General features: G+C 44.8%; 3 protein-coding genes and 1 long non-coding RNA gene across 4 annotated transcripts in view; 1 reads left to right on the top strand and 3 right to left on the bottom strand.

The window, feature by feature from the left end:
* The window catches only part of NKX2-3 (NK2 homeobox 3), a gene marked incomplete at both ends in the record, with an annotated part of 2567 nt that extends 759 nt beyond the window's left edge, over nucleotides 1-1808 (bottom strand). The window contains one exon of the mRNA XM_081158473.1: nucleotides 1445-1808. Within this exon, the coding sequence (XP_081014599.1) occupies nucleotides 1445-1808 (364 nt within the window). The remainder of the gene's footprint in view (nucleotides 1-1444) is intronic.
* Nucleotides 1809-39807: 37999 nt separating this feature from the next.
* Nucleotides 39808-69870, bottom strand: LOC308566884. Its single transcript, XR_014000238.1, has 3 exons — nucleotides 69619-69870; nucleotides 61035-61108; nucleotides 39808-40775 (listed from the first exon to the last, which is right to left on the bottom strand). It is a non-coding gene; the product is annotated as an uncharacterized lncRNA (long non-coding RNA).
* Nucleotides 69871-70046: 176 nt separating this feature from the next.
* Nucleotides 70047-91106, top strand: GOT1 (glutamic-oxaloacetic transaminase 1). Its single transcript, XM_081157890.1, has 9 exons — nucleotides 70047-70340; nucleotides 76682-76863; nucleotides 83011-83134; nucleotides 83592-83704; nucleotides 83932-84036; nucleotides 86074-86224; nucleotides 86309-86474; nucleotides 87042-87184; nucleotides 90306-91106. Exons 1-9 carry the CDS (start codon nucleotides 70223-70225, stop codon nucleotides 90443-90445), a joined length of 1242 nt encoding a protein of 413 aa, XP_081014016.1. The 5' UTR covers nucleotides 70047-70222; the 3' UTR covers nucleotides 90446-91106.
* A 1189-nt stretch (nucleotides 91107-92295) lies between these two features.
* On the bottom strand, nucleotides 92296-143275 carry CNNM1 (cyclin and CBS domain divalent metal cation transport mediator 1; the record flags this gene model as incomplete). Its single annotated transcript, XM_081157904.1, has 11 exons — nucleotides 92296-94766; nucleotides 95765-95866; nucleotides 97464-97613; nucleotides 97764-97947; nucleotides 101439-101602; nucleotides 112857-112904; nucleotides 113310-113409; nucleotides 115179-115348; nucleotides 117213-117353; nucleotides 120399-120542; nucleotides 141712-143275. 11 exons carry the CDS (start codon nucleotides 143273-143275, stop codon nucleotides 94687-94689), a joined length of 2847 nt encoding a protein of 948 aa, XP_081014030.1. The 3' UTR covers nucleotides 92296-94686.
* Between the last annotated feature and the right edge of the window lie 904 nt (nucleotides 143276-144179).

Here is a 144179-nt window from a genome sequence, read left to right as displayed (position 1 = left end):
ACAGCGTCCCTTAGACGTTCCGGGCCTCGCCGCAGCTCCGATCCCGGAGCGCTGTGGCCCCTTTGGGAGCAGCACGGAGAGTGCGGTGGTATATGCCCGGAGTTTTTGGAAAGTTTACGGCTCCCGGCGCCCTGGGACCCTGCAACCGCCCAAGTACAGTTAGAGCGCCCTTGAGGCACGTTCCATGGGGAGGGGTAGTTAGTGCGCTTTTATTTAGAACTTGAGCATCTGCGAAAGAAGAGATTACCCTGTATTAAATGTGCGGATCAGCGTGCTAATGACTATTTTCAAGATGCGAGTTTGCAACGACATAATAACTACAGTATTCGCGAGCTCGTTTGCCTTCCACCCCGACCCGGACAGCTGGAGGTGTGGGGCGTGTTGGCATTTGGGGCCGGTACGCTAGAGTTTGCACGAAAATCTTTCTAATAGAAAATGCCTGAGTGTAACGCTCGCGCATTGCCCAGGGACTGATTTTTGCTCTTGAAAGACTACATGCTCACAGCTAAATGCCTGTGCTCCCTTGGAGAGAAAAATAAATTTGACTGGCTGACTGATACAGACAGTTTCACGTCGATTTTAGGCGCAGGGGAGCTGTCAGAGGGTAGGCCTTGGCTTCGGCCACATCAAACTTCCTCTTGGGGAAAGAGATTCGACTGTGTACCCTCAGATACAAACACTTCCTGGGACGTTTTATTCAGTTATCCGACCTCCTACCCAAGTCACCTCCCATCCGATGTGAGCGCCAGGATCTCAGGCTAAGTTCGGCGCGGTTTTCCCTCGGCCGGAAGCCGCACAGCCCGGGACACAAAGCAAAACGTTACGAATTCTTAAAAAAGGCTGGCGCCTCAGGGGTGTGGAGGCGCCTTCGGAATGGACTCTGTTCCCACGCACTCTCCCACTATCCCCTCCCTCTCTGCCGCGTGCTGTGGGCGAGAGGACGCTGAGCTCCCAATGGAGAGCGAGGAGACCACTCAGCTGGTCCCCACCAAAGCTCCTGCGCCCGTGGACGCCGGCGACGCAACCGGCTGCTCTGGCAGCAGGGGACTCGTCTCATGCTAGAGAGAAAGTGGGAAGGACTCCGGCTCCTGCCCCTCTAGCTCTTGGAAAGAGCAAAAAATACAGCGAGTTGCCCGGACCCTGCCGCTGAGCCCCAGCTGCTTATCCGCGTCGGGGCAGCAACAACCCCCTTCCCTTCCTCGGGGGCCGCGTCGACCCCTCTCCGGGAGGAGTCGTTGTCGAGATCACCTGCTCTTGCCCCCTCCGCCCCAGCTCCCTCGCAGCACCTGCGCTCTGCGGGGTTGTCGCTGACCAGGGCCAGGCAGGACCCCAGCCAAAGGCCACAGGGACATGCAGCCGTGCTGGCAAGTTTTGTGGGCCGTTTGCGGGCGCTCCGCCATTGCTCCAGATGTGCGGGTGCGTTTCCTGTCCCCCCGCTACTCACTTTGGCTCCGGTCCCTCACGACCTCGGGCTCCTCTTCATGTTCCTTAGATCCGCTGCACGAGTCTCGCAGGACGGCGTGGACGTAGCTCTGGGGACAGAGCCCCGACTCCCCGTGGCCGTCGGCTGCGGCCAGTGAGTTCAAATAGGACAGCTTGTCGCCCTCGTCGTCGTCGTCGTCGTCCCCGCCGTCAGAAAACTGCGTGCCCTCGGCCGCGGCCAGCATGCAGGGCGCGGAGTGGAAGTGGTGCTCCAAGTCCGCTTGCAAGTGAGCGCCGTGGAAGTGCTGCTGCTGCTGCTGCTGCTCCAGGTTCAAAATATCTTTGACTGAGAAAGGGGTGGAGGTGACCGGGCTTGGTAACATCATCAGGGCCACTTAATTTTCCAGCCCAAATACTCAATAAATCCCGGCGGGGGCGGGGAGGCAGCGCGGCGGCCGCAGCTCTCCCTGTGGACTCCGCCGCGGCTGCCCGGCGGGGCTTTTGACAGACGCGGTCCGGCTCCAGTCTAAATCCGCTCCATTGGCCCGGACCCGGGAGTCTGGGTTTTGTTACAGCCGCTGCGGGGACTGGGGCCTCCGCTCCGAAGCCCGTGTCCGAGGCTCGTGCGTCACGTCGGGGGCGGGGCTCTCGCCTCGGCCTCCATGCCCATTGGCTCCAGCTCCTGCGGGCCACGCCCCCGTCTCCGCGGAGCGGGGTGTAGCGGCGCTACCAGAAATAGTCAAGGACTCCCGCGGAGTCTGCGAGTCCCAGACTCGCGAGGCTGCACCGCCTCGGACGCCCGAATACCACTTCCCGCCCCTCCTGGCCGCACCTTCCCGGCCAGCGCCAGTTCTGGGAGGTCTCCTGTCCGCAAACCAACTCCAGGACGGACGGAGGATGGCCCAGGAGCGTGGTTCATCCAGCTGCTGCGGGGCAGGAAAGCCTCCTGGCCTGTAAATACCGGGCACTGGGTCCCCAAGGAGACAGAATGCTTTCTGTATCTATGGATGAGCGACGTGTCCGTTCCCGCCTCCTTGACTCTGCTCGGGCTGTTCCCTCCCATTGGAGCGTCTTCCCTACCCTTGTCTACAAGAGTCAAAAGCTGTTCTCCAAGGTTCTGCTCAAATACCACCTCCTCCGAGGAAGCGTGCTCCTGGTCGCCTAGCTGGGAGTCATCTCGAACCTGAACTTGCCGAGCGTGTTAGTAAAGGACGCCCGTGCCACTGATCACTTCCCGCCTAGTGCTGTAGCTGTATTGCCGGCCTGCTGGACGCAGGTAGCCTGTGAGCCCCCGAGGGCAGGGTCCCGGTTGCGTTTGCCTTGCAGGCGCACCGTGCAGGCGTGTGCGAGACAGTAGGATGGAGTTGTTACTGAACTTTGTCGTCTCACAACTCTTGGTTTGAATCCTAGCCTAGTCAGTGTGTGTGGCCTTGGGCGTTTCCAAGCCTCAGTTTCTTTGTCTACAAAAAGGAGACAATAATACCTCCTTCAGGGTTGTTGCCAGGGATAAATGAGGCAAGACATGCCAGGAGCTAGCGCAAGGCCCCACGCGTGTGAAGTGCTCCAGTACATGTCAGTTACTGCTACCCAACGTCAGAGGTCAAGCGGGGTTTTTTGACTGCACCGGTGACGACACGGCTGGAGCGCCCTGCCCCCGAGCGCCGCACGCGGTCCTGAGCGGAGGCTCCGTCCTCGGCAGGGAGGCGACCCGGCCACGGAGGCTGCCTTTTCCGCCTATTGAAATTGGGCGACTGTTTCTAGGCCTTGACCCTTGAAGGCGTCTCGTTTTTCCAACCCACACGCCTTCTGGCGCCCTCGTGCGGCCCGAGTTGTTTTCTGGACGGATCTGTGGGGTCCCCCGTGATTCTGGAAGCTCCACGCCGGTAGGGATCTTCCCGCTCAATAGGCGCTCGCTGCCCTTACGCCTAACGAGCCACGGCGGGCGCGGAAAGACCCGTGGGTAGCGCTGGCCTTGAAAAAAAATAGAGATCTGTTCCCGCCCCACCCCGGTGCCCCCGGTCCGGACCTAGCCGCCTCGAGCACTTCTTGGCGGCCGCGCTGGTGGAGCTGGAGGGGTCCGGCCTCAGCTGGAAGGAGCGGGGCGGACCGTGCGGGGACCGTGGACGACGTCCCGGGCGGCGCAGACACGGAACGGGGGTGAGGCGAGCGGAGAGCCGCGTGCACCCCCCCCCCCCCGCGACGGCGGGAGGTGTGGGTGTCCGAGACCCAGGAGAGAAAGAACAGCCTGTCGGAAGGACGGGAGAGGCGGGGCGGTTCAGGAGGGAGCGGAAATGGTGGGGAGTCGGCTCCCGGGGCGCTCGGGGAGCCGGGACGCGGCAGCGCCGGCCACGTGCGCTGGGGAGATTTTAGGTGGTAGTGGCCGGTGGGCTGTAGGGGGACCCTTCGTGGGCAGGGCCTTGGCAGGGAAGACCGCCCGTCAGCTACGGGGTACCCCGTGCCTTTTGGCTTTGAATTCTCAGACTGTTGGCGCCTCGGGCGGGCCGGCGTCTCCCAACGCGGCCGTGGTGCTGCAGAAAGAAGGATGCGCCGGTTGTGCCGCAGACCGAGGAGGCTCGGGCGGAGATCGAGAAGGAGGTGGGGGTGAGTGCACCGCACCGCGGGGTGGGGGCCTTGAGCGTGTGCGTGGTGGTGTCAGGCTGGGGCGAAAGGAGGAAGCTGCCTCCAGCTTCACTCCTCCCCCAGCTCCAGGGCTAGACCTCTCGCAGGGAATGTTTCTGCTCCCCTCTAGTCTCCCCCCCCCCTTTTACACCTCTCTGGGTGCTTTTCTTACGAGATTTCAGAAGAGAGAAAAAAAAAAGACAATAGCTATCGAAACTCTCTCGCATTTCCACCCGGAGCCTGCATTTCTCCTTGCTTCTCGGCTGTGCTTCCTTCCTAGGCCTTCCCTCCGTCCACCCCTAAGAACCCCCATCTTAGATGCGGGGGCCTGGGGCACCGGGAACTACGAGGCGTGCCGCTGGAGTCTCCCCTGAGCCTGTCTCCTCCCCACGCGCAGGCCCACGCAGTGCGTCCCCCGCACCCGCTGCCGCCACCGCCCACCCAGATGCCCCCGGCCAGGCTGCGTGTGTTATCTCCTGCGTCCCCTGAACACGTCGCTTCTCAGCAGGCCTCCTGGGGACGCGGTTAGAGTCGGTGGGCTGAAGGCAGGTGAGGATCGGAGCGGGAGCCAGGTGCAGGTGCTTGGCGGTCGGTTTCTGTGCCCTGTCCCCCTTTTCTCTTCTCATATACCCAGCCCTGCGCAGGGCTGATCTATGGGGGCGAGTGGGGGGAGACTTCTACCTGATACCTAGAGCTGATCTTGGTCTTATGCCCCGAGCTGGAGCTCGAGTCACCTCTGGCTGCCCTCCCCTGGTTCTTCGGGCTGCTTTTGGTGGGTCAGGTTCCCTGGAAGCGGAGCTTCCCTGCAGGGATCCCCACCAGGCCAATCCCATCTAAATAAGTGGCCTGCCTTTTGCGCACCCACCTGCAGCCAGCCGTCCCCCGAGTTGAGAGCGTGCACGCCACCAGCTGGGAGCCCCTCTCCACGAGGAAAGCCCCAGAGCAGTTGTTACATTATAGTTATGGTGGGTTCTCCGGAGTCACTTATCAGAATATGGAATCTGGTTCCAAGGAGTATCCAGTTACCATGTGTTCCTGGGGCATTTGCATTCTCTTGTCTGAAAAGGGGATCTTTAAAATCCTGGAGTTACGCTCAGCTAATAATAGGTTATTGTACCAGACAGTTTAGCTAATTACTGTCAGATAAAGTAAATATCATTGCATCCATGGAAGCACTTGATTTTATTTTAATCAAGTGTAGTATCTGCCTATGTCTGCAAGTGTGTCACATTATACATTTATGCAGGCCCCCCTCCTCCTATATGTGATTAAAGATCATAGTAAAATAATGGAAAATTCTGTGAGGGGAAAGTGCTATCTATATAAGTATTTAAGCGATAAAATTATACCTTTTTTTTTTTTTTTTGAGAAAAGTCACATGCTAATCATTACAATAAATATGCTATCAAATAAAAATGTGATGCTTCTTTGAAAACTTTAAAGTGTTCCCATAAGTTATTATTCTCTACACAAAAATTGCTCCACTAATATACATATAAATATAGGCAGCTAATCGATCGGTTTAGTCATATATGTCACTGTTTATGTTGTTACCTTTCAACTATTCAACTAACCAGTTAATTATTTAACCAAGGCCACAAAAAGGTTGAAAGTTATCATGGCTTTCTAATCTAAATGTAGCACTGAAGTTAGAAGTGATTTTTCTATTAGAGCATGAAAAAACATCCTGTGATGAACTTACAACTAGCCAAAACCACAGATAGCATTTCAGCAGAATTTCTTTTCATGGAATTTTAAAAATTTATCACTCTCCTAGAAATTTTATTTTTAATGGCTCTTACCAAAAAATTAAAAATAAAAGAAAAAAGTTTCCTCTTTAGTGGCAGCACTAGTTTTTGTTTTCTTGTTGTTGATGGTGTGTATGTGTGCATGTGTTTTGCTTTGGCTTTCCGTGGAGGGATGTTCGGAAGCCATTCAAAATTTTTGATCAATCTAGAGGCAGTAGTGTTTTGTGAGAAGGTTGAATACATTTTCTACTTTTCAAGAAACATCAACTTGGTAGGTCAGTCTCAGAAAGCACTGAACTGATCTAATTCCTTCAGAGAAAGTTTTTCCTCGTTTTGGTAATTTTGTAAGCGATTTTAAAAATGGTGTTTTGAGAACTTCAGCTTGTTTTGCTTGTGCTTGTGTAAATGCCAGATTTTTCCATTTTTGTGCCTGGAATTGAGTTTTCTAAATAAGCCATCACTTCCCTTCCCTGGGAGAAAACCAGCCCAGGTTCAGTAATCCTGTAGTTCTTCGTAAATTACGTGCCCTTGCTGAGGAAGTGAGTTTCGATTTCTCAGGGAGAGGACCTTCCACGTCTAAGTGTATCTGCCCCATTCCAAAATATTTTAAGATAACAATGTAAATACAGCTTTCGTCACAAAAGCAAGTCCTGTTCTGCCAATAAAACACAAAAGCTAGAAAGGCCAATTCTGTCGAATGAAAATTAATGCTTTTTTTTCCCCCCAAACAAAAACGCCTAGATAAAGGATGCCCAAACACAGGCATTTTATTTGTTCTATTTGCGGCCGATGTTTGGGAGTGCAGTGAAGTTTTTAACTTGGGGATTAAATTGGAATTCTGGATGCATTCCTTAACTTTTTTTTTTTTTTTTTAGTGTGAATTTAACTTCCTGTAGCGAAATTTCAATGTCTATAGACTTTTAAAAATACAAGTCTGACTTCAGAGCTGCAGCTGCAGGCGTTGGCGAATAAATTCGCTTAAACGCCAGCGTCTGCGGGCTGCGTGCGGGTCTCCGAGCGGCGGGAGCGGGAGGCGGGGGAGTGCGGTCCTCAGGTTCCAAGAAGCAGAGATTCTTCGGGACTCTTCCTACCGGGATCCTCTCAACCGCAAGCCGTGGGACTTTGGCCACGGACCTAGAAATCTTTTCTCAAACCTCCGTGGGGACCAAGTTAGAGCAAACAACTTCAAATCGTTTGAGAACGAAAAAAAAAGAGCTTTCTCGCTCGGAAAGGAACCTTCGCCGCAGTCCTGTCGTTTAAGCAACTCCTGGCCTCCTCCTGCACGTCCCGGCCTTCGGGAGAGCGGGGCCCGGGTGCAGCGGGACCCCCTTTGCGGGTCTGCGGGCCTAGCCGCCAGCTTGAGCTTGACTCTCGGAAGCTCCGGGGGCACCCGACAGTTACCACTGCCCGGCGACAGTCCCAGCTTGCAGGACCCCGCGGGGACGTTTAGGGGCTTGGGGTGCGCTGGACTGCGGGCCCTGACGGGCACGGGCCAGGGACGCGACCCGGAAAGGCCCAGGCTGCCGCGGGCACGGGGCGCACAGCCGCAGGGACAGGAGGGGCCCCGCGGAGGAGCCAGGCCCTGCCGCCCTCGGGCCTCCGCTTCGCAGCCTCCGCGGCCCGCAGTGTCCGTCAGGCCGGAGATCCAGGGCTGTGGGCCGGGGGACGGCCGGGACTGTGAGGTCGCCAGGCTCCCCGCGCCCTGCGAGCCGCGGGCGCGTCTCCAAGCCCCGCGCACTCGGCCCGCACCGGGCGGGACCCAGAGCCGGCGTCTCCCCCGCGCGTCCTCCCGCGGCGACGGCTGCGCCCCTGTCCTTGAACCTGCCCGGAGGCTCTCGACCTCCGCTCGACCTCTGCGGACTCCCGCCTGCCGGGGAGAAGCCTTACCTTCGGGACCCGCGGTACCCAGCGCCGGGAGCGCCCAGTCCGGCCTCCACACCTTCCGCGCCGCCCTCCTCTCCCCGCTCGCAGCCCGGCTCGCTGCCCTTCGGCCCCTTCCTCTTTCACTGGGCCCATCTCTCGCGCCCCAACCTCACCCCTTCCCCTCTCCCCCCTTTCCTCACTCCCCGCCCCGCCCCGCCCCGCTCCTTTCGCCCGCACCCCCTCCGGCCCCTGGTCTCCCGTCGCACTGGGCCGCGTTCCTCCCCACCTGGGTCGCTCCCGCCGCCCTTCCCCCATCTTATCTTATTTCTTCCCCCCCTCCGTCCTCACTCCTCCACTCTGAAGCTCCCCCCTTTTTGTCGCCGGCCCCCGCAGGTGTCTGATGTGGAGGGGACCTGCCCTCCCCTCGCTGGAGGGCTGTGCGAGGTGGGGTCGCACGGGTGCGGCCCAGCCCGGTCCCCCATCTCACCCCCGCGCTTACCCTGCCTTGGGAGCTGCTCATAAAAATGTCCAAGCACCCTGGGTGCGGGATAGGGACTCTCCTCCGCACTCTGCTCCAGCCTCGCCCACCTCCCTGCCCCCCCACCTCCAGCAGCCTCAGCTGGGGGCCCTGACGGGTCTGTGGGGCTCCAGGTGGCAGACTTGGCCACTCTCCCTGTGGAAATCCCCACTCCAGGCAGATCCTGCAGAGCCTCCGTTTCCTTCTATTGTGGCGGTCCCCCAGGATCGCAGAGGAGCTGAAGGGGACCAGAGGGCCTCGGGCATCCCTTGAGAACGCAGATGGGGGCTCTCAGGCCAGGGCCACCCCTCCCCCACTACACACATAGGCAAGAGCAGACTGAACGGACCTTCCCCTTCTCTTTCTTTCCTGCCAGTCTCACTTTAAGCTAGGGGGCTGTTTAGCCTTGAGATCACCCCAGCTGGGAGGTGTTGAAGTGTTTCTCAGGCTGCCTTAAAATGCAGGGACCAAATCTGGGAGAGGAGAGTGGGGTCTCTGCTCTCCACCAGCCAGCAGGGCCAAGGAACGCTGTAGCCTTTCTGACCCACCTATAATCTCTCAGCCTCCTCCTAGCTGCTGGGTAGGGGGCCAGTTGGGGACACTGAGTCACTGGCCTCTGGAAAGGAGACAGGTTCAGGGCCTCTTTCTGTGAGTCGGCTCCCCAGCTGCATAGTAGGCAGAGGGCCAATCTCTATCCTTTTACCTCCTGTCTGCAACCACATTTCTGAGGTTGATGGCAGTTGCCACATTCTGATAAATAGGGGTTTCCAAAAGATGCACGCAGACCTGACACGTGTGTTTCTATGGACTTACTTTTTCCTTGAATGAAAAGGCAGGTGCTTTCCTGTGTGAACACATCAGTGTGCACATGCAGGTAGGCCTGGGGGAGAAGGCACGCAGGACTCCCCATAAACGTAGCCTCACGTTAGGGCTCTGCTCTTATCAGAGAGTGTGGTCAAAACAGGAGGGCTGAGCCAACACCCACTCTGAAACCCCTCCCTCCCTTTTTCCCCACAAAAAAATGTGAATTACTGGTAGTGACATGAGATTTGGAGAGAAATGTTTATATGATCCAAGATGAAAACTAGCTTTCATGAGTATCAGATGCACTATTTCCATACAGACAATTTATGGGATCATTACAATTAGTCTTGTCCAAAGTGGTCCCATAAGGACCTGTCTAAGCTGCAGTCAGAGAAGAGGGAATAGATTTTTATTACCAGAGTTGTAATGACTGTGTGTGTTCTTGAAAGTAATAAAACTACATTGAAATTATTCAGCAATTTCGACTTTTGAAAACTCCACACGCCCCTCTTCCCATTAGTATAGTAGGGAGGGTGGTCTGTGTGTATGTGTGTACACATACAGTACCCCCACACTTGAGCGAGCTCAGATGTGGGCACGTGTGAATGTTTTACACTTCCCACTATCAGTAAACCAGTAAGCGTGTCTGTGAATGGATGTACACAAACCTCAGGAGCACGCATGTGTTAAGAGTTGGCACCTGTGGCCCCCACCTCTGCAAGGAGAGCCCACAGAGTGGGGAGGCTGGGTTTGGGGTGGGGCCTGGGAGAATGTGACTTTCTCTAAATTATAATCACACCTCATGCCTCTGTCTTGGGCCAAAGCATTGACGCAGGGCCACGTTTGTAGTCTTGTAAACTAGAGCCAGTCCATCAGCCTCTCTAAGCAGCAGTTTTCTCACCTATAAAAGGAGATAATAATGGTGCAGACTTTATGGGCCTGCAGTAAGGATTAAAGAAATGATGGAAGGAAAGCGCTTACAGAGCCCTCAGCACAGTGGGGCGTGTTCGTGTGATGGGCCTGAGGGTGGGTATGAGGGGTGGTTGTTAAACACAATTAGAAGGTTCTGAACTTCTCTTCCACTGAGAAGAGATCAGGGAGCAGGAGTCCCAGGTGCTCCTTTTTCTCACTTGGGGAAAAAACCCAAACTTTTATCAATCAAATTTTGCCCTTTTATTTTCCTTGGTCCCTAAGCAAGGAGACTAGTTCTCTTAATCATTAGAGTTTTAGGATATATTCTTGGAACCACCAACAGCCTCCTCTTGGAATCTCCTTCCCCACGCCCTCCCCCCAGCCATAGCAAACAAATCCTGCATTCTGACCCAGCTTTCCGCTCCCACAAATGCATCATTTTTAGCTGCAGTAAACAAATCCCCGAAGTCTCACGTCATTGTTATCATGTTTAGATAAAGATCTGGCCAATTAGTGTACACAACTGGCAAGTAAATAAATCAGCTGCCTGGGACCTACCCCTGAGGGTGGATGGTGGGTGTCCGCGTCCCCCCCCCCCCCCTTGGTGCAACATCCCACACTCTTCATTTTCTCCCCTTCCTCCTGGTGGGGGTGAGAACATCTGGCCTTCTGATCTCATGGTTTCTAATCTCTTCACTCTGTCCTGGATCCGCTGTGTGACTTCAGGCAAGTCACTTACCCTCTCTGAGCCTGCTTCCTTTTCCATAAAGAGGAGCTATGGATGACTACCTCAGGTAGGAGTGAGCAGCAGTTATAATAGAATAATGCTGATAACAATAACAACACTAATATTTCCACCAGCAGTGGTCATATAGATAACATTAACTACCTTTCACAGCTTTTCTACAAGCACATGCATGGCTCAGTGTAAAAACCTCCTCACTCCCAACTCCCACACACTCAGACCGCTGGCAAGTGAACTAAGTAGTACTGGGGGCTGGGAGGCTCCTGGCTATGAAATTCAGAGAACACTGCCAGGAGTGTTGTAAACCCTCCCAAGTGTCCACCATTGTTACTGTTTCTGCTTCTTGCAACAGATCTTGTCTATGGCCCTATTCATGTAAGTGTTATACCGAGGAGGAAACTGAGGCTCAGAGAGGTGAGGTCATTTGCCCAAGTTTAAGATCCTTGTATTCCACGTTCAGCTCCCTCTTTTTGCTCCTGTCTCTTTCCTGCACAGCCCCAGGGTTACCAGGCTGAGCTCCATGCACGGACTCTCTGCCCAGGCACTGTTCTCTCTGCTTTTGCAAATTCCAACTCCACAGCCCTCCCCCACCCCAACCCTTCCTGTAGGGCCCAGGTGGCCGTCCACAGCCCTCCAGAAGAATGTGTAAGAATGTGCCCAGGTGATGGAATTGACAGGAAGCTGCCTCGAAGATAAACACTGCGGGGAGGTGGGGTGGAGCCATGTGGAGCCCCCTGACCCCCATGGGCATTCGCTCAAAGCTGCTTCCTTTCTCCCCATTGCCATCCTTCTTAGCTTTCACTTCAGAAAGAAGAGGGTACACCCTAGGCTCTGCCTTCGGAAGTGCCTGGCTACAATTAATCGTGATAATAAACTTCCCACTGGTGAACAAATGTTCCACATGCACAATCTTTACATCCCTGAGACAGATAATGCTCTTCCTCTCTCAATTTAGAGCCATGGAAGCTGAGGCTGGCAAAATGACTTGTCCAAGGTCATAGAGCAGGTAAGGGATGGATGCAACACTTCGCCCTTGAGCTAGAGGCTTCTGCTCCACCTTCTGGGTGGGCTGGAGAGAATAGCCTAGGCCAGCCCTGTTCCAGGAAACAGGACTCCAAGGCCACCTGCCCCCAGGAAGACCTTTCCCCAGCTAGCAAATGTCCAGCTTGGAATGTCTGGGCCCCTGAGCTGACCCGAGAGCCCAGAGGTCTAGCTCTGGGAGCACCGGGGGCCCTCACTCCTGGTTCCTGGGAGCAGGGCTTTTGGAGATGGTTCCCTCCCCCCTTCCCCCCCCAACCACTATGCCCATGCTCTCCCAAAAAGGAACTTATCACTGGAAACCAACCACTGCAGCCTGCCTCCCAGAGGCTGGCTGGAGAATCTGAGCAAGTGCCTGCACCTGGGGGTGCACAGTGTGCTGCTTGCTGCGGAGTGGTGGGTTCAAATCCTGTCTCCACTCTGTCTCTGGTCGAATTCCTCAATTCTGAGCCCTGTTTTTCTGATGTGTAGAACTGGCAATACTAAAAGTACCTACCTCATAGGTCACTCTGAGAATTAAAGGTTACCTCTGTGAAGCACTTAGTGTGGTGACTGGCACAATAAACTCTCAATAAACGTTAGGTTATTAGTATTAACTCCGGGACTAGTGGAGGGCCCTAGGAACGGCCTTTCTTCGTTTCTGGGTGTCAGCTCTGCGACTCCGTGCCACCGAGGCTGCGGATGGGGCCGGGTGGCGCCCGCGGGCAGTGGCTGGAGACATAGGTGCGCGAATTTTTGGAGAGGAGCGCGATGAACTCGGGTCGCGCTGTGTCTGGGGCTGGGCTCCGGCCTTCACGGACACCGAGCAGCGGCGGCGCCGGCGTGCGCGTCTGTCCCCGGCCGCGTGCGCCCCGCCGGAGTGTCGGGGTCCCGGCCGACGCGCCTGGGGGGCCTCACCTGCGCGGGGTTTAGATTTGGGCCCGGGGAGAACCTTTCGTTTACCTGACAGATGCGTGGTGTCCACGCTGTGTACACAAACTCGAGCCCTGCTCGGCCTCCAGCTCATCGAACAATTTGCGCTATTAATGGTTATTTTATTTATATCGTTAGAATTGTCCCCCTGGGTCTGTTTACACCAACGTCTGGCCGTCGGGCCGCAGTGTTTGGACAGGGGATTACACTAATGGATGGAGCGCGGGGCGGGGGCGGGCTCCGGGCCGCCGAGCGGGGTGGGCCTGGAGGGAACGGGGAGCCGGCCTCCTCGGGCTCGACCTCTGACCTCAGGAGGGAAGGAAACGTGTCTGCCCGCGATAGGAAGCCTTGGCCTCCGGCGGGTGGAGGCTGGGGTGCCCGCTCCCGGGAGGCCCCTACCGCTCTCCGGGCTGATTCCAAACTCGAGGCGCTGCCGCGCCGCCGCGCGCACGTCAACAAGTAAACAAGACCCGGAGCTACCAGGACCCCGGCGCTTTGATTCTCCGGGTTGGTGGCGGCCGAGGCCTCCAAATCCGGATTATGGATGAGCCCCGGGCGCCTGGCGGTCGCCGGGGTTAGAGCCGCCTTCAAAGGGCAGCCGCCCAGCTACCCCGACGCTCCCCAGGTCGCGGAGGCTCGACGGCCCGCGGCCCTCGGCGCCCACCGAGCGCTCGGGAGCGAAATGCGGCCCGTGCGCCCACGCGGGCGTCTGCGGCCTTGGCGGCCTTCGACTTGAAGGGACTCGCCACGCGCCTTTGCTGCAGGGCGAGGGCTGATGCATAAAAATAACATCTAGTTAGCTCCTGCCAGGGCCAGACACCATATTACGCATTTTTATTCCCCACAACAATCCTAGGAACTGTTATCTCATTTGCAGACGAGGAAACAGGAGGCGTAAGTCATGGCGAGGTCTCACGGCCGGTGTCAGAGCCAAAACTCCAGCCGCGCAGCCCCGCGACAGAAGGAGAGCGGTGGCTCCACTTTCCCGGGTTGGAGCAGCTGCTGGGGACACTGGTGTGAGCTGTGAGCCCCCCCCGGAAGGACGCGCAGGGGCGCGTGCAGCCCTTGGTCGGCAATGCCGGGGCGTCTCCAAAGCCCCTAGGCCCGGCACAGACCTCGGGTGAATAACTTTGGCGTCGCAGGTTATACAGATCACACTGGATTTAATTTGTTAATTTTGAGCGTGCACTAGGAAGGCAGTGCTTTTTACATCCGTTTTCTAACGGAAGATTCCTGAAGCTCCGAGGGGTCAAGTCGCCTGCTGGAGGCCACGCTGCTGGTGAGCCTGGCGCCGGGCTCTCAGGACTCCAGAGTCCTCGTGGACACCGCGGGTCCAGGCTTCCCAGACCCTGAAGCTCTCCTTTTCCGCTCGGTGCTCACTTTCCATGGCAGGAGAACGTGGGCCAGGCCTGCGGAGCGACTGGGTTTTCCTTCGGGGCCTCTCCCGAGTGCTCGGCTGGGGGAGGCGGGGCGGGGGGCGCAGCTCCAGGACCCCGCTGCCCTGCGCTCCGGGGGCTGCGCTGCCAGGACGCGCGCTCCGGTAAACGGTTTATCTAAAGACAACTTCTGTTTCTCGTTCGCTGTCGGGAGTTGCCCTGCAGCCAGCAATGAAAAATGCTCCTTTTCCCGAGGCTCTGGCGCTGGTGATTTATGTGGGAACCGTCCTCGCCCGCGAGGCCTGGGCCGCTCGGCCCGGCTTAGGGGTGGAGGGCGGGGGCCCTGCCTGGAGGAGAACCTGGTGCCCCGGTTCTTCCAGCGCCCACTTTAAGGGCGCCCTCCTGCACCCCCACCTCCAGGACATTCTACAGCCGCTCCCCAGGAAGCTGAGCGCTTTATCGCGGTAAAATAAACACCATTACCCCAGGTCCATTAACACGGAGATTTTGGCGTTGTAAATAGATCTCGAGAGGGAGAAGAGCAGCCCCCTCGAACTCCCTTGTAAAACGGTGAAGGTTCTCCAAGATTTATGGCCGCTGATGGCCCCCCCCCCCAACCTTCTAAGAAATCGCTGTCTTGACCAAAGCCAGAAGGTGGGGCATTTCCCCCGCCCAGAGATCCCGCCCTGGGTGTTAAGCCTGCAAGGGCAGGGAGTCCCTATTTCGGGTCTGGCCTAGTCATTAATTTTCCTTAAGGCAGGAGCCCGGGAATGCTGATTTCTTTCCGGCTGTGGATGCACAGATAAACTCCTAGCAGAGGGCGGCCAGTGTGGCCCGGGCCGGCCGGGATGCTTGTGGTCAGGCTCCTTCCTCATTTGTAACCTGGATGGTGCTTTCAGCAGCTACTTGGGAGTTTGTAAAGCGCAGGAGACCTGGAATTCGTGGGCACTGCCCAAACACCCGGGGCCTGGGGCAGTCACTTGTCCAGCTTGTGTGGCCTTGCTTTCCTTCTCTTTCCAAAAGGAAACACCCACCTAACTTGCTCTTGGGCAGCCTAGATATGAACTCGAACAGAGGTGATGGTGCTGGCAGCCCTCGCTCTCCACCTCGCTGAGTTTCTGTTTTGGGTGAATCTCTAGTGACCTGTTCCAGGAACCGTCTGCTCATCCAGGGTGTGGTTTTCTTACCCCCTCAAGTCAATATTTATATGGATAAAACAGTGGGTTTCAAACTAGGAAAAGTGGCCCAGTTTGACAGAGAAAACAAAGGGACACGTTCCCCAGGCCAAGGGAAGCTTCGGGAGGAGCCAGCCTCTTCTAACCTTTGCCATGGTCACTTTCAGAAAGTAGTCCATGCCGGTAGGCCGCATCTTCTTTATCCCCGAGAATTAGAAATTTCTGGGAGGGCCTCCACCTGGCTGAAGGGCTGGTTTTGGGGGAGGGACAAATGAACAAAAACAGGGAGCAGAAGGGTGCCAGAAGTTGTTTTTGATCCTTTGGCATAACTGGCTCTATCTAGAGCAAGGACTTTTGACCTTTTTTTCTCTCTGCCAAGGACGTCTTTCGCAACTTTGAGCCTGGTGAAGCCTATAGACCCCCTCTCAGAGTAATATTTTTAAATGCATAAAATAAAATACATAGAACGATATTGAAATAGTTATTAAAATCTATTTCAAAATAGTAATAAGCCCTGGGCGGTGTGGTTTAGTGGTTACCTAAGGTCTCAGGCTCGATTCCCGGTCAAGGGCAAGTGCCTGGGTTGCAGGTTAGATCCCCAGCCCTGGTCTGACACGTGCAGGAGGCAACCAACCAATGTGTCTCTCACATCAATGTTTCTCTCCCTCCCCCCCTTTCACTTTCTCTAAAAATCAATGGAAAAAATATCCTCAGGTGATGATTAACAAAAATAAAAAATAGTAATATAGTAATATATGTGCTTCTTTTTAATTAAATAAGAGAATCGAATGGTAAGTCTAACAACAACCACCATTTTAAAATAGTGATGAATGTAAAGGGGATTTCAAGGTACCTGCGGGAGCGGTAATGGGCTATGCCATATCTGTGATTCCGATTGGTGACAAAATCACAGGTACTGTGTTTGTTGTCTACATACAAAAGTGAATGAAATGCTAAATTACAGTTAGAACTCATGAAAATACAGACTTTTTCCCTTTCAAGTTAAGGGACCCCTGAAATCTATCCTCAGTTCCCTTGGAAATCCATAAATTGCAGGTTAAGAACCACTGCTCTAGGGTAAAAATCTAGATCACTTCATGTCAAAGAATGATCTTTGGATCACCTGTAGCAGAATCATCTAGGGGTGTTTGTTAGAAAATTCTAGGGCCGCTTCTAAGATCTACTCTAGAGGTGGACCCAGAAAACTGTATTTTAAACTGAATTCTCTGAGGATTGTTTTCACACAGAGTGTGGGACTCCCTGCATCTGGACTTCACTGATTAGCATCATCATTTTGTTGGCTGCTTGGATGATGAAAGGGAGATATCCTTGGAGATGTGGCCATGGGGTGGGAGAGTGGGGATTCTGGCAGAAACTCTCCCATGGAGACTACTTTAAGGTGGTGCTCATGAACTTGGTGGGCACAACAGGCTGGGGCATGGGAGAACAGCGTGGAAGGAAGCTGGAATGAGACATTTTGGTGAAGGGTCCCAACATGCTGGCAGAGGCTCTGGAAAAACTTCAGAAATTAACTGGTCCCCATCCCCACCTTGATCCTATATTTTATATATAAAAAGAGAAACTTGCCAAAGGCCACCTTGCCAGTGGCAGAGGTAAGTGTATAGTCCACTATACTAAAATGCCAAGTTTAATCCTCACACTTGCTGGTGATGAGTTCAGGGCGTAACACATGGTCAGTGGCAAGCCATGTCACATGGCCCTATGTCAGCTTCTCCATCAGCTTTCTGCGCTGGCTTCCCTTTTGCTTTCAGGTGCTCCTGAGTTCTGAACTCTTGTATAGAATTTTCCCATGTTGGCACCTCTGGAACTTTCATTCATTCACTCACTCATTTATTCACTCAGTGAATGCCATGGATCAGGCCTTGTACTAGATTCTCTGAAAGATACAGAAATAAGTAAAGAGGTGACTACTACCCTTAAGGAATTTTCATAGATACAGATATATCCCCTCTCATCACCATCAGTCTTAAGTAACCCTGATAAGCATCGAGCCTCTTTTTGACCCAGGGCTGATTTGACATTTGTACAATCACCAAAAGCCAAAGAAATCTTGTTGGAGGGGAGGAAGAGCTTATAGTACATTGATTAGAGCCCTTGGTTAGATTAAAGCACTTCATTAGATTAATGCACTTCATTAATTAAAGCGCTTTTCTATTGTAAAAGGTAACTAGTTAGACCATGAGATTTACATTTAAAGTGTTGAACAAAGTGGGGCTTTTCCAAATGTAAGAAATGTGCAGGATACACCCAACATGACAGGTAGAATGATTATGAAAGTGCTGGCCCCAGATCAAGCAAGTGATTATAATCAACTGCACAGAGTCAACACAGCTCTAACTAACAAATTTTCACCTGGCATGAGCTTTAGCTCTAGCAGTACTATTTGTCTCACTTTGTATTCTAATATGTGTCTTCATAAAAACTTGTGCCTCAGGCAAATAGTTGAGTCTGAATTTTCTTTTTAGTTAAACGAGTATAGCAACGTCTATTTCATACACTTGTTAGAAGGAGTAAGTAAAATCACATATGATAAACGTGCTTTGTAAACTGTAAGTCACTATGCAATGTGAGTAGTCCTTGTGTGCTTTCGGAGCCAGGTGGAGCTGGGTTCCAAGCCTGACGTAAACCACTGACTTGCCATTTGTGTTATTTAAGTTTCTAGGCTCAGTTTTCTCATCCATAAAGTGAGACAAATAATGCCTAATTTTCTGGATCATTGTTCTAAGATTAAAGCTTTTGATTAGATTAGAGCACTTGGTAAGATCTGAGTGCTTGGTTAGATTAGAGAATTTCATTAAAGCACTGCATTAATAAATTGCTTCATAATTAAAGCACTTTATTAATAAAGCACTTCATAATTAAAGCACTTCCTTAATTAAAGCTCTTGATTGGAGGTTAGGTTAGAGTGCTTGGTTAGATTAGAGCACTTGGTTAGCATAAGGCGCTTGGTATAGACCTTGATATGGGAAGATTATCCTGGATTATCCAGGTGAACCCAATCTAATCACACACAAATCCTTAATTTCCAAGCTGTACCCTTAATTACAGTGCAAATTTGCCACGTAAGGTAACATATTCACAGGTTTCAGGGTTTAGGGTACAGGCATCTTTAGAGACCATTTTTCTGCCTACGAGAGAAACATCTGCCTGATGTCTTTCCCAGAAAAATGGACTTCCAATAACTGAACAGTTAAGAATTAAGAATGCAGCTATAGAGCTCAAGATTTTCTAGTAAGCTGTATTTTCCTTTTTGCTGCACATTCAGCAGCTGTAGACATAACGTACCATACTCAGAGCGCAACCCCGTGCTACTAATGTCGGCCCCTCCTCTCCTCCAGGAGCCCCTCTGCACATAAGCTACGCTTGAGTGCGGAGGAAACAACTCCTTATTAATTACACTTTATCTCTGTCATATTTCCGGGCTTCCATCTGATGTAAGATGAGCCCCAGGCAAAGCTGCGGGAGAGCGGACGTTTGTCATTGGTGCCACTATTGTCTTTACCACTAAACAGACTCTTCTGCTTAAAAGCACATACATGCTGCCTGAGGATCTTTTTTATACACATATGGGAAAAGCCTGGAAGAGAGTACTCCAAAATGAGAGTGTTTATTAGGTGGTAAAATTATGGATTTCTTTTTTATGGATCTCTGTTTTATTTTATTTTATTATTATTACTTTTAATCCTCACTCAAGGATATAACTTTTATTGAATTTTTTAGAGAGAGGAAGGGGGAGAGAGAAAGAGAGAGAGGAGAGAGAAACATCGATGCACAAGGGAAACATTGATCAATTGCCTCCCCTATGTGCCCCAACTGGGCACTGAACCCTCAATCTGGGTATGTGCCCTGACTGGGAATCAAACCCACCACCTTTCAGTGCACGGGCCGACACTCCAACCAACTGAGCCGCCCCAACACACCAGCCAGGGCTCTTATCTCTCTTTTAAACATTCTCTCCTGTTCTTTTGTATTTATCGATAAATATGTGTTCAAAAATGTTAGCCATTTAATGGGCAACTAGTTTTGCAACATGGAGCTGAGAGTTGGAGATCAAGATTTAGATTTTATACTTCTATTTCTGAGAAGGCAGCCTTGCCTGGAAGTGAGGAATATGAGACTCAGGTATATCTGGGTTGGAGTCCTAATTCCTCCATATACAACCTGGTTGCCTCTGAGCAATTGACTCAGTTTCTTCAGGTGTAAAATGAAGAAACTAAACAGCTTTTCCCTCATAGTGTTTCTGTGAGAATTAAATTACAGATGCATGCAAACCGCTCAAGCTGGTGTCTGGCACATAATAGGCCCCCAATAAACATGACTTGTTGTTTTTAGAGCACAAACATTCCTTAATCCAGCCCTCAAAGCACATATCAAATCTATTAACAGGGACAGCAGGGGTGGTCATGTTACCAATTTCTGGATGTGGCAATTATGGACAAACAGAATGTGTTTCCATTTGAGAACCTTCAATTTGGGCGAAAGCCCATAAGTGACTTAATTATATAGACAAACACTACTGGTAATGCAGGATATGGAAGCGAAGAGTAAAAAAACAGTCTTTCAAATTTATTTACTTATTACTTACGGAGCACTTAGTATTTTCCGGGGCCTTTAGACACAGGTCTCTGTCCCCAAGAATTTATAGTGCACCAGAGGGGAAAAGAAATGAGCACAAATAGCTATAAAAAGAAGCTGACTAGATAGCAAGTACCCTGGCAGTTTAAAGAAAGAGGTTTCCCTGGATGGTGGTCAGGCTTCCTGGAGGTGGTGGGATCTGAGCTGGCCTTGAAGGAGGGTGAAATTTTGACAGGCTGGATGGGTGGTGGGAGGAAATTCTGAATTATCTTGAAAGCATTTTCAGATACAAGCTTCCACCAGCACAAAGATTCAATCTGTCATTACCAAGAGCTATGCTCTTTGAAGCAGGAAAGAGTTTCAATGCAATATTACAATGGTTCAATAAATATGCAAAGTATTAAGAACATAAGGTGTTGAGATTATGGATTTTTTCTTCTATATAATTATTGTGTATGTGTGTGTGTGCATGTGTGTACCAAATACCCAGAAATAAATGTATAAAACACATTTGTTCGGTTTTAATAACAATAACAACAATAATAAAAACACTTATGAACTCACCACCTAGGTAAAGAAATAAAACATTGTTGGTAGTACTTAGAAGTCCCCAGTATTACCCCTCTCCAATTGTATGCTTTCTCTCTCCCCCTACCCCCTCCACCCCTGCCCAGCTAGTAGTATTTCCTTTGAGTTTTTTAACCTATGTGTGTATCCCCAAATACAATATTGTTTAATTTGTGTGTGTGTGTGTGGGGGGGGGTGTGCTGAGTGTCAAACACAAATCTAGCTGTGTGAGGAAAGGACAATATTGCCACTATTAGATGGAGGCGCCCAGAAGGAGGGAAGGTGTTCAGAGTCTCTGGTTCATAGTCCTCCTGTAGCTTTCTTGAGAGTTTACCTAAACCACCTGGGAGACATCAATGGGCAAGACCATAAATAAGTCCTGAAGTCTAGGGCTCTGGAACCAGGGAAACTAGCAGGGCTGTAGTGTGGGACAGAGACAGGATGATCAATAGACATGGGCAGAGGGAATGGGCTGCTCTGTATGTTGTGCTTCTAAGACCCTATAGATTCCCTCTAATGCTCAAGAGTAGATCCAAGAAGACTTCCATGGGGTAAAATGAATGTCTTCAGTTGGCCCATATAGCTAGAGAGAGAGAGAGAGAGAGAGAGCGCTAGAATTTGACCCACACATTATCAGGGCAAACAAGTATAGATAAGAATTTGGGCCCAGGCGGGCGTGGCTCAGCGGTTGAGCATTGACCTAGGATCCAGGAGATCGCGGTTGATTCCGGTCAGGGCACATGCCTGGGCTGCGGGCTCGATCCCCAGTTGGGGGCGTGCAGGAGGCAGCCGATCAATGACTCTCTCATCATTGATGTTTCTCTCTGAAATCAACAACAATATATTAAAAAAAAAAAAAGAAAGAATTTGGGCCAGGCTTACCCGGAAGCCCTGTCCTCAGGTTGCAGAGATGGTGGTGCGGAGGAAATCCAGGTAATGCTACAGGCCACACTCTGAAGAATGGAGGCTGGATCCTAACTCATCTTCTTACTTCAAAACCAAATATTATCCTTCTCAGGAGTTTTGCATCTTAAAAGAGGGCTGCAGGAGAGGATGGTATGTTATACACAGTGATGAATTGGTGGTGTGGGATTCCGGGCTTCAGAGGAAGATATTTTGGGAAAGAACTACTTTTCCAAAGACCAGTCTCTGCCTGCTCCACCTGGAGTTGGAGGTGAGCACAAATGCTTTGGGGGAGGAAGCATTTGGGGAAATTTTGCAAAGAGAGAATTAAAAGGCTTTGGGAATTTTCTGGATACTGGTAAAGAGAAAGAGGCATCAGGGAAGATGTCAGGACTTGAGCTTGGTTGAAAGGAAGAATTCGAGCTTAAGGGTGATTTTAGGGAAAGGATGGCAGTACCCATTGCTTTTGGCATATTGCCTTTGGAAAACATCTAGAGAGAGGTGCCAATGATCATTTGAAGATTCAGAATTGTAGCTCAGAACAAGAATCTATAAGGCTATAGAGTTGGGAATCATTGAAGTAGAGGTTATGGCAGGAGATGGATAGACACAGAGAGAGTGGAGAGGACCAAAGATGAGGCCATGTGTAGGGTCATCAAAAGAAGGAAGGAGAAAACCAAAGCAAACAAAGGGACAGAGAAACATCAGAGAGAGAGGATGAGAGGAGGAAGGTGTAGTGTTACCAAAGTCTGTTGAAGAGTCCTATCAAACAAGGCAGAGGGCTGATCAATAGACCAAAGGCTGCAGGGTGGCCAAGGGGGATGGGAACTGAGAAAAGGCCCTTGGATGTGGTGAGAGCTGAGAGTGTGGTTACTGAACTAAGGGAAAAACCAGGTTGAAGGTTTATGAGTGAGGTGAAGTAGAGAACAATTAAGCATATGTCCCTCCATCACCACCTTACGTTCCTCTGCAGGGAAACTGGCTCATGCCCAGAGCAAAGGAATGGGACACTCCCTCTTCTCTCCCTGCTGCTCCAAGTCCTAGATGCCATTCTCTTGCGAGTACATATTGCATTCAAATGTGTTATTTTTCATTTAAACCACCTTTCTAAATAAAAATATTGGCAAGGGGTTATAATACAAGGCTCTTTGCCTTCCATAGCTGTGTACTTCAAAATATTCATAGGGACAGTCCTAGTAATAATAGATGATAGAGCAGATAGATAGATAGATAGATAGATAGATAGATAGATAGATAGATAGATAGATGATAGACAGATCAAGAGTATATTTAATTAAGGATCACATATATATATATCTATATATATATATATATATATAGATATATATATGAGAGTGCACAACTCCTAAGTGTACAGCTTAATGAATTTTTATATAGTATATGCCTGTGTAGCCACTATTCACATCCTGATATAGAACATTTCAGCACTCCAAGTGCTCTCAGTGCCCTTGGCTGTGATTTTGGGGAACTGGTCCAACTCCAGATGTGAACCTATGTTGGGGAGACCTGACTTCAATGTTTAGCTGCCCCTGAGAATCAGGATACACAACTGTGAAAAGTGTGGACACTCGGCTGCTATTTGGCTTTGAATTTCAGTTCCACTATTTACTAGCTCTGTGACCTTTGACAACTTACTTAGCATTTCTGTACCTCAGTTTCCTCATCTGTAAAATGGGGCAAAATGGTAGCTACTCGATAAGATGATGGAGAAAATTAAATGAGGCACTGAGAATAGTGCCTGGCAAATAGTAAGCACTCAGTAAGTGTTATCTCTTTTTAAGCCATTGGTGGCCTTTCCAGGTGCACTGCCAGAGGCAATGGAGCATATATTTGGGGGTGGGTCATGACAACCCTTCAAATCCCACCCTTAGCCATTTCCACCTTGCTTACAAAGAGCCAAGGTTTTTCACTACATCTCTCCAGGCTCTTCATGGCGTCTCTGTTCTCTCCGATCCCTGGGCACTGCACACTCAGCCGAGGGAGTGGAGACACCAAGCCTAGCTCTGGTGGCGACCTTATCAAGACTTTCCATCACAGCCGCCGGGTCATCGGAAAGGCTTGCTCACTGTGCAGGCCAGCCAGCTTCCAGGGAACTTATCAGTGGGCTGGAACTGGGGTGTGTGTGACCCTCAGCTGCTCCCAGGGCTTTCCCCTTCCTTCTCCCCACCCCGGGTTCACCTCTGGAATTGGACCAGTTCCCCACAATCGCAGCCAGGGTGACAGCAAGGTGTGATGGATGGACAAGGAGCTGCGGAGTGGCAGGGCGCTTGGTCGGGAACCCAAGGCTGTGTTTATGAGAAGGAAGAGGCTGTTTCCTGGAGCAAGCATAATGCAGCTCTAAAAAAGGCAGGGGAAATACATCATGCGAGAGAGCGTAACCCTGGGAGGGCCGCTGGGAATCCGAGTACCAGAGGAGCCCTGGCAGGTCAAGGTGCCTCTGACAAGGCCTTTTTTTATAGGCCATTTGCGTGAGGCTTTGCTGCTGTTCCCTGCAGAACTGACAGCCACTCAAGGTCTCAGTGGGGAGGTTAGAAGCTAATCTTAGCTGTTGCTTTCCAGACCTTCTTCACTGGCCCTGCTGATGCATTTAGAAAAGAAATAAACTCTATTGTTTAAAAAACTGCAAAAATGACAATTTTAGCTGTTGATTCGTGCATGACTGCAAATAGATTGGGAGTGTCAGCTCTTTGCCTCCTTCCAAACCCAGGGCAAAAGAAAGTTTAACTGGATTCCCCCAACAGTCAAGAGAGGTCCAAAAATGTGTTTTTTGCAAAGAGTGTGAATATCTCTGTTTACCCCCAAGGATTCTTAGTCCTCTGATTTCCATGAAGATCCTGCTGGCCTGTAAAGGAGACTCAGGATAAAATGAGCTTTCTGTATTAGTTTACTACCACTGCTGTCACAAACTACAAACTTTAGTGGCCTTAAACAACAGAAATTTATTCTCTTAATATTTCTGGAAACCAGAAGTCTGAACTGAGTCTTACAGGGTTACAATCAAGATTCCAGCAGGGCTGGTTCCTCCTGGAGGTTCCAGAGGAGAATCTGTTCCTTGCCTTTTCTGGTTCTGATGGTTCACAGCATTTCTTGGCTTGTGGCCCCTTCCTCTACTTTCAAAGCAAGTAGCATAGCATCTTCTCGCTTTGCATCTGCTTCTCTCTGCTACTGTAGTTTAATCTCCCTCTGCCGTCTTTCTCCCCCCATTTTTAAAAATTATGGTAAAATACATAAAACATAGTTCATCATCTTAACCATTTTTAAGTGTACAGTTCAGTGGTATTAAATATATTCAAATATTGTGTAGCCATTACCCCATCCATCTCCATAGCTCTTTTCATCTTGTAAAATTGAAACTCTATACCCATTAAACAGTAATTCCCCATTTCCTCCCACCCCCAGCCCCTGGCAACCACCATTCTGCTTTCTGTCTCTATGACTTTGGCTACTCTAAGTATCTCATATAAATGGAATCATGCAGTCTTTTAGCGACTAGCTTATTTCACTTATATTTTTATATCACTGGCATAATGTCCTCAAGTTTCATTCATGTTGTAGCATGTGTCAGAATGTCCTGCCTTTTTAAGGCTGAATACTATTTCATTGTACTATTATATACCACATTTTGCTTATCCATTCATTTGCCAGGGGATAGTTGTGTTCTTTCCACATTTTAGTTATTGTAAATAATGTTGCTGTAAACATGGGTAAGCAAATATCTTTCTGAAACCCTCCTTTCAGTTCTTTGGGTATAGAAGTGGAGTTGCTGGATCATACAGTAATTCCATTTTGAATTTTTTGAGGAAGGATTTTAATTAATGAAGTGCTTGGTTAATGTGGCACTTTAAGAGCTTTAATCTAATGAAGAGATTTACTCTAACCAAGGGCTCTAATCAACATACTATAGGCTCATCCTCCCTTTCAACTCGACTTCTTTGGCCTTTGGTGATTGTACAGACATCAGATCAGGCCTGAGTCAAAAAGAGGGCGATGCTATCAGGGTTACTTAAGATGGACAGTGATCAGAGAGGACATATCTATATCTACGAAAATTCCTTAAGGGTAGTGATCACCTCTTTACTCATTTCTGTATCTTTCTAGATACTATTATTATTATTATTATTATTATTATTATTATTTTGTAATCCTCACCTGAGGATACTTTTTTCCATTGCTTTTCAGAGAGAGTGGAAGGGAGGGAGTGAGGGGGAGAGAGAGAGGTAGTGGGAGAGAGAGAGGGAGGGAGAGAAACATCGATCATGTGAGAGAGACACATTGACTGGTTGCCTCCTGCATGGGCCCTCACCAGGGGCAGGGAGGGAACCCACAACCGAGGCACATGCTCTTAACCGGAATCAAACCCTCAACCCTTCTATGTGTGGGCACTGCAACCACTGAGAACACCGGCCAGGGCAAGGTAGGGACTATTATTATCTACACCTTAGAGATGGGGAAACTGAGGCATAGACAGGTTAAGTAATTTGCCCAAGATTTTCTAGTAAGAAGCAAAACTGGAATGTGAACCTAAGCAAATAACTACTGAACTTTCTGCCAGTTCAGCTTTGTTCCTCTTACTTCATGGTAGGAGGGTTACCTGGCTCTTTATTGTCTCTATTCCACTGGCAAGGTGAAAGTGGTACTGTAATCTGAGAGTCACCTAGAAGGTCAGTTTTTTGTATTGTGGTTGTTATCTGGGTATAGTCCTTTGCCCTCAGCATTGCCCTTATCCATAACCCCTTTGAAACGAAACATTATTAGGAGGAGCAACATATTAAGTCATTAATACCTTTTTGTGAATAGGTTTCCTGGGTAGTTTTTGCAATGGAAAGAAATGCATAAACTTGAAGGGTTAGGAAAGAGAAAGCTGAGATTCAAGGGTCAAAAATCATGAAGGGGTTGGGGGAATCAGTAATAAAATAACCCAGCTTCTGTCCTGAGAACACAGGGTCGTGGTGAGGAGGGAGGGAGGGCAGGGAGAGGGAGGCAGAGAGACAGAAGTGACAAATGAGAACTGGAGCGTGTCGAGCCCACTGAGTCCAGTTTGCTTCAAGGTGGCCAGGCTAAAAGTGTGGAAATGAGTGAACGGCCAGGCATTAGAACTGGTACTTTACTGGGAAGCAAGGTGGAGAGAATAGATGATAAAAGGGACTCACTCCATCAGATTTTTTAGCCCAATAAAACCCCAGACCATCACGACAACCTATCAATTGAAAAAGCATTCATTAAGATCTTACTGTGGGCTCAGGGCTCTTCAAAGAGCTGCCACTGGAGAGGTGCCACCATCAGGAATACAATCATGAAGTAATGACTGGATTGCAAACTGGATTACAAACCCAGGGGCCTAATTCCGGAAGCAATATTTTTTCCAGCAAACCATTTTAAAAATTGAATTCAATTTTTTTTTAATTTTTACTTTTCAGTTTAAGCATGCCTTGTCCAGTTTACCACACTTCTCACATTGTATTTTGGTATTTTCTGAACGTACTTCATTCATCACTTATCCAGCCCCTAAAGGTCTTGAAGTTTGCAACCTTTGGGATAGGCCTTTTGTCATGTGATAGAGGCTGCCAAGCTTTCAGAATGAAAGCTGTCAAGCCAAGGAAAAGTATGCTACAACCCTCCTAGTAACTCTATAAGGCCACACACCAGATCTTTCAGCCTCACTTGTCCACTAAATGTACTGCGTTAGGGCAGCCATATGTCATGAATTTACTGCCACAGATTAAAGGGTCAGATCACTTCCCAGTCTGTCCCCCAACCTTGGCTCTTCTGGGAGGCTGTAGGCTGTTTCGCCTTAGAAATTGGAATGGCTTTTAATGGGCGGGCAAGATTAACCTTTATTGTTCGTAAATTACATATCAATAAAGACAATTTTTTTTTTTTTTTAAAGGGACTTTTTGAAAGGGGCTTGACTCTTTTCAAAGAAGCAGATAAACTCTGCCAGAGTAGAGAGTTGGGACTTAAAAGGCAACAACTTAAGGAGCACGAATGATTCTACCCGGAGAGGAAGTGAGACCAGAGAGGGGAATCTGCTCTTCACTCCTCTGGTCTCATTTCCACGTGCCTGTAATGCAATAAGCGTTTTGCTGCAGCGAGCGTGATCCTAGTGTTTAAAGACACTGTAACCGACTAGGCTGGCTTTAGAGAGGCACCTGAGAGTATAGGCACATCTATTCTACTTAATGGCTGATTTAAGGACTTTTCAAGCATAGTTTTTGGAGCATACATGATTTTCACCGTGTAAACTCAGTTTAAAACTTAACTGTCTGCTTTTTTTTTTTTTTTGCTTTTTTTTTTTCTGGCCAGAACTGCCAGCTTCCAGTAATTTACCCAATGACTGACACAAAGGGAACAGAAGAAGCACCCATTACATGTTCTCAAAGCCTGTCAGGAACATGGCCACATACATGCGAATCTACACAGGAGGTGACAATGTCGACATCAAGGGTGCTTTTGAAGGAGGAATGCCCCACAAATGTTTCCCTAGTAAAACTGGAGGGGCCTACAGTGCTACCCAGCAGGCTGTTGGTGGTATTGTAAACAAACAAGGGCAAGGTTCATTTTTCTTTTTCTTTTTTTATCAAGTTAAGGGCAAAATTCTTGCCAGGAGAATTAATGCACTTACTGAACATATTTAGCTTTCTAAGAGTTGAGATAGCTTCCTGAAAGGTGTGAGGGCGAATGGTCAGAAACAGAAGGATGCCAAAAAGCCCCAGGGGTACCTAGATTCGACTGAAGCTCCAGCCTGCTCCACCCAGAGAAGCACACTTTGTGAAAATCGGTGAAGCCTGCTGGAATCTATTCTCTATGAATTCATTGCATAAGCCATGTAAAAAAACAAGAAAAAAAAAACACACAAAAAAAATATGTCCTGGCCAGTGTGGCTCAGTTGGTTGGGTGTCATCCCATGCATGGAAAGGTTGCTGGTTTGATTCCCAGTCAGGGCACATGCCTGGGTTGCTGGCTTGATCCCCAGTAGGGAGCGTGCAGGAGGCACCCAACGGATGTTTTGCTCTCACATTGATGTTTCTCTCTCTCCCTCTTCCTTCCACTCTCTAAAATATCAATAGAAATATACTGAAAAAAACTAATAAAAGACTTCTGTACTATAAAAACAAAAACAAGAAAAAAAACAACCCTTAACTATCCCATGAAAAAAATCAACCACATTACTTGTCAGCATGTTTGAGGGAAAAGACCGAAACTGAATTCTAGCCCTAGCCAGGTAACTCAGTTGGTTAGTGTCGTCTGGATACACCAAGGTTGCAGGTTCGATCCCTGGTCAGGACACATACAAGAATCAAGCAATGAATGCATAAATAAGTGGGAAAACAAATTGATGTTTCTCTCTCTCTCTCTCTCTCAAAAACAATTAAACAAAAAACTGAATTCTAGATTCTTAACAGTTAAATCCTCCTCCCCCTGGGGAATTTGGCAGAATATTTTCCTGGGGTCTTGAATCAGTTTATAAACCTGCAAATAAACCTAGCCCCATCTAAATATGGATGTCTGTGCTTGTATGCTCACCGTTGGTGACCTTGTCTTTTCTATTAACTTGGAATCACCTCCAAACTCCTGGAAATGAGAGGTTATGTTCATTTTTACAATACTATGAGTATTTACAATGGTCTCTGCGGTTACCTGATAAATACTGTGAATCATTTGATTCCCTCTGCTTTTCTAAACTCAAATTGTAATTGCAATTTAATATTTAAAGGACTCAGTTAAACATCCTTGGTATGCAAATCTCCCCACAGAAGCACCACAGAGCTGGTGATACAATCCCAGGGGATCTGTGCAACAATTAATCCACCAAAGTTACCTACTTTTTCTCCAGCCTCACCCTCCCTTTGGGTGGTGGACATGCTATTTTGGGGAATGATACTATAGTCCTAATTCTAATTATACCTTAGATTTGCTGGGCACTTGATACATTTCATGGTTCTTTCACATACACTATCCTCATAAGCCTGGGAGGTGTATTAAACAGATATTATTATCCCCATTTCATCAATGAAAAGCCCAGGCTCTGAGAGGATGTGAGATTGCCTGAGGTAATATGGTGAATTAGCAGCAGAATTAGAACAAAGACCAACAACCATGGACAATTAACAAGACAAGAGACAGATTAGAAAACCTGTGGAGTTATCTTAAAAGGATTCACCAGACAAATATATGAGGAAGACAGCCACAATTTATTGAATACCTACTATGTGCCAGGCACTGTGGGAGGTGGTTTATGTATATTACCATAGAAAATGTACGGGATTGTGATTATGCGGGGGAGTGGCTTTTTTAAAAAAAGTTCCTATTATTGATTTTACAGAGAGAGGAAGGGAGAGGGATAGAGAGATGGAAACACCGATGGGAGAAGCACCGATCAGCTGCCTCCTGCACGCCCCCTACTGGGGATCGAGCCCCAAACCTGGGCATGTGCCCTGACTGGGAATCCAATTGGGGACCTCTTGGTTCATCGGTCGACGCCACATGAGCCGGGAGGAGAGTGACTTTTTATCTCATTTTACAGAGAAGGAAATCAGGATTCCAAAAGGATGAGTAATTTGCTCAAAGTGCTGGAAGGAAATTCATTCACGATCCCTTTTATAAGAATGCCCCAGAATACACAGATGACCAAGCCTAGTCTCTCCTTAACCCCAGCCCCAGTCTCTACTCGCGTCCCGTCGGCCTCCACCCTCCTTATCTATCTCACTTCACTCCGTCTGCAACTTTGCTCTCGATCTCAGCCTCATTCTCAGCCACAACTTCACCTTCTCCCCGTGATCAGGGAGAATCGGTTTCAACAAACAGCGGCTGATGATAAGGAATTTCGTGTTTCCTGAGTAACCCCACCTAGTCTCTAAGTTGCCAGGACAATTTCTGACATACCGTCTTTCTCACGCTAGCCTGTAGGTAATTGTTTTCAAATATTTCTGTTGAATAAGTTCATGTATTGTTCTGTCTAATAATCTGTACGCTCCCTCAGGATAGGAATTATGGCTATCCTTTGCTCTTTAGGCTAAGAAGCTAGCATAGTTATTTTTGGATTGTGGGAAGTTAATAGATGTTTGTTCCCAGTGATGACATGATTACTAAAGCTCACATTGGGTACACAGGATTTCTTCACTAGTCATTTTCATTTGCTTTTTGTGTTGGAGCCAGAGGTTCATCACCTTTTCTTATTTTTATGATATGTTATTTACTATTATCATTAGGTTTTACTCAGTGTACTCATCTGTTCATTTAACACATGTTTGTTGTGCTGGGTAACAGGAATTAAAAAGAACAACACACAGTCTCAGACTTGAGGTCTTGAGGCATCAATTAGGCTTTTCTCATTTCGAAAGCATTTTATTTATTTTAGCTTTGTAGTTGTTTTGCAAGCAGCAATTTGACTAGAAAGAATAGTCATAATTTTTTTGAAAAATTGTTGGATTATTCTTGCAAGGACTGGGAAAAATAGCAACTTTGGAGGTCTTACATGATTCTTTTTAAAAAAAATTGATTCTAGAGAGGAAAGAAGAAGTGGGGAGAGAGAGAGAGAGAAACATCAATGTGAGAGAGATACATTTGCTGTGGGATTCTAGCCAGACTGAATCTTGATGAAAGACTGTGTAGGGACACATGCTGCCCTTTCTTCTCAGTGTGCTGATTTAGTACTGGGGTAGATCAGTGTGAGAGAGAAAAAGAGAGATACAGGGTTCCCTTCCTAGAACCTGCTAATTAGGATGGCGCTTTGTTGCATCTTTTAGAAGATATCCAACTGGATAAATACAATTTTGTTTGTGAGAGCATAAAGACTAAATTTCAAAGTGCCCCCTCCCCTATGTATAGCATCTGTCGATATAACTGATAATTTCCATTGTCCCGTGTGGTCCACTATGGTGGTTTTGCAGTATTGACCTGAAGAATACATATTTCAGAAGGATGAAATTGGATATATTTTGTGGTATAGTGCAGGTAAGAAGTTGGTGAGCATCCTTCCCCCAATATCTTCACCTTTTCCTACATCTTTATTTTTCCTATGTCTTTCAAAATTAGAGGCTCCCTTATCTCCCTAAATTTGTTTTCCATGTGGTTCCTCAATCAAAACCCCTCTCACAGGTTAGGTCAAGTTTCCTTGCTTTTATCCCTCCCCCACAGGATACAAATCCCTCCCTCAGATCCCCTTGGGAGGAATGGCTTTTCTGCTTTTCCCAATCCTTTCCTTCCTTCAAGGTCCACTTTAGACCAATGTCCTCCATCAAGTCCTCCCTGACAGCTCTGCCCAGTTCCCTCTTCCTTCTCTGACCTCCTACCACACAATGGTATGTTATAATAATAGCCTTCATTGGCCCAGTGGTTGATAAAGCACTGTACTCACTTGTGATTTTTGTAGCCTCTGAGGTGGGTAAGGAGAATTTTCTTGTTCCCTCAGAGAGAAAGCTAAACTATCCCAAGGCCATATTGCAAATGGCAAAACTGGGATGTCAGCCCAGGACCTGGAAGTCAATAGCTTTTCTACTACAGTCTTTTATCTCTATCTTACACTTCTATATGTCAACAGCACCTAGTGCAGAGCTGAGAAAAATTAGACACTCCAATAACTATTTGTAGATTGCTCTATTGACCTTGTCAGATCTTCATTTTTCGTTCTGTATCCCATCTTCTCCCAACTCAAAGTGGCTGCTTCTGCTTGTCATGAACCATGAGTCTGCAAAGCACCAGAGGTGGAAAATCTGCTCTTCCCAGACACCACCTGTGATGGAAGCTGTACCCGGGGAGTGGGGCTGAGGTCTCTTCTCTGGGGATGCCATCTGTGAGGGGCACAGTCTCCCTGAAGCGCTAGAGAGGGGAAATAGCTCTACAGTACAGCAGAATGAAGACATGATTTCACTTGTTTGTTATGAGATTTTTTTTTTTTTTTAACCCAAAGAAAAGGATTTTTTAAAAAAACACCAGCAGAGAAAAATCTCTCTCCTCTGGCTGAGTGACAGTTCATGAGTGGCCATATCGTTATGTCAGTCTTTGAAAAATGAAGAACTAAAACACTCTCTTTCCTCACTAGACAAAAAGAAGAGTTGGGTGTATCCCTGGTAGGAGACCCATGTGTGATGAGTGAAGCGTTAGGATAGGGGCTGAGTCACTGGCACTGGGAGGGCGGGGAATCACAGCCTTTCCCTGAGCTTTCAAAGCCGGCCAATGTGCTTGGGGCCGTGGTCACACACACCTGTTTGCGGCAGCCGGCGCTGGTATTGTCAGCATCTGGGACTCGGCTCAGGGGAAATCTCCAGCTGTCTTTAGTTCTTTCAAAATGGACCCTCTCCAGATCGGGGGGGGGGGGGGGGGGGAGCTAGTGTTTTATTTTTTAATAACAAAAAATAATTTGGAATTCATAATTAGTTGCAAAATAGTATATTTACTTCCTGTGTACTCTTCCCCCAGTGACGATTTCTTACCTAACCATAGCTGTTTTTTTTTAGTTGTTTTTTTTTAGTGTCACATCTAAGAACAAATACTTTACTCTTACCTATGGTGGTTCTAGGGATTGATGAACTCAGTTGGTTCTCTTGTGGTGTCTTTTACTCAGTTGCCATCAGATGACAACTGACTCTAGAGTCATCTGAAGGCTTCTTCACTCTTGTGAAGCTGGGCTGGTAAACCATCTCTCTCCACGTGGCCCGTCCCAGCTCCAGCTTCCTGACAGCAGGGTGGTCTCAGGGTAATCAGATTTCTTATGTGGTGGCTGGCTTACTCCAGAGCAACTGTTCCAAGAGGCCTGGTGGAAGCTGCAAGGCTTCCTATGATATAGTCTTGAAAGTCTCAGAACATCGCTTCTATCACATTCTATTGGTCAAGCAAGTCATTCAGGCGAGCCAGATACAAGGAAAGGGGAATTAGATTCCACATCAAAACAGAAGAAAAAACTGACAGTTATCTTTAATCCACCACAACTGCCCTGTAGTTTGGTGGTCCTCAACTGAGTGGATAGGCATGTTATGGACAAGCTCGTTAGAAGTGCTGTTTAGGTCACTAGTAGGGTAAGTCCTTACATCTAATTGGCCCTATGGGAATTTTCATCTAGTCACAGTGCCATAGCACCATTAGGCAGCATTTGCTCAATAAGTGTTGTCTGACAGAGACATTAAATCACCTTCTCAACCCATACATAGTAAATGGAAAGTCAATAGGAAGTAGGGAATATCTCTGTGGGCTTTAGGCGAAAGCTTGGAATTGGCCTTGTACTGCTGCAGTTTCCATTTTCAAATCCATTGGAATCCATCATATACTTTTTGCTATATTTGTGTCTGTTACAAATTAATCTGTCTGGACTAGACAAGGCACTGTGCTAGGTGCTAGGAGCTAGGTGCTAGGTGCTAGGTGGGATACCAAGGTGACTTCACATGGCTCCTGCTCTCAGGAATGTGGGTAACAGCTCCTTCCTATCTTTCTGTTGGGGTCCGATTTTCCATCCTGGGTGTTAAGCATGACTGGAAAAACAGAGAGGCCCTAGGTGGAGAGGGAAATGGTTAGGGGAAGCAAGTGGCATGATTGTTGTGATGGTTAAAACAGGGTCAAGTGGCTATTCCATCAAGGAATGTGCAGCTTGCTTCTCAACGGCAGCCTCTATGTGAGGGAAACATCATTCTGGTTCTCTCTTAGGCAGAGAGCAGGGGAAGAGGTTGGCATGTTGGATCTTGAATTTCCCCCCAGAAAATTTATCTTCTTTGGTGCCCAGATGTCAAATTATCTGGGGAACAATTATTTGCCCATGCATTGTCTGGGTGGAAAGACATCTTTACGGAGGGGTGGGGAGCACCCGTCTCACAGTGGCTGGAGTTGGGGGGTCTTAGGTAGGAGCACAATGGACTTCAACGAAAGCTGGTGAAGCGTGGAGAGAACTAGGAATGAAGCCTGCGCTGCCTGAATGAAGGGAAAGGCACCAGCTGAACACCCCAACTGGTCTGTGCACTGAACATGCTCCGTGCTGCTCTTCCTCAGACTGAAGACGGTTCTAGTTCCAGTCCTGCGGTTTGTGCGGAGGAAATTGAGTGGAGCGTAAATCAGGTGGGGACAGATTTGAGCGAAAGGGCTCCACCTGGAGGCCTTTTCTTGTGGTGGGAGCCGGAGAGAGGCTGGGGTGCGCCTGGGCAGTGGTCTGAAGAGAGGAGGGTCCTCGCCTGAGACTCCCGCAAACCGTGTGGGAGCTGTGGAGCTCTGCTCGGGTAGAGTGGGCTGGTAGGCAAATGTGCACGTCTCACTGAACACTGGGGAGTGTCATTCAGTGGAAGGAGGGGAGGCTGCCTAAGCATGGGGTGGAGGGAGGGAGAAGCTGCTGGATTCCAAGCACTGGGCTTGTGGGACGCCCCCCCCCCCCCCCCCCCCGCAATGGCGTTTACTGCCAGTTCTCTGGCTGTGTTCTTTCAGGCCTCTGCGCCTTTGCCATGCTGTTCTTTCTGCCCGGAGTACACTCTCCTTTTCTCAGGCCTGAGGTTGTCAGGTTCAAGGGAAGATTCAGGACCTTAGGGGGACCTTTCTTTATGCTCAGCTTGGACTGCGGCCCCTCTTCATTCTTTACTGAATGAAATACCTCCTTTGCGGCAGTTACCCTTGATGTAAAAATTGTGTACTGACTTCTCTGTCTCTCCCACCAGACTATGAACTTCCTGAGGGCAGGGACCATGGCTTACTCATCTTGGTATCCCCAGAACATTAGCTTAGAGTCTGGGAAATAGAGGGTGGCTTTCAATGTTTGCTGAATGAATATTAGAGAGGGGGGGGCAGTCCGGGGATACACCTAAGGCTAGTCCGTCATTCTAAGCTCTGGCTCACCATAAGGTCACCGGGGGAGCTTTAAAAATACTGATGCCTACCCCCCATGCCAGACCGACCAAAACAGAGTCTCTGGGGTGGGGCCCAGGCATCAGTATTTTTTCAAAGCTACATAGGTGAATCTAACGTTGGGAACCTCTGGGCAAGGCTCTAAAGGAATGTCAGAATGTAAGGGAGACGAGAGAACATTCAAGAACAGTCCCTTTTTGCTGGAGAGGGAAGGGCTTTAGTTATCTTCCAAAACTGTGTAGATACTGGAGAAGGAAATGAAGGCTAGATTCTATCCTAACGCTTGGTGGATTCTCTGGCAGAAGAACAGAGGTAGCCAAACATGCTCTGCTTTTAAGAAATTAGGGCATTTCAAGGATGGTTTTCATCGTAATTTCCAGGACCAGCAGAATCAGTATCATCTGGGCGATGATTAGAAATACAGACTCTGAAGACTTCACCCTCCAGAGCCTATGAATCAGAATCTATATTTACACAAGATCCCAGGTGATTCATGTATAGATTGAAGCTTGAGAAGCATTGTTCTGAAGTAGTTGTTCTCAAAATGTGGTTCAGGTACCAGCATCATCTGAGGTAAGTGATGGGGTAGAGTTGGGAGTTGTGGTTCTCACACTTCGGCTTGCATCAGAATTACCTGAAGGGTTTGTTAATCTCAGATTGCTGGGACAATTCCCAGTCCAAAGGGAAACTGGTGAACCCATAAACCACTTCATCCATTAGGTATGAGAATTTGTATTTCTAACAAGTTCCCAAGTGGTATTGATAGTGCTGGTTCAGGGACCACACTTTGGCTATTACAAATAAGGCTGTTATGACCATTCATGTACGAGTTTCTGTATGGACATATACCTTTATTTCTGTGGGGTAAATACCAAGGAGTGGAATTGCTGGATCATGTGAGAATTATATGTTTAATTTTTAAAGAAACTGCCAAATTATTTTCCAAATTGGTTGGACCATTTTACATTTCACCAACAGTAGATGATAGTTCTAGTTCCTCCACACTTCATCAATGCTTGGCACGGCCTGTATTTTAATTTTAGCCAATAATAGGTACATGGTGGTATTTCATTATGGTTTTAATTTGCATTTCTTTAATGTCTAATGAACTTGAGCATCTTTTCATGTGCTTATTTGCCATCTATATGTCCTCTTTGATAAAGTGTCTATTCAAATCTCTTGCCATTTTCTTATTTGTGTAGGTTAATTGCTTATTGAGTTTTTTCCTTATTAAGTTTTGAGAGTTCTTTATTCTGGATGAAAGACTTTTTATCACATATATGATTTAAAAATATTTCCTTTCAATCATCTGTGGCTTTTCATTCTCTTTCACTGTCTTTTCATGAGTCTTTCAAAGAGCAGAAGTTTTAATTTTGATGAAGTCCAATTTATCAATTTGGTTTTTTATGGAATGTGTTTTTGGAGTTGTGTCTGAGAAATCTTTACCTAATCCAGAATCACAGCTATTCTCTCCTATGTTTTCTTTGATGAATTTTATAGTTTCAGGTCTTACATTTAAGTCTATGGTCCATTTTTTTGTATATAAAAATCCGACTTTTTCATTGTCATTTGTTGAAAACACGATCTACTGATTGTCTTCCACCTTAGCTGAAAATCAGTTGTCCATAATGGATTTCTGGATTCTATTCTGTCCCATTGATCTAATGGTCTGTCTTTACTCTGACACATTGTCTTAATTACTGCAGCTTTATAATCAAATAGTGTTAGTCCTCCCACTTTGTTTTTCTTTTTCAAAGTTGTTGTGACAGTGCCAGGTCTTTTGCATTTCCATATAAATTTTAGACACAACTTTTCAAATTCAGTAAAAAGCCTGCTAGGATTTTTATTGGGATTGCATTTAATCTAAATATCAATTTTGGGAGAATTAACATTTTAGCAATATTGTGTCTTCCAAGTCATTAACATGGCATATCTCTCCATTTATTTACATCTTTAATGTTTTTCAACATTGCTTTGTAGTTTGCAGTGTACAGTTCTTTCATATTTTTTGTTAGGTTTATACCTACCCATTTTAAATCTTTTGATGCTCTTGTAAATTGTATTGTTGTTGTTTTTTTTAATATGTATTTACTGATTTTAGAGAGAGGAAGGGACAGGGAGAGAGAGAGAGAAACGTCAATGATGAGAAAGTCACTGATCGGCTGCTTCCTGCACACCTCCCACCGGGGATCAAGCCCACAACTTGGGCATGTGCCCTGATCTGGAATCAAACCGCAATCTCCTGGATCATAGGTCAATGCTCAACCACGGAGCCATGCCAGTCAGGCTGTATTGTTTATTTAATTTTGCTTTCTGATTGTCCATTGTCAGTATATAGAAATACCATTACAATAATTTTTGCATATTGATCTTGTATCAGCCTTGCATTCTTAAATGACTGAATTTGCCCAGATCTGCCTGGGTGTCCCCTCTCTGTACTATGGCCTGGAAACTATCTCAAAATAGGAATCTGGGACAATTATACTACTTACCTCTCAGGGATCACTGTCCTTCTTTGCCTAATACCCAGTGCCTTTCAAACTGTTGTTTCAGATATTTTGTCAATTCTGGGGGTTGTTTCATCTGGGGGGAGAGACTAATCCTCTATCTTGGTCAGAAGTGCAAGTCTACATTTAAAATTTAAAGCATGTTTCTATCCTAAAAGACCTTTATATATTTTATAGAATTAAAAATAATTGATTTAAATATTTCTCAACTAAAACTCTAGTTTTCTTCACCTAAAAATTCTTCCTGACCAAGTGAATTGCCTTTAGTCTTAATACCAACCCCATTGCTTACTCCAAGATGTTAGAGCAGAGCTGCATCTGAATATAAACCAAGCTGCATTAAATCACTGTGTGTGTACTTCACAGTGACTGGCAAAACACAACTGTAGTTCTAGGTACAGCCACTTGAACTAGAGCAGCAGCATTAAATCTTCACCTCACTCAAGTATGGCCATCCTGTGCTTTGCTTTACCACTGATATGTCAAAGACATTATGAGGAAGAAGATGAAACTCAAAAGGTAAGATTTATAAACATATGCTCCCTGCTCTTAGATTAAGTGTTCTTGAAGACTTCAACCTAAAGTGGATCTCTGTAAGTCAAAATCCTGATCATGCGCATGCTGACGCCTTCTGTGTGGATACCAGTGGGAACTGTTAAGTGACTATGTAAATCTGACGACAGTGAAGGACAAGCATTTATTCCAGTGTTGGACAGGGGAGGTGCAAAATGCGAAGTCATAACATGAACACTGCCTGTGGACAGAGGGGAATGGCAAGGATATTTCAGGCACACATCTAAGTATTAAAGTGTATGTGCACTATCGAAATAATGCAGACTCCAGGGCCTGGATTCAAATCCTATCTGTGACAACTACCGCTGTGTAACCTTGGAGAAGTCACTTACTCTTTATTGTGTTAGTTTTCCTCAATACTACCTCATAATGTTGTAAGAATTAAATAAAATAATATGTGTGAAGCACCAGAAAGTGTTGGACATAATGAGCTTAGCATAATGTTAGTTATCAGTATCATTATCATCATCATTGATGTTTTGGGGAATTGTATGTGTAAGGACAGGAAGGAATGTGGAACGTGTAGAGAGCGTCAGCAGGGAAGGTCTCCTGAAGAGCATACAATATGAGCTGGGTTTTGAAGCTTAGAAAGAACTTAGAACAATGGAAACGGGCAGTGATTCTCAGTGTAGGAGACACAATGAGCCAAAGGCCGAAGAACAAAGTTTAAGATATGAGGAAATCTAGCGGGCGTGTATGATGCTGCTGGGCAGTGGAGAGCGATAAGGCTGGAAGGGGAAGAAATCATAGACAACTGTTTAGATGTGACAAATGAGGACAAAGGAGGTGTCATGTATGACCCAAATATAAGCTCCACATGGCCCAGTCTCAAAGCAATAATGAACAGAAAAAAAAGCCTAGCAATCCAAACTATTTCAAAACTAATTCGAAATTTTGCTTGCCATTTTTCAAGAACATTAAAAAGCATGCAGTTCATAAGCTTTAGGAACAATTCTCAAGCTTCCCTTTCCTCTCCTCAGTATTTTTAAAAATATATATATATTTATTGATTTCAGAGAGAGGGAGAGAGAGAGAGTTGAAACATCAATGATGAGAGTGTCATTGATCGGCTGCCTCCTGCACGCCCCTGATTGGGGACAGAGTCTGCAACCCAGGCATGTGCCCTGACCAGGAATCGAACTGCGGTCTACTGGATCCTAGGTCGATGCTCAACCGCTGAGGCACGCTGGCCGGGCTTAGTAATTCTTATATCTCATCAGTCTTGGAGCTTCTTATTCTCTTCACCCCTCACTTTCCATTTTTTCTCTTCTGAAACTCTCAACAACCTCAGCCCTAGCCCTCGAGGCCCTGATCTTTAGTTTCCCTCCTCCTTCCCTTCCGCCTCTTCAGTCTTGTCTCTGTTTATCCACTCTCCTGGTTTTGGATCACAAAACCTAGGAACCACCCTGAAAAAGGCAGAACTCTCCTTGGAGGGGAGGTGTCCCAAAGCTATCAAAGACAATATTCTTTTCACAGGGGGGTGGCAGGGAGGACTCAGGGAAGGAGAGAGAAATCCTGGTGTCTGGGCCTCACCCAGACCAATTCTACCAGAATCTCTGGAGGTGAGATTCCAGCATTAACCCTGTAGACAGCTTCCCAAGCAGTTCCATGTGCAATCAAGGTTGAAAACCATTATTTTAGTGGCTAATATGATGCTTGATGGTTTTGAAGATTGTGTGGGAAAGCAGTTGTTAAGGAATAAAATCCTGGTTTATTGAATTTAAAAACAAGAAACTCTAACATTCTCATTTTGCTGAGGAACCCGGGGCTCAACAAGATTAATTTTATGACCTTAAACAAGAAATTTAGCCCTGGCCTCTGTGGCTCAATGGTTAGAATGCTGGCCTGCAGACCAAAGGGTCACGGGTTCCTGGTCAAGGGTATGTACCTGGGTTGCGGGTTTGTTCCCAGGTCCCTGCTGGGGTGCGTGCGGGAGGCAACCGATTGATGTGTCTCTCTCACATCGATGTGTTTCTCTCTTTCTCCCCCCTCCCCTCTTTCTCCCTTCCACTCTAAAAAAAAAAAAAAAAAAAAAAATCAATGGAAAAAATATCCTCAGGTGAGGATTAACAACAAAAAATGACTTTCAGCCTCCTACTTACCTCTCACTGTCACAGACACAAACTCCTCTGCCTTGGCTTCCTCACCCTGCTCTTCCTCATCGCACCCCAAGACTTCTACCGCCCGTCCTGAGACTTTCTGCCTCTGTTCCAAGGCTGTGCAAGCCTTCCCAAGGCTCAGTTCGGATTTTGAGCAGCATATTTCTCTCAGGTGGAAGGCTCAGCAGCAGCAGCCCAGACCACACTGTCAGAGTAAAATACTCTAAGGGGCTCTCTCATAATTCTGTGAGCCTGGAGGAAAATGGAGAGCAGGGGGATCCTGTCTTTCGAGGTCCCGGGGGTGGAGATGTGCTGACTTCTAGCACAGCCCCCTCCTCAGCGACTCCAGCAGCTCCCTGCGTGCTGTTTATGAATTGGCGTCGAAATCTGGGGCCGGGTGGCGAGGCCTGCCAGAGCTGATGAGGACATGGCTTTTGTGGGAATTCTGTGACTCCAGAAGGCGAAAGGTCAGTTTCTTTTCATTGACAGTGTTCTTGCTGCCCAGGGTTTATCTCTGGGAATCTTGACTGGTTTCCAGGGTCAGGCTTCACCTCCATTGTTATCTGGAAACACAGGAACAGCCCTTTTGTCGTGCCAGACTGGGTTAGACACTGGACCCCACTCCCCACAGACTGTGGCCACACCTTTCCCCCTGCGAGTGAAGTTCTACACTCTTCCAAACAGCTAGAAGAGTTTCTTTTAAAACTATACAAACCTGCTCACGTTCCTCTCATATACATACATTTGAGCTTGGCTCCTACTCCCCTCTGGATTTCATTTTCTCTCTGGGCTCCGCACAATTACTCATGAATGTGATCGAACATTGGAATGTACCCTGGAGCTTGAGGACACGCCTGAAATCCCCTGCAAACACTTGTCTTTCATTCATCCTCATACACAGAACGGATGTGCACATATAACCCCTGAACTCATACATGATTCCACCAGCCCACAGTCACACTAAAAGTGGGTTCGAGTTACACATGTGCTTGCTTACACCTTGGCTCCCATGCTCCCTCCCGCCTGGAGGTTTGTGTACACAGGGCCTGTTCATTCCTAGCAGAGCCAACTGTGTTCACAGTCACATCGAAAATACATCTTTAGGTTTCTAAGAAACAAATGGCAACAGAGAAGGGAAATAAGGCAGCTGAAAGAATGGCCCTGGTCCTGGTGCAAAGCAACTGGGATCTTTTCAGCGAACTTTGTGTGCTGGGCTGCGTTGTAGACTCCTAACCAGGCCCCAATCCGGCTCTAAGGCCAAGAGCAACAATCTCCTCCCCAGCCACGTCTGCTGGGTTCCTCCAGCTGTCGCCAAGGCAATTTTCCCTAAATGCAAACTATTAGCATTTCCTGTTAAAACATTTCTAATAAATAAATGAATACATCATCTTCCCAACCCGAAGCAGGTCTGAAAGCAGCCTAGGAGCTCCTCTGGGCTAAGGATGGACATGGACCACCCAGCACCAGCCCACTGGCCTGGCGCCAATGCTGCTTTTGTTTGAATTCCTGTATGAGTAACTGCTCGAGCTGACGCCAGCCAAACTCAGTGAAATATTATTTTTAATATTAAATAAATAGATGGTGGGGTGTGTTGATCTCCCCCTCGCCCCCCCAGTAAATTGCGGCATCACAACATAGAAGTCAGTTCTTGTATCCAGATGCCCTCAGATAGCAGAAAGAAGGTTGACATTCTCTTTGACCTTCCTCATGAAGCACTTACCCCCCAGGAGGCAGAAAAGTCCCAGTTGGTGTTGACAGGACCCTATTTGGAGTAATCTGGGGGTTCCACTGGTTACAAAGCTTGTCTAGGGTCACCAACCATTTTTGTTAGTTTTTCTAACTTGTTCCCCTTTAATATACAAAAAGCACATGCTCTTTATATAAAAATCAGAAGGCACAGATCAATAAGGAACCACTGAAACTCCACTACCCAGCAAGAGATAATTATTGCCAATTTTTGGTGAATAGTCTTTCTAGCTTTTACATATTTATATGTATATATCACATTCAGTGAATGTTCATTTTGCAAACATGGTTCACACTGTACATATGTATATTTTTTGCACAGAATTAATTTTGGGCACCTATTTTATATTCTCCTAAAACTCTATGTATAGGGGCTGCCCCATCATATGAATGTGCCACAGTCTGCTCAAAAGTCTCCCACAGTTGGACATTCAGGTTGTTTCCAAGTTTTTACAATTATAAACAACACTCCAGTAAAAAAAATCCTTGTAGCTAAATCTTTGCTTACATCCTAAATTATTTTCATAAGTCCCAAATTTAGAATTTTAAGACTTGGGCTACATATTGTCAAATTACCCCCCAAATGATTATACCAACTTATATTGCCACCAGCAGGAAATCAAACACAGTCCCCTGCTTGTATCTCTGCCATGCTGCATATTCTTCTTAAAAAATATTCTTTGACAGTTTGTTAGGAAAAAGAAAAAAAGGGCACCCAACCATAAGCATTTAACACAAGAGGAGAGCCATGTGTAACTTTTGCCAGTCTGAGTGGTAGGTAGCTGCAACATTGGGTAGTGATGGGGATGAATAGAAAAGGAGCTGTGGGCTGTGATAGCCTTGAGAAAAGCTCAGACAAGTGAGAAGACATCTTGACACTAGGTTTAGCTGGATGCAGTCAGTGCTCTGCAGCTCCAAGGTGAGCCAGGACAAGAGCCTCTACTAGGGGGTCTTTCAAAACATATTCTCAATGAGATTCATTTATTTGGAGGAAGAAGGCCCTGAGGTCAGGGAGGCTTGGGGAAGAGTGGGATAAGCCAAGTTGACCAGTCTCTTCACAGCAGGATTTCTCAGAACCTGTCAAATGCTAATGGAGGACCAGGGGGATGTGGCTATGCAATATTTTCTCAGCTCACTAAACCACAGATCCAGTTCCTCCCCCCCATTTTAAAAATTTTCCTCAATGCATCTCAGAGATCTAGCACTTGGCGGAACACACTTTAGGAAACACAGTTTGATGCCATAAATGGAAAGTGGTTTTCACAAAAGGGAAGAGAATGGGAGATAACACAGAAAAGAAGGGATGGGGAGGAGAGAAAGAAGGGGACCAGAAAAAGCAGGAGAATGGAAGGGAAATTAGAAATAAGGGGAAGGAAAGAAACACAAAGGGAAGGCAAAGGAGAAAGGGGTACAAAGAGAGGAAGGAAAAATTTAAGCGAATGAGGAAAAGAAAGTGGGGAACAGGAAGTACCAATAGAGAGGCTCCTTACTACTAGAACCTCCTCCCCCTTGCTCTTGGAGAGACCCAATGGCCTATAATCTCCTTCATGCTCATCCCCCAGGATAGGCCTCCCCAGCCCTCCATGTCACTCTCCAAGGGGTTCTTTTTAAAATGTTACCTATCTCATAGCCCTGTCTTCAATGGCTATTACTTAAAATGCAAGAATTCATTTGCAAGGGAAGCTCAAAACATAGAAATAAAAGTAGCCCCCAAAGATACTCAGGAAAAAATAATACATAGAATAAGAAATTCCCAAATTATTTTATCAGTATGCCTCTTGTTGTTGTGTGGCTTCTTGTAGCACAATAGGACATGACTAAAACTAAACAAACACACTCTACATAGCCAGGAAGTCTAGTGGCCTAAAGAGCAGATGAAGGCAAACTGACAGCTTTTAAACACCAATCGGACCTTTCACCCAGGAGGGCCTACTTTCAAGCAAACTGAAAGCACTAAAGTGGTAAAATGAATTCCTAAAAGCTTAAATTCAGTACATGTACACAGTGCTAAACCTTTTAGAATTCCACAACAAAAAGACATTTAATTATTTAATGGAAGCTGTTTGTTATTTTTTTTAAAGTCTCAAGTAACACATGCTAAAATAGAAATAAACTGGTAGAGCGTTCATCCAAACCCGAAACCCCTAGATTCTCAGAAATATGGGGTAGGATTTAAAGCACTTGCATTAAGATTGACACCAGAGTTCATTAGAACACTGATTTCCAACCTTGTAATCATCAAGTGTTCTCTGCAATCAGTCACTTACCTTAGGTCTTCACTCTGTATTCATGTTCATGATCGCTCATGGGTTCAATGCTGGACTGTCAGGTTGACCAGTAACATTCCAAAAATTTCTCTGATTTCAACAAATGTAAGTCATAGTGACTAACATGATACATGCAGGGTTAGTGAATGGACTTGATACTCTTCTATCCAAAAGGAAAGAAACTTGACATTCAGTTAACCTTATCAACCGTATCACCAGTAAGGAGTTGGCCCTTCATATTATTAAAAACAGACATAGCCATTGATTCTGACTTTTTAAATGTCCCAGGGGTGTAAGACCCCAGGATGAAATCTCCCACATTTGAGATTTTTCTGAAAACCTTCCAGGTTTCAATATTTGCTGCATTTTTAGAGTTGACTCATCTTGAGCCTCTGAACCAGGGGTAGCCAGTTCTCATTCCCTGTGCCAATGGCAGACATCTCAAATTGATCTCTACAATCTTTACAATCTTTCCCACTGAGTAGTTTTTACTTCCTACTACAGTGTTCCAAGCGAGCAATGAATCAGAGCTGGTGCTGAAGATAAAACCAACTTGTCTTTCCTGCTCTACCCTGTATCTTAGGTGATTTGTTCATGAGGCAAGTACAAAAGGTACAGGCTTGACATTCCTTTGAATAGGGAAGTTTGAGATTTCATACTAAAGATGAAAGATGTAGAAATGAGGTGAACTAGGAGACATAGAGTCACATGAGAATAAGATGACTTCTCTCCCTCCCCTAATGACAGCAGATTATAAATAGCCCCTCCTCATTCTTTCTGCCTCCTGTACGCCTCTTCCTTGCACAGGTGCAAGGACTGGACGAAAAGGTATCAGGATGAAGTGTAAAGGTTAGTCCTAGAATCAATTAACCTGGGCTGGGGAAACTTCCAAAATGGTATTGGAATAATATTGATACCACCTTACAGGGCCAAGGAGTCAGAGTTTCCTAGTCCCTAAATCCTTTCTCCCACATTAACTCCTTGGTGACTGACAGCCCTCTAAGAGTGGTAGAAAAGATGTCATCTTCCCTTTACTCATGAGGAAAGAGTAGCTTAAGGAAGGTGAGTGATCTTATGAGGTCATATGGCTAGGAACACCTGAAATCAGAAAATGAACTTGGATTTAAAAACGAGTCCAGTGCTTTTTCTGCTGTTCTGGTGGAAATGAGTGAGGAGTACTGCTCTTTACCACTCTGCCTCTCACCTCTTCTTTCCTCTTCCCCCTCCTCCTTGGACTTCTCTCTCATCTTCATTTATTTAGGTGATGTTACCACTGTCAGGGCCCCCAAAGGCAGCTTGCTTGTAAGACCATTTCAGAGGCATGGGGCTGCCATGGTCAGGTTCTGGGGAGGACTCTCTTTCCAGCTTGTAGACAACCTCCTTCTCACTATGTCCTCACATGGCAGAGGGGGAGGGGAGGAAGGGAGAGGCTCTCTGGTGTCCCTTCTTATAAAGCTACTAAGGAAACCCCCATGACCTCACCTAAACCGCCTTTTTTAACCTTACTTTTACCATCATATTTTTTAAAAGCTCGTTTCTATTTCTACTATAAATACCTTATTGAACAGTGAGCAAAGTTTTTCCCCACTCCAGGCACTTGGGCTTTTTTTTTTAGGGTTAAATTTAGATCTTCTCTTGAGGTACTTTAGGTTTTTTTCTAGATTTATAATATATTTTTTTCTTCTAAAATGTTCCTTTCCATTTCTGCCATCCTTGATAATGGGGTTTTGTGGGGTTTTTTGCAGTTCCCTTTTCTTTTCCAGTGGACTAACTTTTGTTAACTTGAGTAGCTATTAGAGTTACCAAAAGCCGAGTTCCACCACTTAGTGGGGCTGTGGTCTGAGTGTTACATCTCTCCTCAGGCTCTCAACAGTCACCTCTGCCAGGAGGTGACTTTAATGAACATGATTTCACTGGGTTGTCTGTATATCATCACCAGTATACACGGGGATGTGCAGAGAGGTTAAGTAACCTGCTCAAAGTTGGTGTCCTTGGTTCCAAAGCTTTGTAATGTCTTTCTGTGCTTTGCTGCCTCCACCCACTCTTTTCCTTTTACTCCAGGGCATTAGAATATCTCCATTTCTGATCTTCTGGAGCACTGACTACCTTTTGTAGGGAACTGAACAAACCTGCTGGGAAGAGCTGGTGGTGGAATCCCCTGAACTAAGAGATGACTCACCTCTCACCTTCTCCCCTCTCCATCTGCCAAGTTCCTCTCACTTCCCTCACTTCTGCTACTATCACCTTACCTAACCCAAAGGACACTTCGATCCTCTCTTTGAGCCAACCTGGTTGGAGACAAATCCCTCTCCTCCCTTTTTTGAACAGGGACAAGGAAAGCACTTTTCAAAAGTAAAGGAACATTTACTGTGAATGTAAGATGGGATCAAACCAAACTGCAACCAGGAAAGCTAAATGCATCAGAGCAGATGTCCACAGAGGAAGGATCCTCTTCATAATTTAACTGCTGTCCTTCCAGAGTGGCTTTAGGTTGATCTGGCCACAGTCTCATTCCCCATTTGCATCCCCGAACCCCTTAGGGGGAAGGGAGCAGAATCCTGATTCCTTCATTCTTTCTGGGCCAACAATGGGTCTGAGGAACAAATGGACCATTGTCCTCAGAGAAGGAACCTTTACATCTCTCCAGCATTAAAGTAACATGGCCAATTTCCATACCTGGAACCTAGTGACCTTCTCTCCTGACAAGGGGTGAGGAAGCTGACACATGGAACACATAGTGTGAAAGGAACTGACAGGAGTTTAATTCTCAAGGCCACTCCCACAAACCAGGTATTACAAGGGAGTTAAGAGTGTGTTCAAATTCCAGCAGTGCCCCCACTAGCTGTGAGGCCTGGGGCTGGGCAAATAGTTGTGTCCCTCCAAGTGTCATTTCCCTCTTATGTAGGGCATTAGGAAGGACTGAAGAGGTAAATGAACACAGTGCTCGACAACCTCCCCAAATGTTTGCTGTTATCCACGACCCTACCAGCCAAGGTGTCAATATTCCAATCTTACAGAAGAGGCAGCCTTTGAGCCCAGGTCTGCTGTGGTCAAGGCCCATGTTCTTTTCATTTGCCCATTGCTGCAGCCCTCATGTGGGCACTTGTTCTCGTACCGTCTTTTACCGTTACCAGGCTGTGCATTTGCAGGGGCCAGAACAGCCCTAAGTAAGTGACTGTTTGAACTGAATGCATGAATGCCCATGTTAGTAAAAGGAGAGGAAGTGATGTGAATTTGAGAGGCAGAGAAAGCTCTTGTACCAGAGGCCAATAGATAATTCATTTAGACAGCCAGATAGTTAATATTTACTGAGTATTCATAGGATGCCTGGCCCTACTCATACACATTGTGCCGCTTGGGATGCCTGGAGGGAGTGGGGAAGGTAGGGTGGGGGAATTTGGAAGAAATGAAAGGTTGGTCTAAAAAAATAAAAAGTCTGAATTATATTTTTAATATTATTTTCAGATAATTGTAATCCTCAAACTGGGATAAAAAAAGTATTGTTAGAGAAAGTAAAAATTGATGATACGATTTGTAACAACCATATTAATAGCTGTTATATGAAAACATTTCTGTCCTGTGTGCAAATCCTGATTACATGAATACTTAGCATAATCTCCCAAGCTAGTGATTTTAAATTCCAAAATAGCTTAGAGGCCAAGTGAAAGGTTTTATTGGACCATTGCTTGGGCAGAAAGCACTTGAAGACACCATACCTGGATTGGAGGGCAAGATTCCAGGGAGCAGGACTTCATGTCTTGAAGGAGGTTTATGTTGCTTGACTCAGTCATTCACGTGGTTTAGGAAGGGGACAAACAGCACAGATAGGAGCCCCAAAGGTCAGAGGCATGCACAGGTAGTTGGGGTAACACCACCAGTGCTGGGAAGGTTTGATGCAGTTAGGGTTGTGGATGGGTTGTTGGAGAGGAGGGAAAAGGAGGAACCCAGGGACACGGATCCCTCAGTGTGGGCATCTGCAGGTTCAGACAGGTAAGAGAACAGACAGGTTAAAGCAGGTTGGATCACAGGTGACACAGTCAGAAAGGGCTCATAGGAGTGGCTCTCAAGCACAAATCCTCAAAATAAGTGTTGAAATAGGGGTGAGATGAATGTGGGGACCTCACTCCTCTTGTAGTCAGTCCTGAGCCATTAAATGGATTCTGGCTGATGCAAAAGGTAGACTCTCAAAGGCTGTCTAGTAAGGTGCCTCCAAGCATATTTGAGTTTCAGTCTGCCACAGGTTGAGTGATATTGGTAAATCATTTAACCTTTAGGCTTCCACTTCCTCATCAGTAAAGTGGGGGTGGCAACAATAGTACCTGCCTCACTGGGATGTTATGAGGATTAAACAACTGGAAGAAAGTGATTTGCAAAGTGCTCAGCATTATACCCAGCACCTTGGTGTTCAATACCAGGCAGTGATGATTATTACTGAACTATAGGGACCTGAAGCTACCACTTTTGGTTTATGAGCTCCTCAAGGGCAGGTTCTATGGTTTTATCTTAAACTATTCATTAAATTACTTAGTTCATTATCATTGTTAATAAAATAACATTCAGTTATTTTAAAACATTTTTTTTTGCTTCCAATGATGTCTAAACCTGATACCAAGCAACTTCTCTGTGGACCTGAAACCAACTTGTGTGTGTGTGTGTAACCAGAAAAAGGGATAGCTGAGCCATAGCAATATAGTTGTCATGTGAGTCGTCCCTGCACCCATTGCATATCCTTACATTATTTCCTGAACCTCAGATCCCAGTAAAGGAGACAGCATAGAAAGAAAAGAAAGAGATATGAAAGCAGAAGTAGAGAATTGATGACTTGGAGGACTGGAAGGCACTGAAGGTTCTCCGAACAACCATCCCACAGTCAATTAAGAGTGGTAACAGTGATGTCAAGAAGGGACTGGAGAGAAATGAAGGGAGGAAGGAAGGGAGCCCTCTGAGGAAAGGCAGAGGTAAAGGCTCTAAGGTGGTTTATTGGAAGCTTTGCTTCTAGTTCCATTGTTGACAACTGATCAATGTTATACTGTACAATCCTTGGGGAGTAGACAGGAGGTCTCTCCTCCAGATCCTGAGTTCTCTTGCTGAGAATCTCTTGCAAAGAGGCAGCTATCATCTCCCGTAGGTAACCCAGATTAAATTATGATAGACTTCTTCTTTAACCCTAATTACTCTCTTCCACTTAGTTTTCTTCATACTTGATGCAGGTTACCATCTTTCTTCCTTTGCAATCCCTGTCCTTTTTAAATGTTGTCTCTTTATATTTTTCTTTCATTCATAGCATAAACTTTTTTTTAAAACAAGTCCCTTCATTTCCTTATTTTCTCTTCCTCTGCTTCTCCCATTCTCTATCTCCTGCCCTTTTAACCTTCTGTTCTTTTAATTATTTCCCTGTCTTGTTTGCCATTCATCTTGCTCTAATACTGCAGATGAGGTTCTACTCATATTCAGGTCTACATCTTCAGCCCAAATTAAGTAGGAAAAGCTAAAAAAAAACCAAAACCCAAAGCTCTGGGTCCGGCCCTTCTCTTTTTATGTGACTCTGTTTTTCCCTTAGTACTTTCATTCTTAGTGTCAGCACTGAAAAGACAGAATGAACTAGGATACTGCTCAGTAATATGCTTCATGAATCACCTTTCAACTAAAGGGTTAGTAGACACAGATTCACCATTTAAGGTGCAAGATGTTCCAGGCTGATATTATGCTCTTACAGGACTAAGTATTCTGGCTGAAGCCCAGCCTCTGCTACTCTACTGCCCACGGGCATTGGGACGCTTAGTAATTCTGAGTAGGTTTAGTTTTGGAATTATAGAGACTTTGACAGAAAGATCCTTCAAAGTCAATGCAGTCTATCCAGCTACCTGACATCCCTGAATCCAGGGAAGGGAAACACACTACTTTCCAAGGCAGCCCAATTCATTCCATGGCTAAATAAGAAAGCTGAATTTTCAAAGAAAACATTCCTACGTTTGGTCATGGTGGTTGTTTGCTTAGCAAACTATCTTTTCATGAATGATATTCTCAATTTTCAGTAGCCACAGGTCATCCCCCTATCAAGACCTTTGCAAGAGAAAGGGCTTTTAAGTTACTAGAATACTGGATTACTTTCTTTTTAAAATTTACAGATGTGGAGGTAAAAATGTGTTTGTAGTGCATGAGTCCTTCCCCATCAACCTCATCATCATGTATAGTAATAATAGCTAACACTTCTATGGAATTACTATGTGCCAGTCATTGTTCCAAGCATTTTGCATATATTAAATTAAGAAAACATGATTTCTCTATACAATTTTTACTACTTGCTTCTGTATAGGAGTCCAGAATATGATGGCACTCCAACAAAAGATGGAATCTAGTCATCTAGTCCAATCCCCAACTTTCTGGATAAGTCCCAGAGAGGGTGTATGCCTCAGTTTAGGTCACACAGTTATTAGTGGTAGAGTGGGATCTCAAATATCTTATTAACAACAGGCTCATCATTCATAGCCAGGATCAAGTAAGGTATTTTAGGAACTTGAAATTTTTTGGTAAGAATCTGCCTCGTTTTGCTCTACATGTGGCTAATAGTCTGCCACAAGGTGCCCAAAATCACCTTTCTATTTTTCCTATCTTTTTAAATGAGCCTTTCTTTGAATTTCTGTCCAGGCATTTGTGTCATCTCTCCTTCCATTTCCCAGTCTATTTTTAAAGCTTTTCTAATGTGAACTTCTCTTCAAGTTAGAGTGAGGTTTCTGGATCGGGAATAAAACAGTCATTTTAACTTCTCTGCTATGGACTCTCTTATCAGAACAACTGACAAACACAGTTCAGTTGACCTAGTCAAAATTTGTCGGATCTTTCTCTTGCATGGCTTATGGTGAAGGATATAACAGGCAGTGGAAGGGCAGGGGCTAGGTGGAGGTGGGTAAGGGTAGGGGGAATGGGGCATATCTATAATAATGTCAACAATAAATAAAAAACTTAAATTAAGCTACCCTCCCACAAAGGAGGCAGCAGGAGAGCAGGTATCAGGGAGAAGTGGACCTCGGGCAGAACAAGGGGCTGGCTGCATGTTAAAGAGAACACTTCTCTGGCAGGAGAGAAGAGAGCTGTCTGGCAGGCTGTTCACTTCCATGGAAATCCACCTGAAGTCTGCTCCTAGGATAGCTCAGGAACATGACATGGAAACTCCTACCCTATTCTGTTTGTGAACATTTCTTCCCAAGGACCCTTGTCTATGCACTCTCCACATTTAGAACCAGTCTGGCAACATCAGTAGAGAGAAGAGACTTTTGTCCTCTCAGAACATGGAAATATTCTACGTCAGGAGCCCTTTTTTCAATTTGAGTTTGGTGCATCAGTGTGTGGGCTACATAGAATATTTTAAAGTCATATTTGCCTTCAAGTAATGACAGCTTTATAAATAGTATGGACATGGACATGAAATAGTCCAATTCAATTTATAACTAATGCTAAGGCAATTCCAAACTATTTTATTGTATAAAATATTGGTTAAAATTTTGTTTATTGGATTTGAGCTTCTTTAAAAAAAAACCACCAACCAACCACAGATATTATTATAGTTGAACTGGTTGGGAAAAAATACTGAAGAGAGACTGGTTGATTTTTAGTTAGGTTCTGGGCAAAAGGGTACTTTCCCTAATTGTCTGAACTTTTTTCTCCTCTTCCAGTAACTAGAAAGATGGAATTTGTTTGGATTTTAGGGTGACACACACCTGGGGCTCAGCCTTCATTCTACCACTTAGAATCCTGGGAGCGTGTTTATGTGATGTAATCCCTGGGTCTCCCCTTCCTTCCATGTGATAGTTCTTATCTCACAAGCCAATGCGGATTTCAAAACAGATATTTGAAAAGCACATGGAATATGTTTGCATAGTGCTAGGTATATAGCCCCTCAGTAAATGTTAGCTTTTTTTCCCTCTGTCTCTCTCCTCTCCCTCTTCCCCCCTTCCCGTGTGTGTGTGTGTGCATGCGCACGTGTGTGCACGCGCGTGTGTGCATGTGTGTGTGCGTGCGGGTGTGTGTGTGCAGTGAAGAGGAGGGACTGAATTGATGAGTTTGAATTGGAGGACCATTCCAGAAATAAAGGATCTGTAAACAATAAAACCAACCAACCAAAAAAACCCCCAAACCAAACACAAAACAGAAAGCAGCAAAGGTGAGAAATGGAAAACAATAAGCTTAGAAAAATGTTATCAACAAAGGTATTTACCAAGCACCCCTTATTTAGATCCTCCACCAGTAACCAATGCATAGGACTCAAGCAAGTTCTTATTCTATAAGAGCCTACAATACTTTTGAGGAGACAAGATTTATTCATTTGTAAAAGATAATCTTAAAGTTAAAGAGAGAAAACTATTTCTGCATTTATGGTTCTTTGGAGACCAGACAGAAGTTCAATGGTGCTGTGGGTGAGAGGCAAGGACAGATGAGGAAATCTTGAAATGACCAGCCATTTGAGTCTGATAACAAAAGTATGGGAATGGCTTAACAAGGGAGGGAACTGCTGTTTTTTGTTTGTTTTTTAACAGCAGTGGTGAAAAATTATTTTCATATTCTTTGGAACAGAAAACCCCAAACAAACCTAAATGGGGGCCTGCTAGTCTCACTGCATTTATGCTAAGAGGGAAGGTTGATGGACAAACTGAAGACCTCCAGGGCATACTCCTGGTTTCCTTATTTGGCTTGGGAGACACCCATACCCTTTGTTGAGTTACTTATCCAGATCCTCTTTAAGCTCCATTTCTTTCTTTTTCCAGTGGATCCCTGGAGAGATGCCCTTTCAACCCTCCATCTCTGCTAAATGCCTTTTGGATCCCAGCAGTGGAGCCCATTGGATGGTTGGATTGGCTCAGAGCAGACTGTTAACTGAGGCCTTTAGGGTTGGCAAAAAGAATTCTAGCCAAATCTTCCAGGTTAGGAGAGAAATGACAGCTCCTCCCCACTGTATTCCCATGACAAAGCATAGCAACCATCCTTCAAAGGGTTAATACTCCCCCCACTCCTGCCCCCCAACTTGCTGCCAGAGATCAGCTAATCTGATAATTATGGCAACAAACACAGTTTAGACAAACAAGACCTGACCCTGAGGGTTTGGAATGAAAACATTTACTCTCTCCCTCCCCGAGAGTCGGTGCCTGGAGCATACACACAGAGAGACTGGGAAAATACCCTTGTGCTGGAGCGACAGGGTGAAAACATCTGTGTTCCTGAGCTGCTTAAGAAGATAAAGTTAATGGGGAGAAGGGATGGGGTGGGGGAGGTGGGAGGAGTGGGGAATGGTGCAGTCAAAGGGTGTGCATGTTTGGAGCAGATGGAAAATGTACCCATAACTGGAGATGTAAGCCAATTGTAATTGATTTTACAATAGATGCAGAGTGAGAGGAGAGGTGCAAAGGAGACTCAGTGATGCGGAATTCCAGTGAAAAGCCTGGAGACTAGCTGAAGGAGGAGGAACATCTTGAAACACCAAAGTGGAATTTACTCCTGAGTGCTAGAGTAGGATATTCAGGGTAGTCCATGGTTCTAAGTGAATTGATTGGTATCTGCCTGCCAGGGAGTGAGATTCATAGACTAGGTCAGCTGGCCATCCTTTTCTCATCCCCCATTTTGCTTGTAAACCGAACAACGTGCCCGTCCCCCCTCCCTGCCTGCCTCAAAGCCTGTCAAGCTACTTTCCCTGCTTTCATTTCTAAAACACTGCTTCCTACAAGAAATATTTCTGGGTTGCTTAAACTGGAGATTCTGACCTTGGCTTGCTTCAACCTGGGATTCCAACATTTTCTCCCTTCTCAACTCTACCCTTAAGTTTTGCACATCGTACCAAGCCCTAGTGCCAAATGTCATTTCTTCTTTATATATGGCTGGTGGTGTATCCGCTGGTAAACATCCTTGCCCTTTGGAACTCTCCAAATTATCTCAAGGCATCCAAGTCCCTGGAGGATTGCAGATCATATATATGGATGCCACCAAGCTGAGAGGAATAACTGCTGTGATTAATGATAGGACCAAGGTTTAAAATGAATTTCATGAGGTGAAAGATGGTCTAAAATCAATAAGACAGGATGCGCCAGTAATGTGAAGCACTGCGTTTAGGTCCAATAATCAATTGTACGAGTATAGGATGGAAAGATGTACAAAACAACAGTTTATGTAGGAAAAACCAAACCAAACCAAACCAAACCAAACCAAACCAAACCAAACATGTTTATTCAACAACTGGCTCATGGTGAGGCACCACGAACCAATCTGCTTAAAGAACAAGTACAATCATAGTGGTGTCACTGAAAGTCCTGTGATAACATGAACATCTCGCTATGTCCTTTCTTTATCTTCACCCCAGGACATGCCCAGAGAGGAAGGGAGAGGGAGAGGGGGTGTGCAGTCAGAGAGAGAGCAACATCCACGTGATAGAGAAACATCCATCAGTTACCTTTGGTACACATCCCAACCAGGAATTGAACCTGCAACCCAGGTATGTGCCCTGAGCGGGAATTGAACTGACAGCCTTCCAGTGCATAGGGTGATGCTCAACCGACTGAGCCACTCCAGCTGGGCTCACTATGTTCTTAGCAAAGGAAGGGTAGGACTGAACCAATCTATTTTATTTTATTTTAATATGACTGTCAGTTGACCAAGCATAGTCCAGGAGGCTGTACATAACAAATTTGTCTCATTTGTTTTGTGCTTTAATTTCAGATTCAAGTCCCCTACTGCACTCTATACAGGGCCCACCCTGGCAATTGTCAGGGGCTCCCCTTCCCTGTTCAGCTGGTTCCACCTTCCCCTGTGTTTTGAATCTCCCACAGGCCCACTTAACTGCCCCTCTGGCAGTCTGTTGGAGAGTCTCCCACTTCTCAAGTACGGACACTTCTTTTCAAACAGGCCAGTCTTCTCACTGTTCCTCACACACCCCATGGTCATTTGTTCAATGACTGACTGATTGATTGATTCATACATCCATCGGCATCCACTATGTACTAGGAAATGGGGAGTCAGTAGTGAACAAGACATAGTTCCTGCCCTCATCAAGCTTATGTATGTTCTCATGGGGATAGGCAGATCCTAAACAAAAACTGAAAATGTCAGATAATAAAAAGGCATGAAAAGTTACCAGGCACTTGAAAAGCCTTCCACCTTCTGCCTAGTTCCACCTTCCCCTTGGAGGCACAGAATGCCTCCAAGGTCTTTCTACCCTGAACTCCTGGTGCCTAGGGGCTTGTAACACATAATTTAGCACTAAACTGCTCTTTAATTGTTTCTCTAACACTAATTCTGCCTCCCAACAGACTGTAGGAGACAGTAAACTCTTTGAAGTTACAGGACATGCCTTCTATTTAAACATATTCAGTCAATCTCTATCTAGAATGCTCTTTAAAGGAGATGAAAAACACAGTTCAAACATGGTGAGGTTTTTAAGCTGATTTCCAGATAACAAGAGAACTTCTTCCAGTGTCTCTGAAATCCTCTAGAATAAGAAGGTAAAGCTAGGACAATAGTTTGTTTATTTGCTGAACTTACCTCCTCTAACGAGTCCTAGACTCTGTAAGGAGATCTTTAAAGCAACAAACATACCTTAAACTGAGTAGTGGCAAGATTAGAGCGAACCGCAGGAAGAAACATCCAACAAGCTCAAAAAGGTAGGAAAGGTATGGACAGACAATAGAAAATTCAGAAAAATGCTCAGTCCAAAACTGAGCCCAAGCAACATTCTTTTGGGCCCCTCACACTCTGTAGAATAAAAGTGCCACCCCTCCCCTCCAAAACTAGAAACAATACTAATGGACTGGTTAGGGGACTTGTTAAAGAAATAATCGCACCTTCATACAGTGGACTGGTATTTGAAAAGAATACCAAAGATAAAACTGTATACGCTGACATAAAGAGATGGCCACAATGTAGTTTAAGAAGTGAGTCTCAGAACAATACAGATAATATGAACTTTTTCATTAAAAATCTATATTTCTATATGTATAAAAAATGCATGTAAGGATATATATGAAATTGGAATTTCTGGGAAATACTATTTGGGGTTATGGGCAGTGGGGTGGCGGAGACAGACAAGGGAATTTAATAATTTATTTTTACTTTATAATTTCTGAACTATTATATGTCCTGCACTTAATTATATATATATTTAGAATGAGTATTTATTGCCTTAATAAGGCAATAAATAATTAACAAAAAGAACCACAGTTTTCACTAATCTGTCTTTTGGAGAAGACAGACATGTTGGAGGCAATAAGATCATTACTAATGTTTGGTTTCTTCTTGGAGAATTATGGATACCCAGAGTGGTTCCTGGATTTGTTTAAGTGCTCTTGGGCCACATGGGAAGACTTCTGAAAAGAAATCCTAAGAATTTTCTAATGGACTATATATGGGGACAGCTCTGCCTTAGGGGACACTCTTCAGTAGAACAAAAGCATATCTAAACCAAAGATATGGCAGGATACACAAGGAGAGAGATGAGGAGGCAGTTAGAAGCATGCTTCATGAGTTTGCTTTCATGAGAAAGCAGGGAGCATATTTGTCCTGTTTGTCACTGTATACTTAGGACATAACCCCCAATACTTAAACATAACCCCCAATACTGACACTTAATAGTTTTAGATATTTGTTGAATAAAGCACTATTGTTTGTTATTAATAAGCGAGGTGACATAATGGTTAAGAATTGGACTCTACTGCTTAACACTAGTGCAACTTTAGGCAAATAACTTATTTGTGTCTTAGTTTTCTCATCTGTTATCCCATCTAAAATGCTTAGAGGAAATGAAGGACTAACTGAAATAATCTTTTTCATTACAAAGCAAGTGCTCAATAAATATCAACTATTTTAACACCTAAAAATGCTTAGAGCAGTACCTGGCACATAACAAGAACATAGTAAATATTATCACTTTAATTTTTATACTGATAAAAAAATTTCTAATTTTAAAAGTTTAGACTTCTGAGTATAGATTTTCTTAAAACCACAGAATATCTGTACTTAGTAAGTCAGCTGTCTAGTAGCTTTTCCCTCTAGGAAAGTATTTGAACGCTTGAGTGGAGACTTATTAGGGACAGTAAGCGAGCAAGGAGAACCAATTGTGTTCAGTGTTAACAATGTTTTAGATTTTTATTTTTGCAATACAGTAGTTGGATTCTAAACATAGTGTTTCTATGATCGTTGCTTTTGTTCTAGATGGTAGTTCTTAAACTTTGGTGTGCATATGCATCATTTGGTAGCTTGTTAAACTACTGATTGACTACCTCTGTCCCTAGGTAGTTCTGGGATGGGCCAGAACTTTATTAAGCTCCACTGCTGATTCTGATGCAATACCAAGGTCTAAGGACCTGTGATCTAATAAACACAAATTGGTTAAGATCAACAGCTGGTATGACCATGTGGCAGCATCAGGCTCAGCAGGACTATGTTGGGAGTTGCCTTCTAGAAAGGGCTCTAAGAGATTGGTCTCTAGAAGATGCCCCTGTGGCTAGAAGTATCCTCTGGGACTTTTGTTACCTGCAGGAGAATCCTAGAGACAACTGACTCCATCCTTAACAGGAACAACTCCTGAGAACTGGTTCTGGGCTTGTTGAGGGAACTCTTGCTAAGGGATATGCTGTAAATGCAATTAAGAATCCTTGCTGGAGGCCCTGCCCCAAGTAGCAGCAGGTAATAGCGGTTCTTCTCAAAGTGGGGCCCTAGGATCACCTGCCTCTAGAATCACGTAGAGTTTGTTAAGTGCAGATTCCTTGCTCCTACTCCAGACCTATTGAATCTGGATCTGCATTTTAAACAGACTTCACAGACTTTTCTGTGGCATGCTAAAATCTGAGAACCACTGACTGGAGGTTGAGATACCAGTGTGTCCCAACTGCCTTCTGGGGTGGAGTGGTGTTTTTGTTTTGTTCTGTCACACTCCCCTTCCTGGCAATCTGGCCAGGTTGGAGGCCCAGACATTCTGCATGGAACCTCAGACTGATTTCTCAGATCTTAGGTGGTCACTAGCTGTCAAAGACCAGGTGGAGGGTATAACCCAAAAAAGACTTTTGTAAATCAAAGCATAACTTTCTTTGAGTTATTAGGTGTCATGTACTTTTCTGAGGACAACTATAGTGAACATTTGGTTTTCAGGTTGTCTGGTTAAAATGATTTTCTTTTGAGAGAAATCTTAATTGTGGTCAGTGGGTCTTGTCTGGATTCCTCCTGTAGGGTCCTGTAGGCGACAGGGCTGTCCTGGCACACTTGGCTCAGGTGAGTGAAGCATTTTGTAGGTGACATCTACTCTCCTTATCTGTCAAACAAAGATAGATGAGCAGGGACTTGGTTGCCGCGGGGAATGTTACCGCCTTGATTCTCCCATCAAGCTCTGTCAGGCTTTGTAACTTGAAGAAATGAAAGGAGGAGCAGGAGAGGGACAGTTTCTAACGAGCTGTCAGCAGGGCCCCACCCGGGCTGGAAGCCTCCTTCTTTGTAGGTCTGCCTCAGCCCTGACTTTGTTCCAGTGCTATTAGGGTAAAATCCTTGAGTTTCTCTCAGAGAAAGAGAAGTGGCCTGGGGCTGAGAGGCACAGATTCATAAGTAATTTCTCTCATTATACACTTCCAGTGCTTAATTACCATTTCAAAGAGGAAGAGCCATCAGAGCAGACTTTGAGAATTTTGCCCTGGAAAGGATGCACGTCCCTCATACTATAGCTTAACCAGAATGCTTTTCTTAATTGCTTAAAATGGGGGAGACCTGGCTCTCAGCAAGGCTGAGTTGTAGGTGGCCTTCTGTTTTTCCAAGTGATTTTTAGGGGTGGAACAAGGGAGAATTTACAAAGTGCTAATGTAGAGATCCTTCTAGAGGTGGGATCTGCCTGCATGGGTTAGTTATCAGAGGAACCAGAGAGGTTGTTAGAGTTGATGCCAAGTATAACACTAGATGGGAGGGTATCTGGAGACGTCAGAGCAACACAATTCCAGTAATCCCAGAGTTAAGAAGTGACAGGCTTAATAATGAAAACCCCCGGTGCACTAGCAGTTTTTGTTTTGTGTAGGTATTATAGATTTGTTTTATTTTTGTCAGCCACTATATTATTTATTATAAAATTATGTAGTCAAGATTATAATATTAAAATAATAATTAGTTTAAATAGTTTATAATCCAGGATTACAGATGGTATGACAGCCAACAGCTTTGGAATGCGTTTTGGATAGTTACACAAGCAGTGTGTGGGTACATTCTTGCTGTAAAATATTTAGAAGTTTACACAACAAAAAAGTCCCTTTCCCTTCCACTTCTTTTCCCAGAGGTAACAACTGTCAATAGTTTGATGACTACTCTTTATTCATCTTTCTATATATATGTATATGTGTGTGTGTGTGCATATATACACCCCCACACATATACATGTATATACTTATCTTTTCATATAAATGAGATTATATATCACATATTGGTATGTAACTTTTAAAAACTTAAATAGTATATATCTTGGAGATATTTTCATGGCAGTAGATATGTCTTCCTCATTCATTTTAACATTAGCACAGTATTGAATTATATGGAATCACTCCGATTGGTGGATATTAAATTTGCTTCCAATATGTTTGCTATTACAAACAATGCTGCAATGGGCCTCTGCACACATGCATCTTTGTACACATATTCTTGTAGGACAGATTCCTGGAGACAGAATTGCAAGATCAAGGGCAAAGCTCAAGCCATTTTTTTGTTCTGTTATCATTTCTACATTATTTATTGCACCATATGTCTAACTCTGTTCTTCTCTCAGTTCATCCCTATCAATGGTTCTCAACTCCAGCAATACATTAGATTTACCTGAGGAACTTTTAAAAATTACATATGGCCAAGCTGCACCCTAGACCCTATTGAATCAGAATCTTTGGGAAAGGGCTCAGGCTTTGGATTGTCAGAAAAAATCTGAAAATTCTAATGTACAGCAAAGATTCAGAATCATTGTTCTGTACATTAAATGAAACAGAACAGAACTCTAGAGCATTTTAAGATAGTACAACAATTATAGAAACTGAGTCAGCTAAATAGTCACCAATTGTCTACTCTGAAAACAGCTTTCTAGTTGACCAGGTGAAAATAAATTTGATGTTTAATAGTTGTATAACATTTTTCTCTCTTGAAAATGCTTTCCTTTTTACTTATTATTTTTTTAAATCTTAGGGCATTTTCAATTCAAAGCTGTGAGCAAGTTGGGCCAGGAATGACCTTATCTATTTTACAGTCTCAGAAGCTGATGGGGATAAAATGATGCTTCTTAATTTTAATGTGCTTAGAAAAATCTGGGGATCTTCTTAAAGTGCAGATGCTGACTTAGTAGCCCTAGGGTGGGGCCTGAAATTTTGTACTTCTAACAAGCACATAGGAGATGCTGATGCTGCTGGTCTGAAGACCATGCTCTGATTAGTAAGCACCTGGATAAAAGGTAGTGAGCTAAATACAATGAAGAACCCAATCAGGTGGAAGAAACTGGGTGTCATAGGGGGTGCATCCTGAATATGGCACTAGAAGGATTCTAAGTCTATTGGCTGTCATACCATCTGTAATTCTAGAGCTTGCCCAATACTGTTTGTCTCTGACTACAACCTGATGGAAGCTAATGGGCCTTTCATGCCTCAGTTACAGCCCAATCCTCCCACGGGGAACCAGAGGGCCCAACTCTGAACTTCACTTGTCTCTGCCACCATTTACTCTCTTGGGTCAATGGTCTTCCAGAGGAGACTTTGCAACCCAGTACTGGCTCTCATGTCCATCAGACATGAAAGAGACGCTGCAAAACTCTTGGCTTTATCTACTTACCCTCTATGACAGCGCTGTCTTCTTTGCACAGTTCCTGTCTCTAGTTCCCCTCTCAGCCTTTGGAGATTCTTGTCCTATGTAGGATAAGAATAATAAATATATAAATAAATATATCTGATTTTCTCATCTTTTGATACTTGTTTCTTTAACTTAATAAAAATCTTAATAAAAATCTTAATAAAAATCAGAGTAAATTTCTTACTTGCTTCACGTTTCGCAACTGAATCACAAAGATAAAAATACTTGTATCTTACTAATGGAAAATAGACTTTTAAAAATGATGTTTTTGTGTTTTTATCATTTAGAACAAAAGGGCTAGAAGCAATAAAATAATAAAGTAAAAGCATTATTTTTAATGGGCTGTTTTCTCTTGAAAACATTGGCTATTAATGTGGATTCCAGAAATTGAAGCTTAATATGTGCAAGCTGTACGATTTAAGAGGTGCTACTGGTGTAGGAGTTAGAAGTGGAATGCTATCCATGCTGGAGGGAACATTCTAAGGGGGAAAGAACTGGCCTTCACTAGATTAATTCCCCCTAATACCTTCTTTCATGTATCTTTTCCATGAAGGTATGTAGCACTTACCATGGCTGTAATTTTAATAATTTTGTTTATTCAATGTTCACATTATCTTCCCCATTAAACCAGAGAAATCATGAGGGTAAGGACTTTGTCTTTTTGTTCACCATGTTATCCTTAACCTCTAGTACAATGCCTGGCACATAGTAGATTGTCAATAAATACTGCAAATGAATGAATGAACTAAGGTTAAAACTAAAATTAGAACTAAAAAATAACTCTCAAGAAGTCTACAAAGCTTAGCTTACAGAAGAAAGATTCCTGATTGGAAAAGTTGGAGATCCCTTGCTTTAGTCATGTGGAAGATTAAAACTTATATACAATACCTTACCCATCAATAATTTTGACATTGTTTTGTATTTCCCTGTAAGCCCTTATGTTTCTTCCACTTCTAGAGCAGGATGTTACTCTGTTCAGAACTTGGAACTGTTGTATGGAAATTAATATGTTAGAACGCAAATACAGTGACTTCATCACAGGAACAAGGAACTCCCATGGCCTTTTTAAAAAACACAATTAATGAACTAATAATACATTTAAAATGTTTTTAAAAGGGAAGTTGTGGTATTGATTTTCAGGTATGATTTAATATAAAATATTCTGAGCTCTCTGGAATAAAAGTGCAATATTAAAATGGTAAATTCTCACTTGTTCATTCAATAATTTTTTGTCACACCAGAAGCAACATGGCACAGTGGAGCAGGGACCACTGTTGTCTAGCTGTGCCATCTTGCGCAACTTGCTCAATTGCTTTTGCCTCAATTGCCTCATCTATTAAGTGGGATAAGAAGACCATGTACTCCCCCTGCTATTGTAATTTGAATGATTTCGTGTTTGTAAAACACTTATAAGAGTACCCAGCATATAATAAGCACTATATACATGGTTTTAAATAAACAAACTCCTATAATGTAGCAGCAGGTATTAAGCACCAACAAGCCCCCGGAAAGTAGTGAACTACTTAATACTTGCTATGCACCAAGTGTTAATATTTAGGCAGTTTTGCATCAATTTTTATGATAACCCTGATGGAGATATCATCCTCATTCATTTCCTCAGCCAATATTTATTGAGTGCCTACTAGATGTCAGGAGCTGTTCTGGGGTACAGTGTCTTGGAATTTATATATTTTTAAAAGTCACTAATTTATTATCAAGTGATTTGCAATAGCTCCCTCAATTTTCAGGTCTGCTCTAAACTGTAGCACGCTACATTATTCTTTATCAAAACAGTTTCTCGTAACTGCTGAGCCTTTAAACTGCTAAATCTGTAGTGCTTTGAAGAACTACATTTCCCTTATTTTACTTAATTATCATTGTTAGATTATCTTAATTTTGTATTCTTGTGAAGTCTCTTTCATATCTGTTATTTTTTCAATAAAAACTTGATTTTTAGGTTATAAATAACACACTTGTTGGAAAGTATGTCACTATTATTTTTCTATTAAAATAATGCTGTAATGCATAACTGTACACCTCTATACCTATCTATTTCTGCAAACTTGTATAAATTTCTTTAGGATAAACCCCTAAGTGGGAAGTTGGTTGGTAAAATGGTATCTGTACTTTAATTTTGACTGATATTACCAAAATGCACTCTGAAAAGGTTTTATCAATTGATACACCAACAGTGCATGAAAGTGCCATTTCCCTTGCACTCTCAACACTATTTTATCAATATTTTTAATTTTTTGTCAGTCTGATGGACAAAGATGGATAAATTAATGTGGTTTCAATTTAATAATGAAGATGACTTTTAGTATGTTTATTGGCCATTTGTATTTATTCTTTCCTGATTAATTTCTTCATATCCTTAGATTTCTCTATCAATACAATGAAGCTCTGAATATATAATAGATGTGTCTGATAAGTATGCTGTAAATATTTTTTCCAAGTCCTGATATTTTTACTTATGGTGTCTATCAGCATACAAAGTCAATTTTTTTCTTTATGGCTTTTGAGATTGTGTCATGATTGGGGAAGTCTGTTCTACCCTAGTACTGTTTCAAAAATCTCCTTTATTTTCCCTATTTTGTTTGTAGTTTAAAATATTTAAATCTTAAATCCATCTAGAGTTTATTTTTAGGCTTCATGCAAAGGAGAAAACCAAAAATTTTATCCCAAATAAATTGAACATAATTGACAACCACAACATTAGATGAAGATCTGTGCTTAAAAAGGTAGATTGTTTCTAAAAGCACGTATTGTGAGTTAAATATGGTCATACTATCCTGAGAGAGTTCCAGAAGCACATATATCTATAGCTAAAGCAGAGTCTTCTTCTGGGACAATTTCATTTCATATACCACCTCTAGTTCTCACAATACCAGCTAAATAAAAATGCTACTGTTACAGCAATAATAATGAAAAAGAGTACTTATCTTCAGTAATTAACAAAAGTCAGATATTCTGAACATCAAATAACTGAGGAGTTTATATTTTAATGTGATCGTTTTCTTCATATAAATGGTTAATTATATGCTAGACATGAATAATTCATTGAAAGCACTCTATAGAGGCACCCTCTTTTCTGGCATATATTCCCAGGTTTATAGAAAATGGCTGATTTACAGGTTAGAGAGAGACTAGGGCAGAACCTCTATGAGAGGGGGAAGAATTTAGAACATAGTGAAAATCTTTGATGACCTTGTTTCAAACACCCCTAGCTATAGAGTGAAAGTCCTGTATCTTTTTCTTGTTTGTGCCCAATCAATAAAGAAGTGCTTTGGAAACAGTGATGTGGAAGATAGTTATTAAGAATTATTTGAGGATGAAAAAGTTCTAGAGATCTGTTGCACAACAACATTCATATAGTTAACACCACTTACTATACACTTTACAATAGTTATGACAGCAAATTTTATGTTATAATTTTTGCCATAATTAAATTTAAAAAGTTAATTCTGCATGGGAGTTAATGTTTTTAATCAATCAACAAATATTTGAGTACCTAAATCAATCAACAAATATTTGAGTACCTATTCTGTATGAAACATCTTGTTGTGCAGGATATCAGGAAGTATAATTGATGGTTTCAGTTCTCAAGGAGCAAACAATCAAGTTGGAGGGAAAAGTTAAATACACATGGAAATGAACAATCTCAGGCAATATAATGATACTAAATGAGAGGAAGAAACACAAAGTCTTATAGTTTAGAAAAGGCAGGCATCTCTTTGAGCTACAGTGATAGAAATATGTGTTAGCCACTTATATGGCTTTTAAAGCATTTTAATATATATATATATGTGTGTGTGTGTGTATATATTTCAAATTGACCCTTTTACTAGATCTAGGAGTCATTATCTATGTTTAGCAGATGAGAGAACAAAAGCTCAGAGGTTGTAATTTTTCCAAGTTCACAAGGCAGAGCTGGGAACAAGATTCAATGTCTTCCAGCTCTTACTCCTAGTGGGATTTATTTAAATTGGCACTGAAGATGTGCTGCCAAAAAAGTTTTGAGGGTTAGAGCAGAATCCAAATGTACTAGGGATACTGTGGTTATGTATTTGCTAGAATTAGGATTATTCTCTCCTCTCTGTCATCCTGCCCAAGAGCATCATTTAACTTTTAGGAGAAAATAACAGATTTGTTCTTGCTACTTACTGGATAGAGAAATCATACTACAGTAGAATGAGGACTGGCATACAAAGCTTCAGTTTCACCTCTATATACACACAGCCATTCAGTCAAGTGCAATCCCATGAAAGACATTCTACCCATCATGTCTAACATAATTCTTTAGTCATAATACATGTGATATCACAAAGAAGGTCTGATCTGACTCAGGAATGACAGAGAGGAAAACTAACACAGACAGCACAATAGTCAATGAATTATAATTTAAAAGCAGTTATCAGGGCTCAGACCATATGAGTTTCACACATTTTAAAAACACATCCTGCTAGTTCAGTAGATTGACTTCTACCCAGAAAGCGCAGAAACATCAGGTCTGTTCATACAATAACCCTATCTGATTGTCTAGGGTCACGCTGCTGTTTATATTTGCCAGACAGAACCCATATCCTGAACCTAAAACTTTCTGTTTTCTACCAGTTACTTCAAGGCTATACAGGTGCTGACCTTCTTTCTACATAATCACCTAAACAATAAGAAAAATGCTTTTGGCCCTGGCCTAGTAGGTCATTTGGTTATAGCATCGTCCTGATATGCCAATGTTGCAAGTTTGATCATCACATACAGGAATCAACCAATGAATATGTAAATAAGTGGAACAACAAATTCTCTCTCCCCCCCCTCGCTCTCCTTCTCTCTTCCCTTCGCTCTCTCTCAAATCAATAAGTCAATAAATTAAAAAGAAAAATACTTTTTTAAATGTATTAGGTAAAAGTAAACACACAGACACAATAATCAAGAGCTTTGCTTTTATTTTCCCTCATGAGCACTCAATACAGGTTAGGGCAAAAGTAGGTTTACAGTTGTGTGTACTTGAAACACAGTTTACTCCTCTATTATTTATTAATTGTATTATTTTTCAAAGAATAACTGTAAACCTACTTTTGCCCTACCCTGTATTTTGCAAAAGAAGGGCAGTGCTGCCCTCTACCGTTGGATGTTGAAATGTTAACAATATACTTCTGTTTCCCTGCTATGTGGAATAGATTAAGACAACCTATTACAGCATATTGTTTTAGTCTAAAATAAACGTATTCTTGGCAAACACACTGAATTTGTTTCCTTCATTATCTCTTCATCTACTTGCATCTTGTAACAAAGCGTAGGACTTTAGGATATGGCTCAATAAAAAAGGGACATCACAACTTGGGGGAAAATGCTTAACATATTGCTCTAGAAGTAAGAGGCTGTATTTGTGATGCATTTAGGGAGAAACAGGACAGGGAGAGGAAATTTTCTTCTGACTTTAATTAAGGTCTGTAGCTTTGCAGTTCTGTCATTTGAGTGTCTTCATTTGCTTTGTTAAGTCAAGCCAGTGCCCTTGTTTCAACTGGACATAATGACAGTCACCTGGGGATGCTGAGAGACTTAGAGGAACAGTGTTTCTAAAACACTTTCTACTCTTCAAAAAAGATAATATAGAAATACAAAGAATTGCTTCATTTAAATTATTAAATATGTTGTCTTATTACCTTTAAATTGCTTTGAGATTTTTACTGCTCGCTACAAAGACTTCTTGGAGAACTCTAAATATTTTTTAAATTGTTTTCTGCTTTCTTTTTCATTTTTTAAAAATTTCAGAATATATGCCTACAAGAGGCCAGAGCAGAAAGACTTCAAAGACAGTTAGCCTAATCATTATCCTACCACTATTCAGGGGCTAAAGTGTATCTCTATGGCAATAATAATTTCTACAACTGTGTTAAAGGTGTGTATTGACACTATGCAAAAATCTTTTTGTCTCAATTACAGTTAAGAATTTAAAATTCAGACACAGACTAGTAACAGGCAAAACAAGAATCTGATTAGAGGTGCAAAGCCTGTGAATTGTTCTGTTAGGCAGCTCATCATTCAATGAACAAAGTAAATACATCTCGAAGGCAGGTGCCACCCTTTGGGATCTTGGGCTTGACCTCCTTGGGCTTGATGAGAGCATTGATAGCCTTGGCACGTGCACTCATTGTCTTCCTCATCGTCTTTGTGTTGTTGGCCTGCATCTTCTTCAGGCCCTTCTTGTGCTTCTTGGCGAAGCACGTTCCTCAGGAACTTGGGGTCTACCCCCTCAAGAGATACGTATCTTTGTGATTGGAGTTTCTTGATGCAGTTTCTGTGTCATTTTCTGGACTAGTTGTGCGTGGTGTGGTTCTTGGAGTTGGCCATATCTGCACCGAAGCCCACAGTTCCCGAAGTGCCTGGGACCAGAAGCTACAGCTTTGGTTTTTAAAGAAATATTCACTTAGCATACAACTCAGCTGCTAAATAATACCCTATTCTTAGTGACAGCATACATCCAAATACAGCAGTTCCAAACCACTTTGCAATTGAATGCAAAGTGTGAAATACTTCTTCCTCCCCTGACCTGTTCCTAAATTTACACATTCTGGGTATCAGGAGCAAGACTAAACACAATAAGCAAGTGTGGGTTTGCTTAGAGATCCATGCAGTGCCCACTGCCACCCTGGCCTGCCAGGCCTGCCTCTTATGCTAGGTGGCGGCGCTGCTCAGCCCTGAAGGCTTCAGATTTCCAAGAGAGTATATTCTAAAGGGATTCATTCCAGAAGCTGTTCCCAATTCCTCCCTTATAATTTTGAAGAAACTAGAAAAGAAAAAAAGGCAGAGAGAAGACAGTAGGAAGGATGCTTAAATGCTTAAACAGATAGTTTTTAGTCTTTTGACTCTTATTGCCCTTTCCCTGGACACTCACTTTACCTGGCTGTTTACTTGTCTGGGCCGTGTTTGCCTCTCAAGAGTCTTTTGCTTGAATTATCCATTCAGCAGCCAGGTAGTGTTGCATCAATTCTAAGTCAAAGTGTTAAAATTAGCAATGGCCTGGAAAGCATTTTGTTTATTTCAAGATTGGCATTTTACTTAGAGGGCAGCCTACAGGGCTCAAGACAGAAGGTCTGAACTTAAAGTATTATCTCCAAGAACCTCATATTCCCAAGGAAACGTTTGAGATTTGGATCCCACATATGTTGCCCCCCCACCCCAGCCCATCCAGTAACTATTTCCCCTTCCCTAAAACTCAAAACAGATATCCTAGAGACATGAGGAAAACTGCATGCATATGGCACTTTCTTTGCCCCATCAGCACTGACTTGGTTATGGAGCTGCTTAGGTTGTCAATAAATATTTATTTGGACTTAGCTAAGTTGATAGTGTTTAGCTAACCTAGGGTTGTTTTTCCCCCAGTGAATGACGTAAGGAGTGACCATGATATTGTTGGCCAATGCTGTGAAGATCATATCTCTAAATCAAACCCTGGGGAGGCTGGGTTATAAAACACCCCTCTCAGCAGTGGCCTTCTGCCTGTACTTTTGGAAGCACTGAAAGTTCATTGTCATTTCACCTTTAAACTTGCAATCTTAGAGGGAAGTGTTGTTAATGAAATACTGTGGGCAGTTACCTTTAAAACCAGAGGGAACATTTCTGAAAAGAAGCAGGCGATCAAAGGTTGGCAGGTGTTACTCAACGTCCTTTTGGCTTGTTCATTACTTTGAATGGAAAATTCATTTGGGGATTTGTCGTATTACCCAACAAAGAGAGGCTGAGGTGTTGTTTTCTTCTGACACACCAAGAGAACTGACTCATCCTTCCACCATTTACTGACTACTTACTAAGTTCAAGAAACTGAAGGAGACTTACAGGGTAAGATCTCTAGCCAAAAGCAGCTTACCATCTACAAGGGGTGTGGCAGATGAGCAATGATAACAAAAACTAGCATTCAGGGAGTGCTTACTAGATGCAAAAAAAAACCACTTTAAATGTATGAACTCACACAATCCCCACAACCCTGAGGAAAATACTATTATCTCCACTTTCCCGAGCAGGAACATAGAGGTCAAGTCACTTGACTAAACCTGCCCAAGTTAGTGGCAGAGTCAGAAACTAAACTAGGACATAGGTTCTGAACTAGGGCATTTTCTAAAATGGTAATATTGTTAACAAGGTTCAGCAGCAAAGGAAAGAGGCGGATTTTGACCGGAGTGAGCGTTAAGGGGAGACTTTATGGAGGAGGCATTTACTCTGGGTCTTGAAGGTCACCAGGTGGAGGGGCGGGGCCGGGGAGGAAGAATATTCCGGGGAAGGCACAGCCTGACTGAAAGAAGAGGCAGTCTGGGTGCCTGCCAGCTGAGGACGGCAAGGCCCGGTCGCGTACGTCCGTGGGAGGAAAGCTGGGGAGGGAGGCCGCGCCCAGATCCCCAAGGTCCTTGAGGACCAGGCCCTCTCCTTAGTACAAGGGGAACAACAATCTCAAACTGGAAGAGCGGCAGAAAGGAATTCCCGGTCTCTCTCTCACTAATGTCCCCAGTCTGAGAACAAGGCGGGCGGCCCACCCACTTTTCCCTCAGGAGCTAACGGTCAAGGTCACCTGCGCTCGGCGTAGCGTCCCGAGCGCAGACCTGGGGACTTGGCTACCAGTTCGGGCCGGGCCGGGCCAGGCGAGGCCGGCTCAGGAACGTGCGCGCTGCGGGGCAGGCAGCGAGAACACCTGCTCCGCCGGTACCGGAAGGCGCGTCCTCAGTAATTCCCGCCGGCCACCGCTCCTTAGCCTGGTGCCCCTCGAAGGTCGCCGAGGCAGCCTCCCGGACACTCTGGCAGCTCGGCTCCTCCCCTCGGTCCCGGGACGCCCCGGGAACAATGGCCTCAGCGATAGGAGCACGCTCTGCCAATCAACCATGCGCCACGCCCCCGTCTCAGTCGCAGGACATTGCATTGGTTGTATCATTCCTCCGATACGATTCTCTTCTTGGATTGGCTAATAATATCTCCTCCCGCGTCTCCCATGTGCGTCAGCAGCTCGCGATTGGTTAACGGCGTTGCCAAGCTCCGGACGCGTCTCGACCATTGGAGGCTGCGGGCCCGCCCCGCCGGCTAGTTGAAGGTGAGAGTCTCCTCCAGCCGGCGCGACTGATCCGCACGGAGCGGCGCAAGACTCCAGGTGGAAGCTCGCCGGCGACTCCAGCTCTCTCGCTATGGCGCCTCCGTCAGTGTTTGCCGAGGTTCCGCAGGCCCAGCCGGTCCTTGTCTTTAAGCTCACTGCCGACTTCCGGGAGGATCCGGACCCCCGCAAGGTCAACCTGGGAGTGGGAGGTAAAGATGCAGCGCCCTGAGCGTGAGCTGCGGGGGAGCGGAGCGGGCCTACCTCGGGCGCGGGGCTGGGGGAGAGGCCGAGGCCAGCTCCGCGCTGGTGTGGGGCCCGAAGAGGGGGCAAGGTCCTCAGGCTTAGCTTAACCTGCTCTTTTTACAGATGGGTATATGAGTCTTGAAAAGGGAGCTGTGTCCAAGGTCACACAGAACGTGTGTAGCAGCCAGGACAAAATCTCAGTTCTTCCAGTCCCCCGTTCTGTGTCCTTTATGCTACGTCCTTAACTTCATGAGAAATGAGCGGCCAGAGATTGTGAGCAGAGGAAGATAGGAAGCCTGATAGGCTTGGAGCCCTGCTGATGGGAATAGATAAGGGAGAACTCTGCCCTCCGGAGCTCTGTTCTGAGTTGGCGAATGACAGATGTCAATCAGGTGCTCGACCAAGCCTTGTGTGTGCGGGAAGACAGGCTTGGTTTTGGCCTCAGTCAGTAGGTGTTAAGTGAGATAATAGAGGTGGAACGTGCTTCTGTGGCAGGTTAATGCTCCCTGGGGGTACCTGGGAAGAAAGTTCTGGCCTTTGGATGTGGTAGGAATAAGTAGAGATGCTGGAAAGGAGTGGAAAGACTGTGGACATTAGAAACTCATTTTCTACACACCCTTGCCTTCCTTTCTTGCTTGTATTTCTTGGACCTTGGACAGTTCAGAGCATGGGCCTCAGTTTTCTTCTGCCAAGAAAAAGATTTGGACTTAAGTGCCTTGAAATTCCTTTAACTCTAATCTTCTGTGGTGAAATTTTTATTTCTATCACCATCATTTGGATGTTTGAAACTCCACAGACACTTTCTGGACCACATACAGAGAGACCAGCCAGGAAGAGGAAAATGAATAGGGTGATGTTCTGTGCTAGGAAACAGACTTAGACTAAAAGGACTAAAACTTTTGAAATGAGAAAGTTGAACTGTTTTGTAGCAAAGGATGGCAGGAAGGAAGTTCAGAATCAGGTTTCCCACTGTGACTGTGTTTGTGCATAGGACCTGTTAAAAAGACTTCACCAAGGATTATGGAGGAGGGGTGAGGAAAAACACCTTTCAAAAGTGATGGTTTGTTGAAGCTGGGAAATGGGTACATATGCATCCATTATATTATTATTCCAATCTTGTATATGTGTGAAATTTTTCATAGTAAAACATTTTAAAATCAGTACTACATCGCTTCACCCACAGAGAGAAAGTGATATTTTTAGCAGGTGGCAGAGTTGGAGAAACATTGAAAGATTGCCTTGAATTGAATTGGAGTGGGTATCATTCAAGCTCTTTATCTAAATCTAATCCAAAACTTCCGAGTATTTCTTAGGGCCAGATATATAGTGAAGAACTAATATTGATGTTGATCTAAATATATTTTTTTTAAACCTCAGATTTCATTGGCTCAGTTACCTTTGAACTGTCTTACAGGGTTTTTATGAGGATTAAGTACATGTAAAGTGCTCAGAACAGTTTCTGGCACATAAGTAGGAGTTATGTAAGGATTAGCTATTGCTATTACTGTTGTTTTGGCATTTCTTTGGGTGAATCACATAAAAGATGTTGAATAATAATATTCAGTTCAAGAGCTGCAAAGTGAAAGTTTCTGACATTGGTTCAGAAGTAAAGTGTTTGTACAGAGAAAAAGCCCAATGGTGGTTAGCCAGCTCAAGTTCTAGTGATGTTGGACATGTTTAGAATAACTTGCAACCATAATCTCATTATCTAGTTGCTATTTGCAGGTCATTTCTCCAGAGAGTTTCTTCTTGCTATGACTATTTGCGTAATTTCCTTATAGTCAGAGCAGAGCATCACGTTTTCCACTGTTAAGTATGATGCTCTCTGAGTTGACTGTTTTAGTCCATGTCAACATTTCAGACAAATGCCTTTAAAGGCTGGGGAGATGTGGGTGTAGCCTGATGCAGCCTGAAGCAAGACATTTCTTCATAGACCCCAGTCCGTTTATCATGTAAACTTAACTTTCTTTTGTTCCAAACTGTGCTTACTTTAATTTTTGTTGTTGTTTTTAACGTGGGTTCTGGCATCTTCAGATACAATTGTTGGAGAAATGTGCTACATCAGGTGTTTCTGTGTACCCCTGGCCCTCTCCCCAGAACTCTAGTTGGAGAAGGGCCTTAGAGGCATATCTGCATGGGCTCTTGAGTGGGCATGGGTGAGGGAAGTGGAAATCTTAGGAGGAGAGGGTAGTGGTTTCATAATTTAATCCTCTGCCTTGTTCCTTTTCTTCTGGAAAACAAAACTTCTAGACTCACCTGAAACCTGTGTGCCTCCTCTAAAAGGGCTTATACCCAGGGAGAAGGGTAGTGGTGCATGAAGGTGGGAGCATGCTGATAATAAGGCTGCTCACACAGTCCTCTGGGACCTGCTTGCTTTGGGCTTTTTCTAGACATCACTTACTCTTAAAAAAGGCCCATAGATCCATGAATTTAATAGTATGATAGCCTAGCTCTTACAGTCCTTGTGATCTTGGGCAAATTATTTAACTCTCTGGTCTCAGTGTCTAGATCCCTAAAATAGGGATCACAATATCTATTTTGTGAGTTGTTATCAGAATCGAGAGTAAAAAAAATGTAAAGCATTTAGCACAGTCCTTTGTATGTTCTAAGTATTCAGTAGGTACTTGTTCTTATAATGGCTTTGGCTATTGTCAATGTCTATAGTTATGAAATCTCTTTCCATCCTGTACTTCTCCCCTGAACACCAGACCCATACTTGCTACAGTTTGATGGACCTATCCTACAACCACCTCAAATTCACCTTGTTTACAACACAACTCATCATTTTCACCTTCCCCTCAGCCTTTTCTTTTTTTCTTCCCAATATGTTCTATGTCTTAACTGACCCCACCACCATCAGTCGTTATCCAAACTAGAGAGAGACTGGAGTCATCAGACGCCCTTTCCTGCATCCCACGTCTATTTACTTGCTCACTAACTTCTGTCTTTTCTACCTCATAAATATTTTTTGATTCTCTCTTCTTTTCTTTTTTCTTTTCTTTTCTTTTCTTTTCTTTTCTTTTCTTTTCTTTTCTTTTCTTTTCTTTTCTTTTTTTCTTTTCTTTTCTTTCTTTTCTTTTTTTAAAAATATATCTTTATTGATTTCAGAGAGAGGAAAGGAGAGAGAGAGATAGAAACATCAATGATGAGAGTCATTGATCGGCTGCCTCCTGCACGCCCCTGACTGGGGATCTAGCCCGCAACCCAGGCATATGCCTTGACCAGGAATCAAACCCTGATCGCCTGCATCCTAGGCTCAACTGCTGAGCCATTCCCGGCCGGGCTCTCTCCTTTTCTTTATCCCTCTGCCGCTGCCTTAATTCAAGACCTCTTTCTTTTCCTTTGGGATTACTGCAGTAACCTTCTGACTTAGCAGTCTGCCTCTGGCCTCTCCAGTTTATTTTCTATCATGTCACTCAAATGATCATATTAAAATGGTCCAGTGACATGTACAGCTGTCCATGTCGCTCTCTTGCTTAAATGCTTTCAGTGGTTTGTCCAGTGAAATGAAGTTCCTCCTAGACGAGGCTCCAAGACTCTTTGAGCCACTCCTTGGTGTTCCTCCACGGATCCTACATTCCAGCCATGAAAATGCAGATCCTCCAAAACCTCATCTCTCCAAACCCTTTGTCTGGAATGTATGTATTTCCTTGTTTATCTTTTAAACCCTCTCACACAGTCATCATCTGTAAAATCTTTCCTTATCCCTCACAGGAGAATTAAGGGCTCTATGCTCTGTTTCCTGGAGAGCAGTGTCTTTTTTATCCATCTCTGTGTAGCTACTTCTGGCCAGTGCCTGGTTCATGCTAGATTCAGTAAATCCTTGTGATATGAATGAGTGAATGAAAAAATGAATGAGAATCTCATGGGTCCAGAAACAGGAATAAAATCCCCTGGAGAGCAGGAATAGTGGTTGTTGATAATGTTCTGATCACCCAAGCGGAATCTGCACTTCTGCCTCATTAGGTGGTTTAGGCAAGGCATTGGGAATACATCTGGAACTGAACCTGGGGAAACTGGGCAGTGAAGAAGGAAGGGGAGGTATAAATTGGTCAATTTCTTTTTTGTCATAATACACACTGCCTCCCTGACACCAGTTGCATTACAGTATTTCTTAGAGTTGCACAGAGTATACATTACTACTAAGAGTAGTAGTACTGTGGCTTTTTCTTTATCTTTCATATTTATTTAGAATATATGATTTATAAATATTATCTAACCACTAAAATTGTGCTGTAAATTGCTCATATATATATATATATATATATATATATATATGAAAAATGCCCAGTTGCATCTATAATAAGAGAAATGCAAATTAAAACTACTCTTATATTAAAACTATTTGCACTCATATTGGCAAAAAATCACTCAGTGAGTGAGGCTGCGGGGCAGCAGACAATCTTATATGTTGATGGTAGGAATGTAAACTGATAAAATTCTGATGGAGGACAATTTGGATATGTCTGTCAAAACCACAAATACACATACTTCTCAGCCCATGCTTCCATTTTCAACCTTGCATCTAACATATATTTGCACACATGTAAGATGATGTATGTACAAGGTTGTACACTGAAGTTTTGTAATATCCAAGTATTGGAAACAACTCAAGTGTTCATCAACAAGAGACTGGCAAAACAAACTAGGGTACATTCATCAGTTTTGTGCTGTGAAAAAGAACAAAGACATTGTATGCGCAGATGTAAAAAGATCTTCAAGTGGAAAAAGCAAGGAACAAAACAGTGTATAGTATGCTCTGTGTTACCTTTTGTGTAAGAAGTGGGGGAAACATAGCTGTATTTGCTTGTGTATACATAGGGAACTTCTGGAAAAAGAAACTTCCATAAAAAAATTAAGAACAGTTGTTATTTATGGAGTGAGAGTATTTGGAATGAGGTAGGTAGAGGCTAAAGATGGGATGAGGGCATGCGAATATATCACCTATTAGAAGAATAGTTAAAAACACTTAGTTATTTAATAAGTGGAAAAAAGCACATTGAAAATTCTATATACAGTCTGCTCCATATTTTATAAAAGAATATACTCATGTAAAGTATAGCTTAGAAGGTTGTACACCAAAATTTTCATACTCTTTATCTCTGAGTGCTGGGATTTCATGTTAATCATACTGTTTATTATTTACTTTCTGGGCTTTTCTGAATTTTCTACAATCAACATGTTTTGTTCAGTAAGCAGTATCAACCACCCTACAAAGTGACTTTTTAAAAAAAGGTAGGGGTTAATATTGGTCAGAAATCAAGCAGATAAAACTTAATCAGAACTACTCTAAAATTTCCAGTTTCAAAATTACTTGCAAAAGTATGGGCTTGTTGGAGACCTAAACATTCAAGCAGAGAGGCAAATGGCCCCTGTCAGGAATCCTACTCATAGAGATCACTGGCTTGGGTGCAAGCCAGAGCAGCTGCCCTCTAAAGCGATAATCCCAAAATAATCATCGGGTAGTATAAATAGGGGGGAAAAATGAGTTATAGGATAACTCAAAAGGGACAAAAAATACTTTTAGTGTAGAAGTGCTTAGACATTTGCTTGTAAGCAGGATTAAATGTTATGAAATAGATGCATTTAGATCAATAAAAGTGTGAAGCACATGAAGTGGGAGGAATGCTAACATGGTAAACACTGAATGATGTCAGAACACAGAGAGAGGACACAGATGTGCTTCAGTGGGTTGTTGTTGGGTTATTGTGTAACCAGTTGTTGGAATCTTCAGTCACAGGGCATTTGCTTGTCATTTGTCCCATTTCTGTTCTTATAGGACAAGAGGAGGATGTGGGCCTGCTTCCACACCCCTCTCTCTCCATGTTTATGTTGGAAGGTGCAGCATTCATCTGAAGTAGCACCTAGCCCTTTTCTGGAAATCTCTTGGGGAGATGCAGAAGGAAGCAGATTTCTGGGCCAATGGCTATAGAGACCTCAGTGCACTAGTAATACTGACATAGCATTTGTAAGATGTATCATTTTAGTTCACTAAGTGTTTTCACATGCATTCTCTCCATCAGGCTCTGATGTCCCAGTTTTGTTTTAGCATTCTGTTTTTTGGTGGTCATATATTTAAGAACTATAAGTTCTGTGAAGATAGGAACCATGTCTATCCTTCTGCTTGCCTAGCACCTAGCCCAGTGCCTGCCCCAAAGCCGGCATTTAGTAAATGACTGAACTTTAGTTTCCTTCACAGGTCTGTTTTAATCGGATGATGGTAGAACTTTCCCTGTTTACAGTTCCAAACTCTTTCTTGGATGAAGCCTCAGACAATTCCTTAATGCAACTCTTTCCTATGTTCTAGCTTATCGCACGGATGACTCCCAGCCCTGGGTTTTGCCTGTAGTGCGGAAAGTGGAGCAGAAGATTGCTAATGATGGAAACCTAAACCACGAGTATCTGCCGATCCTGGGCCTGGCAGAGTTCCGGACCCATGCTTCCCGCCTTGCCCTTGGGGATGACAGCCCAGCCATCCAGGAGAAGCGGGTGAGTTTTGGATGAGGATCGGTATTTTCTCTTTAGGAACCATGAAGGTAAAAAAGAGGTTGAAAATTGAAGTTTTTTAAAATGTTAGGCCTTATGTCTATTGAACTGTCAGTAAATAAAGATTTAAGTAGTGTGACCTCGGGAACCTGTTAGTGCAAATCACGTGCTTTTTTATAAAGCACAGCTTCTTCAGTTCACTTTTGCCCAGTTGATGATCAGATTTCAGTTGCTGGGTTTGAAGCAGTCAGAGGAAATGCCAAGCCAAAGGAATTTAATGGATTGATCAAGAGACCAGGGTCTGGATCCAGCTCTACCACTATTTTTGACAACAGGCAAATCAGTTAGCCCTCTAGCCCCAATGTCTCATCTACGTGTTACCAAAAGACTTGTTTGTGGTTCATGGTCTTATAAGGAGCACTCGCATAGGGGATCATTTAAGGGGCCTCTAAATCCCCTAAAATTTGTATGCAGAATTCTGTGTGTATGTGTATTTCTGGGGAGAAGGTTCATAGTTTTAATCAAACTTTCTAAAGGAGTCTGTGGCCCCCAAGAGCCACTAGTCTAGATGCTCTCTGAAGTTCCTGTCAATTCTAATATATCCTTTCATTCTCTAGCCTTGGTCTCAGCTTCTCTCATTTAAGTGCTTCCTGGTACATAGTCTGTGTATAACTAGAGACATGTGGAAGAGGAGCACATTTTGGAAGTAGCCAGTGAGAGAGGCTCTATGGGGCAGGAAGTGGTATGGTGGAGATTCTCAGTGTTGTAGAGATTCAGAGAAGAGGGAGGCTGGTAATGGCCGAAGATGAGACTTCAGCTGAATCCTGGGGAATGAGACTAGAACACAGGTTTTTAATGCTGGCTGTACATTAGTATCACCTGGGGAGTTTTTAAAACCATACTGATGGCTGGCCCCCATACCAGACCAGTTAAATCAGAATCTTAGAGGGTACCACCATATCCTGCTCTTTCACTACCTTTCCCCCCAATTCTCTTCTCTCCATGGCACATTTTTAATAGCCTTCCAGGGGATTCCAAAGTACAGCAGGGTTAAGAAACACAAGGTACAAAGGGAAGGTATTTGTCTGAAGTAGCGGGATCCCAGAGCCAAGGGTAGGAGATAAGCAGGCCTAGGTGTAAAGAGACCTATCTGATTAGAGCTGGAACATGTGGGATAGATCAGGCAGGCTGGTTTTGGCAGCCAGGGCAGGGGAAGCCACCTGAAGGTTTGAGCAGAGAAGTTACCCAATGAAAGTATTTGAAGAACATAAACTTGGCTGGATGAGTAGGGAGGGAAAGAGCTCAGGTTTTTGCAATAGTCCAGTTAGAAATTATGCAATTTAAACCAGCAGCCCTCATTGCTCCCTCGGCCATTGTCTGGTGCATCCCTCATGTGTGGAAGGGACCACATTTTGGAGACACTTGATTTATCCCCACATGCTGTTACCTATATGCCTGATAAACAGGACCACAGAGTCAAATAAAAGTTACACAGGGGTACATTCCTATGTGTATCAGGAGTGAGGGAGGCTCCAGGTTGGCGATTAGGCAAGTAATTAAATTAAGGTGAATTACTTCAAGGAACTGAAGGGGAATACAGGTAGAAATAGTAGTGTTTAGAGATTACAGGTGGCATTGATATGTTGCTCTGACAATCCATTGTTTCCACAGAGGGAGAAGAGTGTCCTGATGAAGTTTGAAAGTAGGGAACTTTGGCAGCTGGGGGTTATTTTCTGAGATGCTGTTGATAATTGGAATTCTGTTGACAAATGAAAACAGAGATTCCGTGTTGGGGAACTTCTTCCTCTAAGTCTGTACTTTCTTATACACTTATTAACTGTTGGGCAGATGCTTGTTCCCTTGCCCAACGCTCCCCATTTTTGATCACTTAATGTGTAAGACTTGGGGCTGTTGCTTGTGGAATGTAGCTCTTCCTCTTGGCCTAGTTCATTCCGTGTTGTTTTTGATCACAGAACAAACGTAAATGGCAGTCTGTAAATATTTGCAGACTTTCTTTTTGGGGGAAATGGCATTGATGTCACCTTGGGTACCAGTTGATACTGAGCTCTGAGCCTTTCCTCTTGCCCCAGACATCTTCTCCACCCCTAGGCTCCTGTCTCAGTTCAGCCCACCACCATCTCATTTGGATTCTTATACTAGCCTCCTGCCTCTAGTCTCTTCCCCATTCTAGTACATTCTACACAGTGCAGCTAGAATTATCTTCCTTAGCAAAAAAAACAAAAAAACAACAACTACTAATCATGTCACCTGCTCCTTGTCTCTCACAAACAATAGCTCCTCCATTATCTACGAGGTAGGATCTGGACTTTGAACTAGGCGAGCAGCATATTTGTAGTTATCCTTCATCCTGTTTTTCCAGTTACTCACGCCCCTCTCCCCTTTCCCCCATGGAGTCCTGTCATTCTAAGAGCCTGCTGTTCTCTAGGCCCCTTGCCCTTTCATGACTCAGAGCCTTTGCCTCAGGTGTTCCTCTGCTGTGAATGCACCCTCACCTTTTCAACACCCAGTCACCACCTCCAGGTTCTTCAAGGCCCAATCAAGTCTCACCTCCATGCTGAAGCCTTAGCTCTTTTAGGCAGAGCTAGTTGTTGGAGTCTGAGTTATTACAGGACTTTGTTCACAACTTGGGAATAACAGTGCTTACTGTGCTTATTAATTTTATAAGTATAATTAATTGTATAATTTTATAAGTCTGTCTCTCCCACCAGACCATAGCTTCCCCAGGGCAGGGATGATGGCTTATTTATCTTACAAATCTTTAGTATTTAGCTCCCAGCTTGGCACCTCAGAGATTCCAGAAGTTTGAATTTACACACTTACTCAGTCAACAGATGAGTGCTCACCACTAGGCACTGTTCCAGATGCTGGGGCACAGCGGTGACCAAAACACCCCAAATCTCTTATCTTGGCTTACAGTTTTGTGGAGAGAAACCGACTATAAACATAATAAACATGGTACAGTTTATTAAAAGATGATAAATACTATAAAAATAGAGTGGGGGAACGCATATGAGGAGTCTGAGGGTAGGAGTGAGGGCGGATATAGTTTTAACTAGGGTGGTGATGGTAGAATAGAAATGAACTTTGGGCCAAGACTTGCAGGAGATTAGGCATGAATGCAAGAATGAATGAACCAGAAAACAGTAACCATCTTCCCTTAGATTTTTCTTCTCAAGATTTAACATTGCTAGGTCTGTCAACCATTTGGAAAAGACCTCTTGTCTAGATTCCTCACGGCCTCTTACTGCTTTTCCATCTTCAGACCCTAGGATCCAGACAAAATGTCCAGTTTTCATCTCCTGCATGGTAACGTTTCAGCTTCTGAAATTACTGAGCCACTATAGGTAGGAGGGCATGTGGGCCATGTGATGACATCCCAGTTTCTCACTTTGACCATTGTGTGGAGACTTGGGGCTTTGGCTCTGGCTCTCATCTTCTCAGGTCTAGTTGCCTGGCTTCTTGAAAAGTCTGTACTTCCATTGATATTACGATTTTCCTTCTTCCTAAATACAGGACTTTTCTGGGATCTAGAGCAATTTACCAAAAATCAGTTGACAAAATGACCAAATTTCTACTTTATTGATTCACCAAAAATTTGTTTCTGTTCGTTGCTGATATAGTTTAGAGCAATTTGTATATCATTGAAGCCATCCATTGTTCAAAATATATTTTAGGGGGTGCTAGTTTCTTGAGAATTTGATATGTCAAGCACTGTATACATCATGAATATCAAAGATCAGTTAATATTAGTGAAGTGGGTTTATCTCTTCCAAACACATTTTCAGTCTCGTGTACTGACTTTCTGACTTATTTTAATTAATGAATTTGCTTTCTGGAGTGGGAGAGAAAGAGTAGAATTAAAAGTTGAGCATAGGAAAGAGAAAATATTTCTGGGAATGTTTTCTCTGATATCCACATGCTCCTGTCACATATTGATGATAACTTAAAACCTTGCATAGGAAATATCAACTTTCCAGAATTGCTTACTTGTTTGAAATGTGAAATAATGAATAAAGCCGACATCCAACTTAGCTTGGACAAATCCATGAAAACTGAGTGCACATTTAAGTTACATCACCTTGATAGAGATTCGCATTAAAGACTCCAGATAGATCACAGTTGTGAAGGCAAAACCTTTAATGTAATGGGAAGGGACTAGTGCTCAGTGGGGCCAATGAAGAGCAGGGAAGTTATTGTGCCAAACCTGACGTGCGCCGGCCAGTTTCACCCCAGTTCACTGCTCTTGGTTCTTTTTGCAGTGTGAAGCTGTACCTCAACATTGCTTCTGTTCCTTCAGACAATATTCTTTCACAGATGCACACATCTCTGAATCCAAATAGAACAGTGGGGAACAGTAGTGGCGATGATTGGTATCATTGCCTTGTTCATAGTTTAAAGGGATTTATGCTAATGCTTCATTGTTCATCATGAGGCTGACTTTTTCATCACGAACAAATGTTTTTTCAGGATGTGTGCATTGTTTTCTGTCTTATTGAACATTTATATCAGAAATGGCTATGCTGCTTTTCTCATTTGTTATGATGATCATTTGGGTTTTCTCTGTTAGGCAGCATGACTAATTTTATAATGTATTTCTTAGTAATCATGCATTCATGGGATGATTCTCACTTGATCAAAAGGGTATTTTTAAATGTACTGTTGGATTCATACTGTTCATTAATGTTTATTTGGGAAGTTAGCTTCAATATTCATGAAAGAGCTAGGTCTCTCCCTTTTTTCTATTTTTGTTTTTCTTTGTCATCTTTTAGCATCAGTGTTATGTTGGTTTTTTAAGGTTTTGGAAGCTTTTCTTCTTTAGGAAGGATTTTTCCCCCACCTTTTTATTGTGGAAAATTTCAAATATATATAACAATAGATAAAACAGTGTAATGAGCGAACTCCATGCATCTATCACCTAGCTTCAATATTGATCTGTATTTGGTCAATCTTGTATACCTCCCACCACCCTGCCAAAGCTGAATTATTTTACAACAGATCCCAGATGTTACAATATATTTTAAAAATTATTTAAAAATTTTACAAATAATACATGAATACATTCTCCTTATTTTTAAAAGACAACTTGCAGGCTAGGCCACAGTCCCTTTGACCGCTGTTCCCCATAGCCTAGGCCCCTCCCCAGAGGTTGCCACTGATATTTGATGGATATGTGCCCTTCCTTTTATTTAGATAGGCTTTCCCATGTGATCTTTTTCTTTCTCCTTAATCCTGTAGACATAGTAAGCAACATGTAATTTATGACATTTCTCTACTGAAAGAGTTATGCCAAAACCTCGTTTGAATTGTGAAAGGGCAAAATCTAAGATTTAGAGGCAGAACAACATAATGGCATAGAGTGACTAGAGTGAGACCTGTACTGATCAGTCTAGCCCTGCGACTCACCAGCGGTGTCTCCTTTGGCAAACCACTTCTCTGAGTCAGTTTCCTTGTGTAAATTGCATCTAGAACTTATTTTATGGGACTGTATGAGGATCAAGTAAGAATGTATGTGAAGGTATTTTATAAATGGTAAAACTTAGGATTTTTATTATTTTCCCTGTGAGATCATTTTAAGATGAGATGAAGCTCAAGGAGAGGAAAGTAATATTCACATGTCATCTTTGTTTTGTTAGAATATATTTCTAAGGATTAATAAGCCTGCGTTATGGAGGGAGAAGGTAGTATTACAGATTGATGCCAATGGCAAATGAGAAACATTATTTTCCAGGCTTCTGCTGAAGGGCAGTTTTGATCTTGGGTTGGGTGCCAAAGGGGTTGTGGGTGTGCCTTCCAGGGCACACTCTAATGTGGCCTAGGCATGTCCTCTACCTCTGTACTCAGAAGGGAAGCTCCCCTAAGAGTCAGACTTCACACTTCTTGGTTTGAAGACTTTCCGTACTGCTTGGTAGCTGGTAACTTCCAGCAAAGTGCTTCAGCTCTCAGCCTCAGCCTCCTCAGCTCAGTAAACATGGGCAAATAACAGTATCTTCTTCATGTAGTTAGGAGGTTTAATGAGATACCGCATTAAAGGGCTTAGCACAGAGCAGGCACAAAGGAAGTGCTCATATTTTCCCCAATATTTTCTGGCCTCACCCTTACCAACCAGGGGCCCTGCTGCTTCTCTTTCAGGTAGGCGGTGTGCAGTCTTTGGGGGGAACAGGTGCCCTTCGGATCGGAGCCGAGTTCTTAGTGCGATGGTACAATGGAGTAAACAACAAGGACACACCTGTCTACGTATCCTCACCAACCTGGGGTGAGTCCTTTAGGTGTGCTGAGAGGAGAAACAGAAGCCGGGACAGTTGTCCTGATGACTCTCACTGCTTGCCCGGCCCTGGATCAGCTGACACTGGGAAGAGCTTGAGCAGCGGGTTTTGGCAGGATATGAGTAACCTGATGCTCAAATTCTCATTAGGAATACTTTTTCCCAGGACTCTTGGTAGACTTGTATTTTCATGTATGTTGAAACTTCCCAGAAGCGGCATAAAACGTAGATACAAGAAGTCCCTGTTATCTACATCAGGATATAAGTTTAGCATGAATAAGACTGGTTGAATTTTTTTTTTGGTTACAACCATTCTTTTAAACCTTAACCCCTCACCTTGATGTCGCCCAGTGGACATTCCAGAGTCCTGGAAGTTGACTTGTGTCCCTTCCAATTACACCGCCTTGTGTTTGTAAAAGAATTTAATGTTTTGCTCCTTTGCTTGCAGAGAATCACAATGCTGTGTTTACTGCTGCTGGGTTTAAAGACATTCGGTCCTATCACTATTGGGATGCAGCGAAGAGAGGACTCGACCTCCAGGGTTTCCTGAATGACCTAGAGGTGGGTGATGAGATGAAACGTAAACAGATCCCTGTGGTGTCAGGAGGAGCGGGAAAAGTTTTTGGATCAGTTGAAAAGTGAGGGAGTCTGAGAGATCCTACCCAGACCAGGCGACGGTTTCTGAAATGGCGCGTAAGGAGGGAATATGCTGTCCTTGACCATTGTGCCACTGACCCTGTCCCCCATGTCTGCCGGTGCCCGAGCTGATGTAGCTTCCTTCCCCTCAGAGTGCTCCTGAGTTTTCCATCTTTGTCCTGCATGCCTGTGCACACAACCCAACTGGGACTGACCCAACTCCAGAGCAGTGGGAGAACATCGCCTCCGTCATGAAGGTAACTGCCTTTCCAGAGCATCATTAAAAACAGTATGTATTCACGTTTATGTGCTCAGAAGTCATACCTATTTACTGAAGAACTTTTAAGTGGAGAAAAGCCTGAAGAAGAAAATAAATATCAACTGTAAATATCCCATACCCAGAGAAAGCCACTGTTAACATTTTGGTGCAGAATGTAAGTTTTTTTGTTTTTTGTTTTAAATATATCTTTATTGATTTTAGAGAGAGGAAGGGAGAGAAATAGAAACATCAATGATGAGAGTCATAGATCGGCTGCCTCCTGTAGGCCCCCCACTGGGGACCAAACCCACGACCCAGGCATGTGCCCTGACTGGGAATTGAACTGAGATCTCCTGGATCCTAGGTCGATGCTCAACTGCTGAGCCACGCCCAGCTGGCAGTTTTGTTGTTTTAAGTGTAGTTTATACATATAAATAAATCTGTTTTACAAAGATGGGATCATTTTGTCTATACTATTTTATAACATACTTTGTTTTTTATTTGAGTTCCTTTATGTGTCATTAAATGTTTTGTAGCATTGTTTTCCATGCTTGGATGTGTCACATTAGGGATTGACTAAATTGGTTGATGGACATTAAGGTCTTAGGTTTCTTGTTCTTATGAACAATTATGTAATAAAATACCATTGTATTATTTCTTTGGGATAACTTTCTAGATTGGAATTTCTAGCTTAAAGTGTATATATATCCTTCATTAATGTGTTTTAAGAATACTTATTGAGAAACTGTTATGTGACTGGCAGCATAGAGATACACTAGTGAACAAAGCTGCCCTCAGAGAGCATACACAGCCTGTTTGGGGAGACAGCCAAGTATTGTGAGACAACTGTGTTGGTGGGGTTATGGGAGGCACATAGCCTGGACTTTGGGAAGTGTGTGTGTGTGAGGAGGGGTGGTAGTGGTAGAAGAAGCTTTCCTGGAAGAAGTGGTTTCCATGTTGAAACTTGAGGAATGAGGACAGGTGGGAGCTAGAGGGTCAGGAATGTTCCCTGCGAGGGGAAGAGCATGACCAAAGGCTCAAGGTGCAGAGGTCATGGCCCATTTAAGGAAGTGAAAGTAATTCCTAGCCTAAATTCCAAGAGAAATGGAGGAGTGTGAGCCATGAGGCTGGAGAGGGAAATGGGGACCAGAGCCTGTGCTGAGGCACTGGACTTCATTATGAGGGCAATGAGGAGCCACTGAAAACCTTTAATGCCATGGATGACATGATCGGGTGTGTATTGTCTTCAAGTCACCTTGGCTACACAGCAGGGAATGGATCAGAGAGAGTCAAGATTAGACAGGCTTGGAGAGCAGTTAGGAGGCTATTTTTATAATCCAGGTAGGAGCTGATGGGGACCTCAGTGAAGTAGGTGGCAGTGACAGAGGTGAAAGGATTCTAGAGCTCTCAGGAGACAGGATGATAGGACTTGGAGGGTGATTGGATGTGAGGGATGAGCTGCAGAGGCGGGATTGGAGGATGCGCCCTAGCCTCTGGCTTGGATGGTTGGGAGCAGGGAGGTGGTGTCCACATAGAGAGAGAGCCCAGTAGGTGGAGCAAGTTCAGTGTGGGGAGCCCTTTGAGGAGACCGGAGTGATAGGCACAGAGAGCATGCGGTCTCCTCGGTCTTGAGTACTCAGTAGAAGAGCCCTGAGGTTGTGAAGAGGCCCTGGGGATACCAAGCTGACATTTGGCTAAGCTTCACACCAAGAATTCATAGGAAAGAATCCACCAATGTCAGACAGATACTACCTCCATGCCTCAAAAATAAGGCCAGTTGGCAAGGTGGCATCTTGATACTCGGGGACAATATACTTAAAAAAAACAAGGTTTACTGAAATTGTTAGATTTCATTGTCAGTATTTAGCTGAACAGAGAAATATCTAAAAGTGGTGATTGGATGCACAAAAAAGAGAGATCAGAGAAATGGTCAGTGTTAGAAATTTCTTCCAGGCAGCAGTTGGGGAAGGAAAGCCAGTGTCTTTGGTTGGTTCCAGAAGGATGTCGTGCCCTGACTCACTTTCCTTCCTCGCAGCGCCGGTTTCTGTTTCCCTTCTTTGACTCAGCCTATCAGGGCTTCGCATCTGGAAACCTAGAGAGAGATGCCTGGGCCATTCGCTATTTTGTGTCTCAAGGATTCGAGCTCTTCTGTGCCCAGTCCTTCTCCAAAAACTTTGGGCTCTACAGTGAGTGTTCTCCTGAGTTGCAGCTCCCCCTCCGCCCCCGCCCCCATCAGGGCCACCAAGCCTGATTCTTGTCCCTGTCTCTAGATGAGCGTGTGGGGAATCTGACCGTGGTTGCAAAAGAACCTGATAGCATCCTTCGGGTCCTTTCCCAGATGGAGAAGATTGTGCGAATTACTTGGTCCAATCCCCCTGCTCAGGGAGCGCGAATCGTGGCCACTACCCTCTCTAACCCTGAGCTTTTTAAGGAATGGTAAGGAACTCACAACCTGATGGGCAGGGGTGGGAATGCAGAACAGTAATTGTTCCATTACATTTAACTGTCTCTCCCTCTTATTTTGGTGGTGCCAGGATAAAATTACTTTAGCCTCTTTGAGTCTCAGATATTTCTATAAAGTAGGGCTGCTACCTACTCTCACGTGCATAACAACACGTGTGCCTAACAGCACCGGGAACATAGGAAGAGGCACTTGGATGAATGCGAGTATCTCCCACTCTCTCACCACCCAGGCTTCATCCCCTCAAACAGGAAGGAATTCCCAATGGGATAGAATATCCAACTTCAAGTTGTGTGAGAATTTGGGGGCTCCATATTCTTAACCACTTTGCATATATTTTATCTTATTTCAAAACAGTAATTTTTACGTAGTAACTAAAGCTGCAATCTCTACTTAATTAGGCCTGAAAAATATATCATTCTGTCTAGATCAGCACCTAGGTGAAGTCTGAGTTCAAACATAGGTGGTAGTTTTGAAACTTCCATGTTTTCATGTACTATCTCTCCTAATCTGTATTGATATTTCTGTTACTGTCCACTCAGGACAGGTAATGTGAAGACAATGGCTGACCGGATTCTGACAATGAGATCTGAACTCAGGGCACGATTAGAAGCCCTCAAGACCCCTGGAACCTGGAACCACATCACTGAGCAAATTGGAATGTTCAGCTTCACAGGGTTGAACAGTAAGTGGTCCCCAGTCCCCTGAATACTCACTCTTGGACACAGCGCTCCTCCCAGTTGGTGTCCTTGGGCTTGGCTCCATTAGCTGTTGCCTAATCGATTGGCCAGAACTTTGGACCAGAACAAGTTAGGTTTCCTCAGTGTGTCCCACTCATCTCCTGAACTCCTTGGGTCTCCAAAGAGCATTGTTTTGCTCTGTCCTGCCTCCCATAACAAAGATATTTTCATTTTTGTGGGCTTGGAATTGGCTCAGAGCCAGCGGAACTGACAGAGCTTAATAGTTTGGAGCCTTGATTTACGAAAGGTCTCTCATAAGTACCTTTTGGCTCTTCCTTAATCCTAAGTATGAATATTACACATGATTATTCAGGAATCTAATTTCTTTTTTTTTTAATCCTCACCTGAGGATATGTTTATTAATTTTTTTTTAGAGAGAGGAGAGAGAAACATTGATCAGTTGCTTCCTGTACCCGCTTTGATGGGATCAAACCTGCAACCTTTTTGGTGTATGGGATGACACCCCAACCAACTGAGCCACCCTGCTGGGCAGGGACCTAATTTCTTAACAGGTCTTCCCTAGTCTCTAGGCATTGCCTTCAAAAAGAGGTTATAAAGTTACCTTTTCATTTCATAAATAAGAACTTAGATTGGTAGTTGGAATTAAAGGACAATTGAATGTCCAGGGGCAACCATGTACGATCTTGATAGCTGTCAGTAGGGCCTGTTTGCAATTGGCTGTCCCTTCTGATGATGGAGGTATCATTCATTTAATGAGTTATTTCCGAGCACCTGCTAACCAGGCCACTGGTCATGGTGCAGACATGGCCACTCACCTGCATGTGGAGCTTGTGTGACTGGCTTGGGTAGTAAGTGGGACATCAGAGGTGCTGGGAGGTACTATAAACTAGGGCCATCAGAATGCCTGTTTGAAATGAGCTCAGAAAAAGTGAAAGGAAATGAATATAAAAACAAGAAAGGTGGTAAAGATTATATATTGTAGATCCCTTGAAATACTTTGAAGTAAAATGAGGCTATTCAAGAAAGTAAAGGGATAGCTCAGTTATCTGTAGGTGTCCTCATGATTCTGGAATGGGAGATTAGTTCACTTGAATAAGTAAAATAATCCTTCTACAGTTTTTAATACTAAGTGTAATGGAAATGGTGTTAAGTAATAATATTCTGAAAGCTCACAAGATGGAGATGTCTCCCCATAAAATATCTGTACTGCCCTACTCTCCAAAGTAGGAAATTAGTTTTATTATGAATTGAAGAATAGTGAGGAGAGACCTGTGCTTATAACACAAAAGGTATATTTTTAGCACTTGGCACCATTTACCCTTTTTAAAAACAGGGTGTGTTTTTCCTCCCAACAGTTTATTAGGGAAAATTTTAAACAGAAAAATTAAAGGAATTGTACAGTGACCCCCGTATACCCACAACCTAGTTCCTACAATTCTCATGTTATAGTATTTACTTTATTATGTTTTATCCATCAGAACAGGCCATGGGTATGTTTTAGGAGATCTAAGGAGCCCCTGAAATGATATTTTAAAAATTATATATGTGTATATTGGCCTTTTTCTAGGGTAGGATTCCATAACTCTTACTAGCTTCTCAACTGTGGTGCTCTCTGCCCCCACAAAAGTAGAGTCTAGATTTTCTATTTCCATACAGAGGTAGTGTGGTGTCCTGGCTAAGAACTCAGAATCAGGAGTTAAACTGCTTGCCTTAAAATCCCAGATCCACCACTGACTAGCTGTATGACCTTGGGAAGGTCATTTAACTCCATTCTGCACCATCTGTAAAATGGGGATGAGAAAGTTATTATCAAGATGAACTGAGTTAAGCCCTGGCCGGCTTGGCTCAGTTGGTTGGAGAGTCAGTCCGTACACCGATTCCCAGTCAGGGCACATACCTAGGTTGCAGGTTCGGGAGGCACACACCTAGGTTGCGTAGAGGAGGCAACCAATTGATGTTCCTTTCTCACATTGATGTTTCTCTCTCTCTTTCTGCCTCTCTCTAAAATCAATTAAGAAAAAAGATGAACTGAGTTAATATAAAGCGCTTAGAACACTGGCTGGCTCACAGTGTTTGCTCCTCTGATTATTATGATTTTATTACCATCTTAGTTTGGGCTGCTATAACAAAATATAGGCTGGGTCCTTAAACAATAGAAATGAATTTCTCACAGTTCTGGAGGCTGGGAAGCCTGAGATCAGGGCCAGCATGGTCTGGTGGGGGTTCTCTTCGCAGCCTGCAGGTGGCTGTGTTCTAGCTTCATCCTCACGCGATGGTGAGAGAGAGCACACTCTCTTTGTTCTCTTATAAGGGCACTACTCCCATCGTGGGGCTCCACCCTCATGACCTCGTCTTGCAAAGGCTCCACCTCTCAATACTATCACATTGGGGTTTCAACATGAATTTTGGAGCGACACAAACATTCAGTTCGTAACAATTATTATCCCATTCCCTCAAATGATGGTCTCTTAAGGGTACAAATTAGACAAAATTCAACTGAAATTCTCTTGTAGTTTTTCAGTAAAGCAAAAAAGCTCTAGAGATTGTGGCATAAAGGAAGTACAGGCAGTCCCTTCTTGCTTCATCCACGAGAATTTCTGCAAACACATGGGAAAGCGTTTCTGCTTGTGCTTGAATGAGAGAGCTAAGACATGCCAGGTCAGAGAGGTGTCTGTGGTTTTCAGTACGTTGGTTCATGTACACAGCATTTATCCAGCTCCTCTCGTGCGTGGGGCCTTGTGCAATGTACTGTGAAAGTGAAATGTCCAAGGGAGGTTGCTGCCGGGTGCTCAGGGTTGTTTCAGTTGATAGGGTGTTGTGGTGACTGGGGTGTGCACAGTTTGGGTGGTAGTCCCAGATTAAAATTCCCATGAGGAGGAGCAACATTAAACTTTCTGGGGATTAGAAAGTTAGCTAATAAGACTAGTTTCCAGAATCAATTGAGTGTATTTTCCTGTGTACCAGGTGGACAAAATAGCTCCTTTTGTTTTTCTTTTCTGTGTTATGAGGAAAAGAAGGAAAACTGTAATTGTCAAGGAGTCGCTGAGGCTCCATGGCTTAAAGGATTCATACTACTTTGATTATATCTCTTTTGTTTTTTAACAGCCAAGCAGGTTGAATATCTGGTGAATGAAAAGCACATCTATCTGCTGCCAAGTGGTCGGATCAACATGTGTGGCTTAACCACCAAAAACCTAGATTATGTGGCCAGCTCCATCCATGAAGCAGTCACCAAAATCCAGTGAAAAGGCACCACTGAAACCAGCACCACCAAAGCGGTCCTCTGTCGTGTGTGTTCCCTGCCTGCACAAACCTAGTTGTATACATCATGGATTAGACTATTGTAAGACTGAAAGGCTGCTCTGGTGAGGTGGTCTCTGCTTAAATTGGCCCCACATGAAGAGAACATCCCTTGAAAAGAATGGTGGGCCTGGGATTAGAGCCCTTTTGGAGGGCAGAGCAAATTAAACTATTTAAGAAGAATAAAACGGTACTTTGATGATAAGACGTAGATATCTTTCCTGCTTTCTAGAAGTGGGAGTCTTGCCTGTGTCACTCGTGTGCTTCTATGTGTTGCTTGACTCTCTACAAAGCCTAGTCCCAAAGATCAACTTGTCTAAAGAGCCATGTGTAATTGTGGGTGTTGGCTGTGTCATTAAAACTCATCATCTCTATCTGGAGTGTCTGTCTCCCTGCTCTTTCTGCATGGTTGTGTCCCTAGCCCTAAGCTTTACTTCTTTAGGGCAGCCAAGGTACAAAACATTTTCATCGCGCACACAGTTAACTAAGACAAGTTTCACAAAATACTATGAACTCTTGCTACGTGCAGTGCATTCCTGATATTTTCTAGTCCATTCTGTTATGTTCCATTTCACTAAAGAAATAAAATAAAAGTGCTGATTGAGACTCTGGAATTGATTTTGTGACCCACTAATGGGTTGTAACCCATGGTTTAAAATGAGTGCTTTAGAGGGATGTACTAGTTCCTAAAGAAAAACTAACATCTTGCAACAGGCTTCCCTTTAGTGAGCACACCACAGCTCTTTGCCAATTTTCTGGGCTTGTCCTTCAGAGGCTAGCTGTCTTCTTATATTAAGACCCTGGACTTCCTGGATTCATAGAAGGGTTGACATCACTTAGGGTAATTGTGGAACACAGCCCCACCCAATGCAGTGAGTACTTCCTAGTCTGCTAGAGCCACTTGAACATAGATCACATTTTCCAGAGAGTCCAAGGGACTCTTCCCATAGTGGTTTAGTAAAATTTGAGTCTTGAGTTTGAAAATATGGAAAGATAATTCTTGTTTTTTAACAGGACCCACCCATTTCTAGACTCTGAGTTGTTTTAAAACCCTACAGTCTTGAGGGATGATTGGGGTCTTAGAAGTCATTAACTCCAGCCTCTCTCCCAGTGCTTAGTCTCTCCCATATTGTCCCTGGCTCATCATTTACAACTTGGGGAGGGTGGATTCTTTCAGTACTTGGTGAAGCATCCCATTCTGTTGATGGAGACCTTAATTAAAGAGATAATTTACCTTGGTCCAGAATTTGATCTCCTTCAGTCCTATTCCCCTTGTCCCCTTCCTCCCTTCCTTTAAACCACACGCCAAGTCCACTGGCACTTCTAATTGACGACCTTTCATATATTTGAAGTAGCAGTTGTTATTCCTAGTTTTTGCTTTTCCATGTGAAGCTCTGCCCCACCCCCCCGCATTCTTCAGTGTTCCTCCTAATACCTTGAACTTGGAAGGCCCCCCCAGCAGTGCCTCATGAATCACGTGGGTTCAACAAAGAATTACCTAGTGCTGCTTTCTTGTTCTCATTCACACTCGGGCTTCTCATTTGGGTTTTATGTTCCATATCTGGCCTTTGCTCCTGCAAAATTGTACCCATCTGGCTTCCCAAAGTAGAGCACCAGCGCTTTCCTGTAACCTTAACTGCAGCCTCACACCTGGCCCTCAGAGCCGAGCCTCTTCTGGCAGGTGTCCCCCCCCCCCCCATGAGATAATCCCATGGGAGCTCCATCCAACCTGCATCTCAAATGAAACATCAGAATTCTGAGATTCACGGGCAAGGAAAACAGTCACATTCCAGGAAAAGCATTTTCATTTTATTTAAAAATTATTTACAATTCATTAAGCCTTCATAAATGCTTTATTTTAAAATTAAAGTCCTCTTTTTTTTTTTTTTTAACTTTTTTTAACCTGAAGAAAATCTGGGGGCTGGGGTGGGGGTGGGGGTGGGAATAGGAAAGAGAGTGGTGACAGGCTCCTTAGGGATTTTGCAAAGGGATGGATGTAATGCAAAGCAGTGGCCTGAGCCCTGTGGCCTAAGTGGTAATGTAAAGGAGAATAGCCAGGCAGGCCCCCTTGGGCCAGTGGCCAGCTGGGCAAGAAGACTGTATGGTGACAGTTCTTACTTGAAAGTCATAGTTCCCTGGTTTGGGTCTGAGGCACCCAGCACGGGGCAGGGTGGGGTGACACTTTGCCTATTCCTACCAGGCAAGGGTAGGTGTTGGGTGGGTAGTAGCTGTGGAGCTGTCTACGAGAAGTCATGCACTGCTGAGCCTCAGGCGGAGCCAGGCAAGGGATGTGAAGTCAATAATACATCGCTAATACGTCGCTGGAAAAGGCATCGCCAGCTGCAAAGTCTTTACTTCCGCACACTGTGGCCCCCGTGTCTGCAACACCTGCTCTGGTTTGGAGGGGAAGAGGGCATGACATTATGTGGGGTGCAGGTTGTACAACAGCCTAGGGTGTGCCAAGGATTTCTGAGGACTTCCACTTCTTGGTGGGTGCCAGCTTTCCCCATCAATTTCAAGGACACTTGCGAAGACCACTTACAATTAAGAATCTGTCTCAAACTGCCAGTGTTCAATTCACTCTGCATTGCAGAAATTTTGGGCTGAAAGTTCCACTTTCAGTGAAAATAGTAGTTTTTAACCCTTTGTAGGTCGGAGACCTTTGAGGATCTTATGAAAGCTTTAGCCCTCTGGAAAACACGCATAAGAACATTCACTAAGTTCCTACAGTGTTAGGGATTTCATAGGCCCTCGGAATTCCAACAATGGACGCCCCTGGGGTGATGGACCCCAAGTTAAGAACCCCTGAGTTGAAGGTTCCTATGGGTAAGCATTCTTTTGAGCTGCAAATAACCCAGAGGAATCATGTGATTATTGATTGAATGGGTGTGGGGCAATAGGAGTAATGACTGTGGAGGAAGGGGAGGTAAGCCTGGCGGTCCACCCCAGGGAAAAGTTAGGGAATGGTCTGGAGATTCAGCAGGCAGCACCGGATCAGGGCCATAGATCAGAAAGGGACACAGGTGTCCCAAAGACAACCTTCACTTCCACCCTTTCCCTAAGGCTGTCCTTGTGTCCTGATCAGAACTTTTTTATTCAAGTAGGTATGTGCAGTCATCCTGCCACCTGATGGTTATGCTTGGAATTGCATCTGCCCTCACACCTAGGTGAGAGAGATCTAACATGCTCTTGGAATCAAGTACACATAGCCGACCTGCTGGGGTGCAGCAAGGGGTGGGGGCGGGGGGAGTGCATGGAAAAGAGGAGTGGCTCTTCAATGTTCTGTGTAACGCACACTGAAGCCCCATGAAAGCTTACATCCTTCTTCGGTGACCTGGGCACTCTTTGGTTTGTCATGGCTAAACTCGCTTCAACAGCTTAGAATTTTTCCATATACATAAATATATATGAAAAAAATATATATATATTTTGCTCTGATTTGAGCTTAAAACCTGAAGCTCCATCTCTGGCTCCCAACTGGTCTCTCTGCTCCCTGTTCCTCCTCTTCCAGAGCAGATTTATTGATGGATCGATGACTGCGAATCGGGAGCCAAAGCAGATGGGTCCCTGGGAAAATCAGTGACTTGAGGTTCCATCTCATGTTCTTTCCGTTCCAGCTGAGACACGCTTCCCAGGCCGCTGAAACCCTTATCTAACAGGAAACCGGTCACCAACAGTTTTCTGCAAAGTAACTTCACATGCCAACGTGGCTGAGTCCCGTTGCCCTAAAGTTCTGGAGGAATTCTTGGTGCATCTTCTGAACAAACCTTCATACTTGCTGCCCCAGCCTCCTCTGTGCCTGTCTGTCAGTGGCACCTTCTGAGCTAAGCTACGCATGAGATATGGCATCAGGGGATCTCAAAAACAAAAAGGGTATCAGGGGTCCCAGAGTGGCATTGTCAGCTTGGGGTCATGTCTTCTCCAGTCCCAGACTGTGCTGTGGACAAGACCGTTTCTAGCATGTTCCACTGGAGGCACCTCCTTCCATTTTGGCCACCACAAGGCTCTGAGTCCAACTGGAGGCAACGAGGGAAAGTTTGCCAAACTGACAGGGGTGAGGAGGTGGTAAGGGAAGCTGAACGCTCTGTCACCTGTGGGAGGCCTTGGGGAGAAGCAGATGAGGGGAGGGTGGGTTCTCCCCCAAAGCTCTGGAATGTCAGGCACCCAGTGTAAGACGTCTGCCCCGTCATGTGATCAGAGGTGTTAGGTTTGAGTTCTCCTCAGAGGCTCTTTCTCCATCAGGTGACTTCTTCCTTTTTCGACCACCTGAAAAACAGTTTGTAAGGATCAATCTGCAGGACTGGGAGGACATTCATACTCTCTTGGTGGTCCAAGTTCTCTTCAATACAGAAGCAGGAAGGGAGAGAGTTCGGCAGGAAGTGATCTGCATTGTATCCTGCTGCTGCCACCAGCATGTTTACATCTTGAAGGACTAGGATGCACCTTCCACCTGAGACGACAGCTCTAAAAGGGCACAAACCCAGGCTAGTGCCAATGGAATGGAGATTTCCTGGAGAGAACTGAGTAAGGCCCACGTAATGCTGCAGGATCATGCCTGTCCCAGCCTGTGAAGGCCCCAGCCCAACTGACTGCCTGTCCTCTGAGAAAGGATTGGTCTCGCACCTTCGATATCCCAGGAGCCACAGGGGGTGGGTGTAGCTGGGCACCATTCCCTGGGGTACTTCTCTAGCTCTGAAGCACCCTCCTGCCCTGGGCAGGCAGGGTAATCATATGATTGTCCTCAAGGATGAAGGGCAATCACTTCTCAGCTCTGCTTTTAGGAAGAGCTGAGATTTTTCACCTTTTCTCTGCCATTAACTTCTTTTCATGAAGGATATTGCTTTCCTTTCTAGTGAGTTTCCTGGACATAAATTCTGGCTTTAAAAGGACCAGATAGTAAATATAGGTTTTTGCAGGCCAATGGTCCCTCTTGCAGTTATGAACTCTGCCATTGTGGTCATAAGGAACAAATGGGTCTATGTTCCAACATATCTTTCTTTACAAGAACAGGCAGAGGGGTGGTCAGGATTGGCCCACGGCCACAGTTTGCAGACTTCTGTCCTAGATAACCAGCAATTGAATTGGACAGATCCCCAAATTATCAAGGGTGCAATACCAGCCTAAGCCCTAAGATGGATTCCCACAATTGTACCTCATTAGGGTTCCCAAAAGGAGTCAATGGTTCCTCCTCCACGAGGAAGATCCTAACATGCTTTTTCAAACCAGCTGGAGGGTGGCTTTCATCTCAGAGAAGAGATACTCACTCAAGGTTCTCAGCAGCCTCTTGCCCATGGTTTCCTCAATGTCACTACTGCAGGGGCTGGTCTCTGTATCCAGGTTAATATTACAATATTCGCTATCTGCTGCTGAAAGAGTAGAAGAACACAAGTGTTTCCAATTTATACACCCAGGGATCTAGGTGGGATGATTCTGGTTGACATTTCTTAGCAGGTAAAAGTTCAGAACCAGAGCTAAGGCAGCAGTGGCCCTAACAAGGGAGGGATGCCCAGGAAGCCTTTAGCAAGGGGCACTTTAGTGCCACAAAAGGAACAAAGAGGCAGAGAACTAGAGTGGGAATTAACTATTCAAACCCTGTTTGGCAGGAAAGAGAAGAGAACAAGATGTTCTCCACTCAGCATTTTTGCCAAAAAGCACATCTGTGGACAGATGGGGAAGTCTCCTTCCTCTCTTTGAACAGACCCTGGAAAATCACAGGGCTCAATAACAATTAAGCACATGCCAGGTCTTCTCCCACTGAACCCAGTGAGAATTCAGAAAGCCTTAGGATCTCGGAGCCAGGAAGGGGCCCAAGCTCTTACTGCCAGTGCAGGAAGGACCTAACCTGGGAGGCAAAACAATGTGGTGGAAACTGCCCTGGACCCTGAGCCATGAGGCTGAGCTCCCTTCTCATGCAGGATATGGACGGGGCAAGTCATTTCCCTCCTCCAGGTCTCAGTCCTCATGTGTCATAAAGGAGGGTGGATTAGATAATCTCCAAATACTATCCAGTCTCCTCCATTCTTATCCCTTTGATACAGTTTCTTGCTACATGTTTTAGCTACTAAATTCAGTGTGGGTGGGGGAAAAAGAACATCAGTTCTAAATTCAGGTCCTGGAACAGTGATTATGTATGTCCCAGATTTTCTGCGTTAGCTACAAGTTCAAACATGTTGTCTCACTGACTTTGAAAATCGATGAGCACTTGTCAGGTCATTGTTCTGAAATGGAGGGGTCTCAGACTATGGTCTGGGGCAGGTCGAAAAGGTCGGGTGGGATAACTGCTAACCTGGGGAGGGGTGTAGGGGGCTGCCGAAAGCATGGGAAAGTATATTCTAGGCAAGAACGGAAGGACCTCAGGACTGCTGGGACGCTGGGAGCTCGGAGCGACACCACTCTCAAGACAAGAGGTGTCCAGTGTCTCGGAGGGAAGTGATAGGGTCTCAGGCTTCAGGACAAGTACTACAGATTACTTCTGGTTTCTGGGCCTCAAAGGAAGGGAAGAGCCCTGCCAATGAGAGTGATGGCTGACTTCAATGTTCTAATCTGTCAAGTAGGCCTAACAATCACTATGTAATATTTAGAGAGCATGGTACCAAGCACTGGAATGTGTCCTCTGTATATATTACCTCATTGATGCTCAAAGCTACTTCATAAGCTAGTTACCATGATTTATATCTATTAACATAAGGAAACTGAATCTGAAGTTAAAGTAACTTGCCCCAAATTGCATAGCTCCTCAGTAAAGGAGCCAGGCTCTGAACCCGGGTGGAAGCCTAGTTCCTACAACATATCTTCCCAGGAGAATGAATTAGGATGGTAGCTGCTCAGTAGATGTTAGTTTCCTTCCCTGGCGGTGTAAGGAGGTGGGACATTTTACACAGGAGTTGGGGTCCGAGGTTCCCCCCACCCAGTACCCGATGGTGATGACCCCCCGGCTCCTTGGGCCCAGGTTCCCTCCTGGACCTGCTCTTGCAGGAACAGCTGTGGGAGACAGTGAGAGCTGCTGTGTGCTGTGCTCCTCGACGTCTGTCACATCCTCCTGGGTGAAGGCCATCTCCTCCATCCTCAAGTACACGACCTCGCTGGGGCTTCTCAGCCCATCTGAGTGGCTGCCTGGGGAGGACAGCGAGTGTGTCACCTCTCTGCTTTGGAGAAGACCTGGGGCTCCATGAGGACAAGATGGCAGCTCTGGACGGCCATGAGGAGAAAGGCAGGGCTGCCCTCACCCCAAGGCAGCCCAGCCCACCCGCCCGACCGACTTACACGGCATGCTGTTCCTGTTGTTCAGGAGAGTGACGGCAGGGTCATCCTTGGGGGTCTGGGGTGTGCCCCTGGTCGTGGGGGCCTTGGTGGAGTCTCCGTCGGTGAAGGCCTCCATGTCGGGCGACTGGGGTGAGTTGTCCATGTGGCAGGCGGTGAGCGCATTCTGGTACTGCTGCCGGGTGATCTGGGAGGAGGGCAGAGGGGCGGGCGCTCAGGAGGAGACGGGCGGAGTCCTTCCTAGACGGGGCCTGCCTTCCCAAGCTCAGAAGCAGCCCCGCCAGGGCGCTTTGGAACCCAGGCTTCTGTGGCCTGGAGCCCATGCACTGGGGGCCTTACCAATGCTGTACCAGGCCGGGGGTTGAAGACAATGAGGGGAACCATTGCAGATTGCCATCAGAGTTCCCACTGTCATTTTTATTGACTCTGGACTTTTTATTTTATTTTAAGATTTTCATTGATTTTTAGAGAAAGAGGAAGGGAGAGGGAGAGAGAGACATCAATGTGAGAGTGAAACATAGATCGGCTGCCTCCTGCACGCCCCCAACTGGGGATTAAGCAAGCAACCTGGGCATGTGCCCTGACCGGGAATTGAACTGGCAACTTTTTGGTGCACAGGGCGATGCCCAACCAACTGAGTGCTGGCTCTGGACTCTTACAGTGCACCTGGAGGAGCCAAGTCTTCCCCTGAGGCCCTGGAGAAGATAGAGGGCATCTCCAGTTAGCAGGGTGGTTGCCCACTGAGAAGTTTGAAACACAGGCTTATACTATTGCCAAGGGCCCTCTTCCTAAGGCTCAGTGAGTGGGGAGTCGGCAAGAATGAGACCCTCAGCTTATGTAGAGGACTGAAATAAGAAACCTCCATATGAAGAACATAAACTCTGGCAAAACCATGGATGAAGCCAATATATATATATTTGATGCCTTCCATAGTTATATATAAATACACTTGATAAATCCTTCAAGAAGTTACTACCAGAAAGAAGCTCCTTTCTCTAGGTGAATGATATACTTCCTTAAATTGGATGACACCTCAAAGATCCAGTTTCCCCTTTTTGCTTTTACGACCAGGAAGCTCACAGATAAATTTACTTTCAGTATCAAACTCATTCTTGATAGCTTTTTTACCAAATTGGTTTATAATCTCTCTTAAATTTTTAAATGAAAACATAATTTAATTATATGTTTATTTTGGGAAATCATATATATTACAGGAAGTACTATAAATATCCTAAAGAGATGGAATTAGAGATTAGGTTTTCAGACACTGGTGAAAGCTCTAGTGCTAGTATTTCCCAGAAGGGCTTGTTTTTGCAGGTGGAGGTTGGGACTTGAGGACGGAACCTTCCATCTATATAGTGCATTATGGCTTACAGAGCACTTAGGTATATGTTATCGCCTTTGCTGGTCATAAGGACTGTATGGGGTGGGCAAGAGAGGCCTTGTACTGCCCATATTATAAGTAAATAAATGAGGTCCAGAAAGGTTGAGGAACTTGCCTAAGGTTTGAGAGTTAGGAGGCCTTCAGAGTCCCCGCCAGTGCACTATATCGTACGGTGTGGATTTTGCCTGGGGGACTCTTTGGAGCCAGGGAGATGGAAGGTGGACTGAGTATATGGAACTCCAAGTTGCCCGAGTCTAATGATGGCACCCCTTGCAATATGGATGTTTTAGTTTAAAGAGCCTTAACTCTTGCTCTGTACACTGCAAATGTACCCGGCTGCATTAGGCTGCTCTTCATATGCCCACTGAGGTTGTCTTTCACAATCCTTTAGGGGAGATGCCCCAATAACTACTTTGTAGTTTTCAGTTATATAAGAATCTAGATGACTAACAAGAAGCTGGCACAAGGCTGAACCAAGGTCATCATCAAAGCCCAATTTTCTGATGTGCCCATGGGTTTTCTGAAGGTGAAGCTTTCTTTGGCATCTTTACCTGGCTTAAAGGACAGGAAAATTTCCCAAGTTACACTTGGTAAGCTCAACAAAGCACCTGATATTACTTTTGGACATTTTGACTTAGCCAACGTGCTCAAAAGTTCACTTTTAATCAGTGTGATGCCCCCTATCATTTTATAACTTTTACCCCTCAGAACATGGTCCTGCAATTTAGGGATTCTGCCACTAGATGGTGATGAGGTACCTTGATTGCAGTTACACAGACCAGATTATGACATCTACCAAATATTCTTAGTTTAATCATGATATTTACAGAGCACATTTCAAAAAAAGGATTCTTTCGGCATAAGGACTCTTTGGTACCTTCATAGCTTATTAACTACTACTAAGCACAATTTCAATATCTTTCCCAGATGATCACTAAGTACACTTTTCTATCTAATTTTGTAATGTATTGTAAAGTCAATTTCCTCCTGGACTTAATAACCAGTTCTAGAGCTTCATTCTACTTGGACATGGAAAGCCTTCACAAACTTCCCCTGCAGGTAGTCACAAGGGCTTCAGCCAGTGGAAACACCCCTTTGTACAGATTTCTCTTTAGCTTCCTCAAACACTGTCTTCATGTTAAAAAAAGGGAGGGGCGGTCAGTGAGAGAGGCCAGCAAAAGAGCAGCCTCCATCATGGCCCTAACAAGTCCATTAAACCAGGAGGAGGGAATTTTTAACTTTAGTCTAAGGTATCATCTTAACTTACATTAAAAAACAAAACAAGAGAGAAACCAACGTCAAAATAAAACAAACACTATGTTAAAACAAGGGCTTGAGTTGTCAAATTCCCTTCTATGGAACTACCCATTCCAATCAGAGTTTTTCATTTGCTAACCAGGAGGGGGGCTCTCACCAGACACTGGATCTGCTGGCCCCTGGAACTTGGACTTCTAGCCTCCAGAACTGTGAGAAATAAGTATTTGTTGTCTAAGCCACCCAGTCGATGGTAATTTGTTATAGCCGCCTGAATGGACTAAGACAAATGGACAGACCTGATAAACAAACCTAACAAAAACTCCCAGTTCAAATAGAATCCAAATGCCTTACTCTGGCCTCAAGATGCCAGGTGACATTGCTGCTAACGCTCCAGTCTCATCTCACATCAGCCTCTGTCTTTGTGCTCAGATCCTCGAATGACCAAGAACTTTCCTGCCTGTTGTTTCTGTCTGAAACATTCTCCCCACCTTCCCCTTCAGGTCTCAGCAAGAACGTCCCTTTCTCAGCCTGCTCTGATAACTCTTTCTAAAGCAGCCTCAGGTTATCCCACCACCCCGTGCATGTCCTTCATAGTTGTCATCACTACCTGAAATTACCTAGGTTTTATCTCTGCGGTTACTTGTCTGTCATCTTTCTCACCTATTAGCATGGAAGGCACAGCAAGGCAGGAGCTTGCTGTCTTGTTTGCTCCAGTAACTCACCAATGACTGGGCAGTGCCAAGCACAGAGCCGGCATTCAGTAAACACTTGAACCACTTACTCATATTGTGACTTTCCATTTCTTTCCCCACAAACTATGTAGCCAATACTACAAACCAAAGAGTGAGCCCAGTAGAATTTCTCTTCTCCCATTATTTTCTGCCTCCACTTCTGAGCAAGGTCTGCAACGAGAGGGCTTAAGGCTGGAAACAACAGGGAGAAGAGTCCTGGGCCCTGGCTTTCTGAGGCTTAACCTCGTGGTACATTACCTTGGATCACAGGGGAATGGAATGCAGGGTCCCCCCGGGGGCAGTTACCTTCACAAACTGCACGTCGCTGAGGATGTGGACTGAGTAGTCAGGCGTGTAGAGGTTGTTGTTGCTACTGCACAGCTGGGTGTTGCTCCCCCCAAAGTCACTGCGCTCGCGGTTGGGAGACTCGGAGCGGTTCAACCCGCTGCAGCGAGAAGGGGAGCGGTTTACTGCAGATGGTGAGGGAGAGGGGAGGGAGAAAAGGCAAGGCAAGGAGGGTTGGGTGTGGAGAAAGGAGAGGAGGCCAGAAAGAGGGAGGGGGAGAGAGGCGTTGTTTATTGAGGTCTGCAGGACTTGAAGGCAATGGTTACTCTGGGTGGTGAAACCAGGCCCTCCCCCGTCCCATCATAGCCCAAGACAATGCCCAGCTGCCCCATTGATGTTTATTCCTTAGAGGAGCAAACGCCTAAGACAGGATCCACTCAGGCTCCTCCTGTGTCCCAAAGACCTCAGCCAGGGAGGAGCTGGGCAGAGGGTGTGACTGCCTTATCTGGTTCTGTGGATAAAAAAGGGGCTCTGTACTAAATCTGACTAAAAGTAGCCTCACAGGGTGATCTGCTCATAAACTCTAACTAGGCAGTCATGCTCCAGGCCTACAAAAGAGTTTAAGCAAGCCCTGTCCATTGTTCTTGTGCATCTAGGTTAACACCTTTGAAATGAGAGAGTAACCCCCCTTTTCAGACCCCTCAGAGGTGTAACCACCCTCAAGGGAGCACATAATCTTTCTCCCACCTTCAGGTAACCAAACTTATATCCCCTGCTTAATTCCAAATGCATACAAGAAACTGCAAAACTGTTGTTCTCTGGGGCATTGTGAGATCTCACTCCCTGGTGTGTTGTCAGTTTGGCTCAAATAAACTCTTATAAAAATTTTCTACAGGTTTGGACATTCTTAACTGAGAGTGCAGATAAGGTCCAACTGTGAACATGGTTCTCTAGACCATGAGACCTTCTACCAGGGTGACTTGTTTTATATAAACTCCATTCAAAAATCTTATTTTAGGAAGGCTAAGATTTGCCCTCAAAACCATCTGTCACAGGACAGATAACCAAGCCTCAAAGCACTGATGCATTGCAGTGCACATAGCTCAGTTCAGCCCCAACACTGGCTGTGCCCAGGGCAAGTGGAGGCCCACAGACTGTACGGATACATATTTAAATCACACAAATGAACTGTTACAATAGATTCTAGCCTTGTCCTTGACAACCTGGAAGGCCAGGTCCAACTCCTTAGAGTTTTGTGCCAGAAAATAGGGCTGTATGGGGAGGACCAATCCCCAGCGTCCTTTGTGAATGGGGAATTCTGGGATCTCAGTATCCGAAATGTGGAATAGACGGAAGAACACAGGCTCTGGGCAGGCACATCCCTTTGGCCCTGCAAACTCCTCACCCCACAGAGAGGGTCAGGACTTAGGAGGGTCAAAGTGGTGCCCTCTAAAGTGTGGGGCTAGGGCAGAGCACCCTCCAGGCCTAATAGGGGAGGGGAAGGAATAAGGCCTCTGAAGTGTTTAGAGTTAGTTTTTCATCTATTTTCAAGAACCAGTTCTTGGGAAAGTTCAATTAAGATCCTGATACTTGGTTTCAAAATGAATTATGTGAGTTACCCTCCCCAGGATTAATAGAAGAGAGGTTCTGAAGGTGCCTCTAGCTTTATCTCAATCCAGGAATAAGCTCCTCCTGCCCTTCTGCTTCCCAATTGATGCTACTCTGCATTTCTTCTCAAAAAGGAGAAACAGGAGGCTGTGAGCTCCTCATAACCCAGATTTAGTGCAGGGGCTCAAGGGAAGAGTCCAATTATTCAGAGATTCTGCTCCTTGTTCTTTCAGGGGAGAGCCTCAGGAATTTAATTCTGTCTCTTGAGATAACGTTGCCATCAATCAAAATATCTGATTAGCATCTATATGGAGAGAGTCCTGGAGCATCGATGATCTGTTCAGCTGCCAAACTATTATTACTGTCTGGCAAACTGTGTTTCAGAAAGATTAAAATAACAGTAAGCTGAACCTTTTTCTCATTGGAACTGTAATAATCACGGCCTTGATGGGGTTATAGAATTAAAAGATTCCACTTGTCTTCCCCTTCTTGGTAAATGTCATTCATATATACTGTTATTTAAACCAGAAACCTGGGAGTCAACCTGACTCCTGCCACTCCATCAGCTCCACATCAAGTCCTCTTATCTCCACTTCAGACGTAATAGGCCCATCTGCCTCTATCTCTGTCTTTACTCAAGTCGGAGTTATCATCACTCACCTGGCCCACAGTCTGGTCTCCCTACTTATAGTCTTATTTATAATCAGTTCTCACCTCAGCTGCCAGAAGCACATTTTAAAGACAAATCAGTTTCCTACTGAATCTGAATAAAATCCACACTCTTTCCTGTGATCCTTATGCCCCACCATGACCTGACCTCTGCTCTCCTGTCAGATCTCATCTTGGGATTCCCTCCCTTGCTTGCTCTGCTGGCGGCCTTGGGGATCCTCAATCATGCAAGCATTTCTCACCTCAGTAGATACCATTTCCCCTGCTCCCCTTTCTCCTCTTATCCCACCCTCTACCCCCCTCCCCACACTCCCTCCCCCCTCGCCCGACCCCTCTCTCTTCTGTCATTAGGCCTTAGCTGAAACACCACCTTCTCCGAAGACCTGGTCTGGCCACCCCAAGAAGGTCCCGTTTTCCTCTATCACTGCCCTCTGTTCATTCCTTCAAAGCATTTTCACAAGTTTTAATGACACATTTATACTTCTTTGTTACGTCTACTCAATTTAACTCTAAATTCCACGAGGGCAGTGCCCTTGTCTTCTGGTCATCATTATCCAGCCAGTACCTAGCACAGTGCCTGGCCTCAAGTAGGTGCTCAATAAAAATGAGTAAAATAAATGAATCCGTGCTTAAGAGTCCCTTACAGAATTTTTAAATTTAAAATCTAAATTTTGTTTTGAAAAAGGTTTCAGAGCTCTCAGATTATCCTAGAATCAGAAAAACTTTCTTCTGCAACCTTAAGTCATTATGAAAAAGCTGACATTTCCAAGAAGCTAGGCGTGGGCAGCTTGCAGAGTGAGATCATGTGCAACAAGAATCAAAGGGCACCGAGAAGCCTCAGGCGCGGGTCCCGTAGCTTGAGACAAAGGCAACGGGGAACATTAGAACTTTCTGTTTGTCTGTCTGTCTAATAAGAGCTTGTGAAACAGGAGTGCTGGAGTCAGGTCTACTTACCCACTGGGCACTAGAGGACCAGAGCCTCCTAGAATGACCAAGACTGAGAGGGACAGTGATGGTGCCAAGGAGAATAAGTGAAGCACCAAGGTGATTGTAAAAAGCAGTAGTATTGGGCAGGAAAATATGTATTTTCATTTCTGGTCCTGATCCCTTGAAAATAAACTGATGAGTTCTGGCTTGGCTAGATCCATCTCTGCTGTTCTAAGGTGGTGGCTGGCTAAGTCAGTCGATGGTGCCTCCTTGGGGCTAGTTGTTCTGGTAAAGGTAGGGAGTCCTGCAGGAGAGCAGCTTCTTTGGCATGTGAGTGGAACCTGGAAAACCATACCCGGACCTGGTGGGCCTTGTCCTCAGTTCAGTTTGGAACAAGGGGACGAAGTGTGAGCAGGGCCTGTGGCTTCAGTTACCCTGAGAAATAACCACAGCTCCTTGACAGTCCTCCCTTTGCCTGGTCCGGCATGGGCTTCACACCCCCCTGCCCCATCTGCTGTCCCACACCCTCCATCTCTCTGTCTCAATTCACGATCCATTCAAGGAAGATGACAGGGAAACACAGCCCTGTGTTAGCTACTAAACAACTTCCACCCATAGAAGGTTCTGCCTGAACCACTTTATTCACTGCTGGAAACAGGGGCAACAGCTACTACATCCCCCCAAAGCTCTCCTCCTCACTGACACCCAGCACAGGCATGTTACCCTGTTGTCACTCACAGGGACCTGCATATCAAACATAAGCAACATTACTGTTATGCTGGGATGAGAAACATGGCTTTTTTTTTTTTTTTAAGTAAAAACAATGCTATTGAAGGTTTATTCATAAAATCCCAAAGGATTCCCAGCACCGAAAGATACAACCATCTTACGAAGATCGGGTCTATAAAAGTAACTTTTAAAAGGAAAAAGAGCCCTCATTTCATGACAAAGGAAGTCTCAGCTCATCCGAGTGTTGTGCAAGATCAATGTTTTCCTGTCCCAGAGCCTGACATTCCTCAATAGGTGGGATGCCGATGACTCGGCATTTTGGTAATTGTGCCCATACACGCAGAGGTTTCTGAGCAAGGGACATGGACATGCTTTTAATAAAAAAGAGAAGAAATCAGTAACAGACGAGTGTCCCAGCAGCATGGCAAACTAGTTCAAGTTGTATAATTCCCCTTGGCATTTCCTAAGAGCACAGAGGCACAGCTTGGGGGAGCAGAGCGAGGAGGGAAATCCTAACTATAGTGCAAAGAGGTCTAAGAGGCGACAGTGATGCGTAAAACTGACCACAGGGCCCCTCAGCAGGAGGGAGGCCAAGCAGCCAACATGTCCCGTTGACTCTGGTTCACCATACCCTCAAGCTGCCCTGGAGAGACAGGGTGGTAGGGGGCAGGGGTGCCTACTCTAGACCTCCAGGTGCTGTGGAGAAGTGTGGCGGACTCATTCCGCAGCCTCCGCCTGGTCAGTCTGCAAGACGGATCTGTCCGAGATGGCAAATTGGAGGTACTGAGGTTGGGTGGAGAAGACACTGTGGTAAAATTGGGAATGGGGCAGAAGAGGATTTGCCACTGCAGTTGGGGCTGGGTGGAGTGTCCTTTCACTTTGTATTGATAGGCAAGGGCCCCAAAAACCTATACACAGCTCTGGGACTTTGCTTCACTCTGACACCTGTAGCAGGAGAGCGATCACAACTCTATCCCGGGAGAAGGACCCACAGTACAGAAGCCCCATTCTCCTGTTCAGTCTGGGGATTCGAGGGGAAAGAGGGGTTCAGTGGCTGTCTGTTTACATCTTTTGGAGCATTCAATGAGGCACAGGGGGAACAGCCCACTTTGGTCATGGTCACTGTGCCATGGGCCATCTGTGTTCTCCAAACTGCATGGGGGAGTTTAATTACCTAGGCTTATAAGAGTACATGCTAGGGTTATAAAAATGCATCACTCTGGGGTAATAGTCGACATCAGACAACCAAATGTCAAAAGCACTCCGTCAAAGCTACAATGTGAACTCTGCAAATCAGCCCAAGTTAGGAGCCCAGATGAACTTGCTCACGTTACATGGAACTTTAATAGTTCCCAAATGTTTACTATGCAAGAGCCAACCCAAAGGAATACTTCCACTTGCCACATTTCGCAAAGTAAAAAGATTATTTTTAGGGACTCCTTGGATATTCTGGGAGAAAACTCTATCCTCATCGATCTCAAAGCACATTACAGATGGACAGTCAAGCACTGAAGAAGAACCCTTGCTCCCGACTGCCCTCCTGCCTCTGTGCTTTTGCGGATTTGGAAGGATTGTGAAATCATCTCTGCTGCTGGGAGAAGACAGAAGGAATGAATCTGGGGAGAGGGAATGATAACTGCAGCGGGCCGCAGACTTTCAGTGGGTTGATCATAAGTTTTGCTTTTAAGTGAGGGCACTTGCAAAGCTGGCTAATTACACTGCGCTCTGGAGGTGATCCACAGACCACTCTGCTGTCCTCATTTCACACTGAGGCTCAAAGAGAAGAAACTCCTTATGGATTATGAGGCAGGGACCACGGCCTCAGTCCAGTGTGAGCACCATCATATTCATTAGCATGGCTGCTTTCAAAACGCAAACAAGTCGCAACCCTCGAGGGGGCACACAGTGCCTACTTTCAGAGGGGCAGCAAGGCCCAGGCTGTGGGAGAGCAGGACCTAAGGGTTCTGGATTCCAGTCCTCATGCCTCTACCTTCTCACTACACCCAGGACACTGACCCAATGGCTTAACTTCTCAGAACCAGTTTCCTTACCTATTGTCTTCCAACAATAATTCCTGCCCATCTCCTAAGGTGGCTGTGGGGAGTCAAATAAAAGGACGGTTCCTTTTAAACTTAAAGGCCCTATTAATTTCCAGACTTATATTCTTCCCTGTGTAAGATGGGGGTAAGATATAACATGTATCTGGATTACAAATCAAGTACGGGGTCAGGAGCCTAGGACTGCTTTCCACAACACTCCTATGACTAAGGCTTATTCTGCTGCTGATACGGAACAGAAGCAAGAGTGACTGGAAATACCATAATATAGGTCCTGAAGGTGTGGCCCAGCTGCTGGGAAGGCTTGGCAGTTGGCTACAGAGACCAGACAAAAGAAGGTAGGGAGGAAAGAGCCGAAGGAGAAGGCATCCTGCCTCTCATTTTCTCCCTCTGTGCCGGTGAGGGCTCCACTCTGCACTTAAGCCGAGGGTTGGAATAAGCTGGCCTCGCTCTCACCTCCTTGTCACTCATCTGTTTCCCGTTGGGTAAAAAACCCACAGTTGTGGAAAGTGGGGGGATGATTAAAAGAGCTTCCAGGAGCACATGGCACCAGCCAGTTGGATGGGAAGTTTAAGTACCTCCTAGAGGGTCTGCCCAGCAAGAATGAGTCACCTTAATATCGGCCTGACGCTGGGTTACCATGACGGTTTTCATAATAAACACCGATGAACTAGAATTAGCCTTTAGTTTAACTGGGAAGTTACAATGAACTAGGTTGTCTGGTTAACTGAGGGTTAATTAAAAAGGAAACTATACCCTTGCTTTCATCTTTTTTTTTAATGCTTTGATCCTTTCGGTTGAAAATCTTTTAAAAATGGGCATCTTCCCTTTTGCTGAAACTCAGAGCACATTCTTCATTCACCAAGCTTCCCCACATGTAAAGGATTTTGAAGGCCCATGATGTGGTCATTTCTAATTTTGCTGGCATGCAGGAGTAGACCAGTTAGCTGGCAAAGGCACCAACTTGGCATCTCACATCGAGCATACTGTCCTGTGGTCATCATGAAGGCATGGGCTCTCACAAAGTGAGAAAAATTTTATTTCTTGGTGGAAAATCACCATCAAGTGAGAGAAAATTTGGTGAAATTTGAGAATGTGGTTAACTTATCTTGTACAGACAAACATGGGAACCAGATGGTTTTTGATGGGAAAATGTGATTTGGGAGAGAGTAGAAGTCAACATAAATACTTCTGATGTTGCAAACTTGGGGGTTTGAGGTCTCACACAGCCTTTTTGAATGTTGAGGTTTTACTCTGCAAATAGCAAAACATAACTGGATTTTTGATGACTGAGAATATGGTGGGGCCTCAGAATCATTACCGTAGCATTGGGATAAGGGAGACAGATGTAGAGGGTGTGGGACACTGTGTTCCAACTTCAGAGCAATTTAACAAATAAATTCTTGGTTTGGTCATTACTTATTCCCCGAGCCTAAGAGATCAATCTTTAGAGATGAAAACAATACAAACACTTAATTGATTGTTCAGATTTATTACATTCTACTCAATCCTTGAGTTACTGTGTAGCTCTATGGGGAGCTGCTTTACCCAATTAAGAAGAAACTGGTAACTTGTATTTAATTAATGAGAGGTTAACCCTAATGAAAAGTTGTTTTGAAATTTTACGTGGAGCATCCTTTGTGTGAACAGAGCCAGAGGGAATATGGTGACCACATGGGAACGCTGCTAGAAAGATAATGAGGATGGGTTAGTGGTTAGCTAAAGGCAGAGCCCACACAGGAAGAAAGGTGGAGGAAGAACAGGAATAAAGCATAATATTCCGTTATTTTTTCCTCTTTTTCTACCACTGTGCTCCTCATTCCTCCATTCTGCAGTCAGATAAATGATGAGGAAGAACTCACCCCATCTCTCACCCCATTATTTCTCCATTTTCATACGCAGATACCTCCCTGGGAGCTAAATTCACGAGTGACACCTTTGAACCAGCAACGCTTGGGCTGTATTTGCAAATGAGTGTTATCTGTGCATTATGCTATGCCTCAGGCCCTGGAATGCCTGCTGGGAGAGACTGTTCTTATGTGGTACAGTGACAGAGACCAAAGGCTGCTTGCAAACCTCACTGAATCGATGGGGACCCAGGACACCCATGCATGTTTACCTGGGGAGCCTGCCAGAGAGTCCCCTCTGCTGAAGGCGAAGGTACGAGACACAGACGTGGGCACTAAAGAGTCAAGGGCCAGGGATTTGTGAGTTGCGAAGGGGGAGATAAACACAAGAGGAGAGAGACAAAGAGTGTGGTGAGAGTCTGTTCCTGGATCTTCACAGCATCACATTTCTCTGCAAAAGGGAATCGTGCCTCTGAAAACATGGAAATCGCATCCTCTTACAAAGTCACCCTCCAGAAAGAGGAAAAGGAAATAAACTTTTTCGAAGGTCTTCCAAAAGATGCATAATCATTTTCGAAGGAATCAGACCTGTCGAGGACAAGAACAGCGGTGCCCCAGTGGGGAGCGTGCATCTGCAGCAGCATCCTTTCTGAGCCAGCAAATCTGCTGGGAGCCCAGCACTGCATTCCCGCCAGGCCCTCCCAGCTGCCACGCGTCTCTGCTCTCCAACCAGAGCTGGGAGCACAGCGAATGCTCCCGCAAGGGGTATCCTTGAGGAGGCTGTACCCTGCCTGGGACTCCTAGGAGCTCCTCTGTGGTCACAGTGCCAGGGAGGAGCTGTGTGTTGCTAGAGGCTTGGGAAACAGGAAGGGCAGGCAGCATTTCTAGCAACCATAATGTGAATTAACTTGGTCAATTAACAACCCGTAGTCACTTCTTAGCAAGTACAAGCGTTCCAGAGCCTCTCTTCCTGTCCCCTTTTCCTCCTCTCTCCCTACAGCGTTTGAAACGGGGCTGGCCATCATTTGGGGCCTGGATGGAGTGGGGTGTGTAGCAGTACTCTAGTCCTTCCCAGTCTTGACCCTGTTTCTGCATGGGAATCTGTCTTCATCTCTCTTATATGCTCATTCCAAGTCCCTTCCCAGGAGCTCAGTGAAGCCCGTCTGCAGGTGATGGCACACACTGAAGTAGGCAGCTTCTGCGGTCTTATTTTCCACATCAGGTGATGTTACTGAAAGGACCCATACAAGCAGGGGAGTGTGTGTCAGGAACTTTATACCTGATAATCATTTATTGCCAAGAACACTTGAACAGGCCCTTAATGTTGTGAGACACACTGGAATAAGAAATCCCATAGTCTCAAGAAGAATCTTAGGACTTCTGGGCTGCAAATAAATATACACCATACCCAGCAATAGGAGACTTTCCTCTCCACTTGCACAGCCCTGTGGGCTGCTTTTCTGGCTACCCCGAGCTCAGGCCCAGTTTCACCCAAGTGCCAGGCTCACCATGGTCCTGCTGGGTTCCCTGGCCCCAGATAAAGGAGACAGTGCTGGCTGTGTTCCCTTTACTCTGCACAGGAAAGCCAGAGTGACTTACTCGTAACCTCAAGTTCAACTCTGTGGCATTGGTCACAGGGCAATGTTCTGGCAAACTCGCCATCCAATTTATCATCCTCAAAGGCTGATAGGGCTACAGGCTGGCTTCAAGGGCAGGAGCAGTTTGCTCTAGTGGTACCCTAGAAGAGTCTACTGCCTTGTGGCTCAGCCTGAAGCTCTCTCTTGACCTATAGGCTGAGATTCTTGGCCAGTGAAAGATGCTGGGTGGCTGGAACCCACACCACCAGGGACAACTGTAGGGTGTGGCAGTCTTTCTAGTTACTTCATACTTCACTAAGTGGGGAGGGCTTGGGGAGAGGGTGGAAAATGTATCTATATGTCTACAGACTAATTTGATTTTTTTTCCTCCTGAAAACTTCTAAAGATGCTCAGAAGTGGGGAAAGGGAAAGAGTGTAGTACTTCCTTCTGGCTGGTTAACCAGTTTTGAAGGAGAGATCAGTGTTGCAAGTGTAGTCCTGTCTCACTGATAAAATGGAAGGATTCTGAGAGAAAAAACTAGAGACAGAAAGGGAGGAAAGGGAGTCACATCTTCCTGCTACTTTTTAAATAATTTTTTTAAAAAGAAGGTCAACTAAATTAGGTGGGCTAGGGAGCCTTATGAAGCTTTCCCCCCAGAGCTCCCACCTCTTTTGGTTTTCTGGAAGAGAAAGGTAAGATTTGGAATCCCAGAAGTTACTCTACCTTGAGCAATGTGATGGATGGAAATCTCCATTAGAGAACCAAGGTTTACCCGGTCCTGGAGCACATCCCTCACCCACCCATAGTTCTCGTTCTGAGTACTGATGTTTCCTCCATTAACCTTACTTGGGATTTTTTGGTTTATATAAGTATACTAATGTACCATGGATTTTTACTTTACAGATCTCCTTCAACTCATGTTGGGCCACCCCTTGGGTGTGGGAAGCCACTCCAATTTCATTTCAGCCCTATGCTGGGCTAGGATGTGAAATTACCCCATAAATTGTTCCAATATTCCCACATACAGCTTGCATTCTGGGACATGAAGGACCTCAAATCTGTATTTCATTGTGCTGTGTAAACTAGTCAAGGCACCAGAATTCATCTATGTAAGTCACCAACTTGCTGGGTGATTTGGAGCAAGTCATTTCTTTAGTTTCTTTGCATTAAAACAGTGTCTATCTTTCATGTGCCAGGGACTGATATCAGCTTTTGGGACCCTCTGAGAAATTCAATAGAAAACTCTATGCAAAATGTTTTTTGTGATAAGAGAAAACACCCCATTTGGCATTAAAATAGCCACTTTAAACAATAATAGCTGAAAGCAATGCAAAAGTCAGACCAGTGCGTCAAAAAACTTCTGTACAAATCATTCTTTCTGGATCACACTTATATCACAATAAATGCCATGCCTTCTAAACACAAATGCAATAATTCTATGCAGGAAACAGCAAGTAGGTAAAGCACAGAAGGGGCAGAGCAAACTAGCCAGCAGCCCTGCGCCATCCCCCACCATCAGCATGCACGACCAGCTGGCAGGCACCTCTCCACCAGCTGAGATGCAGAGAGAGGAACGAGAAGCAGATAAGCAACATATTGCACCACCCTGGGATGTATATTCCAAGATCTTGCAGTCACTTCCTACTAACCCCGCAGACATAATGACAGCATCCTAGGTTTTCAAGTAGAGGCCAGTGGGCGAATTATCATAGCAGAGAAGGAAATCACCTGCATGCCCTGGCAGGTGACAATAAATGGTGCCTCCCCTCACAACCTCCCTCCCTGCCATTTATCACTTGTACATGAGCAGAGCAGCAGCAGAGAACATTCCAGACACAGAAACTAAGCCCCTGTGGCCAGTGGGTACCTGGCAGGAAGCAGTGTTCCTGGCAGAGCATTAGAGAGAGGCTGCCAGCATTTGTGTCAGCCCAGCCCAGGCTCAGAGTGCTCGGTCCAGGTGCCCAGAGGGGGCCGAGGCCGGGCTACGACGGGGGGCAGCAGGGCGGGGTTTGAGAGATACATACGAAAGACAGAGGATCCAGCCAGGCTTCCCACCTTCCGCACGTCGTTATCTGAAGGACAGAAGGATGCAATGTGTTTCAGAGGCAGTTCAGAAAGTACACCTTCCTATGGGAATTCTCCCTTTTCCACCCCACCCCCAGCACCAATGAACTGAAAAAACCCAGGCAATCAAATGGAAGTGTAAAAAGAAAAATAAACTTGTCTTTTCATACTAAAAAAATAGCACTATCCATCCCGAACACTCAATAACAGGACTGTCTACCAGGTACTTCCAGAGACAAACTCTCTGAATGAAAAATGAGTCTTATTCCCACTTTACGGAGGGGACACTAAAGCCACGGAAGTTAAAGGGCTCGTCCGGGGTCCCTAACAGGAGCGAAGACTTGAACCCAGCTGCTCTTTTCTACGACATCCCACTGCTTCCCCAATAAGCTGTGGCGTGGGAACTGGAATACCTGAGCAAGAAGTGGTCATGATGGCTGGGACACCATAGTAGGTGAAGGCTCCATTCTCGAAGCGAAGGCCCTCCTTACCAACCTCCACCTCCACTTTCCCCTGGAGAAAGAAGGAAGTGTGCTAAGGGCGTGTGTGCACTTCCAGTTCTAGCATTGATTACAACCCTAAGCCTCTGTTTGGATAACAAGTGGACCTAAGATCTTATCACAGGGAAATGTGAAGTCTGTCCAGATTTACATTCAGAAGTAGCACCTTTGCAGTAAATTAACTGCTTAGTTCATAAAGCTGCATCCAGTCACGAATAACCCCAGGCTCTCCTTGCAGCCTGTAATGGCCCTTCCATCATGCAGGTCGAGGCATGAAGTGGCTCAGGGCCTATAAAGGGCCTCACTGGTTTGGTCTGAGATTAGACCATCTCTAAATCTAGTTGAAATAAAATGTGATTCTGATTCTGTGTGAAGCTTGTTTACTTCATCACTAATAATGACAGCCCGTGTGTAACATACAGTGTGTGTCTATGGGCCTGACACTGTGTTATGTGCATGCCATGGATTCTCATTCAATCAGTCCCACAGCCCTATGAAGCCCATACTGCCTTCACCCCGTTTACAGATGAATCAATTTTGAGGCTCAGAGAGGTTAAATCACTAGGTCAAAGTTAGTTAGGAAGCGGCAATATTGAAATTTTAAAGCCAGTCTTTCCAATTTTTGAATTTACACTCTCGCCGCTACATTTTACTTCCTCCAACTTTGATTTGAAAACAGTTTAAATTAAGCATAAGACAGTAGATGATATAGGTTCATTATTTGATTTGAAGACAGTTTATATTAAGTAGATTGTATAGGTTCAACTTTGATTTGAAAACAGTTTATATTAAGCGTAAGACAGTAGATTGTATAGGTTCATTATGTTATTTAAAAAATGTGACAACCTTTCTCCATTTCCAACAGTTAAGAATGTGACTCCGTTTTCAGAGGAGGAGGCCACTTTGTTGAGGGTATCTGGGAGAACGGGCCTGAGGCACAGTGCTTCAGAGCAGACAGGCTGCAGGTGGACAGTGACAAAATAGGAGCCACTTGTAAGTTATTGTAAGTTTAAGATTTTAAGACAACCACTGAAGTTAGGGTTCATAAGACACTGTTGGGAAGAGACAGAATGGTGACAGCTAATGGTAGAGCCAGGCCCGAACACCAGGAGTATCCAGTGCTGGAACCATGGCCGACACTTACTTACAGGCCTATCCAGGCACATGGGGCAGAGGTGGTCGTGCCTATGTGAGTACCTGGAAGATGCTGCACATCTTTCACTAAGTCATTAGCTTCCTTCCTGGTTCTTGTAAGGAGGAAAAGAGTCAACAGCCTGCAGAGGCCGAGATGTTTCATAGAGAGTGGATGTGTTCTCTGCACCTCCACGGTGCAGAGAAAGGACCAGTGAGTGGAAGTCAGAGAGGATGAGCTTTCAGATGGACAGAGGGAAAAGCTTTAAATAAGTGTCTGAAGTTTGGGAGAAGGCACAGGACAGTTCCTCTTCTGGACATGTCCAATCAGAGATAAGAAGGTGTTAGGGATTCTGTAGGCCAGCAGTTCTGGAAGTTCAGTCACAGTACCCCTCTGCTGGAGAGGTGCCTGCCTCACCCCACCACAAACATCCCTGAGTGGTCTGACTAAACGCCATCAAGATCCCGCCACTCCCAGGACACCAACCAGTCATAGTTGGCCCCTTCTGTGGGTCACTGACAAACACCCACCCCATCTGAACGCAGCCAGCTGAATCTCAGAACCTGGCACTAGGGAGGCATGGCCATTCCTCTCCAGCCTAGGGATGCCCCTGTCTTGCCCTTAGAGGGTCTCTTAACTTTCCCACTCACCTGGAGAAGCAGCACAAAATAGTCCACGGGGCGGCTGCGCTGGTAGAGGTAGTGTTCCGGGGCTTTCTTGTTCTTGTCATCAAACTTCAGCTCCTGGATCACGTTGGGATGTTTCAGGAGCCTCAGTAGGATCTTCTCCGAAAGGTACAGAGACTTAAAGGGCTCCACTTCTAGGGGAGGGTGGGAGGCAGGAAGAATTGGCAGCTGGGAGGAGTGAGGGTGTCTCCAGAGCCACCTCCATTCGTGCTCCAGGCACCCAGCTGGAAGGGTTCTTGTGACTCCTTTGTGTGTGGGAGGGTGTCTTAAACCCAAGTGTGCTTCTCAGGCTTTCCCCATGCCCCTTGGGATGTGTGTCCCTGCATTGGCACCTCAGAAGAAACAAGTCACCATTTTGGAAACATCAGTGTTGTTATTAATTTTCTACTTGACTTTATTTAAAGTTGTATATGGACTTAAAAAAGAAGGCAATCTTGCTGTTTGTGACAACATGGATGAACCTGGGGGACATTATGCTAAGTGAAATAAGCCAGACATGCAAGGATAAACATTGCATGGTATCACTTATAAGATGAATCTAAAATAGTCAAACTCATAGAAGCAGAGGGCAAAAGGTTGGTTTCCTGGGCTAGTGGGAGGGGGATCCCAGGGAGGGATTAGCCAAAGGGTTCAAAATTTCAGTTATGCCAGATGAATAGATCCTGGAGATCTACTGCACAGCACAGTGCATACAGTTAACAATACTCTACTGTATACTTAAAAATTCACTCAGAGGCTAGATCTTATGTTAACACAGAAAAATAGTAGTAAATAAAGAGGGTGGGAGGAAACTTTTGGAGGTGATGGATATGTTTACCGTACAGATTGTGGTGATGGTTTCACAGGTATATACTTATCTCCAAACTCATCAGCTAGTATACATTAAATATGTACCATTTTTTTTTTGGTATGTCAATCATACCTTAATAGAGTAGATTAAAAAGCAGAGTTGGGCATGGATAAATAAGCATGTGAACAAAAAACCTTTACTGTAATAATCAAATGAAATAAAAAGAATTTAATCTGACTTATTTGTATGACATATATCTATTGAATGAAATGAAATTCCAAGTTAATAGAAATAGTAATTATTTAAGTGATATGTTCTCAATAATGTGAAGCATCCTTGCATCAAATTTATATATTAACAGATATTATGTTATGTTATATTATATCATGTTATAATATTAAAATATAGAGCTGCTTTCCTCTAGGACATCAGTCAGTAGTTAAAAGAAATCTGAATTCAGAAATAGACATGTTGAAAACTCTACTTTAAAGAACTGCAACATAAACTTTTCTACTTTTTTAACACCTGGAACAGTACTAGTACTCACTGTATACTCAATAATCATATGCTGGATTAATTAAATATTAAACTTCACAATGGGTATGGTAATTCTAGGCCTGCACATTAATTAGGCCTGGGTGAGCAGGCCAGAGGGTTCAAAGACAAACCTTACCTTCTGCACAAGTTTATCTTTGGATCCTCTCACTTTTTTTCTTTCTAAAGATCCCAAGATTCACAAGCCACTTCTGTAATTTAAGAACTCAAATCTCACAGGCCTATATGGCCTTTGGAGGGTACTGGACTCCAGGGCCCTGTTGTTGGGTAGGACAATGCCTTTCCCTCCCCTACAGATCCTCTGGGCACCCCAACTCCAGCAGGATGGAGGTTGGCCTCTGTCTCCCACCAGGAAGCGAGTGGAGGAAGGGATAAGTGCAGCAGTGGTTTCTTTAGCTTTTTTTCTTGAGTAGAAGACAGATAAGCGGAGTTGGGTTGTATTTAGTCTCTCCCTAGATCAGGCTGGGGACTGAAACTGACAGTACGTGGCATCCTGTCTCCCTTACCTAAGGCAATCTCCTCTCCTGGAACAGTGGTTCTCAGTCATACTAGAATTGGGTCACAAGGTATTAAAAATGATTGGTGTCTGGGTCCCACCCTCCAGATGCTGCTTTGCATGCCTGGGGTAGAGCCGCGGGTGGGCAGAGTCATACCTGTGGCCATGAAGCGGTGTGTGGCCAGCAGAAGCTGTGGGGAGACCTTCACTCTCATCTCTGAGTCCGAGAGTTTAAACAAGGAGAAGTCATGCCGCTTCCTCTCCCGGTGTGGGACCCGCTGTTTTTTCCGATTGTCAGCTGCGGATCACAGGGGGACAGATTGCAGCTATCTCAGAATCACTGTTGGTTTTTGGAGGTTTTCCCAGAGTTATACGGGACAGATAGATCCTCTGAAACCACCCAAATTTCTGCAAAGTGTCAACTGTAGGTGACATTACAATACCTCTCCCAGGGAGTGGAAGGATGTTGATAAGGGGGAGAAGGTGGGACATGCTATAATTATCTCAGTGTTATTTACACTTAGGTGGTACATGGTGGAAAAGAGGAAAGGCTGGCCTGGGCCTCCCAAGGTCAAGGTTCTTGAGCTGGTTCCCCTACTTACGAGCTCCCCTACTTATGAGCTGTGCTCTAAGCATCCGAATATTTGTTTGTTTTAATCTATGCAATGGGGTTAATAATTAATAATTCTTCTACTCATCGTGTGCACTAATTATGAGACTCCAACCAGAAACCATCTGTGAAATACTTAGAAAAAAGCATTCAAACATCAGGGACTTGCATTCTCAGCATCGAGGGGTTTGGGAGTCCCAGGGGGTTTCTGCCTCTGCTCCTCTTCTGTCCCCAGAGCTGGGCTCACCTGGTCTCTTCCTGCTAATTTTAAACACGCTCTGAGCAGAACTGGAGGCATACCACCCAAGAGGGCAAGCGGTCACCTCCTCTTCCCATTCACAATTCTCCAGCATCAACTTGGCCCCTCGGGGGAGAAATAAAGGGAAGAGGGAAGGAGAGGAAATGGGAGCAGCCCTATAACTTACAAAGACAAGTTCTCTGGGCAGGGGCCTCAGGCGGCACCTGGAGGAACTCCAGAGAGCCTATGTTTATTGTTTGAGAGAATTTGCTTTTTCCAATTTATTTTTTTCTCCCCCTTTTTAAAGTTTGTCTTAGGGAATATTTTTGGGGGGGAAAAAGGAAATGTTTTCTTTGGCCATTTCTGTTTTGCTTTCTCTTAATTTTGAGTAAAATTTGGAAACTTTCAGCCTCTCTCAACCTGTGCTAAGGGGAGCAGGAAAAGAGATTCGAGTTTTCTCCAAATTTGGCCTAGAGAAAAACAGGGCTGCAGGGAACTTTCAGTGCAGCTGAGCAGGGAAATGAAAAGAATCTGGCTGCCCTTCCTTTTGGGGCTCATCTCAGCCACACCGATTGGGTCTCCTTCTAGAAGGGAGAGAGTGCCCTTCTCCTGCGCTGCTCTCCGAGGCCCGCCTTGCACTCTGGGCCCTGCTTAGACACTTCTTTTTTATGAGGTTTGCAACAGTGGCGAGATCCAGAGCCAGCTTTCCTGTGGGTCAGGGTCAAGTGAGAAGCAACACAGTACTCCTCCCTCCGCTCCTTGCACTTCTCTGAGCTCTTAAGGAATTGTGCCAGAAGCGTATTTACAAGGGTGGGGAAGCCCTAACCCTCTCTTTTAGAAAGACAATCAACTGCTCAGCAAGGGAGTAGCAAGTACTTATATTAGGCCAGTTCTTTTGCTCTCATTGTGAGCAAACTTCTGATTAGCATGGTGTGTTTGCCTAAACGCCCCTCTCCCCCCTCCTTCGGAGTGCCACAAAACATTTTATCCTGGAGAATCGTTTCTCTGGCCTCCCTCTTATTCCTTTTATTTTAATAGTGAGTGTTTGGAGCATTCAGGTGGCTAAAGCAGACGCCCGAGGAGGAGCTCACTTATTTAGACTGCTATCCCTACTGTGAGCCACTAACACTTTAGTGTGAATGTCTTCACCAATATATCTATGGAGTCCCTGGGGAATTATAAGTCAAGAGCAGTGGGCAGAGGTGGAGAAGGGAGAAGGGAATAGGGGAGGAAGAGGTCAATCCTTATTTGAAGAAGCTGGGCCTGGCCAGGGCATCCCAGCAATACCAGACACTCTGACACGCCTGGTATATTCTGCCAAGACCTGGCCCACCTTTTAGGGTTTGATCTCTTAGTCCAAAGGGAAGGCACTCTTTTTGCACCACTTACTGTCTTATAGTATCAAAGCTTTTTCTACTGGGAGCTAGATTTTGAATGGCTGCTTCTAGCAAACTAAGGACGGGGTTCTGGCATGGGTTACCTGGGGGAAGGAGAAGGGATTGCTTTCCCATGAGGTGAAATTCGGAGGAAACACTTCCTGGCCTAAATCCCATGGGTTTAGATAACACTCCCATTCTAGAGACAGAGCACTGTCTTTGTAACATTTGCAAGCAAAGTTTTGATAAGGCTGAGTAACCAAAAGCTTTCACCATCTGCATGGAGGAGTCTAGATTGTTCCTGAGGGGGAGTGGTTAGCAGGGTGAGGAGACCAGAAAGGAGGGAGCAGGGCCAGGAGCCACAGGTAGGGAAGGGAAGGAAGGGGAAACCAGCTGGGAGGACTGAAAAAACATGAAGGAGAAGAGCAACGTGTAAAAAGGGACATTGCAGGTTTGGCTTGGGATGCAGTGCGCAGTCTCAGGCCAGTCTCCACTGCACGTGAGGTTTTGGTGTGAGTAGGCTGTTGAGTGGAACCCCAGGGTGTGCTGGGGTCTTCGCCTAGATGGACAAAGAGACACAACAGGAACAACACAGGGGACAGACACAGGGGCAGAGCTGCCATCTGAGGTATACTTTCTTTCCTTTAGTTCCTTTTTCATCCAAAGGCTAGGTCTCCTTTTCATAGTCTTGGTTCGTGAAGGTTCCCTCCTGGTAAACATTTAGCTAGCACAGCAATTTTCAACCAGTGTGCCACAAGATTTTTTAAAACATGCAATACCTGACTAGTAAGGGGTACTGACCTATTTTCCCTTAGATTATAATAAAAAAATGACAACAGCCAACAGAACAATAGCTGTCTGGTGTGAATGAATCAAAATTATACCTATTTTTTTGTCAGATGGGCAAAAAATATATATATATAATTAGTTTATGTGAGCCATGAGATGAAAAAGGTTGAAAATCTTTGAGCTAGCATGTTCTCAGGGACCTTGCCATGACTGCCCCTGGCATTAGGGGGTCGACACACTCTTTCACACTGTATATCACACTAAGCCAGCTCTGAGAGTCACAGAGGAAAATAAGATGACCTTGGACAACAGCCAAGGCCATGCACTTACTGTAGAGGTCAGTTTCGTCCAGGATCTCTGACTTGATGATCTCCTCTATGATGTCCTCCAGTGTGACAATGCCCATCACCTCATAGAAGGGGTCTCCTTCTCCTTCATTATTCACCCTCTGGACAATGGCCAGGTGAGATTTTCCTAGAGAACAAATGAAGTCACAGTTAAGCATATGGAACGTTTTCAGAGACCCTTCCTTATGAGAAAATTATAGAAAGCTAATCCCAGGACTGCACCTATCCCAAGACCTCCTTAAAATACGAAGTTTGTGCACAAGCTTATATAAATGCAAACCTTATATTTTTATAACTTTGTTTCTTTTTAGGGAAGTTACCTAATATACAGGGTGGACAAAAGTAGGTTACAGTTGTTTGTATGGGAAAAGATATGCAGGCTTTGATTATTACAATAGCTTTATTAACTCTGTGTCTCACACACTCACAACTATAAACCGACTTTTGCCAACCCTGTAGACAAAGTGAGTTGAAATTTTTTTCTTTTAACTTTCACATATTAGCAAGTACAGTGGGCCTTTGGACAAGGGGAGGGGTTAGGGGCACTGACCACTGCACAGTTGAAAATCTGCGTATAACTTTTGACTCTGTCGTCAGCCCTCTGCATCCGCAGATTCCACCAACTGCGGGTAGAGATAGTGCTGGGAATGCGAAAATACTGTTTTTGAGCTGCAGTTGGTTGAATCCACAGATGTGAAAACCATGGATATGAAGGACCAAATATATTTATTGAAAAAAATACGCATATAAGTGGGCTCATGAAGTTCAAACCAGTGTTGTTCAGGGGTCAACTGTATCTAAGCTAAAGGAAGATAAACAGTTAATTGAAAGACCAAAAACCTGGAGTCAGAAGAATTAGGTTAGAAGCCTTTTCCTCCTCCAACTCCCCCCACCCCGCCCTCCTAATGATCCCAGTTACTATCTGTACAATTGACCCTTGTCAAATCATTTGACCTCTATAAGTCTCGATCTTCTCATCTAGAATTAGAGGAAAATATCAGTATGGTGACTTTAAAACATGCCCCACAATTCTTTGATAGGCTTCCCATTGAGAGGTGTGGTCTCTATTCCCTTCCCTTGAGTCTGAGCAGATTGCAACTGCTTTAATCAACAGAGAACAGGGAAGCATCTGCCATGAGACTTCTGAGGCGAGGTCATAAAAGGCACGTGGCTTCTGCTGCAGAAACACTCTAAGAAGTGTGACGACCACCCTGAGGCCACCGCAGAGAAGAAGCCATGTGTAGGTGTTTAGGTGACAGCCCCAGCTGAGTCCAGCCTTCCAGCCATCCCATCAAAGTGCCTGCCAGGTTAGCAAAGAAGCCATGTGGATCTGCAATCTCAGTTGATTCAGCTCTACCCTCTAAAGTCCTCCAAATCCATTCAAGTTGTCTCCAGCTGCTGGCACGGACATCGCAAGGCAGAGATAAGCAATTCCCGCTGTACCCTGTCTGAATTTCTGATTCACAGAATCTGTGAACATAATAAAATGTACCCATAAGGTGATTATGGAGCTCAAATCACCTAGAGGATGTGTGAAAGCACTCTGCAGATTGTGATATGTCATAGGCAGTTCATTTTTATTGCCCAACAGCTGAGCAATAATAGTTAACATTTATTGAGCTCTAACTACATACCAGGCACTATTTAGAGCACTTTACGTGTATTGATTCATTTAATCCTCATAAGAACCCCTGAGACGAGTACCATTATTATCCCCATTTTACAGATGAAAGAACTGAGGCACAGATGGTTAAGTAAAATGCCCAGAGTTACAGAGCCGCTCATAAATGGTAGAGCTGGACTGTATACCCAGGTAACTGGGTTCAGTCCTAACATAGGAACAGAGTCTTACATAACAGTCCTGCTTCACCTTGGTTTGTTTTCATCTGCTGATAAACACATTTCCTAGTCCTGTTTCTAAACTGAAAATCTGGGTGGTTCTTTTCCTTGTCTAAGAGACATTTAAGGAGCAAATCTAGGATACTGACTAGGATGTTATTCTTGAAAAAAAAAAGGAAGTTCGTGCTTTATCAGTGTTACTTTTTATAAGCTTTTGCTTGGTCATTGCTATCAGATAAGAGGAGTAGTCAGTTTGCTGGAGGCATATTTAACCATTTGAGCTTTCTTGAAGAGCTGGCACATGAGCCGGAACTTACTTGAAGGGCCAGTGGAGCTGGAACGGGAGAAGGACGCTGTGTGAGTGAAGACTTAGTGGACATGGGGGAAACTGAGGAAGTGGACGCAACCTGGGGCACCTGGAGTACTGAATGATTAGGGGACGCAGCAGGTACGCAGTTAAAAAGATAGGGAGGAGCCACCTTTTGCAGTCCTGATAATACCAAACTCATGAGTCTGGCTTTGATTGTCTGCACACTAGGGAGCCATGGGGGGTTTTTGAGCAGAGCAGTGGCATGATCAGATCAGTGTGGGAGTAAGTCAAAGGATATGTTGAAGGTGGAGAAGAAATTACAGACCATTATTAAGCCATAAAAATGCCATCTTTTCAGTTATGTGGCTCCTCCCTATCTTTTTAACTGCGTGCCTGCTGTGTCCCCTAATCATTCTGTACTCCAGGCGCCCCAGGTTGCGTCCACTTCCTCAGTTTCCCCCATGTCCACTAAGTCTTCACTCACACAGCTTCCTTCTCCCGTTCCAGCTCCACTGGCCCTTCAAGTTCCGGCTCATGTGCCAGCTCCTTAAGAAAGCTCTCCTGGATCTTCCCCATTCTGAATCTGAAGCAGCCTCTCCTTGCCTGTGTTTCTAAGCCCGTGATAACTCCACTAGAGCACTTATCACACAGTTTGCCCCTTCTTAAAACTAGCGATGTGTGTCCTCTACTGGGCCCCGTTTCGTCCTCAGATCATAAGCTCCTTCAGGACGCGGACTTGGACAGGGTACCTTCCACCTAACAGGCAGCCAGCAAAGCCTGATGAACTGAACAAAGGCGGAATAAAAATCCATAGTGGATATAATACATGATATTAAAACCGGACACTAAAACTTTTACTCTTTGTTAAAATACAATGTATTTAAATTAAAATTTAAACTCTGTCTCACTGGTTCTAAAATTATCCTTCTTTGAAACAACTGTATCCTATCCAACTGAACTGAAGGGTTTTATAGCTTGACTTAGATTATGTTATTAGAATGTGCTTAATTTAAAGTTGTTTTTCCCAACACAGTGTTCTTACACTTATGACACCAGTTCGCACTTTTCTGCTAACATGTGCTAGCAGGTGACAAAACAAATGACTGCTATAGAGGAAAGACTTGAAAAAGTGATTTCTTCAAATTATTTTCTATAATTAGGTAATTTTTGTAATGTGGAGCCCAGAATATATATATAATACAGCTATACTTCCTGCCATTAAGATATTAGTTTATATGGGATTAAATAAATGAACATTTTATACTGTTTCATACAAAATACCATAACTTCCATGTGAAAATCTACCATTGGTCTATACTTTATAAGGTCAATTTGAGGAAACACTATATGATCATTATGGAATAGAGATTTTAAATCCTAATTATATAATATCAAGACAATGCACTTATGTAATCTATTTAGAAACATTTTATAATACATAACCAGCCATTAAGATTCCCTCAAGTGCCTGTAAAGATCTACAAACAAATGAAGAAGTCATTCTTTCTTGGGTACAGACTGGAACAGGAATCAGCAATCACATAACCCTGTTCTGAGCTTACACTCACCCATACCTGAGGTCCTTCCTCTCTCAAAAAGGTTGGCCTCTGAGAGACCTATGTCCCTGAACCCCTCCTCTTCCTGGGCCCCAGAAGTAACGGGAATGGCCCCAAGTGAAGACAATCTTGAGACATGGAAAAGTCAGTCCCTCCTTCCTGCCACGCCACTTTGAATATACCTTTCTATTGTCATTTATAATAAGTACAATAATAGATATTATGATTATTGTAACAGTTACTATTTGCTATACACTCTCTAGGGGCCAGGCACAGTGCTAAGCATCCTACACACATTATTTTACCATGTTTCTGTTCTCTGCTCATATGTGATCCCCCCACTATGATGGTAACTCTCTGAGAGGCAACAGCTATGTTCTACTTATCTCTGTTTGCCCCGAATCTAGAATAGCACATGGTATATAGAGAGAACTCCATAGATAATGGGTGGTAACTGGATATCTACATGCAAAGGAACAAAGTTACATGCCTACATCACACTGTACACAAACAGTAATTTGAAATGGACCACATGCCTAAATGTAAGAGTGAAAACTATAAAACTCTTAGAGAAAAACATAGGAGTAAGTCTTTGTGACCCTGGAGTAGAAAATGGTTTTTTAGATAAGACACCAAAAGCACAAGAAACCAAAGGAAAAATACATACAAACAGGACTTCATCAAAATTAAAAGGGACTCCATCAAAAGAAAGTGAAAGACAACTTACAGAATGGGAGAAAATATTTGCAAATCATATATCTGATAGAGAGCTTGTATTGAGAATGTATACAGAAAATTTACAACTAATAAAAATACAACTCAATCAAAAAAGGGGTAAAGAATGCAAATAAACATTTATCTAAGAAGATATACAACCAGACAATAAGCAGTAAATATTGATGAGGAAGTGGCTTAAATGTTGGCTATTCCCCTCTTCTGCCCTTGTGTGAGGTTCTGTAATGGGAACTATGCTCTTTCTGGTTGAGCTGTCCCTTTACAGACTAACAGAATTTTTCAAGTGCCTTTTCACAACTATTAGTCCATTAATTTCAGTTTCCTTTCAACTTACTAGAAAAGCAGGATGCTTGTGGATTAATTTTAGCTAACAACGGCGACAATCATCAACATTTATACAGAACCTCACAATTTGTTAAGCATCTCTCGAGAACTTAGTTAGAAACGCAAATTCTCGGGCGTCACCCCAGACCTTGTACATCAGGATCTCGGGGTTCTGTCTAGTGCTCTGCGGTTTAATAAGCTTTACAACTGGTTCTGAGGCAGGCTAACGTTCAAAAACCACTGGCTTATGGGTAGACTCCGTGGCACCCTGGTTATTTGCTGATGACCTATTTATTAAATGAGAAAGAGAAACAAGCACTGAAATGTCTAGTTAAATCCTGGTCCCTTTGGTAAACTTGGTTTAAGTCGCAAGATGCTAAGTACTCATGAAAAGACAGAAAAGAACCTCCTGGAACAGGAGTGTTGCAGTGACCAGCTGTTGCAAGCTCTCTCACATATGATGTGGCAGTTCAAGTATTCTGCTGAAATGGGGAAGAGAATGGTCGTTGGCTGTTTAATACTGAGTTTGGAAAGGGGTTTCTTGTGGTTTTTATACCAACTACCTCCAAGACAAACTTGAGGTACTGCATTATCTGTTAGGCTCTTGGTGTGTCTGAGGTCAATAAAATTTCCTACTACTGAACATCAAACTGGATTTTTCTGTTGCCCCCCAAATCCAAAGGGTGCTCTATCTCACTACCACCTGGCATCAACATAGATACCCAAACTACAGGTCGGATTTCTTTTTCTTCTTTTTAAAAAATGATTTTATTGATTTTTTTTTAGAGAGAGAGAGAGGGAGAGGGGGAGAGAGAAACACTGATGAGAGAGAACTATCAATTGGCTGCCTCCTGCACACCCCCTACTGGGGATTGAGCTCACAACCCGGGCATGTGCCCTGATAGTTTTCAGATGTTGCTTTTAAAGCAGTGGTTCTCAACTGGGGCAGTCTTTGTTTCCCAGGGATATTTGGCAATATCTGAGACAATCTGGGTTGTCAAAACGTGGGGTGGGGGATGCGAATGATATCTAGTGAGTAGGGGCCAGGGATGCACCTAAACATCCTTCAGTGCCCATGACAGCCTCATAACAAGGGATGTCAATAGTGCTGAGGCTGGAAACCTTGCTTTAAAGAGACAGAAAGTTAGGGAGAGGCAGAAACAACACAACTGCATTTTGTTATTTAAAGAAATTGAAACATGTTCTGAAGGGTTTTTAATAATTATAGCCTCTAGATAGCTTAGGCAGGTCCACAGAGAAGAGCTTCCAAGGACCCTATTAGTATATCTCCTATGTCTTGAACAAAAAAAGCAAATAATCGATTTGCTTCCTCTCTTTCCAAAATAGCTACAGCACTTTTTTTTTTTTTTTTTTTTGGTAAGGTAAAGTGTTCCCAAGATAAAATACAGGAGCTTGGAAGAAAATGTATTGCTTAGAAATAGAGAATTAAGGAAAGCAGAGGTCATTTTATGGTTTTATGGTTTCTGCTTCATTTATGACCTTCACCTTGTAAAATTCAGTGGCTTTTTATTCTCCCTGGTGTCCCTGCAGCATCTTTTATTCATTTGGTAGAAAGTACCGAGGGCCTCTTCTTTCGTTCCTTGGCCTTGGTGACCCTCTACCACTTGAAGTGTGTTCCTAGGAGGAGCATTGACCATCACCAGGGCACTTGTTCAAAATGCAGATTCTTGGGTCTACCCCTGAGCTACAGAATCAGGATCCTGGGTGGTGAGTGCGACACATACAGCTGTTTTAACGATATCTCAGGTGGTTTGTATATGCCCTAAGGCGTGAGAGGCACTGCTCTTGACACTTGCTACCAGAGGAACTGGCATCACCTGGGAGCCTGTGACAGATGCAGAAGTTCGGCTTCCGCCCCAGCAGTCTGAGTCAGAATCTGCATTTCCTCAGGATCTCCAAGCAGTTAATTCTCATGCACATCTGAGCATGAGAACTGGTCAAGACCGCCCTGGTTTTCTTCCCACCCTTATTTATGACTGAGAGTCTTCTCTTTCCATTGTGGATGCCTCTACTTTATCCTCACTTAAAGATAAATATGCCTCAACGATTCTCAGTGATTCTCAACCCTAGTTGCATGTGGGAGTCACTGTGAAGCTTTGAAGCCTATCGCTACGTGTCCTACCCGCAGCAGTTCTGATCTATTTGGTCTGGGGTGTAGTCCAGGCACTGGGATGTTTATTTTTTAATTTATTTTTTTTAAACATATCTTTATTGATGTCAGAGAGAGGAAAGGAGGGGAAGAGAGAGAGATAGAAACATCAATGATGAGAGAGTCATTGATCGGCTGCCTAGCCCGCAACCCAGGCATGTGCCCTGACAGGGAATCGAACCCCGATCTCCTGGATCCTAGGTCCATGCTCAACCGCTGAGCCACGCCCGGCCGGGCCAGGCACTGGGATGTTTAAAACTTCTTCAGGAGATGCTAATGGGCAGTTGCAGTTAGGAACCTCCGCTCTCTCTGTTCCTCTGTTCTCTCTCTGATAAAGAACCTAGCAGAGCCCATCACTTTAAATATTGCCATTACCTCTTTCCTGAGAACTAAATTTAGATCTTAATATCAGTGTCTATTTTCAACTCTCATCCTGTTTTAGACATTTTGCCTGAGCTGTCCCCTTGTCTCATCAAAATCACTTGTCCAAATAGGAAGACGTGATCTTCAAGACCCACCACCCTGCTCTTCCTCTCTCTTCACTGTAGTAAATGGCACCATCAACTTTCTAGTCCCCGAGTCATAACCCGGGAGTCATTTCTAACCTTCGTTTCCTTTGCTCATATTTAGAAGAAACCCCCACATTCTTCCAATTCATCTTTTCTTCATTCTTTCAAAGGTATTTATTGAATGCCTACTACGTGCCAAGCACTTTCTAGGCACCAGAAACGCAGCAACGAACACAATGGACAAAGTAATTTTCCACTGCAGCTGACATTCTAGTAAATGGAGGTGAGACATGATAAGCCAGATAAATATGTAAAATCAATAGCACAGTGCTGGGGGGAAGGCAAAGCAGGGAAGCTCGATGAGGGAATGTGTGGGAGTGAGCGAGCAGGTGTTACAAATTTAGGGACGGGAGGCTGCCGGCGATGAACTCCCCGAGAAGGTGACGTCTGAATAAAGATCTGAAGGCGGTGAGGTAGGGAGCCCCATGGATATCCGGGGACACCTCTGCAGTAGAACAAGATGCAGAGGCCCTGAGTTGGAACTGTAACCAATGTGCTTAAGGACGGCAATGGGGTGAATGCAGAGTGTGGGAGAAGAGAGTCGTAGGAGCCAAGGTCAGGAAGGTAAGGGGAGGGGTAGGTGCAGCTATGATCAGGCCTGTATGGACTTTGTAAGGACTTTGGCTCTTACTCTGAGTGAGATAAAGCCATTATTAGAGGTGTGTGTGTGTGTGTTGGCAAAAAAAGGTAACATGATCTGACATGTTTTAAAAGGGTTCCTCTAGCTATTACATTAAGAATGGACATAAAGTGGGCAAAGGTGGAAGCAGAGAGACCTCATAGGAAGCTCTGGCACACATCCGAGTGAGAGTGGGCAGTGGCTTGGACTGGGATGGTGGTAGTGAAGTGGTGAGATGTAGACAAATTCTCGAGATACGCTGAAAGCAGAGCCTACATGAGGGACTGAATGTGGGAAAGAACTTTGGGCTGAGCAACTGCAAGAGTGGAACTGAAATTTACAGGGTCTGGGAACGCCGTGAGAGGTAGGCTCGGCGAACAGGGCGGAAGCCCAGTCTGCGACAGGCTTAAGGCTGAGATGCCTTTTAGACCTCCAAGCGGAGATGTCAGGTAGCAGCTGGAAATGTAAGTCTCAAGTTGATAATATCTTTGGGAGAATGAATGAAATAACCAAGGGAGTGAGAGTAGACAAAGGGATCCATGTCTGAGTCCTGGGGAACACTCAACACGCAGAGGTCATAAAAGTGCAACATTAATGCAACAAATACTTGAGCACCTGAGGTAGGCAGGCCTTGTTCTGGGCCTGAGGCTGTATCTGGGAATGTGAGTAAAGGAGACTGAGAAGGAGCATCCAGAAGGTAACGACATCTCAGAGATTTTCACCCTCTTCCAATCGCAAGTGTATGTAGTCCTTAATTTCTACATCCTCACAGCATCCTGGCCAACTGTACCAATATCCTAGCCCATCTTCCTTATGGTTTTTCCAGCTCTAATCCATCCTATCTATTGAAACCAGATTGCCCCCAAACACTGCATTTATGAGGTTATTCCCCATCTCAATAACATGTTCCAGGTACTAGGGAGGATCATTTCTGAAGTCTTCTTGTTGCCATTAAAGGCCTCTGTAGTTCTCTGGTATACACCTTGCTTTCTTTCCCACTACTCTGTCAAAGTGCACTGTGCTTATTCCCCAGTCAAAAAATAACTGGTTTAAGGATGCTCAGCTAATAAATGGTAGAGCCAATATTTGAATTCAGGGAATTAAATAGGATCCACTCTAGCTGGCGTTTGTGGAAAACATCAAGACACACTAAACAAAACTAGATACTTTGACCTCAGGCCTCTCAGACTCAGAACTGGTCTTGGAGACTGCCAGAGGGGCCAGCTAAACATAACCAAGATCCCATGCTTAAAAATCACCAAGATTACCTAGAATCTGGCTAAGCTTTGGTTGATGGACATATTCTTAGGCCATGAACTAACCTCAGAATGAGAAAGATACATTGAAAGGCAAAAAAAAGATACATTGGTCTTAATTGTCCACAGATCAGTTAGTTCTGGGACAGCTGAGGGGGTGTGGTCAAACTAGGTTCATCCCTGGATGAAAAGAGAGATGTGGCTCTTGGGGTGCTATTTGAAGTAAGCCAGACAAAACCCTTTCGAAGGTTCTCCTTCCAGGTGAAGACAGTTGACAGCTACTCCAGTGATCTCCATACTGTTTCTCATCTAAACCAAGTGGACCTGAGAGCACAGGTCAACGTTTACCCCATTTTCCAGTTTTTGCCACAATGGTGATTGCCTTAGTGTTCATCGGGTGCATATATTCATCATATCTTTGCAAAACAGGGATTGTTGTTACTAATCTGTGAACAAGAAAACCGAGACTCAGAAAAATAAAGTGACTTGCCCCAAGCCCAGAGTTTCAGTAAGCAACAGAGTCAGGAAACACACCCAATTCTGTCTGACTCCACAGCCTGTGCTCTTCCCAGCACACCAGGCAGACTCCACATTTCAGGCTGAATCTCAGGTTTCCTATGTTGAATGTGTTTAAGAGCAATGAAACTTATTTTTTAAATGCCCTGAGCCTGGAGGAAAGTATGCAGAGCTAACGCCCAGCATCTCACTAGTGAGTAGGCAAGGGAGGAGGAGGGCTTTGAACTGGGAAGGGGAAAGGAGTCACAGGCCCACCTTTCCACCATGCTTCTGCCTTCTGGCCCAACCCTTCTAGCCTGGTATTTCATTTTAGTTGACTGCTTTGAGCTTTGAAGGGTTTCATTGATCTGATGTTTGTTTTTTTATTTGCCTGGGATGCCTGCGGAAGTGCAGAGTGATAGGTGAAAAAACCTAATGCTAACTGATGACAGGATAAAAGATATGTAAGGAAATTGCCAGAACTCAATTTTGGTTTCCTGGGCCCTATCCAAAGTAAACAGCTCTCAGTTTTGTTTATTCTATACAGTGACTTTTACATGGGCCGGTTCAGCGCTTGTTATACAAAATGTCTAACTAGATACTATGCATTTAACTAGATGGGTGAGGTAAGAAGCAAATGGTGGAATGTCCTGAGGGCTGTACAGGCATTATCTTTAGCCTTTGCAGTAAACTTACAATGTAGTACCATTATTCCCATTTTAAGAAGAAGGAAGATAAACCTCATTTGAAGTGGTAGAATTCAACCTGCCCCAGTCACACAGCTAATAAATGGAGGAGCTGGGATCTGAGTCCAGGTGTCTACAACTCTCTGTGTCTATGGCACCATGGTCTGAGGCAGCAAGTCACAGATGTGGCTTCTGGTTCTGCCTCAGCCACTAACACTGAGCAGGACACTCGTGTCTCCAGATCCCAGGTGCCTCATATACAAAATGGGGATAAATTCTACTGACTTCACAGGCAGGATTAGCACACGAGTTACTGTTTTGGAAAGATCTTTGCCAGTGTAAAGGCTTTGCAGCTATAAGGGCTTATCATTGCTATTTTTACTATTTGTCTTTTCTGGGTCTCAATTTTCTCCATTTTAAAATGAAAGGATGGGACCAGGTGATCTCCAAGGTGATCTCCAAATTCTATACTTTAATAAGTTGAAATAGTCTTGGACTGCAAAAAGAGTTTGGCTTTTTACAGGATGTATGATATGCCCGAATTTCAACAGTGCCAACAGTTACAGCATCTTGTGTTTACAAAGGGCTGTGAACTCCTAATGTTTATATTTTAATATTGAAGAATTCCACTGGAATCAGATAAAAAAAGCTACCTTAACACATGCTAGATGTTTTTAAAATCCATACAATCAAATCAAATCATTTTCTATCAAATCAGGAAGAGAAAGACAAAAATGTTATCCCACCAGTCCTATAACAACCACCTTGATTTGGAAAAACAAAGTCCCTTTCTCTAGCTACTAGTTAAAAAAGAGAGAGAGGCTGTCCTTCGTAGTAATTATCCTGCTCCAATTAATCAGAAATAGAGTAATCAACGCATCTATCACAAAAAAATTTCTTAAGCCACTGAAAGGCAATTATAAAAAAGCCATCTGTGTCACCCAGAGCACCATGGTAACCAGCATCACCAGGGCATGAAAATGTAGTTGTTAGTCACTAGAATCTAAGCCGATTGGCAGTTTGGCTTGCTAAGCAACACTGTAAAAATAGCAGTGTAACAACCCATTATCTGGAGGTCTGACTTTGCAAGGCTTTGACTCTGGTCCCAGAAAGAACTATCCCACATTTGTATACCAACCTCATACTCCAAACACCTAGTCAAAGCTTAATTAATCACTTATTTACCAAATATTTATTCAAGCTTATTGTATACCAGGCACACAATTCCCAACATGTGTATTTACTTGGTTTCTCAGTTAAATAAAAGCTCTCAAATAGGCTCAGAAAGAGTGGTTTTGCAATGAGTGGAGCAGGGATTTGCGTGAGGCCAGCTCAAACAGAACCAGCAGCTGATAGCCAGTGGACAGAGAAAAATAAAAAAGTAGACAGAGAACTGCTTTATAATACTGCTCAAAGGTTACAACATTCTTCTGACCATGCTCCAGTGTCACCAAGAAAAGATTAAGTTACATTTAGGATCCTTTGTTCAGGAAGGCAGAAATAGGTATAAAACATTTTAGAAATATCACACCAAAAATGGTTAAAAGATACAGTTTCGGCATTTGGAGGAAACAAACTATGTTTGACAAATACCTCATTCTACCGAATTCCCCATTTTGCTGGAAGAAAAGCAGCATACGACATTGCTTTGCCAGCACACAAATGTAGCCTTGGCTCCCTCTCTGCCTTGATGCTGCGAGCTCAAGCTCCCGCCTCAGCTGGAATGCCCTTTCCCGTCATCACTGCTTATCAGAGTCCCTCTCTTTGCACTTCCTCAGAGAAGTTTTCCCAGATCCTTCCAGGACATTATTGCTCCCTCCCCCCTTCACCCACAGATGTTGTCTGGATGCCCTTGCCTGTCCCCCGGGCTGCTCTGCACCATTTCCATCAGGGTCCTTCCTCCTCTCCTGCTCCTGGGGGGCAGGATCTTTTCCATACTTATAGCCACATCCATCTCCCAGAGCCCTGGTAGCCCGGGACTCAGTGACTGTTACTGCGTTCGGTTGCCCCATAACGTTGACAGTCACTAGAGGCTGAGGGAGGGTCGGCTGCCGGGGCCCTGGCAGCGTTTTCACTCATGGATGTTAAGTGGCCCAGGAACCCCAGGTGGCACCCACACTGGCCCTCGCTCCTCAAGCCTTTGTATGTCTGCTCCCTTCTCCCGGAGAGCTCTTCCTCTGGTACAGGCCTCACCATCCTGTAGGGCTCAGCTCAAAGATCACGCCAGGAGGGGAGTCTATCTCTACCACAGGACCAGGTCTGGGCTCCTATTATTCGCTTTCATAGATCCCTATACTTTTTCTTCAAATCATTTGTCACTGTTTGTAATTATCTACTGGCTAGTGTAAAACTCCCTACACGACTGCACGCACCAGGAGGGCAGGAGGCTTGACAGAGAATAATGTCACATGGAAAAAGAAGGAAGGAAGGAGGGAGGGAGGGAGGGAGGGAGGGGGAAAGGGAAGGAGGGAGGGAGGGAGGAAAAAGAAAGGAGGGAGGGATTGAGAAAAATCTCAATTGGGAAAGGAACAGGCAGTTGAAAATAAAAAGAGAACTGAGAGTTGTTATTGAAGGTCCAGGGGTCTCAAAGGTGGGCCCAGAGGTAAACCAGTACAAGAGAATTCATACTAGGAGAATCCGCAGACCTCCGCCTGTGAGACACCCAAATGCTTTAAGGGAGCTAGAAGCATAACCAGATGTATTTGGTTGTTTAAAAATGGAATTGAGGCGAGATGCTCTATTCTTCAAATAAAAGGGGACTCACAAGGGATGATAAAGAGGAAATGGAATTGAACTGCCCCTGTGGGGTTTAGATTAGATAAAGAGAGTCTTACAATAAAGGCTGTTATACCCTGGAAAAGATAACTAAATCTAAAAAACCTGTGAATCAGATTTTCTTTCAGGTTTTTCAATGCCTCTTCCAGCTTAGATTCTATTGTTACCTGGTATTTCTTTTGCCAGGCTGAGAAAAAAATATATTGCGGAACAGTATTGCAACAATCACAATGAAAAATTTTAAAGAAATATAAACTAACAATTTTAGCAGCTTGTGTAATTAATTATTTTTACTTTTTCTAGTTTCCTTTTTTTCTTCCTCCCAGTACATGATGGACTAGGCTTTGTTTACTGTTAGCCCTAATGATTGCTTAGGAGGTAAGCATCTCATTTTAAATATTACTAATTATTATTTAGCAACATTTAACACATTTTAAAGCACACTACATCTAATTATACCAGTGAAATATAACTTTGAGTGAAAATAACTTTTTATTTTCTTTTATGGAAGACAAAAAATGCAGCACTAATGTTTGGCAGCTTTTAAAAGAATTAAGCAATGGGATGATTACTCTTCCTGATAAAATAATTCATGCAAGAATTTGGAGTCATACGCAAAACACTGACTTCTCAACTAGACTATTCCTCAGTGAAAATGTCTCTGAGCACGTACTAGCTGTTTGGATGGACTTCCAGCAACAGACCACAGGCAGTAGGACCAAAGGCTGAAGTAGCTACCTGTCAACTCCACAAAGGCTGCTCAATGTCTCTCTTGTTCACAGCTGCATTCCCAGGGCCCACCACAGTGCTTGGCCAAAGCAGGAATGCAATAAATATATACTGAATGAATGACTGAGTCAATGAATGAGCAAAGGCTGAGTATGAAAACGGAAATAGGCCATCTTACATAATTTTACATGGCTAAGCTAGTCCACAGATAGAGCGATCAACATTGCGTGGGTTATGCTGCCTTTTGTTTCGAAGATGGTGTTACCCACCCAGCAGAGCTAAGTTGTTTCACTAAGTTAAATACCAAAGCTGTAGTGCCCAGAGGTCTTTGCCTTCAAAACAAAGCCTTATTCCTTCCCTTTGTTGTCTTTACGGTGATAGTTTCTTCTAAAAACCACCCAACAAAAAAGTAGTAAACTTTAGAAATTAAGTGCAATAAATCTCTAAGGTTCCATTTTGTAAACTGGTCTTCCTGAATTATAAAACTCAACCCCAAGGAGACTATAGTGAAAATAATACCATCATAAAAACCCCCCACAAAAACCAAAAACACACTCTTGGGATTAGAATGGGATATTTGCTTTGTGGAAGAAGATAAGACCATGGGTTTTCCCTTTATTTTCTTTTTAAGAATTTGATTAAAGCTGCTGTGATGTGCAATATATTTTTAACATGACAAAGATACCGAATTATTATTCCAGGAGAGTGGGATGATTATCTTCAGGTTGTTTTCATACTTTTTCTACTGTTCTATATTTTTAAATTTTCTATAATAAATACGTAGTATAGAAACTTATGTCAGTAAGAATTTTTATAAAAGCAAAAAACCTAACCATAGTTACTCTCTTCTCCATGCTCTCAATGCATTTTTATATTTCTATTATAGCACTTTTGTTTTAAAAACTTATGTACAGGTCTGTCTTATCCATATACTTATATGCTAAGACATGGCTTGTGAATTGCAATGTTGTTTAAGGTGGGGGGTGGGGTGGGCGGGTGGAAGGTGAGTCCAGCCTGCCTTCTAGCTTTACAAAACGGACTACTATTCTCCCAATAGGCTGTACAGTCCTTGGGAGCAGAGACTGTATCTCATATACACAACTCTTAGTACACTGCTTTGAACATGAAAAGGCTAGATAATTGTTACAATAAATAGATGTAGCTAAAGAAGCAAAGCAACAATATATGCAACACTTGTCTTCTAACATTTAAAATTTGACTTTGGACCCTGGCTAGGCAGCTCAGTTGGTTAGAGCATGATCCTGATACACCAAGGTTGCAGGTTTGATCTGCGGTCAGGGCACATATAAGAATCAATCAATCAATAAGTGAAACAACAAACTGACCTCTCTCTCTTTCTCTTTCTCTCTCTCTATAAAATCAATAAATAAAAATTTAAAAAATAAATAAAATAAAATTTGACTTTGTCCTGCTGCATGGTCTCAGATGGTAGGACTAGAGATAATTCATTTACTAGAGCTCTGCAGATCCCTTCCATTATATTAAAGTCCTCCATTCATTCAACAAACATTTATTGAAAACTTACTATATGTCATATCCATTGTTAAGATGCTACCGCTACAAAAACAGGTAAGACACTCTTTGCCCTCCAGCTGCTCATTATATGTGTTGGCAGCACAAATAAACAAATACGGATAATGGAGTCTGTTAGTTCAATAATAGAGATATAGAACAATTAAGATGGCCCAAACGGGGCTTTATAGAAGCTTCACAGAGGCGGTAGCTGGTGTGCTGAGTGCTAAAGGAGGAACTGGAGCAGGGATCAGTCAGGCAACGCATATTCCTGACAGTACAGCCTGAGTGGGGGACAAAGGCAAGAAACAGCACAGTGTGGCCACAAGCTTGATGTTGCTGGAGATACGGCTGAGGCACGGAGTGGTGAGGGATGAGGCCAGGGGGGTGAGCAGGGAGCAGGCGATGGGGGCACAGCTTAGACTTCATGCTGCAGGCTGTGGAGAGTGTGGAAGAGTTTAAAGCAGGGGATGACATCACCGGAGATTATTTTAGTGGCACTGGAAAGGGCAAATTTGAGGCAGACAAAAATAGGAAGAAGCAAAACTTCTTAAGAGGCATTTGCACAAATGAGTAATAGATTCGTGCATGTATTTAAAAATCATAGCTGGCATTTATTATATTAAAGTTACTAAGTAAGCATTATAACGCAGTATTGTCTTACTATTTTAAACGAGCCTATGAGTAAATACTATTATCCTAATTTTACAGCTAACAAAACAGACAAACTCTTGAGTAAGTTGCCCAAGGCTAGGATGCAACCTGGACCTTCGGGCAGCAAAGCTTATGTTCTTAATCACGATCCCATTTGTTTAACTTCTGTCTCTTGCATTAGAATGAAAGCTCCACGCAGATGGGGGGGGGTGCATACTGGTGGTGCTTTCCACTGCGCCTACACAACAGGCACACAGTAACTATGTGTTGAATAAAATCAATGAATAACCTAAGTGAAAGAAATAGTGGACTAAATTATGTACAGATACAAGAAATATTTTGGATGAAATATTGGCAAACTTTTTGCAGACTTTGGTGATTGTTATGGGCTAAATGTCTATAAATTCATATATTGCCTCTCCTCAAATTCATATGTTGAAATCCTAAGCTCCACTGCAGCCTCTAAGGAAGTAATTAAGGTGAAACGAGATCGTAAGTGTGGGGCCCAAATCCAAACGTTAGGTGTCCTTATAAGAGGAGGAGAAACCAGAGTGTTTTCTGTTCTCTCTTTCTCTTTCTCTCTCTTTCCCTCCCTCTCTCTCCCCTCTCTCTGGTTTCCTCTCTCTCCTCTCTCCATGTATGTACTCAGGAAAGGTCATCAGGGGACTAGCCAGAAGGTGGCCCTCTGTAAGCCAGGAAGAGGCTTTCCTCAGAAAGCAAACCAGCTTGAACCTTGATCTTGGACATCTAGCCTACAGAACTGTGAAAAAATAACTTTCTGTTGTTTAGCCCCCCAGTATATGACGATTTGTTATAGCAGCTGGAGCAGACTAACACGGTGATTAATAGGATGAAGGTGGGGGCGGAGGAGAGGTTTTTAGCCTGGAGAACTACAGGGGCAGTGGTGCCAGTAATTGGGGTAAATAACCAGGCAAGAGGAAGGGGAGAGATTTGTTATGGTCAATGGAACAAACACCACTAATTTTCTGAACTCAGGGTTTGCCTCACTCAAACACAGAAATATAGAAGTTAGCTATTTGAAACCATTTGTTCAATAAATGTGTATTTATCCCCTAGTCATGGTGACCGCTGTGCTTATCCTGAAAATACAAAGCAAATAAAATTCATTTTCTGCCTTCAAGAGACTCCGGTCCACTGGGGAGAAAGATTGTTCCCTTTTGTAAAGCTGGCACGCGAGCTGGAAAGACGATGTTCCTTTTCTCCCCTTTCTGAAGACCTGGAATCATCAGAATTGTATAGAGGCAAAAATCTCATTTGGATAAGAGCTTTGGAGTCACATGAACTGGATTTGAATATGGGCCTTGGAGCATACGTGCTGAATGATGACCCTAGGCAGTTTTAGGGCTCTCACTTATAACAGCAGAGTTGTTTTAAGATCAGAGAAGAAAAGGTAGGTAGAAATGTTTTGTAAGGTGCAATATGCATGTTAGCAATTATCTTTTAAAAGCTACATTTCTAATCTGCAGAAACTAGAGGTGAATCAGCCATGGGCAACAAGTCAGAGGTGAAAGGCCAGCTTTGAACCCTGTGGGCGGCAGGAGTTCTGGGATGGGAGAGGGAGTAAGACTGGGACATAGAACAGGCTTTGGGGTCCTACAGACCTAGTTCAAATCACAGTTCAGTCAGTTATTAGCTATGGAAAACTGAGCAAGTCATATAATTGATCTGAGCTTTAGTTTCTTCATCTGTAAAATGGAGTTAATAATACTACCCTGGAGGGTTGTTTTGAGTATGTAAAGGGCTTGCTTGGCATGGTGCCTGGCAGAGTTGTCAATTAATGGTAACTGTTGTTTCTATTAAAATATTATCATTTTCCTCCCCTACCTCCTAAGGGATTTGTGTAGGTAGTGAAGAAACTTGAGATGCCAAGAAGTGAGGGAAATGGAAGGGCTTTTATGACTTACTTAAAAAGTTATTTTTAAAAGTAAAAAAAAAAAAGAGTAGTCCAACTCGGCTTTCTTCTCCTAACCTATGGTGCAAACATAACTCTTGTAGAAATAACCACTGTAATAACTTGGAGCCACAGAACTCCCACCTTGATAATTATTCCTTGTATTTATTCTATCCTAAGTAAATCTATCAATCACCATTAATAAGGGTTCTTCAAAGGCAGTGCTTCTCAGGCTTTAATGTACACATGAGTCAGTTGGGGGCTTGTTAAAATGAAGACTTTTATTCTGTGGATTTAAAGTGGGGCATGAAATCCTGCCTTTCTAAAAGCTCCCAGGTGAGGCTCACGCTGCTGGTTCATACACCACACTTTGGGGAAAGAGCAAGCCTCTGAAGGGACATAGACATATCTTCCGTAGCCTGGCGTTCACTGTAATGGCCTGCTTCTCTCTGATCCACCTAATTACAAACTAACTACTAGAACACTAGTGAGCCCTTTTCAGACCAGATTTAGAAATTCTGCAACAGGACTCATTTCAGATCAACAGCGACTTTTTTGAGTAGCCTACTTGTGCAGGGCACTGGGAAAGGTGTTGAGGATACAGAGGTTAGTAAGACACAATTCCCGCTTCTGAAGACTGTGCTCATTCTAACACTGCATGCCCTTGTAGGCTGTTAACTCTCTGAGGGCGGTCTTACCGTCTCCCTTGTTGCCTAACACACTACGTAGATGCTCAATAAATACTAAATGAATGAGTCAGTGAGTTCACAGGCATTTCATTAAAAATGCCTTCTCATACATGGGCCAGTGTGGCTCAGTGCTTAGAGCATCGGCCCGAGCACCGAAGGGTCGCAGGTTTAATTCCCAGTCAAGAGCACATACCAGGGTTGCAGGTTTGATCCCCAGCCCAGATCTAGACTCATGGGAGAGGCAACCAATGAATGTGTCTCTCTCATATCGATGTTTCTCTCTCTCTCTCTCTCTCCCCCACCTCCTTCCACTCTCTAAATATCAATGGGGACAATATCCTCAGGTGAAGATTAACAAAAAAAGTCTTCTCACAGCACATGAGAATGAGACACTCTTAAACTGCCCTCTCTCCTAAATATCACGTGTAAGAGGTGGTCAAGTTAAATTGAGGCAGACAGAGTGGGTCCTAATACAATCTGCCTGGTGTCCTTATAAAAAGGGGAGAATAGAACACACAGAGAAAGATTCTGGGGCTAAGAACACAGCGAGAAGGTGGCCATCTGCAAGCCAAGCAGAGACCTCAGAGGAAACTAGACCTGATGACACCTTGATCTTAGACTACCAGCTTCCAGAACTGTGAAAAAATAAATTTCCATTGTTTAAGCTACCCAGTGTGTGGTATTTTGTTATGACATCTTTAACAAACTTATACAGATTTTCACAGGTTTTATGCCTAGAGCCAAGACTCCCTTTTGTATAATACACAAAATGGTAGAATAATTCTTAGAGTGGATGAACCTCAGAGTGCAATGGGAATGAGTTACGGAAGAATTGTGGGGAGACAGACAGAAGAAGGCGAGACAGTAGCCCAAACTGGGCTAAAACAGCTGCAACACACACACACACACACACACACACACACACACACACACGTGTGCATACACACACACACACACACACACACAATTTTCTCCCCTTATCATGATACCAACACAAAGTCTAGGGCTATTTTCTCCCCAAATCTGAGACCAAAAGCAGCTTTTTGACTTTTTCCCCCTTGGTAGCAGACGGAAGATCCTGGGTATCTCTCTGTATGCAAAGAGCTAAAGAGTACCTGTGATGATAAGGCAATGAAACCGAATTTTTGACAAACAAAATAAAAAACACACAAATGAGATGCCTGCTAGACACAGGGAAGCTACATTTGAAGCCCAGTTCCAAAGTCAGGGAATTACTATTTTTTGTTTAGCTTAGTTTGTAATAAACATGCCAACTCATATGTTTAGATGAGTACCTCCTTTGAAATAGTCATTCTGGAAGGTCCTACCTTTTTTTAACCATGTTACTGTTTTCAAATCATTTCTGGAATTACTTTCAGGGTCTGTGAGATAGTCTTCTGAATGCTCTCAGTGGTGACTCTTGAAGGTGGATCTGATTTTCAAAAACAACCAAGGGTCCTTCTGGATCAACTTTGGTTAACTAAGGGGACCAGTCAAACTGTGGAATGCAAGCAGACTGACCCCAAAGTACCCCGGCTGATGTTTCTTGGGTGAACTGTACTCGACCCCAGAAGACAGATTCCAAAGACAAACCCCAAGACATGTAGTGAAAATATTATAAGCATGACATCAAGGTGGGGGATGGTGACTGCTCTGAAGGAAACACACCTGTTTTCTTTTCAAGTGGATATGCAAGTTTTCTAGCGGTTCCCTTTACTAGAATATTTCCTCAGGTCCGGATCCATATTACCTCATTGGACCACAGTTCCGAGAAGTACAAGGACCTCACTGCCTTAGTCAAGTTTTAATCCCCAACCTGGGTACTTGATGTGTGAAATAAATAGCTGATGGAAATTTCATTAGGGGGTAAGAATACCTAAGGTGCTTGGGGCTTACTCTATTTGATTCTAAGGGCATAACTAGGACCCAGAGAGAAGCTTGGGAAAAATAAATTTCTACTGTATGTAACAAAGACATTGTCAGCGGTTGGAGCTGTCCAGCAGTGGATTGAGTTTGCCCTGGAAAGAGTGAGCTTCTAGCCCTGGGAGTTTAAAACAAAGGCTGCTTGTTACTGGAACCTGTGGAGGTTCCTCTTGTAATGGGTGAGAAGCTATATGCAGTGACTTCCAAGGACTATCTCCAAAGTCCATTCTGCACAATACCTGGCAAATGGCAGGCCCTGAAAAAATACTGGAGTGAAATGAGTGAGAGCTATGGGGCACCCTGTGAGCCAAGTCAAGGGGCAGAGGCTTGGAGTTGAGTAAGCTGCAAGGGAGCTAGGAAGAAGTGAAACGAAAAGAGCCAGGGAGTCATGCGGTGGGGTCTACCTTGCGTTTTGGGTACCGCAGGAGAATGGCCATGGGTACCTGAGGCCTCACATGTTTAGGAAAGGGTAATACTTCTGAAGGAGGTAGGAGCTGAGAAAGGAGATACACCACTGCTCACCCTTCTTAAACTCCTCGAGCACCGTGTCCAGCCGAGTATCGTTGAAGACGCAGTGCAGGGGCCGGTTGTAAAAGCGGGTGACGGTGAGGAGCGGGGTGCAGTCGTCGGGGTCCACGAAGGCCAAGTCCTTCACGAACAGAATGTCCACGATGTTGTGCCGCTGGTCGCCCTCGTACACAGGGATGCGCGTGTAGCCGCTGCGAAGGATCTCGGAGACCGTGGAGAAGTCCAGCACGGCGTCGGAGCGCAGCATGAAGCAGTCTCCCAGGGGGGTCAGCACCTCCTCCACCACTTTGGTGCGCAGCTCCAGGGCGCCCTGGATGATGTTGAGCTCCTCCTTCACCAGGTCGTTGTAGGGGTCCGCGGCCCGCAGCGTCTCCAACAGCTTCTCCCTCGTGTAGAAAGTGCTGATCTCCTGGCGCAGCGCCCAGTCCAGCAGGCGGCCCAGCGGGTAACACACGGGGAAAGCGGCCGCCATCAGGAGCCGGGTCAGGCACACGCTGTGCGAGGCGATGGCCAGCCCGTGCCGCGAGCACACCGAGTAGGGGCAGATCTCCGCGCCCAGGAACACGGCGCCGGTGCACACGAGCGCCGGCAGCCACGGGAAGTGAATGCCCGCCTCGCCGTAGCCTTCGCCCGGATCCCCGACGCCCGGAGGCAGCGAGGTGTACAGCCAGCCGGCCAGGGCCGCGTTGGCGCCGGCCTGGCCCAGCAGCAGCGTGCAGAGCAGATGGGTGCCCCTGCCGCGCACCGCCTGCACGCGGCGCGCCTGCTCCTGCTCGGCGGCCGAGCCGCTGTTCCGCAGCACCCGCAACTCCACCGGGTCCAGCGAGAGCAGGCTCAAGCGCAGGCCGCTGAACAGCGCAGACAGGGCGAGCAGCAGGAACGCGCCGAGCCCCCGCAGCCACGCGGGGGTCAGCAGGCCCTCGCCCGGGCCGTAGAGCCGCGGGCGGACGCGGAGCAGGAAGCCGCCGGCGGCGCCGTGGTGGTGCCAGGCGCGCCCGTCCCAGGCGCACAGCGAGAAGAGCTTCCCGCCGCCCGCGCCGCCCCTCTCCGCCTCGCCCTTGCGCAGCTCTCGCACTCGCACCTGCACCAGAGCCGAGCCGGCCACGCCTCCGGGGCGCAGGGGCCCCAGGACCTCCACGTCCGACGCCCAGTCGCTCTGCTCGCGGCAGCGCTGGGGCCCCGGCGGGCGCGTGGGGACGGCGCTGGGCGCCACGCCGCTCCCGCCAGGCGGCTCCTCGATAAACACGAGCCGCGGAGCCCAGTCGCCCGTGTGGTTCTCCGCCGAGGAAAGGGTGGGCGCGGGCACCGGCGCGGCGGGCGCCGAGGGCCCGGGCTGGAAATAGACGCGCAGGAGGAAGCTGGTGCCTTCTGCCGCACGTAGGGTGCCCCCCTCCAGGGATACGCGGCCTCCCGCGGTGTCCTCGGGCCTCAGGCCCAGCAGCCAGGAGGCGGCGGCCGGGGGCCGGGGGGACAGGGAGAAGAAGAGCAGGAGCACAGCGCCCCGGCTGCAGCAGTCCCGGAGTCTGACACCCACCGCCGCCGCCGCCGCTGCCGCCATCCTGCACCCGGCGCGGCCGCACGTGATACTGCAGAAGCCGAGCGAGAGCGGTAGGGGGAGGAGCCAGAGCCGGCAGCCGGCCCCAGGCAGGTCACCACGTGGCCGCCCGGCCCGCGCGGGCTGGAGGTGGTGGGGGTTCAGACCCTGTCCCGGCAGGAGGTCCCCGCAGGAGGCTGGAAGCGGCCACCCATCAATGCACTGTGCATGACCCTGACGCACTCCGGCACATCCCAACTGCAGCCTGGGGAAAGCTGGGCTTGGAGCAGGGCCTCCTACTTAAGCAGCGGGGAGCACCTCAGCGAACTCCTACCCGGCAGTAATTCCCTGCCGGGCCCTCTTCTTCCCATTGGCGGGGGAGATTTCCCATCGTTTTGCTTCTCCTGCCGCTAGCGTTCCCCCTTCTGGTCAAAAGATATTCCGGAGGCAAGTCTTAAATTTTTAAAACTTTGTGTTTGGTCTCAGCTCCAGCTGATCTTTCATGTTTAAAATTTTCTAAATTCAGTTCAATTCTTTGTTAAGACTAGAATGTCCATCAGTAAGAAATTGTTGAAAGAAACCATGATGGCACTGTGTGGTGGAATACTATGCAGCAGGAAAAAAGAATGATACCGACCCATGTGTCTGTGATACAGGAAAGTCTTCAAGGTAAGAGTTGAAAAATGACAAGGTGCAGAACAATGTGTATAATATGCTACTGTTTGTGTTAAAAGCACTTATGTATAAACTTATATGTACACATATACATATGTATTAGATTTAATATGCAGAAGGTATGAAAGATTTGTAATAATGTTTGCCTTTGGGGAGTAGGGAGCAGGACTAGAGTCTGGAAGCTTGGTTGAGAGATACTTAAAATACACACACACACAGACAAACACACAGAGGACGTTATAAAGGTAATGCA

This window comes from Miniopterus schreibersii (genome assembly GCF_964146895.1).
Source record: "Miniopterus schreibersii genome assembly, chromosome: 14".
NCBI classification, from domain to species: domain Eukaryota; kingdom Metazoa; phylum Chordata; class Mammalia; order Chiroptera; family Miniopteridae; genus Miniopterus; species Miniopterus schreibersii.
The sequence above is the reverse complement of the archived record's forward strand: the minus strand, read 5'-3'. Positions and strand labels throughout refer to the sequence as shown.

Coding starts and splice junctions, on each gene's coding strand:
- GOT1 (XM_081157890.1), top strand. CDS start 70,223: ATGGCGCCTCCGTCAGTGTTTGCCGAGGTTCCGCAGGCCCAGCCGGTC. Junction 70,341..76,681: donor GGTCAACCTGGGAGTGGGAG/GTAAAGATGCAG, acceptor CCTATGTTCTAG/CTTATCGCACGGATGACTCC. Junction 84,037..86,073: donor ACATCGCCTCCGTCATGAAG/GTAACTGCCTTT, acceptor CCTTCCTCGCAG/CGCCGGTTTCTGTTTCCCTT.